The sequence below is a fragment of the Hemicordylus capensis genome, chromosome 5, assembly GCF_027244095.1.
Source record: "Hemicordylus capensis ecotype Gifberg chromosome 5, rHemCap1.1.pri, whole genome shotgun sequence".
Classification (NCBI taxonomy): Eukaryota; Metazoa; Chordata; class Lepidosauria; order Squamata; family Cordylidae; genus Hemicordylus; species Hemicordylus capensis.
Window position 1 is genome coordinate 38,951,657 of NC_069661.1, and position 144,179 is coordinate 39,095,835.

The 144,179-nt window shown below is 42.6% G+C and overlaps 1 long non-coding RNA gene across 3 annotated transcripts; it reads right to left on the reverse strand.

Moving 5' to 3' along the window:
* Positions 1–41,790: 41,790 nt before the first annotated feature.
* LOC128327860 (uncharacterized) lies at positions 41,791–96,037 on the reverse strand. Of its 3 annotated transcripts, none has more exons than XR_008308842.1 (3): positions 96,012–96,037; positions 83,785–83,879; positions 41,791–41,980 (listed from the first exon to the last, which is right to left on the reverse strand). It is a non-coding gene; the product is annotated as an uncharacterized LOC128327860 (long non-coding RNA). The 3 variants fall into 3 exon arrangements; XR_008308841.1 differs by lacking the exon at positions 96,012–96,037 and adding an exon at positions 86,399–86,497; XR_008308840.1 differs by lacking the exons at positions 41,791–41,980; positions 96,012–96,037 and adding exons at positions 82,945–83,088; positions 86,399–86,497.
* Between the last annotated feature and the right edge of the window lie 48,142 nt (positions 96,038–144,179).

The window sequence follows — 144,179 nt, forward strand, 5'->3', positions numbered from 1 at the left end:
CGGGACAGGGCCTTCTCTGTTGCTGCCCCCAGACTCTGGAATGCGCTCCTGGTGACTATTCGGTCCTCGGTCTCCATCACAGCTTTTAGAAAACATGTTAAATCGTGGCTTTTTACCCAGGCTTTTATTTGATTGTCTCTGCTGCTGCTCTTTGTACTCTGTATTGCTTTTATGCTTTTCTTTTAAATTTTTAATCAGATTTGTTTTATATTTTTAGCTTAATATTTTAATTGTGTCTTTTAAAAAATTTTGTTTTTAAATTTTGCTGTGAACCACCTTGGGATTGTTTTAATGAAAGGTGGTATATAAATTTAACAATAAATAAATAAAGTCTAGGGTCTCTTATATTTAGCATCAGGAGAGCAACCATCCCTCTCCATTCCTAGCACATCTCTCTAGTGGTTGTCGCTGGTGTCTGTCTAATGTTTCTTTTTAGATTGTGAGCCCTTTGGGAGCAGGGAACCATCTTATTTATTTATTATCGAAGTAATATATTATTACTTTCTTGAAAATTTTCAAAGCTGTGGAACTGTTCTAGGGACTTTTGTTGAAAAGTGGTATATAAATATTTGTATTAATAGGATTGTGGCTCCATTAATACAGAATGTACACACATGAGCAAGATGGGAGGAGAGTTGGTCTTGTGGCAGCAAGCATGACTTGTCCTCTTTGCTAAGCAGGGTCTGTCCTGATTTGCATTTGAATGGGAGATTAAATGTGAGCACAGTAAGATGTTCCCCTTAGGGAATGGGCTGCTCTGGGAAGAGAATCTGTATAGCAATAGCAATAGCACTTACATTTATATACCGCTCTATAGCCGGAGCTCTCTATGCGGTTTACAATGATTTAGCATATTGCCCCCAACATTCTGGGTACTCATTTTACCGACCTCAGAAGGATGGAAGGCTGAGTCAACCTTGAGCCCCTGGTCAGGATTGAACTTGTAACCTTCTGGTTACAGGGCGGCAGTTTTACCACTGCGCCACCTGGGGCTCATTTGCTTGCATGCAGAAGGTTCCAAGTATGCTTGCATGCAGAAGGTTCCAAGTTCCCTCCCTGGCATCTCCAAGATAGGGCTACTCTAGCCTGCAGTCTTGGAGAAGCCGCTGCTAGTCTGTGTCAACAATACTGAACTAGATGGACCAAGGGTCTGACTTGGCATATGGCAGCTTCCTATGTTCCCAAGATGTGCATGTACACACATTATCTGGAAATGTACAAAAAGACACCACTTAATAGTTTGTACAAATTCCCCACCCCCCGCACCCTCTTGACCCATTTTCCTGACTATACTCTGCCCCAATATTATTTTTCATAAGTCAGGAAACGTTTTCCATATGTTCTGCCACACTATCCAAAGGGAGTCTGCAGCTGTACTTTGGGTACTTTATCATGTTCAGACTGACTCTGAAGCTTCGACCCCTCCTAGTGACAGTGCCCGTGCAGAAGATCATAACAACACATTTTTGGCACATTTGTTCTTCTTTTGTGTCCAGGCTATCCCACACGATATTTAGAAAAAATAAAACCTGTTTCACAGGTTTGAGTAAAAATATACTATAAATGAACAGCTGAAGCAATAAACAGAATGGCCTGTGTGTATCTTATTTACTGTCATCACAAAAGTGAACCTTAGTGCAGGGCCATTGTAACGCAACCCACCGACCAAGAGTAACTTACAGAAATAAGCAGACTCATTCAGGAGGTTGAAGGGCACTGCAGTTCAGTGTCTGCAGTTAGCTTAAAAGGCAAAGAAGGGTGAGAAGTGTAGGCCAGGTTCTCACACACAATCCTATGCAAACTGGTTTGGAAGTGAGTGCGGTTGAAGTCAATGGCATTGATTTCTGAGGCACGTAATAAGTTTCCACTGCATATGCCTCAAAGCAGAACTGGCACCAGAGGCTGTTATCTTTGCGCAGCTGCCAAAAGTGCAGGGCCCTTGGGAGGGCCCCCTGCTGATTCTCGAGACCACCTCTGTGTCCATAGCTTGTGTATGGTAGTGGGAATCTCTCAGGGCCCACCCAGGTAGGAGAAGGGCAAGTTTGCTGAGGTTCCCTTGAAAGCTGGAGTTGGCCCTGCCTCAGAGCAAGATTGTACTATGAAAGGTGGGTGAGAGTGTGGAGGAGAACAGTCTTATTGGAGAAGAAGTGGGGGAGTTTGGAATATGAGGGAGGGACTGAGGAATGAAGAAGTGTGGGAGTTTGGAATATGAGGGAGGGACTGGGAGTTTGGAATATGAGGGAGGGACCGAGGAATGAAGGGAGAGAAACCTTGCCACTGCTCTATCGTAAGAGAGAGCATTTTGGAGAAGGGAAGAGAGTAACAGGGAGGTGCTATAAGGGTTTACAGACAGAGATGGATCAGGGAGGAAGCTCACCTACTCCACCTACTTTCTGGGATCCCTTGCAGGTGCTCAAAAAGACTATAAAAATGTTCTTATTTGGATCTCTTGCATTTCATGGTCATTTAGCCCCAGGAAGTTGTGCGTATGTATTGTGTAGGTAGGTAGGTAGACATCCGCTCTGTCTGTGTGCGCACACACATGTGCATGTGTGCCTCTTGGACTAAAGAGAAAATAATTTAAAATTGGAGGAAGAAAAGGTGAATGCAGAAATTAAGGTAAATGCCGAAAGAAAGAAAGATGCTAAATCAAGGCCATAGAAATTTAGCCAAAGACTAGCTTAGATAAATGGGTATCAAGACATTTTTAAAACAAGGATAATCAATTAATCAAATATCAACTGCCAATGAATTCCATAAACACGAGAAAAAGCAGAAAGACATGAAGCAGGAGGGAAAAATATGAAACTTAACAAGAAGTTGCCTGTTTTAGGTGTGTGCTTTCATTATGTAAAAAGCAGAAAAACAAATCAAGCAGGCTCATTGGGTGGCTTCACACATCACTGAGACTAGTAATAGGAGGGAACTGGCATTCCCAGTGAGTGTGCGCTCCCAATCTCACTGGTACTTCTGCTTCTTCCCATGTTGTGCAAACCCAGAAAGGTCAGGCTGGCAATATCAGCTTCCCTTCACCACTCAACATCTGTAACCTAGATTGGGTGGAGAAATGTCAGGTGACAGAGGGACTCAACATTGGCAACCTTACATTTCAGGGTTCAGACAACACGGGAACAAGTGCTGTGTGTGTGTGTTTGCTGGGAACAGTGGTCCACTCCTACTTACTTGATGCCATGAAGTGTGATGACATGTAATTAGGTGGTTTTCTCTTAGTTGCAAAGCAAATGTGTACTGTTGCAAAGGAGTTATGTATGTGTACTAATGGGATTCCTTTTCAGAACCCCGTTCACTTTATTCTTGAGAAAGGGAAGGGCTTGCCTGTTGCTTGCAGTGGTAATGCAACTGCCTTCTGGGTGAATAATACTATGCCTGGATACCATGTTGAATATTCATAGTGCCCCAGGATGTAGCAATACTTACCAAAACAAAAAACAAAAAAACCCTCAAAACGGTAAAATAAGTTTAAAAGTACCAACAAATGGAGTTCCGAAACAAAAAGCATCACACATTTCAAACGTTTATGCAGTGATTGGAAAATGAATGGCTGAATACTTCATTGAAAGTGTGATCTGTCATAAATGCATTCCATGCCATATTTCGTTTATGAAGCTGATTAATGAAAGCGTACTTTCTTTCAAAGTAGGAATAGAAATATTTTTGTACAATGCACATCTATGGAATTGTGGGGAACATTTCAAGAAAAGAATAATTCTAAAGAATTGTAGCACATCTCATACTTGCCTGTTGGTTGAATATTGTGCAGGAATACTTTATAGCTTCATTCATGGCGCCTAGATGTACATTATCTATTCCATATGTCTAAAGTCCTTTTTTTAAAACACAAGGAAATTTTTATTTATGTAAGAAGCCTGGAAATGTGGCAGTATCTAATAAAGACTCGAAAGAATGAGGAAATCTGGTCCATGGAGCAATGGCTCAGAAAACCGGGCTTTAGCGTTTTGCCCATTTCTCTGATCATATCTTTTCTTGGTCCAGTATGGACAAAACCTTTCTCTCTGAACTGACCTATATTTTTAAAAAGGAGGACATGCTGAAAGCACACTTATTCTAATATCTTTCCCAGATGTCCTGACAACATTCTTGCACATTTCTGTATTTGCGTGTGTGAGGAGGGGACTGGTTTGTCTGAATGTCAGGATGTGCACATTCTCAGCGCTTCTTAATTGGAGGGACCGGTTCTGGAAGGGAAAGTATAGTCCAACCCAGCCTCTCGTGCTATCCTGTTCATCGTGCTTTCACTTTCTGTCATTCCCTATATTGTCAGCCCCTTTGACCTTGCTGAAAAATTCCTGTAGTATAAGATTTAAAAATTTTTTAATTATGCAGTGAAAATAAAATTCATAATGGCAGATTTTAGATGCCCTTGCTACAGAATTCAAAGGGCTTTTAAAAAAGAATAGATCATTTTTTGGTCATTCTAGATACAGCAAACAATGAATTGTTTTATAATGGCTTAATCTTAGGGGTGTGTGTGTGTGTGTGTGTGTGTGTGTGTGTGTGTGTGTGTGAGAGAGAGAGAGAGAGAGAGAGAGAGAGAGAGAGAGAGAGAGAGAGATGCTAAGCTCAATGGGGAAGGTCCCATTCCAGTCACATCTATGAAAGAGGTTTGATACGTTGTTGTGAGACTCAGGGACTTTGTTCCATGGTATTTTATCCACTCTGCCAATATTGTTCCTTACCCCTGAAGCCATCTGTGCTCAGGGCCTGGCTTCAGGGCGGATGAGCCAGGTGGTCAACTAGGGTACATACCTGAAGGAGGTAGCAAGATCCTTCACAACTTGGCAACATTTATAAGCTAACCATGGGACACTGAAGGTGTTGCTCACCCAAAGCACTTCCCATCCTGCATCCAGCCCTGTCTGTGCCTCCCAAAAATACACCCTTAGCGGACTCTGAGGGAAAGTGAAGCTGTAGTACTCTGAGGGAAAGTGAAGCTGTAGTAAAACCTCTGAGAAGCCATGCCCCTCCAGAAAATGTTTATGTGTAAAAATGGTAATGGGCCAGTTCAGACAATATTCTGAACAAACTACCTCAAACACAATTAGATGATAATGCACCAGATGAGATCTGCATATCCACCCTCTTTCCCGTCCATTGAATTGGGTCAGTTTAGACGGTTGCCCAAATGTTCCACCATGCTGCAGATGTGAAACCAATGATGCAGTATGACTCAGAGCAATATCTGTTATATCTACATATTGAGGCAGATTAACATTACCAAGTCCATGATGCACTGCAATGTGCCACAAACAAAACACACATTCGTGTCTGTAGCTGGTCTCGCTTTCTGGACTGTGAGGACTCAGAGAAGGAACCATCTTCTAATTCCTTATGCTATGAAAACTGCTTTGAAACCTTTTGTTGTGAAGCGATATGTAAATATTTAAAATAATAATAATAGTGACTCACATACTGTCCAAGAGTATGTCAGCCTAGTAACATTGCATTTGCGCAGGTTGCACAAACACAAACTTTGCATAAAAATGTGTTACACAAGCGTGAGCCCATTGAAAACAATGCAGTGTATGCAATTTTTGCACGATTTGTGCAAAATAATACAATTTGCACAAAATGTGTAACATAATATGCACAATTTTGCATTTGCTCAACTTGTGCAAATTGCACACATGCAATGTTACTGCTGGGCTGACTTACCCTTGTACAGTGTTTGAGTCACTAATTCTCCTGCCTGTGGGCTTCCCAAAGGCATCTGGTGGGCCCACAGTGTGAAATAGGAAGCTGGACTAGATGAGTCTTGCTGATCCAGCAGGGCTGTTCGTATGTTCTTATGTACAAAACCCATAGCACAATCTGATTGTTGGTAGATAGACAAAGACACAGTAACCTGGAAATGGTACTGAAAAAATGTAATTCTACCAGATGTTTTGACACACCTATCCAATCTGAACAAGACTGGCAAGGAGACAGAGAGCAGCCCATGGATTTATAATACATACTTATTTTGTGGTCTCCAAGGCCCTCGGAGAATAGTTTTAGCTTCATAATAATGCTGTGGCACAGAAGACATCCAAGGCTATTCAGTCACCTTCACTGTGCGGAACCCTGATTTAACACATCCAGCGTCAACACCCCAGCTATGGCACTTTACCAGCTCCCAAAGTGATGCATTACGTAATACAGTATATTGTAGACAAACAGGTAAGAGAACATAAGCATGATTCCAGATAATTATTTTTTTATCAATGTCTTTTTATTTTAAGAGAAAAGGGTATGCATTTGTTTTGTAGGAGCTGCCAGCATGAAGGCTTTTCAAAAGCTTGGGTGGATATTTATCTTCTTAAGAAAATACCTTTTCTGTTGTTGCTTTTGCTACTGCAGCTACTCATCATGAAGGCCTTGCACTTCAAGTGATTTTTTGAAAACAGTGAACTGAAGAACATAAATAATAAGTGATTGACAGGGAAATTGCACTGAAGAGGGCAAACCAGAGCAGCAGACAGTCTATCAGAAATTGTCTGACCACAGACAGATGTGTGGAAGTGAATCCAGCAAAGCCCTTTGCACTGGCTGTAGCATCTGCCAAGTATCCAGATGCTGTTAGTGAAGAAAGGTCTTTCAATAACTTGGCCTCCAGGTTTCTTGACAGTTGCGGGGAGGGGGGGGACAGACAGACAGACTTATTTTTGAACAAATAACTTACCACTTCATGTTAAAGTCATTTGTTCAGTTTAGTTTAGCATACTGTTTCTGAAGCTGGCCACGTAGGTTTGTGTTTTCAAAATGTATGCAGAGTTAGACAGATTTTCAGATGTGCTCAGAAGCCCAACCATTATTTATGGCCAGGGTTTTTTTCAATATGAGCACAACATGCTGAATTGATTTGGCCACTCACTTAAATGCCTAAATGATAGGAGTGCTCTTGAAAATCTGGACTTAAATGTGGGTGGCTGAGGTTGAGCCCTTCCAAGAGCTTGTGCACACATTCATGACAGTTCATAGAGGCTTTCATGCATGCACACATCACAGCTTGCAACCAGAACTTCTTGTTTCTTACACAGACACACAGGGCACTTTCAGACAGTGTGAAACCATGGGTTGACGAACCAGAGGTTAGTGCCTGAAGCCAGGAATCGCACTGCAGATGATCATCCAACTGTGGTCCAGGAACCTTCAGTTTCTGGGCAGAGGAGACCGTCCCTGTTCCTGGTCCACCGAATCGGAATCCCAGCAGGTCGCTCACCACTTGCTTTGCCAAACTTTGGGCAGGGCATCAAGACATCGTCAAGTTGGCTGCCATTGGGCTAAATCTCTGAGGAGGCATGCTGAGTGAAGTCATGCCTTTTTGGCCTTGGTGGCCACCTTCGGCAGAGTGAAGACATGTTAACCCTTCCTAGCTTCATTCGCAGCAATGCCCATGCAGGAACTTTAAAGGCCCACAGTCATGGAGAAGCACAATAATTTACACCCAAGAATGGCAAGGGGCACTACCAGATGGCAATGGGGTCATTGGGGATATGCACAGAGTGGCAGCTGATAATTTGGGGCAGGGGGTGTGCTGCTTGTTGGGGGCTTGGGGGGCACAAGTTAGCCTGGGGTGGGGCACAAGGTGGCCCAGGGCAGATCTCATGGCCATAAGACTCCAGGGCTGCAGTGGCATGCAACAGAACACCTTTGCGCTTTGTGGGTCCTTCTGTGGTGGATGTGCCTGAGTAGTCTCAGAGAGTGCTCAGAGAGACAGCTCATCCAGGCTGCCTGCTCATGAGTGGTGCCTGCAGGGGTGGAATTTGCTCTGAGGCCAGTTGCTCCCTTGTGAACCCATGAAGAGTGGCTGCATAGCTATGCGGACAGGGCTGGCTCTGGGTGGACCTACCTGTGGACCCATTACGGATGGCCTCAGTGGTGTCGCAGGTGTGGAGGGCTGGCATCCACCATGAGTGCCCATGAAGGGTGGCTGTGGTGGCACTGGGGATGTGGTGCCACAGCCCCAGAAGTGCACCCATAAAGTGTGCCTGGGGAGCTTGAGAGGCCAGAGTGGCTTGGGAATGTCCCAAATGTGCTGGCAGGTAGGGCGCAGGCATCAGCAGCTGGGGCTGATACCCCCCAGTCTTCCTCACACCACTGCTCCTCATTGTGGTCAGGTTCCTGGAGCAGGGCACAGATGGCCTGGGAGCTCTCTGCATGCTGGGATACAAGGTCCTTTACCAGCTGCAGGCAGTTCACCCACCTCCTGTTCTGCAGTTGTGTGGCACATTCGGCGTTGGGGAGTGGCCTTCTGGGTGCAGGTGCAGGGTCCTCTTCTGGTGCTGCAGGGTGGGCAAGGACTTCCTCCAGTGGAAGTGATGGTTCCAGCTGCTCATGGACTCGTGACCCTGGAGGGGGAAGTCTCAAGTGGTATCAGGCTTTGACAGGGGACCACACTGTTCCACTTGTATAGAGTCATTTGTAAGCAGCAGAACTGTTGTGTCTTGAGGGCTTGCCCCACCCCTGGGGGGAACACGGCTGCCATAAGTTTAGGCCCTGGACAGGGAATTTCACATACCATTGCTTTTCTAACATTTATTTTCAACAAAAAAGTGGTTAATATAGGAAAATAGTTCCCTGTCCCCAATCTGAAATGAAACACAAAGGAGACACCAGCAACAGCCTGTGGGAGGACTCTGTGCTGAAGTTGAATTGGGCCAGTTGCTCTCCCCCATTAAGTACAATAGTCACCATTTTAAAAGGCCTATTTGCCCGATTAAAAGAGGTTGTGTGAGTACAGGGAATCAAATTTGTAAAGTCAGCATAATACATGAGACTGTAACAAAGTCTCTACAGTTGACATGGCATGGAGTTAAGGTGGGCGCCTTAGCTTACAATTTCCATGCTTTTTAGAGCATGAGTGCAAGTTGTAAGCACCTTAATGTTAAACTGAAAGTTTTAAAATTAGTGTTTAGAATTGCTCAAATTTTAGAGGGGAAAAGGTAAGGATAAATCATTGGACATTTAAAATAATCCACCTTGTAAAAAATTTCTAACCAACCTTTTTGAGTATTAGGTCAAGTGAAATGAAGAGACTCCTTCCTGTAACCTTGGACAAGCCGCTGCCAATCTGTGTAGACAATACCGAGCAAGATAGACTGATGGTCTGACTTGGTGTAAGGCAGCTTCCTGTGTTCATATGAGAACATTCCACAGAATAAGTACCTTTAAGTACGTCTAGCCCCCAATTTTGAACTGTTTTTATCACTGCACAATGAGCACATTATAAAAACAACAACAACCACATTACGCTCCACTGAAAATAATATTGTGATTGGTTTAAACTGAATGAAACAAGATTAAGTCTGTTGGCATAACAGTGTAAGCTGTGCTACAATTATGATGACATAATTTCAAGGACCTCTTATTATGAAGATTAACCACAACTACAACAACAGAAAGCAGATCACCTTGACTTCAGACTTAAGAACAGATCCCTACTCCTCCCCCTGTGCAAAAACTGCTAATGTGATACAGTTCATGCATTTATCCACCTTAAATGCATAGAATTATTGTATTAACTATTTTTTGCAGTGATCTGTAAGTTTGTGATGAAGCCATGTTACATTATCTGTGGGTAACAGTTGATGGCATGCATGATGTTGGTTATATAGAAGGAAAGGAACCTCGTGGTTTTTTTTAGCCCCAATGTCCTCCACTGTGAGTTCAAGGTGTCCACAGTGACTGTTCAAGAAATCAAATAAGGTCTCAAAGCTTTATTTCTGTTTAGGTTCACTACAAAAGCCAAACAAGCAAAAATTACAATTCAGCGAGTAAATCCCTATTCACACATTAATTTCAGCACTTGTACAATGAGTGTACACAGGTACAGATCTGTACATAGGTACAGTTAATCACATGTTATGTTGAACACAGATACAACAGTATTCTTCCTATCTGTTCCATACATTTGAGAGACCTCAACCCAGGTTGACTTTAGAAATGAATACAGATACAGTCATTCATACAATAATATGTATGTGTGTACAGTTGTCCCTCACCAACGATGGGTTTTCCAATTGTGGATTTGAGTATATGCGGCTGGCAAATTGTCACTCCCCCCTCGCCAACTGCGACTTGAGTATATGTGGTTAGCACCATAAAAAAAATTCAGGCCATTTTTTCAGCTGATTTCAGGGGTCATGGGATCAATCTGAAGGTCAGGGGCTAATTTACGAGAGTCGGGGTGATTTGGGGGTTGGGTGATTTGTGGGAGTTTGGGGCCAATTGGGAGGGTTCGGGGGACATTTCTGGGGTCACAAGGTCATTTCCAGGGGTCAGAGGGATCTTTTACCCTTTTTTGTAGATTTTAGGCACTTTGACACTCATGATTTCCCTAACCCCCTGTTTACAATATAATCCTATACCTGGCCAACTGCAAATTCGCCAACTGCGAGGGTTTCCAGTAATGGAACCCTTGTGGTTGGTGAGGGACAAATGTAGAGACATCTGATCTTTCCACAACTCTCTCTCTTCATGTGGCTTCTCCAATTGGGGATTGGCGGCCAGCAAAAAACCATAGATTGTGGTGCCTAGAATTGTAGAGGATATCTTCTGTGTCCATTTCTAGCCATTCTTTCAGGTCATCCATCCATTCTTTCTTCCTCCTTCCTCTTGATCTTTTCCCTACTAGCTTTCCTTCTAGTGTTAGTTGTATTTGATAATTTACTTCTCCGAGGAAGCAAATTATGTCCACAATATGCCAGTATATGTCCTTTGATTTTCTGTATTATTTGTTTATGTGTTTTTGCTTTTTGAAGTACTTCTTCATTTGTGGTTCTGCTGGTCCATTTAATCTTGAGTATTCTTCTGACACACCACATCTCAAAAAAACCAGATGTAGCATTTTATCATTCTGATTCTAAGTTGCAAATGTAGTTTAATCTCACAGAAGATCTTCATTTGGTTAAATTTTGTTCTTGCTTGTCCTATGCAGCTTCAGATTTCTTTTGTGTGGTCGTTATCATGATAAAAGTTCTTCTCTAGATAACAGTAATTTTCTACTTGGTCTAGATTTTTGTTATTTCATTGTATTTTGAGGAAAATTCTCATTTTACGCATGCACATTATTTTAGTCTTATTTGCATTTGTTTTAAGGCCCATTTCTTCACTTTTTGTTGTTATTTCTGTGACTAGGTTTTGTAGGTCTTCCTGGGAAGTAGCTAAAATGACTCATTAGGATATTTTAGGTTGTTAATGTTGACACCATTTATTTTCTTTCCATTTGTTCCCTAAATTCAGACCCATTTCAATAACACCCCTCCAAAATATACCCTACTTCTCCCAATCCTGCCTGCCTAGTGGTTAGTACATCTGTCCTGCTAGTTTCCTCATATTGTGGTTTTATTACAATTATTTCTCTTGACCTTTCCCCTAACCACTGTTACTGCTAACTGAAGCCTAGACAATATACTATAGAATGCCCCACAAAGCTGCTCCTATGCTATAGGATATCTATATACAATTTCTGAAAGTGCTGAAATTTTGGATTCTTATGGATGGAGAACTGGAGTGCTTGTGGGAAGATGGCAGACTTGGGATGACCCACATTGTCTGAGTTTGAACAATCTGAAGGAAAGACCCTAAGGGGGGCAAAAAAATCCCCCAACTATGTTAGTCAACGGGATGGAATGTTTGTGAGCTCCAGTAGTTTGTTTATTTATTCATTTATTCATTCAATTTATATATCACCCTTCCTAAAGTGGCTCAGGGTGGTTTACAATAAAATAATAAATAATAATAAAACAATTAAAATTAAAAAGACACATTTAAATCAGATTAAAATTAAAACTATTATTATTATTATTATTAATAATTCGATTTCTATACCACCCTTCCAAAAATGGCTCAGGGCAGTTTACAAAGAGAAATAACAAACAAATAAGATGGCTCCCTGTCCCCAAAGGGCTCACATTCTAAAAAGAAACATAAGACACACACCAGCAACAGACACTGGAAGTACTGTGCTGGGGGTGGATAGGGCCAGTTACTCTCCCCCTGCTAAATAAAGAGAATCACCACGGTAAAAGGTGCCTCTTTGCCCAGTTAGCAGGGGCTAACTGGGCAAAGTTAGCTAAATTAAAATTGAAACTAAAATTGCAACAGTTAACACTTAACAGACAAGTGGTTGGGAAGAGATAATTGCCCTGTTCATATGTAACAGGAAACTGAAGGTCCTTTACCTCCAGTTCCCAAACCTGAGCATATGAATCAGGGAATTATTATTATTATTATTATTATTCACCCGTGGTTTCCATCCCCACACCACACTTTGTCACCTTTAGTTCTCTCTAGGTTTCATCTGCTCAGCCTCCAGTTTCCCTGTACCAGCATTACATACGAATGCTGACCTGGGCCTATGGAACTCTTTGATGAAGGGAGGGCCTTGAACAAAAAGAAAAGGGAATTTATCAGCTAGAAGAAAATTATCTCAAAATTTTCACAATAGTCTGCTTGTGAGGGGGGAAAGTGTGTGAAATTCTTTTGTTTCTTATCAGTCTTGTCACAACTTTATGTTTCTGAAGGGAAAGAGGTTTAAAAAGCAGGTGGGACTGAGCACCAGTCCCCTTCCTCCACAAAAATACCCAGAAAACGGAAAAGTTGCATATGAAGTAAGGTCCAAGTTAAAGTAGGCACTCCTATCTTTGTTGCTAACTTTTATTTTATTTTTTCGTGATACTCAGCTGCAGGCTCAGGTAACACTTGCACACCAGGGATATACTGCAGCATTTTGACTGCACTTTAGGCAGTGGCCAGAGAAGCCTTTTATCAGCTTCAATTGATACACCAGCTGCTTCCATTTCTTGAGATAAATGATCTCAGAACAATAGTACATCTGCTGGTCACCTCCAGACTTGACTACTGCAATGCACTCTATGTGGGGCTGCCTTTGTACGTAGTTCGGAAACTTCAGTTGGTCCAGAATGCAGCAACCAGGTTGGTCTCTGTGTCATCTTGGAGAGACCATATCACTCCTATCTTAAATGATCTACACTGGTTGCTGATATGGTTCCGGGCAAAATGCAAGGTCTTGGTCATTTGGTCATAGCCTATAAAGCCCTAAACAGCTTGGGCCCTGGGTGTTTAAGAGAACATCTTCTTCACTATGAACTACACTGCTCATTGAGATCATCAGGAGAGGTTCATCTGCAGTTGCCCTACTCAGAGACGGGTCTTCTCCGTTGCTGCCACAAGGCCAACACGCTTCCTGATGAAACAAGAGCTTCCCCATCTCTTACAACTTTAAAAAAGGCAATCAAGACACATCTGTTCACCCAGGCTTTTAATTAGATACTGTTTGATTTTTAATAGTTTTAACCTTTCAAATTTTAAATTGTTGTAATGTTTTAACCTTTTTATTTGTTGTTTTTATTGTTTTGTTGTAAACTGCCCAGAGACTTGCATTTTGAGTATATAAATATGGGTATATAAATATGTTATATTGGGTATATAAATATGTTACATACATACATACATACATATTTTTGTTGCTATCTATTCTTGCATATGTTTATTTTCATTCAGTGACATATGCAAAGTAGAATTAAGGAAAGTGGAGTTAAGTCCACCTTGCAAGATTCTTGTCTACTTTTTCTATCTCTTCAGTTGAGAAGATATCGAAAGTAAAGAAACAAAAATTAGATTAGCCTTGAGAAAAAATGGATTTTGTAGCCATTCTGGAGCCTTTGCCATAAAATATAAATATTTTGGAGTTTGGGGTATACCGGCAAATGGAGATATTTAAAAGACAATTCTAAAGAATGTTTAATTCTACCCCCTCCTCGTTATCTATATGCCTGATTAACTGACAGCATAGTATTTAGACAATGAGGACCAGTAAAGTTAATAGATCTCTAAACTCATCCACTTCCTCACAGCACCCTCCAGAGGGCTTCCGACATTTTTTACTGCAATAACATTAAGAACGGATGTAAGGATATTCCAGTGCCAACCTCATACTACTGAAATGGACAATAACTGATAATGCCCTAGAAAGACATTATGCAAATTGATAGGGCATTAGATCTCTTGCTTTATTTATAATATTTCATAAGCACTTTTCCTATCCTCAGGTTAGTTTTTTTAAATTGTGTCTTCTGTCATTAACATATTTAAAACTTCCGTTGAATTTATACTTCCTTAACTTGTTTGTATGGCATTCCATACTGAGGAGGAGGAGGAGGAGGAGGAGGAGAATGAATGCCTTTAAACAATACTAGTAATAACTACAGCATGAATGCCTAGGATGGTAATGAGGAGATTTATTTTGCAGCATGGTAATAAATCATCACACAAGAATGATGCATGACAGTTTTATTTTAATGAAACAGTAAGGCTGCATTAAGTGTTTAGGGGCATTAAGGACCCTTTCTCTTGTTTACATAGTGATCTACTGTGTTTATCTTACAAGCCCTGTAAAAATATGAGTGGACTGACATAAATATAGCCTGGATACAACAATACTACTTTTCAGAACTGCTAATCTGTGTTAATGCCATTTTGGTAAGGGTCCGGCAACAGCTGTTAGGAAGTTGTCCCTGTAGGTCAGGGAGCAAAGATGGGAAAATCCTTAATAAAATGTTGTTAGAAGCTACAGGTGGGAAATAAAGAAGCTCTTGTGGCCTGTAATCCTATTCCCTCATAAAGTCACCGAGTGCACAGCCGTTTCAGTGGCTGAAATTAGACAACACGCCAGTGGCTTTCCAACTTTTGCAGTTTGCCTATCTCACTTTTGTGAAGAACCAAGGAGAGTTCAGCAGCCCTGCCGACCTTTGTCCTTCATTTTTAATAAGCACAGGAGTCAGACCATAGGCCCATCTAGCTCAGTATTTTGCAGGCAGGAATCCCTCTCAGCCCTATCTTGGAGAAGCCAGGAAGGGAACTTGAAAACTTCTGCTCTTCCCAGAGCAGCACCATCCCCTGAGGGGAATATCTTACAGTGCTCACACTTCTAGTCTCTCATTCATATGCAACCAGGGTGAACCCTGCTTAGCTAAGGGGACAAGTCATACTTGCTACCACCAGACCAGCTCTCCTGGTCTCGCGTGGTTTGGTTTAATTAACCTCCACCCCAGACATGTCAAGATGGCTTATATGTGGGCTGCATCATTACTTGTATTGTGAACGGTCCTGATGGCAATTCTAATGATGAGAGTGGGAATAATTATGAAATAAGTGGGAACACAGTGTGAGCAAGAATAATAAAAATCGGATCCTATAAATCTTTTGTTTGTTTGTTTGTTTAGCATATTTCTATACCACCCAAAACTTGCCTCTCTGGGCGGTTTTTGCATGTAGCTCATATTTTCAGGAAGGCAAAAACCTAAACAAAGTTGGTGAGCAATACACATCCTAGAAAAATGGAAGTACCTGCATTTAAGCCCATTTATATCCTGCTTTTAAACATTTGAATCACATTATCTACATATGAGATTGATATTATACCTCACTAATGTCAGTATAATAACAGTCTAGAAAAGCAAGCGGCATAATTTATCCTAAGTATATATTTGCTCATGAAGCAGATCTTAGTAACAGTCCGTATAGGGTTTTAGCATGGCTCATCTGAATCTACTGAACTCAAGAGCATTTTTATAATCAGTATTTTCATAATGTTGGACCAGGTAAAAGGCATAATGAAAATGTATTTCAATAAATAAAGTATTTGGGTGTACCAAAAGAGATTGAGGAAAGAGACTTTCCAGACCTAGATTTCCAGCATTTTGAGGATGAGAAGCTCTTAAAAAAAAGTAAGTGTGTATTTTGAGAGCGGGATGGAACATGAAGTATAAAAATAATCAAAGATTCTGCCTTGTGTCATTTTCATTTTATTTTATGAAATACAATAAATATTTTCATTCCTCTGTGCCCACTCTCAGTCCTGTGGTATGAATGGGAGCAACATCCTTCTAGATTTGCTATTGTTTCCTAAATGGCACTTGGTTTTGGTTTTGGTTTTACACGTGTTTACATTTTACTATTTAAACATTCCAAAAAGATTATTTAATATGGTGTAGACGGTGCAGTTTTTAAATTCTCATCTGATCTAAAGTAATTGTAATATCTCGTTACTGAAAGCAACAAAGGGCTAAGGAAAATAGGACATCGGTGGGCATTATTAATTGGCTTCAGAAAGAATGAATTGTTATTGCTGCAAGTGTAATGCCATCAAAACTCCTTTTCCAGTCACACAAGGAGCACTATTGCTAATAGACTTCAGAGCTTGAAATAAATAAATCTTTGGAATCCTGTTGCATCTCTTGGGGTGTGACATTTGACAGTCTTTTATAGTGCCGAACGAAACAAGTTTGTGAGCTGGAATTCAATTGTGGTGTATTGATTCCTTGCATCAGTCATTATTCCCTGCTGATTGACAGCTGAAAATTGGTTACGTTAAGTATTTCATATGTTATATTGGCTGACATTTGCTTGCCTGCTCTTGTGTCAATATTGTTGTAAAGATCTCCAGCTCTATGAGATAGCAATATACACTGACTGTGGCTTTTGTGTGATGTTCCAGTGTTTTTCCTGACATAATTTAAGACATATTAAAAACCAGCAGCATCTTCCCTCTTGAGAAGCTTAATGCCAATATTATTGTCTTCCAGGGGAAGATCATGTATGCTCATAATCGGGTGCTAATTTCCACCCATATGCTCATGTTTAGGCATTAGGCACTATAACTGTAAAACTGAGCCTGATTGATTGATTCATGTCAAGTCTCATCTCAGCTCATGCAGTGGAAAGTCATCCAGCTGACCCTTTTTACACTAAAAAAGAGAGATTTGTGTTCCTTTCTTTCACCTGGAACCATCAAATTGACTGAATAATCTGTAATACATTAGTGCTGACATTTGTTAGGCGAGAATTAAACAAGACACAGTAATCATTCCCCTGAATAAAAATTGTGTTTGATTTCCAGCAGAGTTCTATTAAATGAATATGCTTCAAAGCAGAGAATGGTGAATATTCTCAGAGATAATGAGCTGCATTAACACTTTAGTGACTTGGGATCACAGTTTCTCTGGCTTGCCTGACAGAGCCGAACTCAAACAGAAGGATTTTTAAATGGGACAAATCTCTAGTGGTCAACAAATAAATCAGCAAATTAATATAAGATAAAACAGAAGCCATCTTTATTGTATTGATTGCAGTGTAAAAAATGTAAGGATATGTTGATTAAGACCCATACCTGCCAACATGTCCCTATTTTCCTATTCAGGTGAACAGGAAAATAGGGACACGTTGGCAGGTATGTAAGACCTGACTTCTTTAATAAGCAGCTGATATACAGTTATTGCCATATTCTCCTCATTATGTTCATGCTACATGCAGTAGTGACATACTAACTGAAATAAAATCACAACAGTTGCATTTTTCTATTAAAATTAAGTATGCTCATTTTGCATGGCAAGAACTATATTTCCATAAACTGTATTTAGAATGCAGCATTTTACAGCTCTCTGAATTGGTTCATATGTTAAGTGTTACAGTACTATAATGAATTATAGTATTGTATATAGTGTAGTATGTATAAAATATTAGAGGATACCTAATTAATCCTAATTCAAAAACTTAGTGTGTTATTAAGCTCTTGGTAGGCTGAATCAAGCCGATAATACTCAAGTTAATTATTAAGATGTCTGGGTAGTAATACAACATGTGGGTTGTAGCGGATGACATTTTCATCCACCATATTTACTTGACTAGTATCTTAATATGGATTGGATATGTCTCCTCCACTTTTTATTAGTATTCCTCATTTCTCATATACACCTTATATTACCATTATTATTACTAATGCACCAATATAGCAAAATTATTATTTCATATAGCACCATCTGTGTGCATAATGCATTACAAATAATTGAGAGACAGATTTCTGTCACAAGAGAGCTCACAATCAACACAAGGGAAGGGCAAGGAAGTGGAGACAAGAATAAACTGGGGAAGAATATATGGATGTTTCATTTAAGTGTTGTGAGCTGTGGTTACAACAATAAACGTATTATTTATTATTTTATTTAAGCATACTTAGGCTTAATAACCACAGAAGAGGCTGATTGGGACCAAAGGCTCAACATTAAAATCTGCACTAGTGATAGCAACAAGCACTGGTGTAGCGGATGAGTTCAAAGAACCCAGGGGCCCCAGCTCCTGAGGGCCCCCAGCTCAATCCATCCCTATTTCATTCATTATTTCCCTCATTCCAAGCTGCCACCGTGGAGAGGGATGAACATGGGCCCCTTCTCCCCTAGCTACGCCTCTGGCAACAAGGTAGGGTACCAAATAAAACTGGAAACATTGGGAGGTCACAGGAACCAGCTATTAGGAGCTAGAAAAGATACACATCTCTAAAACAGTCCCATAAACAAATCTGGGAATTAGTATCTGAAATGCAGAACTGCATTCTAGGAGGGGTGGACTAATCTCTCTTATTTCCAGTCTGTCTACTCTTTGCACAGTTTCCTTTGATTTCTCTTCCACTAAAAATTCCTGATATTTTTCCTGATTAAAAATACATATTTTAATGCATTTTTGAAAGTATGTTTATGTGTTTCCTACCCAAATGCCTGATGTGATAATACATTGCAAAGTATGCATGTAGATATGTGGTTTTCCCAAATGTACAGATTGCATAGAACTATGTAGACATTTCCATAAAATCTGATCCACTGAGATGCAGGAGGTACCTGGACCCACAAATTCTATCACAAATTCTGGCAAGAGAGGAAATGAGTAACATCCTTAATGTTATCCATATTATCCTATGGGTAACATTCTTAATCTACATCTTATAACCCTACTGTATCCTATAACATCCTATAACCTCACTGCATACCATCAGAATATGCTAATAGCAGTGCATATTTATTCATAACAAATGAAAAGATTAATCACATGGGTCTCATTTGGTTTATATTATATTTGTTATGAAATGAATGCAGAAAAGTCCTGAACAGTGTTCTCTCTAAGGTGTGCATATGTGTGTGCACTCACATGCTTTTTGATGTCCGCTCAGTTAATTTTAGATCTTGATCAGGTTGAATTAGGAAGGCCACGCTGAATGCACATATGATACTTTGATACTGCGGCCCCAAACAAAATTTATTCCATGCACAGATGGAAAAAAAATAGAGGAAAACACTGGTCCTGAATGAAATGAATGGCACATATGCCATTCATTTCTTTAGGGACCCAATTCAGTTTTTATGATGGGGAGGAGGTTGGGGTTACCTATAGTATGGCAGAGTACTGGCCCCTTTTCTCTTTCTTTTAACCATCCAAATATTGAAATGAGCAATAGACCTCCTATGGATGGAGGCTGCCTCTAAAAGGCTGCCATTTTGGTCAGAATTCCCCAGACTGCACCATTCTTGATAATTCTGGAAAAATGGCATCCACCACAAACACATGGCAGTCCCACTGGCAGCTACCATTTGTCCCAGAATGCCCTTGGCATGAAAAATCTAGGGCTTCTTGGAGCAGGGGATGGCAGCCAATGCTGCCATTTTACTGCTCCTTTTTAAAGTTTAAATGGTTTGAAGAAAGTGGGGGGAAAGCTAGCTCTTTGCAGGTAAGATCCCTCCCCCTTACAAAAATTAACAAAACCAAACAAACATAAACAAAATAACCCTCCAAATGAATGTGATTTTAGTGAATAACAAAATGAATGAAATTTTATATGATAAAAAGGAATGGAATAATGAAACAAAAGCAATATTCTCGTGCACCCCTATTTGCTAACCAACAGAGTGATCACTCAGTACATGGCTTTTAAGGAACCAAGGAAATATTTATTTTAAACAATGCAGGAGTTTAAAAACATATGATCAATGTCCACATAGCAAACCTTAGGTAATTTATTTGGTTGACTCTCATAAAGATCAGTAAGTATTAAATTAGAAAATCTAGAAAGAACTATTTAAGCAGACAGCCTTTATGTATTTTAAAACTATGTGACAGGTAAAATAAGAAAGCCACCGTTAAATTTGGCTCAGTCCTTCATTCAGATTATTAATGCCAAAGGGGTTTAAAGCTATACTTTCCCCTCTGAGTAAGTGTTCAACTTGCTTTCATTTGTTTAAACTCAATTGCTAGAACAAGCAAATAGATAGTTGTCATACTCTGAAAGCAATCTTTGTGATTTTTTATTTATTGTTTTATGAATTAAAAAGCAATGATACAGACAGTTTCCAAATAATAATAATCACAGGTATCAGGATTAACAAATCTAGCCGTATATATCATTGAGATTATCCCCATGAATTAAATTATATTGCTTCAAATAGTTAAATACCAGTGACCAATTTTCCATGTAATCAGAGTTTAGCCTACCTTTGAAAAAGCCTTTATAGGCCTATTGTTGTAATGTTCCAGACTTAACCATGCAGCTTTAATGGAGAACTGTTTGCTTTCCAATGTTTAGCAAAAACTAGTCTTCCTGCAGTAATCAGATTAAAAATTTCTCCATGACTACTTTTTGGTGCAGTCTCTGATGTAGTTTAGCAAAAAGATTAGCAGATCTAAAGGCAATCTAAGCTCTTTAATGCCTTTTGTCTTCATGACTATTCCTGGCCGTTCACTAAAAAAGAAATTACAAAATTGAAATTGCCATTTCTAACCACCACCCCCACAAATATTTTTAAGGGAACCCAGGAGCAGAAAGATAGGGTGTGCAGTGATTGAATAGGGACTCAGAAATTAATTTACTAACCATACCAAAACTGACAGTGGCTATTTTGGGGGTAAAAAATATAATGCCTCCTATATCTGAATGGTGTTTTAGTATATGGGACATAATGATCATGTCAAAGCTTACTTTTTAATGTATAAACTCAGCAGGACAGATAATTGTTTCAATGGAAGATGGACCTTTTTACCATGCTTTGAAATGTTTTATGATAATGTGAGACAAAATGCTTTGTTTTAATTGATTTTATTTAGCACTTGATCCAGTAGATTAAGCTTTGTATGTATATACTTTATAAAAAACAAAAATTATTCACATCAAGAAAATGTAGAAATTGCCAGGTTGACAACATTTAAATAAATCCATTCAGGAAAGATGTGCACTTATATGGAATTTAGGTTCATCTTGCTATATCGTGATCTGTTACCATTATTAGGATTGCTGCTCTTTCCTGAGGAGATATCCTTCGAAGGATATTTCAGATATCCTTTGACCCTGATTATAACATGTGGTTTCCAATCATGAAGCAGATATGGAAATTTTGTGGAATTGCGGAGTGTGGAAATGTTGCAACATATGGATAACAGTTCTGTTCCTTGAGCTGCACTGAACAGGAGTGACTCTAGATTAGAACAACTAGTTCCAGGGAGCAAGGAGTTGGCAAAGAATGTTATCGGGCGAGCAAGGTATTTGCTATAGTATACATTAAAGAGCTGATTAATGTTAGTTCAAATACTTCATTACAGTCACAGACCAGTACAATAGCAATACATACACACAGAAGCCCAACAGAGTAAACAATAAAAATGTAATATAATATTAACAATTTACACCCCAAACCAGAACAGCTAGATTGAATTCATAATGAGCTCCTGGCAGCGGCAGCCGTTGCAGGTGCCACCGGGGAGGCAAAGGGAGGCAGCTTTAATTGTAAGTTAGTAGGTGCTTCCCTCTCCTCCCGCTGCACCTGAAAGCTGTTCGGAGCAGCAGTGCACCACCCAGAATCCGCTGCAGTGGAGGATCAGCTCTGCCACTCAACGGGACTCCTCACTTGCTTGGAGGCCATTTGCTGGTCACACAAATGGTCTCTGCCAGCTGAGTGGTGGAGTCGATCCTCCGCCACAGTGGGTGCTGGATGGAGCACCACTGCTCTGAACAGCTTTCAGGTGCAGTGGGAGGAGAGGGAAGCACCTACTACTGTGTTTCCCCGAAAATAAGACAGTGTCTTATATTAATTTTAGCCCAAAAAAATGCACTAGGGCAATAAGCGGTACATCAGAAATTACTGCTAGGTCTTACTTTCGGGGTAGGTCTTACTTTCGGGGAAACAGGGTAATTTACAGTTAAAGCTGCCTCCCCCACCCCCCGCCCCCGCAATGCCTGCACCAGCTGCTACTGGCTCCTGGCAAATATTGATGCCTATCAAACTAAACTTAGCCACATAAGGTATTAAATCATTCTGATCAGCTAGAAGATAGATAGATAGATAGATAGATAGATAGATAGATAGATAGATACTTTATTTACGGCCAATGGCCAAAACAAAACAACAACACAAACAATAAACATTATTCCAGCATTCAACATTAACTTAATCATTAACTTTAGCATCAATCAATGAACTATGAATTCTAATTGCGATGTAACAAAATTCTGCTACAACATGAGAAATGCAGAGTGCATTATCTTCAAGTAAAAATTTCATGAGCAAATCATCCGATCTTCAGCTACAAGATAATCATGATAAAAAGAATCCGTACAACCTGGATGACAACTTATAAAAAGAGTTATATATTTGTGCTTTAGATCTCAATAAAATTGACAGTAAAGGAACACATGAGCCATAGTTTTGATATCTCCCAAATTACAGTGGCAAAAACATTCTTTATAGGGTTTAAAAAAAAAGAAAGAAAGAAAATCTGCCTTCCAAAAATGCTGTTAGTGAGCAATTCTGGATCTTCGGCTCTTCACAAACACCAATATCTTGGTTTTGGCATAATTTATTTCTAAAAAATTTCATCACAATAGCTGGCAAGAGAGCATAAAGCTCTTCTTAAGCCTATGGGAGTTTGTGAGAGAATGACAGCGTCATCTACAAAGAGAAGTATGGCAAGACGTTTATTAGCTAATTTTGGTGGGTGATGATCTAAGTTGTCTAAATGGAAAATGAGGGAATTGGTGTAAAATTTGAATTAATGCAAAAATTATTAATGATGCTTGCTTGACATGTTCAAACATTCAGAAAATGGGCCAGATACCTCTTAGAAAACACTAAGGTCAATCATACGACCTAATGGTGTGGGTCTGAGGAGGGCATGATGGAAGGCAGGAGGGAGAGCAGGAGGGAAGGCACCTTCCCCCCAGATGATCCGGCCGTCCGCTTCGGCCACACCACTGGCACACCCTTATGAGCCACACTGCTGGGAGTGGAGTGGCCATCTGGAGGCTGGGGAAACAAAGCCTGTCCTCCAGGAATCTCACAATGCATCACAGGAGGATAGGGTTTCCAGGTCCAGATGGTGGGAAAAGTCGATATCCATCACCAAAAAAGTGCAACTAGAGAATACTTTTAACCAAAAAGTCTCTAAAAGGTCCACACTTTGCACAATATTTCCATATGTTTATTGGTATTATATATGCATATTTTGATTAAAAAATGGGATAATTTGTGAATAAATGCTGCTCACCTCTGTGAAGCTGATGACCAGGTGAGTGATATGTTTGCTCCGACTGCTGTCTAGATGCAGAGTTCTCAAGGCCCCTGCTTCTTACTGTAGATTCATCTCCTGGTTAGGTTTACCACACACACAGTCCATTTTCATTCTCCCCCACAGGTCACCCAGCCTGCTTTCTCCAACCAAGCTGACAACTTCATCTCTTGGCTCGAGGCAGGGCAGCCAGCTAGCTGCCGAGCCAGTTTCTTTGCATGCTGGCGCAGCAGTGCATGCATGGTCTCCCACTCGCTTGCTGTTTTCTATGACTACAAACATTTATGTACAGCTTTTCAACAGAAGGTTTCACAGTGGTTTTCAAAGAAAAACAAATAATAAGCCACTGAAGGAATGCTGTGCTGGAAGTTTTCCACACAGGACTTTTAAAGCCCTTTTTCACGCATCTCCTCCAAAATGAAGGGTGTATGTTCACATATCAGGCAGATTTACCGGATGTCCCTGCAAACTATCGGGGAGCACTTCACACACAATTCAGGTTTTTCACTGCACATTAGAATGCAGCCCGATTTATATCCAGAATTTTTAAAAAATCTACCTTTTAAAAATTCCAGCTCTAGGACCATAATATGCTAGGACTGTATAGTCTTACACTTTGCTGTACAGTTCCAGTCTGGTGGATGGGAGAATGGAAAGTATTTTGTGGGGTGCACCCACTACTCCTTGTTATCCCTTGGAATCAAGGCTGATGCTGAATATTGCCTAAATATTGGTTTGTTTCCAAGCAGAAACTAGAAGCTCAGGAGAATAGAAATAGTTCACAAAAAAGTCAAATAGGTCATGCAAGTATTTACAGTGTTCTTGTGCCATTGTTACCACCACCACCGCCACTGCCGCCGCCGCTGCTGCTGCTACCACTTCTTTTGTAGATTAGTCAGATGATGCAGTCTATGATGCCTATGAAATATGGTCAAGACTATGGCTTCTTGTTGGAGTGGAAGCTTTTCCACAGTAGGCTCAAGTTTTGTAGGTTCTGAGTCTGATCTGGAAACTAAAGGAGAAACCTGTGGAGCTATGAGGCAGGGTTTGGTGCAACCCAACACATAGATAGAAGAACAGCACTGAGATTTTCTTAATGAAAGGCAGGGTATGAATTTAACAATAACAACAATAAATATAACAGCTGCTAAGAGTGGTGTTTCTTTTATTGGTATTCCCAATGTGTTTTGATAATAATCTTTGTCAAGGCATTATCTAAGTACTTTATGAACCAGCTAAACAAAAATACCTCAGAAAAATACCTCGGAAACCTTCCCTCATAGGTTTTTCCTACCTACCTGTAGAGTGCAGTTCTGCAAATCCCCCTTTTCTTTGTGCAAGGATACAATCCTTTTGTACTAGCCATCGTCTCTTTCCTAGGATACTTCTGATGGGTGTGGTTCAGAACTGAATGAAGGTTATATAATAAGAATAAGCCCTCTACCTTCTTATAATGTGAAAAACCAAATTCATTGTTTTACACAAGATAGAATAGCAAAAATTATCATGCTGAATATGTATTTTTAACCTCCCAGCTATGCATCTAAGGATACCAGCACTGCCAACTCACCTTTGAAGCATTTCTTTCCATCCATCTTTAAGTAGAGTTATAAGGAATAAATATGATATTTTGCTCAATCATTCTGTGGAAAAAATTCTTGCAGCATTTCATGGAATGCAGAAGGATTCATGTTGCTGTTTTAGAGGGGAAATGGCAGGTTTTCCAAAGCTACCACCAATGCATAAACTCTGCCCCAGGTACATATGCATCTCTTTTCCAAAATAAATATACCGGTATGAACAAAATATTTAATATGTTAGCAATTATTCCTTCCTTACAAATTCCTTTGTTAGAATCAGGGTCATTCATAAAGCAGCTTGGGGCCTGATGATTGCGACAGTTAACTTAAACCTTATATCATCTACATTACCTATCTATAGGTTCCCCAAGCTCTGCATAAACTGCTGGTGTTACCCTCTATATCCTTTAAGTGTCCAGGACCAGGTTTATCCAATAACCACTCCTTCCTGTATCAAACTGCTTGAGCTCTTAAGATCCATCATTGAACCTTGTTTTACATCCTGTTGGTAGAAATCAGATGAGTGAGTACAGGAGACAGGGCTTTTGGGGCAGTGGCTCAGTGGGGAAATGCTTGACTAACAAGCAGAAGGTTGCTGGTTTGTATCCCTACTTCTACTATATCGGGCAGCAGCGATATAGGAAGATGCTGGAAGGCATCATCTCATACAGCGCGGGAGGAGGCAATGGTAAACCCCTCCTGTATTATACCAAAGAAAACCACAGGGCTCTGTGGGCGCCAGGAGTCGAAATCGACTTGACAGCAAACTTTACCTTATTACCCAAACTGTGGAATGCCTTCTCTGTGGAGCTCCACTGACCTCCCACTCTATCGACATCTGTTGAAGGCCTTAATCATCCGCTGCTTTTTAGGATTCTGTGCCTTCTGCTTAAGTGGATGAATAAATAAATAAATAAAATAAGTATGTTGTAATCGCTATGTTAAACATATTTTCTGTATTATTTTCCTTTTAATTGTATTCGTGTTTGGATTGCTTAATTCTGGAAGCGGCTTTGGTTCACTGAAGATAGGAAATAAATGCATTTATTATCATGATTATTATTGTTCGTATAGTGAACTATGGGAGCACGGCCCCCCTGAAATAATGAGGTTGTTCACGCAATCTCAAGCCACCACTGGGAAGGTCTGCAGGGAAGGCAGGAGCTCACATGCCTTCCCTGTCAGATGAGCATTATCATCTTTGCCTTTGCCACACCACACGCCCACACGAGTGGCAGCGTAGTGAAGGCAAAAGCTGGGAGCAGGAGGACTTCCTCCTCCCACACCCCACAGTGCCCCACACCACGAGCACAGTGGCTGCTCTCATAAGATCAGTCACCGCTCTTGGAGTGGCCGCACTTTGCCCCTGACTCGCTGCCAGAAATGCTGGGGGGCCAAGTGGCAATATTCTGAGTCCCAGAAGCCGCCTGGGTTATCCCAGATGGCTCATGTCGGGAGAATAGCCTCAATGTATTTCATCTAATACTTAAAAATATGCTGTGTATTTATTTCTTGCATTTGTTTCCCTTATTCATTCAAAGTCTGAGTAGCATGCACACACACTATTCTATTCTACCCTCACAACAACCCTGAGAGGTAAATTAGGTTGAGAGACGATGACTAACCCAAGCTCAACCAGTAAGCTTTGAAACCGAATCCACTTTGAAACTGAACCCACTCTCCACAGACTAGTGAAAAGAGTAAACTTACAGTGTCTTGCATATTTTATTTTAAAAAGTTAGACAACATTATTAGTAGCACATTTCTGGCTTCTCCCGATGCTTCTGAATTTATTGTACTTTTCTTGGCTTTGTTATTAGTTGATGGTTTTAACCTTTGTTGTGAGCCACTCTGTACACTGTTAAACCTGAAAAGCAGGATATAATTTTTAAAATAAAACAGAATGATTGTTGCTATTTATTTATTTATTTATTTGAATCAGAACTTTAATTAAGATTTCTGAATCATGATCTCAGTGGAATGTTGTTTCCAAACCTTGACACGTCCAGTTTGCATTTTTTGATGCTCTCCCCTTTGCATACTTAACAAGGCTGTTAATTTACTAGAAGAAACTTGAAAGAGTTGGATGGAATCATGACCACCAGCACATTTACGTAAGTGAAGCTCTGGAAAACTGGGCAAACCGCTTGTCACACTTTGTTCTTACAAAGACAGGATTTGCCTGATGTGTTTCCTATTTCCAAAAAGCCTCAAGAGGAAACTTGCCTCTAGCAACTCGCCGCCTAACTCTTCCACGTCCATCTTCTGGGTGTCACCTGCTAAGGTAAGGAGTCTGGAAAAGCCTGGACACTATATGTATGGGTGGCCTTTTGTTTATGGCAGACAAAGGCAAAATCCTCTGGATTACCTGAAGATATCATATAACACACAAGATGGAGTTACTATTATTCTCTTCTAAGACATATTGTGTTTCCCCTGGGCAGAGAAAAGAACATGCAGCCAATCCTGGGAGGGCAGGTCCTATTAAAGATTTATGCAAGCCTGAATTATTTGGCTTTAAACTTCTTCTTTTTCCATTTTTTAATAAGAGAGATGCTTTCTTTAGGCACTGCAACCTAAAGTAGATGGTATCGCCAGTAATCCTTGGCTTAGGCAGAGAGCTTCTAAATGGATTGAATTAGGTGCAAGATGGAGCTGTTTGATTTTTTCCTCTCCCCCCAAACCCCATCCTCATTTTTTGTTTGTGCTTTTAAGGATTCATTGTAAAAAATTTCCCACTAAAGCAGCATTTAAGATGGGCTTATATTTGTATAAACTTCTTTTTAGGCCTCTTCCTTTGGTGAACAGATTTGGAGACTGTTGAAGTGTGTAAAGGTTATATTAACACCACCCGCCGTGTGTGTGTGTGTGTGTGTGTGTGTGTGTGTGTGTGTGTGGTTTTTTGTTGTTACACAGGACAATTTCATATTCACTTTTATTGTTTCAGATACATCTCTATATGTAAAGCAAAGCAATGAGTTTTGGTCTTCATTTACCACTTCAGAGCTCTCCTGCCTCATTCGGCTGCATGTGTAGAACAACCCTTAGTCTTCTCTGCATAAATCCACATTATGCTCCACATAAGTAAGCATTTACTCAGTTATAAGCAAATAAATACTTTTAGTACAATGGTAAATCAATGGATGCTTGCGCATGATCAAACGGGAGTGGTTTGGGGCTGAAAAGAGCCCTTACCATATACTGGACAAACAGGCAGAGTTTCCACTGAGCTCTACAACTCCCACTCCCAGACAAGCACTGCAGCAGTGAGTTCTGAGCTGGGAAAGCCTCTGAGAATCAAAAAGATCTTCCCACAATGCACCATGCAGCTAGGAGGAGGGGAAACCTCATTACATCACAGCCACGATGACTGCCCATGAGCAGGGGGAGGGAGGCAGAACAAGCCCCATTCAAGCCATTTTAAATAAGCGATCATAGAGTGGATGGTGCAGAGCGGTACATTCACAGATCACATCCCCTCCAGCCATAGCACTCTCTACTGGGATCTGCAAACAGAGTGGAAAGCAGACAAATGATCCACAAACCCAGGTACTGGGGCTCCTGCTGTGCAATTGTAAGACATAGTATTCACCTGAAATCTGGTGAGAAATAAAGCCTTTTGATTAATTTTTACCCCTTCATTCTCCTTGCATTTTCTTGGATCTTGAGAGTCTTGACGGCCAAGACCATTGAAAAGAACCCACAGTTCTTGTTAATGTGAGGGTTCTGAGATCCCCATCTAATTCATTTGAGCCACTTCATTGAATGAGGCTTTTTGTTCATTTTTGCAATATGGTTGATATGCACCTATTTTCTGATGTATGCTTGCTCTTTGGATCAATATGTTCACCATGTGTTTGTATTCATTTTACTCATTTATCATTTGTATTCAATTATATTCATTGTATTCTGTATTTGTCTGCTCATGAGAAGAATGTATTTGTGTTGTTTCGGTAAATTTAGATTATGACTAATCCTGTTTACCAAGGGGGGAATATGTAAGACATAGTAGGGGTCATTTTTGTATTAGATAAGTGCTTAATTAAGTTAGCCATATTATGTTAGATAGGTGCTTGACATAAGCACATGTGTCTGGCATTAGCTCAGGCCTTAGCATGAGTGCATGGTCAAAAACTGGTCATATAGGTACGTTCCCAATCTCCCACACTATATCCAAATTAATAATAATAATAATAATAATAATAATTCAATTTATTATTATTAATTCGATTTCTATACTGCCCTTCCAAAAATGGCTCAGGGCGGTTTACACAGAGAAATAACATACAAATAAGTTGGAACCCTTTCCCCAAAGGGCCTACATTCTAAAAAGAAACATGATAGACACCAGCAAAAGTCACTGGTAGTACTGTGCTGGGGGTGGATAGGGCCAGTTACCCTCCCCCTGCTAAATAAAGAGAATCACCACGTTCAAAGGTGCCTCTTTGCCCAGTTAGCAGGGGTTAGATGTCCCTTTCACGGTTGAATGACACAACACCTCATCTTGCCAGTGAGTAATTTTCCGCTTTACTCTTTGTAATAACCCCCACCTTCTCATTTGTTCAATCTTAGAGATTCAGCATTTTAACCCAGACAAGACTTTCTCATTTTTGATGAAAACAGGGTCTAAAAACAGAAATTATGCCGACTACAAGAGTTCTGCTTGAGTGGTCGCTCACCTATGTTTGTGCCCCTTTTTACTTTCGCTTGCGTCTGTCATATTTTCTGGCCAATGATATTAAATGTCAAGGGTAACAGCAAATTGGGATATAGGTTAATTGGTCAAGACCCCTTTTGGCCAATTATCATCAAGGAAATAAGGAAAAATTGATGTGTGGGTAATCTGTAGAAAGGTACAAAGAGCCCCATATTGGAACTCAGAGGTAGCTCAGAGCCCGGACACATCACACAGGAGGAGGGAGAGAGGAAGAAAAGAGGAAGGACAGGGGTTTTGGTAAGACACGGGGGAATTGTGACCACAAAAGGGAGAGGTTTTGACAATCTTTTAAAACTGTTAGCTTAAACTGCTTGATTGCTTGTGGAAGAGAGAGAAATATTTTGCTGTATGCTGAGATTCACCTGAAAACTGGTGAGAAATAAAGCCTTTTGATTAATTTTTACCCCTTCATTCTCCTTGCGTTTTCTTGGATCTTGAGAGTCTTGACAGCCAAGACCATTGAAAAGAACCCACAGTTCTTGTTAATATGAGGGTTCTGAGATCCCCATCTATTCCTAAATTGCAGAGGAATTTGGAGCATCTCGAATCTCTTACACACTAACCTGAATTAGAAACAGGGTTACCAAGATTCGGACTACTAGGGCTTGAGGGGGGGGGGGGGATGTTCCTGATTCACACAAGCATGAGAGCCTGGTTAAAGGCAGATAGCCCAGGTTTAGATGGTCATGTGAAGAGGCTTAATGTGTTCCTATGCTTCTGCATAATAAATAAATAAACCATCAATAACCTGATGGCCATATTACACATAGAGATGGGTGAACTCCTTTCTGCTCAGTTTCAAATCTGCTGACAATGTACTAGGCATGAGTGGATATGCTCAGTTCTGCTCCATTATATTCCAGCATATCCCCCATCCACCTATTTTCTTTCTATTTGCTGTATTTGAATTCTGGCCAGAATTTTGGATTTCAGAATGCCTGTTTAAAAAAATCCAACACTCACCCACCCCACCACCACTGTTTGCACTTCTGTGGAAAACTGGGGAAGAGGAAACATTAAGATAAATACTATCCCCCTCTTTAAAAAAAACTAAATATATTTTTTAAAATGCAGAATTTGACAATTCCATGCAAACACACACGGATGTCTTGGGGAGAGTTTATTATAATTTGCTAGTTTATTCTTGGCACATTTTTCAGTCAAAAAAGACAGGAGAGGATGCAGGAATCCCCATCACTCAGCTTGGAAAATTCTATAAATGTACTCCTGAAAGAATAACAGATTCCAATATTTTGCACCCTTCTCCAGTGAATATGTCAGTAAACAAAACATGCAAAACCTGGAGCAGAAGCCAGCAAAAATGGATTCCATAAGCACCCTCCTTAGAATTTACAAGTTTCCTTGATTAAATCTTGGAGGAAACTCCTGTATCCAGCTTGCAATGTTGGTTTAGGCATGCTGACAGTGCCACTCTGCGCACCTTATCTTATTGCGCTACGGTGCGGCAAAGATGGATGCGGGCAGGCCACGGGCCCGATCTCCACTTGCTCCCCTCGCTGAGGGCTCCACTAGGCCAAGGCCTCTCAACTATTGCGGCCTGGCTGGAGCTCTCCTCGATGCGTCTGACCTCTCCGACTGTGAGAGGCAGACTGAGCTCGCGCAGGCGCGCTGCGAGCTCGGCACTTCCGGTTTAGACCGGAAGTGCCCGGGAGCCAATGAAAAGTGGCTCCTAGTCCCACATGCTCCCTGGTAAGGGGGCCGGGACAAACGGGCCGCGCCGCGGACGGGCGGTGAGCGGCCTCCATTGCCCACTAGGAACTGTAGTTTTTTTCTCCCCAAATAAAACATACCTGGGAACAAGTGATGGTTTAGATGGGGGGGGGCAGTAACTGTTTAAAATATTTGCAGTGGATCCAAACAGAAACAATACTCACCAAATAAAAAGCTAATTAGTCAGGTGGTCTGGTCAGGTAGTTTTACGTCACTCAGTCAGAGCCATGGTCAGTCAGTATACAGAGATTGGTGTACCAATTGTCTAACTCAGTATAAGGTAGCTTCCTACACCCCTACAGTGATTGCTCAGCCTTCTGTGGCATCTTTTCACTAAAGGCAAAGTCTGCATTGCAGCCCGGCAACTCAGTGGAAGTCTGGCATAGGCATGCAGCTATAGTGGTCCATTTTTAAGAGAGTTACCATTGTTTGTGTCAGACTTTTATTTGATCGTTTTAGCATTACAAGGACTCTCATCTTCAGTGGTGGGGTTTCGGTGCTTCTCTTCAAATATGTGAAGTAAGTAAATGTAATGTTGGATTCAGCCATAAAATTACTCTGCATTCCTGCATGTTAACTTTTCCCTGAAGGACTGTGAATGTGAGGCTACCACACCAGCAGTTATCTACTCACTGCTCCACAATAAGCAACAGAAACAGGGTGAGAGATGGTACAGCTGTGCAGCATATCTCGTGTTTCTGCTGAAAGGTGTCACTAATATCTTTGTGTTAACAGTGCTCAGGTTCAAATATTTTCTCTCCCCTCACCCCCCCCAACCCCCAATCAATGGGTATTGTTTCTACAGAAGGGGGAAAAAAACCATATATTTTTCTTTCTCCAAGTTGATGCAAGAGCATATTTGTGTTACTCCTGTTGCTCAGCAACTGTGATCTCTTCACTAGGTCTGACAGTTGCTTTTTTTCTTCTTCAGGGGAGCAGAGAAGCAAGAAAGAAGCAGTGATCCACAACGTATTATCAGATCTTGTCGCACACACTTTCGGAGGCTGATAGCATCTAAGAATGTTGCTCAAGGCTCACTTTACACATCATTGAACTGTTACAGTCAAACTTGGGCAAAAATGCATTGTCTGGTGTTGTGCAGGGGTGGGGGAAAGTGTGCTGATGTCATTTAAACAATTATGGCATTTTCACTTCAAAACCTAATTGTCTGTTGGCAGCTTTCCTGCATCAGACGAAAATCATAGTAGGTGCTGCTTCTTATATTAAAGTAACAATGGTATTCTTCAATGTCATTTTATGCAGTCTACTCAGAAGTAAGTCCTATTGAAGTAAGTCCTATTTATTCCCTGCAAACTGAGTAAAGAGGTTCCTTTTAAAAGTGGTGGTTCTCTTTAGTTAGCAGGAGGAGAGCAACTGGCCCTAGCCATCCCCAGCACAGCATCCCTCCAGTGGCTGTAGCTGGTTTCTATCTTATGTTGCTTTTTTTAGATTGTGAGCCCTTTGGGGACAGGAAGCCATTTTACCATTTTATATATTTATTTGTATCTGCTTTGGGAACTTCTGTTGAAAATGAATATAAATATTCATCGTATTCATATTTGTATTGAATTCAATGGGAATTACTCAAATAGGAGGAATTACTCAAATAGGAGTAAGGAGCCAGCGTGGTGTAGTGGTCAGAGTGCTGGACTAGGACCGGCGAGACCCGAGTTCAAATCCTCATTCAGCCATGAAACTAGCTGGGTGACTGTGGGCCAGTCTCTTCTCTCTCAGCCTAACCTACTTCACAGGGTTGTTGTGAGGAGAAACTTAAGCATGTAGTACACCGCTCTGGGCTCCTTGGGGGAAGAGTGGGATATAAATGTAATAATAATAATAATAATAATAATCACTGTAAATATGTGAACTCTTATAAAATATATGCTTTAAAAATGCATGCTTTTTATTTAAATACATGCCTTTAAAAGGGACAACATATCCTACCGCATAACAAGGGCGGTTCTGAGCCGTCCATACTGCGGCAGGCACCTAAGGAACTGCTGGCTGTCTTGCACTTTTCTGCAACAGTGCAGATACTTAAAACAGTGCACCCGCACTTCAGAAGTGCTACTTACAGTTTTTCCAATGGGTTGTTCAGGGCCTCAAATAGCTAAATTCAACTCAAATAGCTAGACCTCTGATTCTGTTTAACTTGAATCAGCAATGTCCAAATTGATTTAGAGAGTTTCAAAGAAATCTGGCCATTTGGAGGTTTTCTCTGCTATTTTGGAATGACAAACACTGTAACTCGTTGAAATTGACAAAAGAATAAGGGAGATGGAGATATCTCAAACTGGCCAATGGCTTTGTTCAGTCTCTCTGTTCCTTTCCAATCATGGTGCTTTGAAAGAGGGGTATAAAAAATGTAAACTGGGCGGTAGGGGTGTGCAAACAGGTTCAAAACTGAACCGGTTCAATGTTGAACCAGTTCAGTTCGAAGGTTCAGGGTTGAGCCAACCCCCCCACCCAGTTCAGCTTGACTCCAAACCGTTCAGAGGTTTGATGAACAATTAATTAAACTTACCCTCTCCGGCGGCTTCTCCAAGGTGGCGGGGGGGGTCTATGGAGGTTCCCCCTTCCCCACTGGCCTCCTGGGTAGTTAAAACATGCCCGGTCATGACTCTGCCATGCAGGGTCCCACTGCGCAGGTGTGACAGCCTCCAAAATGGCTGCCGCACCAGAGAATAGGCCCGGAAAGGGCCGAAGACGCCTGAACTGGGCAAGTTTTAACTACCTAGGAGGCCGGTGGGGGAGGAGTATTCTCCATGGACCCATACACACACTTTGGAGAAGCTCCTGGAGAGAGTATGTTTAATAAAAACAAATTAAAAAATTAATTGTTTGTCAAACCACTCCCCAGACTGAACTGAATTGGGGGGGGGAGGTTTTGAAGGGGGCCAAAACCAAATTGGCCCGAACCAGGCCAGCTGGTTTTATGCACATCCCTACCTGACTCTGCTTTCTTAGCCGTACTGCCTTCTGTGATCTGCTGACACATAATGTGAAACTGGAGTTTAAGGGGCCAAAGGTTCCCAAACCTATATGTCTGAATATATGACACTCTAGTTCCATGAGGAGAGTGACCCAAGGTTTGCTTTTCAAAACTGCAATTTGAACCATCGGGTTGCTGTGCGTTTCATCACCCTAACCTGAGGTTGAACACAGACTGTGTTATGTCCAAATGTGGAACTACAGACTGTGTTCCCTGTAACCAAAGTTGAGTGAGGAAACTCCTCCCTCTCTCTGGCTGTGATTGGCTGTGCGGGCTGTTCTTCATGCATGAAGGAAGCCTGCACAGCCATTTCCCCCTGCTCTCTGCAATCTCGCTCACTGCAGTCTCCCTGCTTTCCATTACATCTGAATTTGGACAGAAGAGTGAAGTAGGGGTGCGGAGCAGAACTGCAGGTTCTTTGAACCTGTGGTTCCATGTTACATGTGCATTTATCTGCTGTGTCCCTGAATAGATGTCAGCAGGCAGCCCACTACCTGTCCCCCCACCCAATACCTCCCTTTCTTCTCTGTGTCTCCTATTGGGACCAAGACTTGCCACAGGAGCAGAACCAAGTGGGTACTATTTTAGCACCTGAGATATGGAGTCTCATAAAAGGTTAAAATGGCCACCAGGGCAAGGATAACAAGGAAAAGACCACTTGGGAAAGGGAGGCTCCCTGTGCTCAGTTTCTAGAAGAGTTATGAAAAAGCTGTAAATAAATTGATGCTTCAAATTCAAATGTTATCCAAACTTTCCAATTAAGTTACTGAAGATCAGCAACTTGTTCTGAAGTAAAAGCTGTGAGTTCAAAAATTCATGTCTTAGCAATATGAAACTTGGTAATGAACCTCCAGCATCATTTTAACCAGGCTGCACTGTTTGCTAAACCAGAGCAAGGCACAAAAACATACTCAAGCTTTCCATTAATTAGTGTGGTTGCCACCAGAAGCACAAACCATATGGGAAGCAATTTGTGTGAAGCACAGGCAATTTTAACAACATGAGGTCTGACAATCTTAATGACACCAGCAAGAAAAGAAAAGAAAAGAAAAGAAAACACCCAAAAAACTGAAAAGTAAGGAGGTTGCTGGTGTGGTTAAGATTACCCAAACCATGTGGTTATCCCTTTTGCCACCCATGTGGGTTTGTGTCCAAAACCGAATTATTATTATACTAGTTAACTCTTAATGCTGATATTGTTTGTTTATCTTACTTCTTGTATATCTTTTTGCTTTTATTATTGTTATTGGTTTTGGATTTTTTTTCCATAAAATGTATGAATTCTTTATGTAGTAATGCAAAACTGATATTGAAAAAGGCCAATTCCATGCTTGGAATAATTAGAAAAGGGGTTGAAAATAAAACTGCTAATATTATCATGCCCTTCTACAAAACTGTGTAATGTGCAGCCACATTTATAGTACTCTGTACAGTTCTGGTCACCACACCTCAAAGGGCATTATAGAACTGGAGAAGCTGCAAAAGAGCAGGGGACTAGAGCACCTTCCTTACAAGAGGCTATAACACCTGGGGCTTTTTAGTTTAGAAAAATGACAACTGAGAAGAGACATGATAGAGGTCTATAAAATCATGCATGGTGTGGAGAGAGTGGACAGAGAGTTCTTTTCCCCCTCTAATAACACTAGAACCAGGGGTCATCCCATGAAACTGATTGCCAAGAAATTTAGGACCAACAAAAGGAAGTACTTTTTCACAAAACGCATAATCAACTTATGGAATTCTCTGCCACACAATGTGGTGACTGTCATTAGCCTGGGTGGCTTTAAGACGGGTTTAGATAAATCCATGGACAGGGCTATCAATGCTAGTCTAGTCTGAGGGCTGTAGGCCACCTCCAGCCACAGAGGCAAGATGCCTCTAAATACCAGTTACAGGAGAGCAATATTAGGAGAGAAGGCGTGCCCTCAGCTCTTGCCTGTGGAGTTTCCAGAGGCACCTGGTAGGGCACTGTGTGAAAAAGGATGTTGGACTTGATAGGCCTTGAGCTTGATCCTGCAGGGCTGTTCTTGTGTTTGTATATCGGGCCAGTTTGGATTCTGGCCGCCCGGCAAAGGATTAGTTTGGATAATCATTCCTTCATGATTAGAGAGCCTCAGGTTACTCACAAATTTCCCCCTAATTTTTTCTTATCCAACCTGCAGTGTATCTGCCAGTTATGCTCGGCCAGTTATTATTACAACCACATCTGTTCAAAAACAGTATAAAGTAGGTTTGAAAAAAACCTCTCCCACTTCTCAGATTAATTTGATGGGGGCAAAAGGATTGTATTTGACCCATAGAAGAATGGTCAATTAATCCTATATGTTAGTCCACAGTGAGTGGGTGGGGTGTGACGTTCCTCATGCTTAGTAGAGATGTGAAAATCGATGTGAATCGATTTGACTCGAATTCAGACCCCCTGATTGTTTACAATTGGCACCAAAACAGTGTCAAATCTATTCAAATTTGATTTGAATTCAAACTGAACTTTTGGACCTTGGAATTTTTGGAATTTTTGGAAAATTCAAAATGAGTTTTCAGAATTTGATTTGAATTTGAAACAAATAAAAAAATTAATTTTGTGTACATATCTAATACTTAGGTATTAGGTGGGATAATCACCCTAAAAGGCTGTGTTAGCTTATCTCCTTAGTCCCCATGTGTTAGGTCCAAGGACTCAGAAAAATCTGCCTGCTCCTCACAGCTAGCTTGAGGGTAGGAAAATATTTTGATTATTGTTTTCTTATGTATTGTAAGCCATATTGGGAATAGTTAATTATAGAAAGGTGGCATAAAAATAAATGTATGATTATGATTGTTTGATTAATATCATACTCTATCCTACAGTATCTACAAATGACTTAAAGCAGTTTATAGCATTAATAATAATAATAATAATCCTGGCTGAAATACAGAACATGGATGCACTGGTACAGCAGGGGAATAGCAATTTTTGACACCCTCTGCTTTGCCAGAAAACTCTGTGTTACTCAAAAATATGTCCCCAATTTATTTATTATTTGATATTATTTATTTATTTATTACATTTCTAGACCGCCCCATCCAAAGGCTCTGGGCGGTGCACAAGTTTGAAAAACATAAAAACAATCACCATTTTAAAAACACACTGCTTAAAACAATATAAAAACAATTTTCAAACAGTTCAGAGCCATTTAAAACCAATTAAAATACTTAAAAACAAAACCCTTAGGGAATATTTCTGGGTGGCACAGAAGGCTTCCTGGGGAAGGGGAGGGCATTTAAATGATCTCTTTCCTGCTGCACTGGTACAGTTGGGAAATTCTGTTAGGCTGCTCTTTTGCTGCACTGGTACATCCCTGCACTGGTGCATCCATGTCAGCCCCTCTCCTTAAGAGCTCATATTCTTTAAAAAGAAAGAGGAAGTTCTTAGAGGGAAAAGGCCAAATGGCAGTTGGTCTTCCTTAGGTCTAGGGGTGTGCACAAAACCAGGTTGCCCAGTTCAGTTTGAGTCCAAACCAGACTCTAGCAGGACTGGGCATGTTCGGTTTTGTGCACCCCCGAACACCTGCAGTTCAGTTTGGTTTTGGTGGTTCGTGATTAAAGTTTTTTTTTAAAAAAAATCTTTTAAAAACCAGAAATATAACTCACTGCCCTGCTCTGAGGGCTTGTCCATGGGCAGGTTCAGAGGTCCGCCCTCCCCCCACCAGCCTCCATTAAGTTCCTAAAAGCCCAGTTTGGGTGCTCTTCAGCCCGTTCCAGGCCTCACCTCTGTAAGTTATATTTCTTTCCTTTTTTTGAGTAAAAGGAAACTATAAACAAATAATGAACCCCCAAACTCGAACTGGGGATTGTTTGGTCTATGATTGGGGCAAACAGGCCAGTTTGGTTCGGAGGTGGTTTGGTATCAAATCACCAAACTGGTTCTCTTTGATATCGAATGGTTTGATACTGAACCTGTTCACACATCCCTACTTAGGACAATAGAGGGACTTTTTCCACACCCTCTGCTGCAACCTGATGGAAATGGCTGTGGATTCTGTGGTTTGTTTATAGGGATGTGCATGAAATGTATTTTGTGTTGCATTTTGAGCTCAAAACAAAACGCAAAATGCTCGAAACATTTTGTTGAAACAGCAGCTGAGCTGGCTGTTTTGATGAAACAAACTTGAAACCCAAGTTCTGCCTTTGTCAAACTGAGATCCAGGAAAGCCAGATAGTTATAGCAGCAATAGCACAGCAAGCATATTATACTCAGTGCTGAGAAAAGAAAACCACAAAACCAAACCTTCCTTGATTTCTTCATTCTCTCTTGGTATATCCGCTTCAAGGGCACACTAAAGGTTCTTTCTGCCGCCCAGTCCCTTTGAGTACATTCTGAAATTCCCTCCTTTTTGTTCCCCTTCCCACCTCCCTCCAACCAGCCAATGGGAGTTGCCCACGGCAACACTTGATTTGCATTATAACAAGCCAACCAAGAAGCAAGAAGATCTCAAGCCAATCATAATCCAGTGCCAGAAATTCATTCAGCAAGGGAAAAACAGGCCTCAGATATGGCACTCAAAACACTTGAAATGTTTAGATTCAAAATGGGATTGTTCCTTTCAAGCTTGAAACGGGAACTTTATTTTTGTGCTCAAAACACTCGAAATGGCCCGTTTCAAGCTCGAAACATTTCATACATCCTTATTTTTTTGTTTGTTTGTTGCTTTGATTTATATTCCACCTTTCATAAAACTTATCCCAAGGCAGTTTACAAAATTTAATATAGAGGATTCTTCTCAGAGGGTTAAAGGACAGATAATGATGATGAGAGATAGTCTTCTAAGGTGCAAAGCTGGCTCAGGAATATTCTCTCCCCTCCCCAAAGTAATTACTGCCATTATCTCTTGAGCATCATTTCCATGTCTGCTTCTGAGTGAAGCTGTGTCACCTTTATACTTCTTCCCCAAACACCTGATCTCCAAATATTTGTATGTATGACCCTTCTGAGTCTCAGTCAAAGTAGCTTTCATCATGTGCAAATGCATCAAATTACCTACTTATCCTGATTGTGTGATTTATTTATTTAGACCCTCTGCTATATTCTGGTTGGAATCTTTGCAGAAAATGCATTGCCTCATCCTGCGTAATGAACATGATGTGGGGCTGCATCACATGCAGTAAAAGAGAAGTGCATCAGTCTTGCCACTGAGTAATCTGCATTATAATTTGTTGTGACATGATGTGGCTAGACATAAAGACTGCACTTAATTTATGTTTATTCGTTTTACATCTTGACATTGCACCCAGAATCCTGGTGTATTATCAGCTAATCTTGGTGGAGCACTTTAATTGCTTGAATGCTTTTATGTTTCAAGTGGCTTGTGAATATCAGGCATAGTCAGCACTAAACCCAAGAATCTGGTTTTAATCTGGAAGAAAAAGTAATCTAGTTTAAAATGCCTGTATGCCTATGGACTAATGCACCCCACCCCCCAACCCATTTCAATGCACCCCACCCCCCAACCAAGAAGGGAGGGAAATAGCACAGCAGTCAAAACTGTTATCCATTAAATAAGAACATAAGAAGTGCTGTGCTGAATCAGACCAATGCTCCATCTAGTTCATAGAATTGTATGATATTAGACCTGGAAAGAAGACTGGAGGTCCTCAAAATCCCCTGCTCAGAGTAGGAAGCTGCAGCAGCACCCTTGACAGAGGGCCTGCCAGCCTGTTCGGAAATTTTGAAAGAAGAAGTGCTCACCACTGTGCAAGGCAGTCTGTTCTACTAATGAACAGCTCTTAGGAAATGTTTCCTAATGTCTAGCCTAAATTTTCTTCCTTGTAATTCCAACCCCTTGGCTCTGCTCCTGCCCTCAAGAGCAACCGAGAACAAGTCCACTCCTCCTCCTATATGACAGACCTTCCAATATTTGAAGTTGGCTATCATAGTCCCTCCGCCTCCACACACACAGAAACACCCTTAGTCTTCTCTTCACCATACCCAGCTCCTTTAACCATTCCCCTCAGGACCTGTTTTTGTGTGAAGAAGTATGGTACTTGCTGTCTAAGATGTATTGTCAGTCCATTTCACTGGATACATAAGAACATAAGAACAGCCCTGCTGGATCGGGCCCAAAGGCCATCTAGTTCAGCATCCTGCCTCACACAGTGACCCACCAGATGCCACTGGAAGCCTACAGCAGGAGCTGAGGGCATACCCTCTCTCCTGCTGTTACTCCCCTGCAACTGGTACTCAGAGGCATCCTGCCTTTGAGGCTGGAGGTGGCCCTCCGATTAGTAGCCATTGATAGACCTCTCCTCCATGAAGTTATCTAAGCCCCTCTTAAAGCCATCCAGGTTGTTGGCTGTCACCACATCTTGTGGCAGAGAATTCCACAAGCTGATTATGTGTTGTGTGAAAAAGTACCTCCATTTGCTGGTCCTAAATTTCCTGGCAATCAATTTCATGGGATGACCCCTGGTTCTAGTGTTATGTGAGAGGGAGAAGAATTTATCTGTATCCACTTTCTCCACTCCATGCATAATTTTATAGAATTAAATAATTTCACTTTCTACTATTACAAACAAAAGAAACTGTTTTCTCTATTCACTTTCTTCACACCATTCATAATTTTGTAAACTATTATCTTGTACCTCTCTAGTTTTCTTCATTTGAAATTATTCTTTTCTCACAGAACATGTTTTCATTCAGCTATTGATCGTGACTCCATTCTTCCAGGAGGAATATGGTAATATAATATCCTTGTATTGGTTGAAGTAGAGGGAGGAGTATATTTGTGTAGCTTCAGGGTGGAACTGATCACATTCTGTAGGACGAAACCATATTTTGAATAAGCTTGCTAATACTGCTAACTCTGAACCCGCACTCAAAACAATTAGCAAATGAACATGGTACAGTCATTGTGGAAGTGTATCACTTCAGAATGCAGATGAAATATCATGTTTGAATGCTCCTCCCATGCTAAAATCTCTTTTCATGAACAAGACCTGTATATTGGGTGGAGAACACTTCTTGGACCATTCATAATTTAATTCATGATATATGTGTGGAAGCCCCACACATATATCAGTCCCTCTGCTGGAGAGGAGGATGCCAGTTCCAGAGCTCCCTTCCTGCCACACATCTGTTCAGTAGAGTAAAGGGGGAGGGAGACTGAAAGAACTATGGACTGGGGGTGCACATCTGTCTGATTTTATCTTGCTTTTCTTCAAACCCTCCTGATCCATTCAGAATGTATATGGTTATGCAATCAAATATTTTGAAACAGCACAAAATCCTGAGCAACTTTATTGCAATGAAGCTTTTCATCAGCTACTTAAATCACATGCATCCACAAGGACTGGGAATGGGGGCTGGGAAAGAAATGAAAATAGTTTGAATGAGTTTCCGCCATCTGCAAATCACAAGTAATGAAAAGTGATTTTTCATCAGTCATTAGAGGTCATGTCCCGTTGATTAAAAACTGCATGTGTACTGTTTGTTCTGCACCTGCATGCCTTCTTGGAGACATCATCATGCTTGACTTTAGGAAACTTGACTTTAGGAAACTCTAGCTAAAAACAGATTGGAAGCATTTTAATGGCATGCTTGTAATACACGGTTGTATATCATAAGGCTAAGCTGATCAACCCAATAAATCAGTGTTCTTTGCTGTAATACTAACTAAAAGGTGTCAGGAAAAGTGTCCCTTGTCCTGTGCATGAGACAGCTAGAAATCCCTTCTCAAATGATCCAAGGCATGGAGAGTTGTAAGAATAAATAGGTTGTCAGTAGACGTGGAGAATTCTTGCACTATGTACAACTTCAAGTGAGCCAAAATAACCACTGCATATTGAATAATTGTGTTCTCTCCTCTGCTGTTCAAATTCTACAGAGATGTCTCTGTAATTACAAACAGGGCGATGCAGTTGTGCTGAGATGAAACAGATTTTTATGATTAAGGAACCATAAAACAAGAGATGGATATGTTCTTCATAGGTCTCCCCCATCTCCACCTTTTTAATCAAAGGTGTTAACACATGCAAATTAAATTTTCTGTTCACATCCTTGGGAGATTATTTGTAACATTAGTGAGTGCTTTACAAAAAAACAAATTAAAATAAATAAGACTGCGGGAACACAAGAATGGCTGGCTGGCTGGCCAGGATACTGGTTTCCTTGATGAGTCTCACAGCCCCACATATTGTTGCAACGTGTAGCTTTGCAACTGTGCTGTATAGGCATAGGCAGAAATGTGGTGTATGTGCAATTGTTTGTACCTGTTACAAGATATAGCAAGTTTTTTAAGTGCAGAGCTTGATCAAAGGCCTATTGAAAGCAATGAGGAGATTTCTTTTTTCCTCACTGGGCATTTTTTATAACGTCTAGTACACTGACAGACATCCTGGCTAAATTTCCTAGAGGAAATTCTGTTGAAATATAGTAGTTTAAATTACTCGTTGAACATAACAGGATAATTTTTATCATGATGTCGGCAGCTGAATATTTATTTTGAACACAGACAGTGTACCTTGAGTAGAGACTTAATCTGGTGTAATAGTCATTCCCTTGCCACTGGGAACCCTGGGAACTGTAGCTCTTTATTGATTGATTGATTGATTGAATTCAATTCAATTCAATTCAATTCAATTCAATTCAATTTGTATACCGCCCTTCCAAAATGGCTCAGGGCGGTTTACAATTAAAACACACTACTAAAACAGTAAAGAGCTAAAACAAATTAAAAAACAATATAACAATTAACAATTTAAAAACATTTTAAAACAACAATTAAACAATTACAGTGATTAAAAAACCCCAAATCAGGTTTTGAATTTTAAAATAAACCAGAAATTAAAAACCCCACAATTTAGGAAGCTGAGAAAGCTTGGGTGAAAAGAAGGGTTTTCAGGTGTTTTTTGAAAATTGCCAGAGATGGGGAGGATCGTATCTCAGCAGGGAGCACATTCCACAATCTCGGGGCAGCGACCGGGAAGGCCCATCTCTGTATAGCCACCAAACGAGTTGGCGGTAACTGGAGATGGACCTCCTCAGATGACCTCAATGGGCGGTGAGGCTCATAACGAAGAAGACGCTCTCTTAGGTACCCAGGGCCTAAGCCATTTAGGGCTTTGTAAGTTATAACTAGCACTTTGTATTTTGTCCGGAAACCTATTGGCAGCCAGTGTAACTCCATCAGTAAAGGAGTAACATCGTCTCTCCGAGATGACCCAGAAACCATGCTGGCTGCTGCATTCTGGACCAACTGAAGTTGCTGGACTACGTACAAAGGCAGTCCCACGTAGAGCACATTACAAAGGTCAAGTCTGGAGGTTACCAGCAGATGTACCACAGTTTTGAGGTCATTGATCTTGAGAAACAGGCGCAGCTGGTGTATCAGCCGGAGCTGATAGAAAGCACCCCGGGCAACCACCTCTAGGGATGTGCATGGTCCGGAGCAGTCCGGACCGGCACTGAAGGGGGGCCTTTCTTTAAGTGCGGGGAGGGCTTGCTTACCCCTCCCGCCTCTTTGCCCCCTCCAGTGCCCGTATTTAACAGACTAATGGGGCGCTGGAAACCAGCCGCCCCCGCCGCCGCGGCGAGCAGATTTACCCCCAAAACTACCAATATCCCTGCCGCCGCCGCCGCCCGCCAGCCCTCCCTCCCTCCCTCCCTCCCAGCTGCCCGCCCGCCCGCCCGAGTCCTTACCCGATGCTTTAGTAAAAAACGAGAGGAGCTACCGGACAGAGCTCCTCTCGCTAGGAAGGCCTGCTGCATACTGAAGGCGCTTTGCGCGCGCGCGCGCATGCGCGCGCCACAAAGGACGCCAATCGCCGGAGGCCTGGTCTACCCGCCGGGAAAAGGCCGGGTAGACCGGGCCTCCGGCGATCGGAGGCCCGGTCTACCCGGCCTTTTCCCGGCAGGTAGACCGGGCCTCCGGCGATCGGCGTCCTTTGCGGCGCGTGCATGCGCGCGCAAAGCACCTTCAGTATGCAGCAGGCCTTCCTAGCGAGAGGAGCTCTGTCCGGTAGCTCCTCTCATTTTTAACTAAAGCATCGGGTGAAGACTCGGGCGGGCGGGCAGGCAGCTGGGAGGGAGGGGAGGGAGGGCTGGCAGGCGATGGCGGCGGCAGGGGTATTGGTAGTTTTGGGGGTAAATCTGCTCGCGGCGGGGGGGCGGGGGCGGGGGCGGCTGGTTTCCAGAGCCCCGTTCGTCTGTTAAATACGGGTGCTGGAGGGGGCAAGGAGGCGGGAGGGGTAAGCAAGCCCTCCCGCCCTTAAAGCAATGCCCCCCACCTGGACCCGGACCAGCAAGGGCCGAACTGGTCCAGCAGTTCGGCCATTCTTTAGAATGGCCGCCGGACCGGTTCGGACTCACCCCTAACCACCTCAACCTGAGAAACCAGGGAGAGGTGTGAATCCAGAAGTACTCCCAGACTGCGAACCTGTTCCTTTTGGGGAAGTGTGACCCCATCTAGAACAGGCAGATGAAAATTGTCTCTAGAGTTCTGACCCTGCACAATAAGTACTTCCATCTTATCTGGATTCAGCTTCAGTTTATTCTCCCTTATCCAGCCCATTACTGCTTCCAGACAGGCATATAGGGAGGATATGCAGGCTCCTGAGGAAGCTGACATGGAGAAGTAGATCTGGGTGTCATCAGCATACTGGTAACACCCAGCTCCAAATCCCCTGATGATCTCTCCCTGCGGTTTCATGTAGATGTTAAAAAGCATTGGAGAAAGTACAGAGCCTTGAGGGACACCATACTTAAGCTCAGATTTTGAAGAGCAACAGTCTCCAATTGACACCATCTGGAATCTATCCGAGAGGTAGGAGCGGAATCACTGTAAAACAGTGCCTCCCACCCCCAACACCCTCAGACGTTCCAGAAGGATACCATGGTCAATAGTATCGAAAGTCGCCAAGAGATCCAAAAGGACCAACAGAGTCACACTTCCTCTGTCAATTCCCAATTGGAGGTCATCTATCAAGCCGACCAAGGCAGTTTCCACCCCATAGCCCACCTGAAAACCAGTTTGAAATGGGTCTAGATAATCAGTTTCCTCCAAGACCGCCTGGAGCTGAGAGGCCACCACCCTCTCAATTACCTTGCCCAGCTATGGGAGATTGGAAACAGGCCTATAATTGCTCAACTCCGAGGGATCTAATACAGGCTTCTTTAGAAGAGGTCTAATGATTGCCTCCTTAAGACAAGGAGGCATCCTGCCCTCCCTCAGAGAAGTGTTTATGATATCCACCAGGCTGTTTACAACAACCTCTATGCTAGATCGAACAAGCCATGTTGGACAAGGGTCAAGAGAACAAGTGGTAGGCCTCACCAATCCAAGCAGCTTGTCCACATCCTCAGGAGTCACAAACTGAAACTGATCCAGTCGAATCACATTAGAGGAGTCGTTGGGCACCTCCAGCTCAGACATCAAATTAATTGTGGAGTCTCCATCTAGGTCGGCCCAAATCTGAGAGATTTTATCTGCGAAAAACTCTTCAAACACATCACAGCGGATAACTGATGACTCCAAATTCTGGTTCAAGGGAGTGGGGGAAGATACTAATCCCCTCACAACCCTGAACAACTCCACTGGACGTGAATTTGCAGAGGCAATACTGCAGAAAAGAACCGCCTCTTTGCCACATGTATTGCCTGAGCATAGATCTTTAGATGTGCTCTATGTCGCAATCTGTCAGATTCGAGTCGAGTCTTCCTCCACTTGTGCTCCAGTTGCCTACCTTGCCGTTTCAGCCCCCGTAGATCTTCTGTATACCAAGGGGCCAATTTTGAAGCGGGTTGGAGGGGACACTTGGGAGCAATCATGTCTACTGCCCTGGTGAGCAAGTTGTTCCAATTCTCAACCAGGGCATCAACAGGATCACCAGCAAAGCCAGCATTAAATCCCTCCAATGCTTCTTGGAATCTTAATGGATCCAATAACCTCTTCGGGCGGACCATTCTAATGGGCCCCTCACCCCTGCAGAGGTGGGAAGTGGTTGTAAGTCCAACCTTAACCAGATGGTGGTTCGTCCATGACAATGGGGCAATCACAGGAGTCCCCACCCACGGAACACCACCCTGATCAGAGTATAATACCAAATCAAGCGTGTGACCTGCAATATGCGTAGATCCAGAGACCACTTGGGATAGGCCCATAGTTGTCATGGCTGCTATGAACTCCTGAGCTGCCCCGGACAGATTGGTCCCAAAATGAACATTGAAGTCCCCCAGCACCAAGAGTCTGGGAGACTCCAACGTGAGTTTCGCGACCAAGTCCGTGAGCTCAGTAAGGGATTCCGCTGGGCAGTGGGGCAATCGGTACACCAACAGAAGTCTAAATCTATCCCTGGCCCCCAAACTCAAGTACACATATTCAATATGGTCCGATACCCTGACAGGGACCTTGATAAGGGAGATGTTATCCCTATAGACCACTGCTACCCCACCTCCCTGCCCACGTCCCCTCACCTGCTCCTCTACAGAATACCCTGGAGGGAGAAGCTAGGACCAAACTGGACTTTAAGGAAGGTGGAAATAACAGATGTCCTAGCCAAACTTTGGTTCCCTAGATTCTTAGGAGAAACCATGGCAGATCCCTAGAGGTAACAGGTCTTCATGCAACTTAAGAACATAACAGCCCTGCTGGATCAGGCTCAAGGCCCATCTAGTCCAGAATCCTAATTCAGATACCTCTGAGAAGCCCACAGGCAAGTTGTGAGGCATGCACTCTCTCGTGCTGATGCTTTCCCTACAACTGATATTTGGAGGCATCTTGCCTCTGAGGCTGGAGGTGGCCTATAGCCATCAATCTAGTACCCAGAGATAGACCTGCCCTCCAAGAATTTGTCTAAGCCCCCTTAAAGCCATCCAAGCTAGTGGGCATCACCACATCCTGTGGCAGGAAATTCCATAGATTATGTGCTGTGTGAAAAAGTGCTTCCTATATTTTTTTCTTGTCCTAAATTTCCTGAGTTTCAGTTTCATGGGATGATCCCTGGTTCTAGTGTTGTATGAGAGAGAAATCAGAATTGTACATATCGATACATCAATTTGGGCCAGACATTGTCATGACTAGTTCAGTAAACCAACATTGTAATGGTGGTTTTTGAAAAGCACTTAAAACTGTCTCTCTTATTATAAGGCTGTAATATGATATTGGTTAACTGCTTTGAAAATGGAGCCTGCTGTGTGTCTTCCTGATGGGCCTAAATTAGAACAAGAAGGAGAAAACATCTTAATAACCTGGAAGAACTTCATGGCTGAAGCCTGGAGTCAAGCATGATAATGACATCCTAAAATGGCAAATTACCAATCTAAATTTTACCACTGAGCAATCACTATCATATGTAGGCTCAGCATGTACTAGACAGTGGGGCCTTTCACACGATCATGTGGGAGGGCGGGGGAGAAGGCAGGGTTAAGCCTACCTTCCCCACATACAATCCTGGACTGCCACCATGCACATGATCACCGTCGTGGTGTTCCAGAGGTCAGGGGAATCCCCTAATGCACTGTGTGACTAGCATTGGGGGATTCCCCCATGGGACCAGTGCTCTAGACTAATAAAACTAATAATACCAGTAATTCACTAAACTGAAGCTCACGAAGAGGTGTTTTAGCTTGAGATTGAAATTAAAATCAACTCAAGACTGGCCAGAGAAATGGGCCTTTAGAAAACAGCTTTAGACTTTAAAGAGAACAGGGAGAGAGTTTGGAGCAGAAGTTGATGAGTATAACTATATCCTTCCTATGCTGGCCTTGGGCCGAAATAAACCAATACATACATACATACTATATCCTTCTGATGGTGTGTTGGACACTTGTTCAGCAGAGAGACCTCTTCCCAGGGGCAAAGCCAGTAAGAGTCTAGGTGGTCTGATCCCAGGAGACCAGTTCTCTGAGGCAGTCAAGCATGCTGCACAGACTGGGCCTGGAGACTGGGCCAAACTGGAAGTTGAAAGCAGGATGGGCACGAGGGCCAAATCACAGCCAGATGAAATAGCTGATGCCCAGACATACGTACACGCAGAGGGTGAATCTGGAGAAGAAGCACACTGCTTGATGGGGTTTGTGGTACAAATAGGCAAAAGTCTGCCTTGGGGCCAAATGCAGACCACACCTTTTTGCTGAAAAGGGAGGTATCCATGATGGACAAAAGAATACATTTTGTCCTGTTCATTCCTAGGTTGATGTGCTCTAGAGCACAATGAAGTGAAAAGGTTTAGACAACCAGTATTGAATAGGTGGACTTAGAGCTTATCTCGTGTCAGGAAGACCTTCTGGGTAGAAGATAAATTATTTCTTTAACATAATGAGTGTTTTTCCCGTGCTTCATGCCAACCATTAACAAATATGTTAAAGCAGGGCTATTCAAATTCAGCCCTCCTGCAGATGTTGGCCTACAACTCCCATAATCCCTGGCTATGGGCCGCTGTAGCTGAGGATTATGGGAGTTAAGTCCAAAAACAGCTGAGGGACCTAAACTGAGTAGGCCTGTATTAGAGGGATGAGCTTGGTGCAATTTTATCTGCTCTTCCTATGTAGGTGATTAGTTTAGAAGGCTAATCCTTTGTGCCAACATTGACAAGCGTTTAGGCTACTCCTTTCAGAGAAATAGCTTCTCCTTAAATAAGGTCTACTCAGCAAATTCCTCTGTGCATGAACAGAGAAGGAGCATGGGTAATAGTCCCTTTTCAGTCGCGGGTTAGTCTTGACCTGGAGTTACCTCCCCATGCTACCTGCTAAATGATTTATTCTTGGGAGTTAGCCCCTGTAGGAAAACAATGAGCCTGCAGTCCCATGAGTCAAAATTGAAGCTACAAGCCTGTAGTTCCAAATTACATGTAGGGGTGCTGCTGGAAGCCCACAAACAGGCTATTATCTTAACAGATACTGAAAGCTATATTGGCATGAAATTACAGGCTAGTTAGCTTAATGTCTGTTCCAGGCGAATTGATGGAAAGCATCCTCAAGGATAAAATTGTAAAGCACATAGAAGAACAGGCCCTGCTGGGAGAGAACCAGCATAGCTTCTGCAAAGGTAAATCTTGGCTCACCAACCTTTTGGACTTCTTTGAGAGTGTCAACAAGTGTGTGGATCAAGGTGATCCATTTGACAAAGTATACCTGAACTTCTAAAAAGCCTTTGACAAAGTTCCTCATCAAAGACTCCTGAGGAAACTTAGCTGTCATGGGATAAGAGGACAAGTACATGTGTGGATTGGTAACTGGTTGAAAGACAGGAAATAGAGGGTAGATATAAACTGAGAGTTTTCACAATGGAGGGAAGTAAGAGGTGGTGTCCCCCAGGGATCTGTACTGGGACCGGTGCTTTTTAATTTATTCATAAATGATCTAGAAGCAGGGGTAAGCAGCTAGGTGGCCAAATTTGCATATGATACAAAACTCTTTCGGGTAGTGAAATCCAAAACAGACTGTGAGGAGCTCCAAAAGGATCTCTCCAAACTGGGTGAATCTCTCCGAACTGGGTGACAAAATGGGTGGATCTCTCCGATCTCTCCAAAATGGGTGGATCTCTCTGGGTGACAAACTGGGTGGATCTCTCCGAACTGGGTGACAAAATGGCAAATACAGTTCAGCGGTTGGCAAGTGTAAAATGATGCACATTGGGATGAAAAACCCCAACTTCAAGTATACGTTGATGAGATCTGAGCTGTCGGTGACTGCCCAGGAAAGAGATCTTGGCCTCATGGTGGACAGCTTGTTGAAAGTGTCGACTCAATGTGTGGCAGCTGTGAAAATGGCCAGTTCCACCACAAGCCCAAGATCTCTCTCCTGGTCAGTCACTGATAGCTCAGGTCCCATCATCATATATGTGAAATTGGGGTTTTTTGCCCCAATATGCATCACTTTACACTTGCTTGCATTGCTTACATTAAGCAAACTAAAGTATGCTGATTAATATGCTGATAAAAATGTTTTAACATAAAATCAGGAAAAGATCACAATGATCTGTAACATTTCATTATATGTACTATTTATTGTATCCTCTGCATGTAAAAATGCATCCACGGCTGTTGTCCTTTGAATGTGAAATAGTACAGTCAAACATTTAATCATGAAGAGTTATCAGGATCAACATGCTCTGTTTTAGTCCATATGGTCAGTAACCAAATCATATATTTTTTTCTCTGATTCATTAAAGGATTAGATATTTTGAATAATAACTATATCCTCCACAGTTGGGTTACTTAGAATGAGAGCATGTATGATATCAGCCTCTGTGCGTCAGTGTGTAAGATAATCACTAATTGCTAGTGTGACAAGTTGTTATCACCCAATGCAGCAATGTGGTTATAACCAAGCATTCTTTTGCACCTGTGTGAGAGAGATGACTTTGGGTAGGTCACTGGTATACTTTTATCCTGTTTTCTTATTAAGTCGCCCTTTACTTAGTCAGACTAATAGCCACCTTAACCAGTGACCATCAACTCTGACCAGCAAATGCACTTCAAACTCTCCTGCACAGATTTAGACCTCATTAAACAGGAACTGAAACTTGGGCTTTCTATATACAAAGTATACGTTTAGAGAGCTATTGCCTCAGGAACAAGGCCTTTAATTCAGTTCAGCAAGGTTCCCCCTTTTACTTCACATCAGGCAAAAAATAACTCATTTTAAAAATTTAAAATGTTATTTAAAATTTAAAATAAAATTTAAAATAATTTAAATTATTTAAAATTTTCTGTGAGTTCTGTATATGACTCAAGACATTCATGTCCATCTCACTTTCTGAGGTTGCTCACATGACCTCGTTTCCTGTAGCCAGGAAGGAAGGATTGGTCTCCCATATTAGCACTGCTGCAGCGAGCAGTGCAGCAAAAGAGAGTCCACGGGAAGGATACCCGGCCTCCAGAAAGCCCACAATGCACTGTTTTCACAGGACATTGAAGTCATTCTAGAGTTGGGACACTCTTTCCCCTGGTCTCTATGGCAGCACAGCTTCCTTGCAGCCCGAACAGGGTTGCCAGCAGTCCATGCTGCCACACAGATGGGTGGTGGGGTAGGAGGGTACATTCATGCCCTCCAACCTCACTTTTATCCTGGGTAAAAAACCCAGGCTACCTGGCTGAGCAGCACTGGGACCGGTCCCAATCCTAGTACTCCATACATGTACAGCCCTACCCGGGTAGAACTGTGCAAGTCTGGCTAAATGCCCTTTATCTCGCTCTCTCTCACACCGCCTCCCACTACACTTTCCCCCCTTCCGTTTTCTTGCTTCCTTGTGGAACTCTGTCGTTCCCCTTTTGCCCCTTTAATTTTAGTCTCATTAGCTCACCTTGCAAACCCCCTCAAAAGGTAGAAGCCTTTTTCTATATCCTGCTCTATTGTACTCTTGCCTTCTAAAAGCCACACTTGTAAGGATTGCCATTCTCAAGTGTGGTGCAAGTGTGGTACAAAAATTCACTGCATTCTGAGGCATGTGTTTGGAGGGCAGAGGTTGTGTGCTTGAAGCACTTCTGCCATGCTTAGAATGTCCTCATTCATAAGGCTCTTTCAATGTCTTATTTTGGAAGATACAGGCATGCACACATGAGTTTTTAATGTGCATGATCAAGTAATTTGGGAAGGGTCTAAGAAACCAACAAGTGTACTGTCCTCCAATTTGAAGGCACAACAGTATAAATGAGGGCTTGTTCATGCATGCATGTTTATCACTTGATAGCTTCAGCATCAATGAAGATTGAATATGCCATCCATGGGCAAATGGCACAGATAGAATTGTCATATGACCTCATATAACCCCAATGCAGTGCTGGGTTCACATATTCAGTTGCAAGTCACCAGAATACATGTTGCGTTTGCATGTAATGTGGAACTGCACTTGGACCCATTGGACCCACAGTTCCACGTTACGTGCAATGTGACCATTGAGTAATAAAGTGATGTATATGCACATGTGAACAAAACCTGAGGGAAATGGCCATTTCCATGTTATCATCCTTTCTTTCATCCTTTCTTTCATCACCCAGATCCTTTCTTTCCTTTGTTTTCTTTCTCACATCTTTGATTTTGTCTATATATTTCCGTGGCAAGGCCTTGTCCTTTACATTTCTTTGCACAATGCCATAAACATTGGCAATGATGTATGAATAATAAGTAATGTACTCTGAAACACTGAATAAATCATCTAAATTATATACACAGCACTATTTACTTATGGTGCATGAGCTAGAGTGAAACACAATAAGATGCAGATAATCTGTATGAATTCATCAAATCTGTACATGACCAAAACAACAACAACAAAAACACCACCAGGATAAAGGTGTGGAATATAATTATTCCATACTGTAAGGCTAAATATCTGGAATGCATCATACATTAAATGTAAACCACTGTACATTCCATTAACTGAGACTGAAATCAATGATACTCAATGGCAAGTAAGTGTGGCACACACTTTCTCAAAGTATTGTATCTGCCCAAACCTCACTGAACTTGTCATAGATCACTAGAGAATGAAAGCCACATAGAAGGTAATAAAATATTTCTTGCATTAATATACTGTGCATTATTTGTAAGTAAAAATTCAAAAGATCATCCAGGTGACTTGTCTTAAAACACACACTAGTGATAAAACTGAAACCTGTAAAAGATGTGGAGCGGCTTTAAGTTGTCAGTTGCATTTAAAACAAAATGGAACCTTGTCTGAGGCCTGGCAACCCAAAACCATAGGTACTGGCAAGCCAGTAAGTTAACTACAAGACATCTGATCTCTTTATTAAGTGTTAGAAAACAGTCAGCAAACTCCAAACAGATCCAATTTGTTAGTATGCATATGTCAGTGAAAGAAAGAAAAAAGCCTAGGAGTTAGCATTTATAAATGACACCTTTTTAAAATAGTAAAGAAAGATGGTTAAAATAATGTGTGCATACAGCTTCACAGTATATTTTCTTTGAGGCAAATCTGGGAATCAAGGAAAGATTTTTTCATTTTCGTAAACGAAGCAGATGTTTATGATTAGGTCTTAGTTAACATCACCCAGCTGTCCAATGATGATTTTATAGAGGGGAGAGCATTGTAGAGTGCCACATGTTTATATAAATCATTACTATGGCAGTCATGTTACTGGGGCAAAAGTGCTACATTTCCCATTTTAGGTAACCTCTTCAAATCACACCATATAACACTGCAATAAGCTGTACTCCCCAACACAGTATCTGCTTCCAGTTTCCTGTAGTGAACTGATGTGTGTCATTATGCATCAGCAAGCATTGTATGATTTCAACAAGCAGCATCACATCTACTGGTATATGGAGTGCAAAATCCTGTGGCACTTTATATTCGAAACATGGGCAGTGAAACATGAGATGCACACTGCTGGAATTGCATTATACACTATCTGTTCCTGTGGGAGATGGAGTTCTCAGTGCCTTCAACAAATTGTATTTAAAGCAGTGAAACTGGGTATTTGTAATATAATATTTAGTCAAAAGAAGCTTTTGGGAGGCATTCAACAGTCTGCTATCTGAACATGTTTCACGCCACAGATGTACTCTTTTTCTTCTTCTTGGAATCAACAGAATTCTGGGGCTAGACTGCATTGGATCTCTGTGTTTGTGCCTTTGTATTAGTTTTATAAATCATTCTCCAGGCTGGTGCATATATAGAGGGGGGTGGGAATTTTCCTCAAGACACTTATGGAGGGTGAAATATTCCCCCCCTAAATTTAAGCATCTGAGCAATGTAACATAAAGGGTTGCCTTCATTCTTGACTGGCTAAAGGTCTTTGGTCCCACATTATGTGAGAAAGAAAACACAGACTGACATCCAGACTAATGGTGTGCTAGAGCAAATGTGTTGCACTAGTGCCAGGATGTTTTGAAAGCTAGTTTCACTAAGTCAGGAGCTTGCATCCCACGTGAGTATGGTGCTTGTGCAACACAGTGGGCTTGCACATTAAGGAGCACAACCTCTTGTGATGAAATGCCCACATCCTGTTCTGCTATCGTGCTGAACAAGCACAACGAGAGCACTAGGTATTGTGCAACTTGGAGCATCCCTGCAACTTCATGCAGCTTCATAACCCTTTTGCATATGCACAGCTTATGCATATGCACAGTCAGAACTGAACCTGAGTTTTGAAGCATTAGAAATTGAGGCTGTTCTCACGAGCAGCCAAGACCAGGCTAAGGCAACCAAGCCTGGGTCTGGCTGTCCATGAGAACAGTGGCAGACCCACGAAAGGAGCCCGCTGGTTAGCTAAGGTTAAAGGCACAAGTATGCCCTTAGCTTGGGCTAACTGCTCGTGTGTGAGCACAAGCTGCTGCCAGCCAGCATTGGCACAGGAACTGGCTCCCGGCCACTGCCGGGGGTGTGTGTGTCCCCACAATGAACTCATGCGGTGCATTGTGGGATTTCCAGGGGCCAGGTTGTATACATCCCGGTATTACAACCCTTATTCTTCTGTGCTGCCTGGGGCAGTGGAGATGTGTGATCCCTGCTCCCAGCAACGTTTTGGTAATTGTCTGTGGGGAAGGGAAGGTTATGCAGACTTCCTCCCTCATCTGCCCACCCTCCTGCCCTCCCAAATGGTCGTGAGAATGGGCCCTTTAAGTTTCTGATTCTAACAGTCAGCAACAAACTGGAAAATGCAATGGCCTTCCATCTTAAGCTACCGGACAAGCTTCATATTATACACTCTGATGTGGACAGTACAACTGAAAGGGTAAAGGTAGCATTAGTAGACAAGTACACAGGGGTTTTCCCAGTCTAGCCTCTCTCACGGCCTTTCTCAGCCTAGTCAGGAACTGAGAAGGGAGGAACTAGGAATTATGTCAAGACAATCCACTTGTTCTGCTAGAAAATGCTACCCGTCCTCCAAGCTCATAGGTTGACAGGGCGGGCAGCTTTGCGTGAGACAGGGATGAATGGGGGAATGAATGCTGAGGGGAGAAGATTACAATACAGCTGATAAGTCTTCCACCGGGTCTTTCATTCCATGCAGAAGTAGAATCTCAACTACCTGCCCAGGATTTATAGTATGGATTTCAGAGGTTGTCTTTTGGAAACCAAGTAGGAATTTGTTGCTTCCTTACTTGATTAGCCGTTACCAGGAGTGAGAGGGGGGTTGCCTATTTCATACTTTTTTGAACAGGTCTGGTTGCATTAGATAGTGTATTTTAGACCACAGCGGGCAGGCGCAGACTTATAGGGAAAAACTGCAGGATAAGATTGGTAAACATCCCAAGACATTCTGAGTGAAGAGAAGATTGTCCAAAACAATTCCTCAGAGTAGGATGGCACGAGGGAAATGGGATGGGATCTCCTTTAGGCAGTGGCAGCATTGCCAAACTCAAAGGTATGATCGCTTGGAGGAGGGAATGCTGCCAGGTGCTTCCTTGTCTAGGGGTTGTCTAGGAGGAACAGGGAGCATTCTATGCAGGCAGCTTCTCAACAAGGTATTTCTTGCAGGCTCAGCAATGGACTTTAATTTAAAAGTGTGCAAGAGGGAATATCTAGCCAATCAGACCATGGCAAGAAGAAAACAACAACAACAACAAAAACCCAAAGCAAGACCTGCTCACTGCCATCATCTCTATCTACCTTCCATTTCAGTTTTCCATGTATTCCTAATTGGTTACATTTTATCTTTGTGATAGATTGTAATTGTTGTAAGCTGCTTTGGAAGCTGAAGCTGAAAAGTTGCCAGCGTGGTGTAGTGGTTAGAGTGCTGGACTAGGACCGAGGAGACCCGAATTCAAATCCCCATTCAGCCATGATACTAGCTGGGTGACTCTGGGCCAGTCACTTCTCTCTCAGCCTAACCTACTTCACAGGGTTGTTGTGAGGGGAAATGTAGTACACCGCTCTGGGCTCCTTGGAGGAAGAGCACGATATAAATGTAAAAAAACCCAAAAAGCTGGGGAAAGCTGCATGAAAGCAGGATACATACAAGGCATTTATGTATGAATGAATAAATGAATGTGCTTATCAGCTATGGCAGCTAAATAGAGGTAGCATTCATATGGGCTGTCCTAGCCAAATGTGCACTGACAAGGGAGGGAGGGAGAGGGCGGGAGGGAAGCCAGTGGGAGCAGCAGGAGTCACCAAAAGCCACGGGCCACCACCCATGTTGCTGCTATGTCTGATGCAGATGATGGTAACACCGAGAGATGTCTTTTGCCTTCATGCCCCACTTGGAAACATTCCAGAGGCATCTATCTGGTTAAAGTTGGAAACAGAATGCCATAAAATGGAACCCTGGTTTGATCTAGAAAGCCAATCCTGATGTTCTTAAGATCCAGCAACTTTGGAAAGACTCCCATCTAGGGATTTCTAATGTTGTCTAGGGCTTGCTATTCCTGTTTCAAACCAGTCACATTATCTTTTTTTTTTTTTTTTAAGTGGGGCTTCCTCTGTGGTTGTCTAAAATCTGAAGACTTGGGTGGGCTTCATTTTAAAGGGGATAGCTGGTTCTAGCTAGATAGGTAGGAGAGGTGGAATAAGCCTTCTCTTGTTAAGACACAGGGAACAAGGCCTTCCCCTTTAAGCCCCCATGCTTCTTCAGCCAGGAAGCATTGGCCATTCTGTTTCTTGGCTTTTGCTTGCCATCCAGGCTTGCACCTTGCCCGTATCCCTCCTCTCTCCTTTTCCCCTTTTCATTTTTGGTCTCAAACATTTAGCCAAATCTCTATGAAGACTGCTTCTCAAAAGGGAAGAAAAATATTGTTTTAAAATGACAAGTTTCCAAGCCATTAGATCACGGTAGATGTCGGAGCCAAATTTTATTTTTATTTTTTAAAAGATCTTTCAACCCTGCAACTGGTTCATGCAAAAGTTATTGATACCTGGCAGCGGGTTTACAAAAAGAATGATTCATGCCCGAAATATGAGTGCGTATGATGGAAGATCTTTGGCAGGATGCTAGAAGACAACTCCATGCTAACAAATTCCTTTGTACACCTACCAAAAAGATGCTCCAAAGAGATATAAGCCAGATAGCTGTCAGATACAACTGCCAGATGCTTAATGGTAACTACAAGTGGGGAAGCAGCTCCCATAATACTGGACATGTCAAAGAAACAATACCTTAGCATTCAGAATGCAGTGACCTGGCTCTCGTTTAAGACTGGTAGGCTTTAACAAGGCATGGAAAACAACAAAAAGAGATATTGTATGGAAGAATACCTAGCAGACCTTTACTGCGACTGCATAGATTTCTAAGACAATTGATCACATAGGGTCAGGAAGCTAAAAAGAGGGAGTTAAGCAAAGAAGAACATAATAGAGATTTATACATGTATGCATGGTGTGCAGAGTTGGTTAGAGAGACTTCCCCCCTCCCACTCTATCTCACAACACTAAGGCTCATCCAATGATATTGTTTGGATTTGGGACAGACGAGAAAGAATAGTTCTTCACGTGGCACATGCATTATGGAATTCACTGGCACATGGTAAAGGGATGGCCATCAGCTTAGATTACCTTAATAAGGGATTGGATAAATTCATGGTGGTTAGCCATGATAACTGTGTGAGGCAATATGTCACTGCATACAGTTGCTGGGGAGCAACCATGGAAGAGAGCTATTGCCAGTGGCAGCTGGTGCAGGTGCCTCCGGGGGGGGGGGGGCAGTGGGAGGCACCTTTGTGTCAATTAGTAGGTGTTAACCTCCCGTACCGCACCAAGTGTTTCCTTTATTAAATTGCCCACATCCTGGCCTCACCCAAATTTCTGCCCTTCAGTGTTGATGTTCCAAAGACTTTCCACCACATAGAGAATCAATCTACACACTGCAAAACTGTGAGTCTCATAGGCCGCATACGCATGTAACGTGGACAGAAATACATATATTCACAGTCGGGTTGCGCTATGGACGGGACCGGAGTTGCATGCATTTAGATGTAAAAGTAAGGAAACCATGAGTCCCTGCAACTCTGGTCCCTTGTTACATGCAAATGCAGCCATAGTATTCTGTCAGGTCATTATGGGCATGGGGCAGGAAAATGTGGGAAATCTTACCCCAGTACAGAGAAAAGCCCGGCAGTCATGCCACCCACCCGATTTGATGGCATTAGCCGTGAGGTTCCAGTTGGCCAACCTCCAGAATAGCCCTGTCCAAGAGCAGTTGCTATTCTATCAGAAGGTATTGAGGTCTTGCTAGATTTTGGAATGAGATCTCATTTTCAGCTGAAATCTCACGAGAATTGCCAGAGCTGTCAGGAACTATATAAGAGTGAACAGGCCCATTGATGAGGGCCCATTAACCAAGGAAGGCCTGTGCTGGCCTTGTGGCCTTGTGAATTGAAGTAACTTGAAGTGAGCACTAGTGGGGGTTGTGTGATTGAAACTAACCCTGAAACCCCTGAGGCCTGTGAGAAGAAGCAGGTGTTTGCTGTGGTCCTGTGACCTGGTTACTTGGGAGCTTGACGTATGCTAAATGAATATGTGAATCTGGTTTGTGGCACTTTCCCCCTAGAAATGCATCATTTCCGACAGCATGTATACAATAGCCCATCCCTGAAAAGCAGCTGCAGGAATGTTGCAAGTTCAAACCTGACCAGGGGCTCAAGGTTGACTCAGCCTTCCATCCTTCCGAGGTCGGTAAAATGAGTACCCAGAATGTTGGGGGGCAATATGCTAAATCATTGTAAACCGCTTAGAGAGCTTCCAGCTATAGAGCGGTATATAAATGTAAGTGCTATTGCTATTGCTATAAATGCTAGCAATCTGCATTATTTGAAGAACAGACTTTGGTTCTAAAAATAGATAAATTCACATTATGTTGGCACCTCATGTGCCAAGTAGAAATGCCCATAACTGAAGATAGTGCATTTAAGCAGGCACTGACAACACCACACATATAAAAGTACCCTTATTTACACTTCAAACCTAACATGACATATCATTCTGCATTCCAGTTCCGTGTCAGAATAAGTGCACTGAATGATCATAAAGCCCCCCCCCCACATTTTTAATGATGCAGCTCCTCATTCCTCCACTGACTGGTGTCACGATTTACTTAAACAAGGAAGGTCCCAATTTTTTTTAATGTTCTCAAGAGATTATTTCAAGCTTTAGAGCCAGACATGTGACACTCACTATTTTCTGAGCTAAATCTACTGCAGTTTTAGGCAAATGAGGGTATCAATGTTACATTTGTTTTAGTGGCCTTGATCAAATACTTCCAAAAGTAATAAAAGTGTGGAATATTTTGATTCCCCCCCCGTCTCAGTCTAATGAAGAGCCTTTTAAAACTGCAATAATTCTGAGCATGTCGAGTGAAGGGGAGCAAGACAGACTTGGCATTGGCATGACTATTAGTCTAGCTATATTAAAAGCAGCTGCATAGAAGACTGGAAGCAATGTATAAACCCAAAGAAAGGGTTGGTTGGCTGCTGCAAGGTAAGGGCAAACCCAGACGGCTCAGATCATATGGCAGAATTGCTGCTTTCATGTTTCCAGTCTTGGCAAAGCCAGACACACTGCAGGCTGCAGTCAGTGCTGATCTCTGCTCTTCTTTGTAGCTGATGCTCTTATTTTGACAGGGAGCATATTCCAAAGCCCTGGGGCAGCCGCAGAGAAGGCCTGGTCCCAAGTCACTGCTAAACGAGTCAGTGGCGACCATAACTGGACACCTGTTGCAGTCATGAACCGCAATAGGGTTCATGACAAAGAAGGCGCTCTCTTAAGTATCCTGGATCCAAGCCATTGAGGACTTTATAGGTAATAACCAGCACCTTGTATTGTGATCAGAAACATAGCAGCAGCCAGTGCGGTTCTTTTAAAATTTGTGTTACACGGTCCCTTCTGGTTGTCCCATAGTCCAGCCATATTCTGTACCAACTGTAGTTTCTGAATTGACAAAGGCAGCCCCATGTAGAGTGCATTACAGTAGTTGAGCCTGGCGGTTACCAGAATATGCTTCACTGTTTTATGGTCATTTCCCTCCAGAAATGGGTGTAGCTTCCATATCAGCTGAAGCTGATAAAAAGTGCTCCTGGAAAGGTTGCAAGCAGGAGTCTCTCTTAGCGCTATCTTAGGAGATGCCCGGAAGGGAACTTGGCATCTTCTGCATGCAAGCATACAGATACTCTTCCCAGAGCAGCCCCATCCCCTGAGCAGAATATCTTACAGTGCTCACACATGTAGTATGTAGTCTTCCATTCATATGCAAACCAGGGTGGACCCTGCTTAGCAAAGGGGACAATCCATATACTTGCTACCACAAGACCAGTTCCTCACACCAACACCAGCTATGCAATCCTTGTGCCAGGCTTTTATGTTCTGAGGGAAGAGGTACCTCACTGTACAATGCTCTCACACAAAGCCTTTTGTAACCCAGGTCCAGCCAATTAAGGATAAAAGCATGATACATCTGTAGGTGTGTGCACATAAATGCTGAGGCACCCTGTGGTGCACAGTCTCATATTATGAGACCGCTACTGTGATTCGTTTTGAACTGCTGATAATCTACTGGGGGACAATCAGAGGAGAACTGGTCTTGTGGTAGCAAGCATGACCTGTCCGCTTAGCTAAGCAGGGTCCACACTGGTTGCATATGAATGGGAGACTTGATGTGTGAGCACTGTAAGATATTCCCCTCAGGGGATGAAGCCACTCTGGGAAGAGCAGAAAGTTTCAAGTTCCCTCCCTGGCTTTTCCAAGATAGGGCTGAGAGAGACTCCTGCCTGCAACCTTGGAAAAGCCGCCACCAGTCTGTGAAGACAATACTGAGCTAGATAGACCAATGGTCTGACTCAGTAGATAGCAGCTTCCTATGTTCCTATGTTTTTAGATTTATGTTATCGAAAAGAATGGTTTTCATTTTACCCTTTTAAAAATCAGTTGAGAGCAGGTGGTTGCAAAGACAATGAATATAGAGTCCAAAAGGTGGAGTAGCACTTTCAGCAGTGTGTAATAGTAATGCGTGTAAAATCATCAATGAGCCTTTTTGCATGCAGGTCCCAGGTTCCATTCCTGGTGCCTGCAAGTAAGATTGGGATAGTATCTCTGACTTCCAATGCTGCAGAGCTCCTACCAATCAGTCTAATCAGTTCTGACCTAGATGCATCAGTGGCCTGACTCAGCAATAAGGCAGCTTCAGATATTCACATGATACTATTTTTGTCTTGAAAACACTGGAGCCCTGCAATGAGTGAGCCTAATTCAACTGAACAGGTACACGATACCAAAGCACATTGGTGACACATACGTTGCGCAAGTGGAAGGACTTCCGTTCAGTCCCTGGCCTCTCTACTTTAAAAGGGTCTTAAATTGCAGGGCTAGGAAGGACCTGGCCTTGAAGAACCACAGCCATTTAGCAGGAGCAGTACTGAAACTGACAAACAGGAAATGGAGCAGGTCTGCCAGAAAGAATGCCACCATGATTTTGAACCAACAAAAAACTCGGATCATCTGGGAGAGCCCATCCAAGGAAAGACACCTCAAATGGGTCAGCTGGCACTGGGCCCAACCAGTACTGTGTGCAAACACCTGCCATCTCTGCATGCATTGCTACTATCATTCTCTAGTATACCCACACAAGCTTTGTCTGCAGTCATGCTTGCTGAGGCTGACAGATCATTTGACAATTCGCCATGAGGTAGACAAACATTCACTGGGGACTTTAGCGAGATACCACAATAATTTTGCTGGTGACCTAAACCTCATTTGAACCCCAGGTCTTCAGAAGTGAAAGGTTAATGCATTAACCCACTGCAGCATTTAGCTCCCCAGCTATGGTACCTATTTCAATATACTTTAGCGCTAGTCTGTAAATATGACATTCAGAAGTAGTTCCCAAGAGAACAGGGCACATCAGAGATGGTACTGTCCTGAATAATGCATAGCACAAGGATCTCGGAGGCTGTCTAGATAAAAGACTTTGGTTCTTTTAAGGCATAGAACAGCACTTCTGTTGTTTGCAGGTACTACTGTACAGGTGTAACTTCTAGCAAAGGCCACATTTTTAGTAGTCATTAAAAAAACAACACAACCCTTCATGTATAATCAAAGACTGAATGCTATATACTGTATGCAGTGGCTGAACTGGCCCAACTTGGCACTGCATGATCAGACAGCTTTGCTGATTTTTCTAAGCTAGGGTGGGCAAAGTCGACCCTCCAGATGTTGTTGAACTACAACTCCCATCGTCCCCAGCCACAATTTAGTGTGGCTAAGGATGATGGGAGTTGTAGTTCAACAGCAGCTGAAGGGCTGAGCTTGCCCACCCCTGTAAGATGAGGATGCCATTCTAGCAACTGGCAGGTAAATAACTATGGCCAGACATAATGGGGAACCTGAGGCAAACTCATCTCAGGTTTGCCCCCCATGTTGTCTGAATAATCAGAACCCCAGTAAGCAGACCCGACTTCAGTTCTGATCTCGTCCCCAAACCTCGGAATGAATCCTCAGTCTGTAATGAGTTTCACTTACCAGACCGAGGTAAGTGAATACCATTGCTAGCGCCAGATCGTTGACAGCACCATGTCATCCGGATTGAGATTCCTCCCTTAATTGGAGTTTAGATAGGAAGCTCCTTCCATGGGCTGCAACTCTATTGGCTGGTGCAGGCTGTCTTTCCAGGATCGAAGGAAGCCCGCACAACCAGTTGTGGGCTCCCAGGCTGGCATTGTAATCATCTGGGAGAGTGTGGGTGGACAGGGGGAGGCAAATTGCAGGTCTGTTGGATGCATGGTTTGCTCTTACATCTGAAGGCACCCTGTGAGTTCAGGGCTTGGAAACTATGGCTACTTATAACAATTGCAAAATGCTACAGCCGAATCCTAAAGAGAGGCCTCTAAATTTTACCTGTGATTCAAGTTTCTTGGTACTGAGCATTTTCTTATTATTGCATGTTTCTTTAAAAACTTATCTTTCTTGTAACTTCTGTGCATATAAGTAATCACAAATAAATTAAAATAATCATGAATCCAGGCAGTGTGCTCTCATACAAAACTATGTCACATGCATATAATCCATAAGTACAAACACAATTGTTTCTAAAGGATGTCTTCCATGACTACCAAAAGCAACTACAAATGTACATTGCATTTTACAGAAGCTGTTTCAATAATTATTCTCAATAAGCAGTGGGAGGGTTGCAGAAGTCTTGTTTGTTTTGCTTGGGTCTCTTTTCTGTACTGTGTTACCAGTGCTTGGCAGACTCCCCTTGACAGCTAGGAGAGAGAATAGAAAGTTCTCCCCAATGAGTTAAGCAGCTCTCTGTTGGAAAGGAATAGCTTAATCAGCAGAGTGGTAATCCAGCTAAGCCCTTGGTCTGGCATGCTAGAAAATTGGAATGTTGCCCCCACTAAGATGTAGCTTATGATAGCTTATTGGGACTCATCCATAGCTCTAATAAAAGGGATCAGATGTACTGTTTCAATGCATCCAAACCCAGCTGTACAGATGGGCAGGGTCCCTCAGCCTCCAATGGTCTCTGCAAGTCCATGAGGTCAGGAAGGACCACAGCAGAACCAGCAGAGGCTATGCTGTTTGCACTGCCGAATTCCTTCTTAGAATGTGTTGTGATGGGGTGGAGGGAATATTTGCTTTGTCTATGGGCATTGCCCATTCTCCCATGCATCAGATCAGGCCTGCAGGAAAGGACTACCCAAGTAACATGGAGTATCGGCCTTTTATGATTCATGATCTGCAAAGAACGGCTGTTGACGTAAGGAATGATTGTGAAACAGTGGCAATTCAAACTGCTGTTCTGTACTTTGATGAAAAATCCTCATGGCTACAGAGATGCATACTTTCAAAGAGGCTATCCTGTGTTGTCAGTTTCTTCCGAAACAAAGATCAAGCCCAAACAGTTCCTGAGTAAAACAACTAGGTTATCATAAGAACATAGGAAACTGCCATATACTGAGTCAGACCATTGGTCTATCTAGCTCAGTATTGTCTTCACAGACTGGCAGCGGCTTCTCCAAGGTTGCAGGCAGGAATCTCGCTCAGCCTTATCTTGGAGAAGCCAGGGAGGGAACTTGAAACCTTCTGCTCTTCCCAGAGCGGCTTCATCCCCTGAGGGGAATATCTTACAGTGCTCATACATCAAGTCTCCCATTCAGGGCAGACCCTGCTTAGCTATGGGGACAAGTCATGCTTGCTACCACAAAGACCAGCTCTCCTCTCATATCACAAGGGCAAAGTGGGTTATCCAACACCAACATTTCTGTACATGGTATCTACATGTGGACACAGCCACTTGACAAAGTTAAAGCTGCCCATTAGACTTACACGTCACTTCAGACATTCTCTCTGGTCTTCTTTCAGAAGTATTGGCTAAATACTGGACAAAGATGGTGAAAGACAGATATGAAGGGTACTCACAGGCAGCCTAACCCAGGCTAGGGCAGCCCAGCCTGGGTTAGGCTGTGTGTGTGAAGTACTGGGAGCAAGGTCACAACCGGCACTCCTCCCATGCCAAGCCCCACATTTCCAGCAGCAAGCTGGGGGGGAGGAGCATCTGTGCCGAGCGCAGTGGCTGCTCTAATGCAGGCCTCCTCAACTTCGGCCCTCCTGCAGATGTTGGCCTACATCTCTCATAATCCCTGGCTATTGGCTACCGTGGCTGGAGACTGTGGGAGTTGTAGTCCAAAAACAGCTGGGGGGGGGGGCCTAAATTGAGCAGGCCTGCTCTAATGAGAGCAGCTGCCACGCTCCTGCCCCAGGGCACACTGGGATGCGGGAGGGGGAAGTCCTCCTGCTCCTAGCGTTTCCCGTTGCTGAGCTGCTGCTCATGTGGGTGTGCAGCACGGCAGAGGAGGACAGTGGCTGCTCATCTGCCGGGGAAGGCAGGCAAGGCACCCACCCTCCTCTGCAAGGTCGTGTGCACGACCTCATTTTGTTTCTAAACCAGCCACACCATTAGTTCTCCATGCTGTTGCATCTGCTGTGTCGGCCTCTAAGGATGATGGTGCTTTCTCCTAAAACCGGTCCTGACCATAGTACCAAACCACAAATGGAGGAAATCATACTTCCAAAAAGAGGCAGGCAGCTAGAACAATGATCATTCTAAGATGAACTGGCCCATTTCTTAAGTTCCATGTCGGAGGCCATGATCCAGGTGCTCCCACCTTTAGATGCAAGTTAGCGGTGATCAAACACAGGACTTTTTCAGTGGGGGTACCTTGGTTGTGGAATGCTTTTTCTCCCCTGTGACACTCTTCAGACATTATACTGTACCTGCATTCAGATGTCATACAAATTTTACTGCTTTACCTGTGTTCAGTATAGCATATGAATAACCATACCTGCATACAGATCTGTACCTGTGTAAACAGATTGCGTGATTGCTGAACATAACATGTTACAGCCAGTGCGGTGTAGTGGTTAGAGTGTTGGACTAAGACCGGGGAGACCTGAGTTCATATCCCCATTCATGGTGACAGTCACTGGATGACTCTGGGCCAGTCACTTCTCTCTCAGCCTAACCTATCTCACAGGGTTGTTGTGAGGAGAAACATAACCAAGTACACTGCTCTGGGCTCCTTGGAGGAAAAGTGGGATATAAATATTACATTTATATGTAATAAATAAGGCTTTGATTGGCATCAACTATGTTGTCCTTTTGAAGTTGCCAGATAAATATTGCTTTATTCTCACAGGTTTTTAACTGTATAATTTTATTTCTACTGCTTCATGATTTTATGCTGCTTTTGCATTTGCATTTAGCCACTACTTTTATTGTGGTTAATTTTAATTACTTTGCTGTTAGATTACTGGTGGTGTTATATTTATTTTTTAAAAAAACACATTTATTTATTAGTTACCTTGGAAATGATGGTTGAAATGGGAGCGATGAATCTTCTAAATAAAATAAATAATAAAATGCATGCTGTGTCCATGGAATTTTTCATGAGCCAAAAACTGTTACTACCAGGTTGCTTTGACCTCAAAAGCTAAATGACTGCTCTAAATCTCAGGTTAGTGGAGAGGTTTCTGCCCTAGCAAACAAGCCAGTTTAAATTGTCGTGCAGAACTGTTCCCACAAATGTGTCATAACCACAGGCCTGTCAGACTGACTAATAAACCAGGAACTCTTATGCTTCCAAGGGTGTGGTTGGCTGTGGAACTTTAAGCTTCAGTTTACAAAGAACCCATCAGAATTAATCTAGGGGTCTGGTATATAATTATTTTATCATCTCATTAGAGAGCCTTTTAAAGCCATCAAATACTGTATACAGTATACAGAGGAAGGTGTTAATTCTTCCATTGCTTTCTTTTCTGCAGATTATAGCAACATCTGCACTTTTAGTTTTACTCCTACATATAATGATAAACATTAGAACTTTTATTATAGAACTGTTTATCATCATTTGTAATAAATCTACATCTTATGCACTTGATATTCTTTAAAGGTATCTTAGAAATCAGTGGGAATTGGATGCAAAAAATGAACTTTATTCTAAGACCTTATCCTAAAATATACACCAGAGATTAATGTTAATCCAACAGATCCTGGCAGAAGGTGGGTAAGAAAAAAAGAAAATACTTTTGATCAGAATTGTCCTCCTCAAACACCTGGAAATGGGGCTGCATAATAACAATGGCTGACATGATGAGCATCCCTCCGTCAACAGTAGGGACCCACAGGGACTGCGGCAGCACTTAAAAGGGAGGTCCAGTGATGTAACAGAGGAGCTTCTGTGGAACGACTAAAAACTGTGTCCAGGCAGCAGAGCAGCGCTCCTTCCAGGGTATGGAAGTGGGGGTGGGTGGGTGCATGACAGAAATAATGACACTGACCATAAACTGCCTGACTATAAGTTTCCAAAAGGCAAACACACAAACACGCTAGCAAACACCATCAAGGGAAGAGCTGTGATGCAATGGAAATGAAGTCTACCTGCTTGCACAGCAGATACCTCCAACTTAAGCAAGTAAAAGTGAAATGACATGCTACGTGTTTTAGTAATGGTTCTTTCTTCAGACTTCTTTAAAAAAAAAACAGTACAGTTTCTAAGACTACGATTTTGCATGGAAGATAGTCTGGAAGTTCCTTCTAAACCCTTTCCCTTCACTTCATTTTGCTGCCCATATCACACACACCTCAAGTGGCTTTTATCTCTACAAGGAGAAAGTTAGATGTACCCATATCTTTCCCCAAAGCTTAGGCCCTGCGTATTTAAGAGAAATTCTTCTTTGCCATGAGCCCCACCACCTGTTAAGATCATCTGGAGAGGTTTGTCTGTGGGTGCCACCAACACGCCTGATGGCTACTCGGGAACAGGCCTTCTCCGTTGCAGCCCCTGAACTTTGGAATGCACTCCCTGTTGAGATAAGAGCCTCCCCATCTCTGGCAACTTTTAAAGCCACTGAAGATGCATTTATTCAACCTGGCTTCTAATTAGATTTATGGTTTAAATTTTTATTTTTTATTTTTTCAATACTGGGTTTTAAATGTTTTAACATTTTTAATGTTTGATGTTTTACATTATTATAATTGTAAACCACCCAGAGATGCAAGTTTTGGGCATTACATAAATGTAATACATAAAAATAAATAAAATAATAAAAAGGTAGGAGGGCAAAAGCAGCTTATTTTCAACAGGATTTTGCAGGATTGATTTTTGACAGGATTTTTCCCTCTCTCCTCTCACTGTTCTTTCACTTCAAACTGTACTACAGTTGTATTCTTCACTGGAGAGAGAGAGAGAGAGAGAGAGAGAGAGAGAGAGAGAGAGAGAGACCATGGAAGTATATATAATGAGTATATGTAATTCTACCCTAATCAAAACCATATAGTATAAGGGGGGGGGGGAACCCCACTGTTGTTAGCCAATCTGACCTGAGCTGTGAATCCAATTCAAATCTCACCTCTGCAATAAACCCACTAGGTGGCCTTAGGAAATAGGGATGTACATGGAACCGGCTGGCCTGGTTTGGTTTGAGTCTGGACTGGACTCGAACCTGACTGGGCCAGTTTGGTCCAGCACCTCCTTGAACCCCACCCCCCTGATCAGATCGGTCCGGAAAGGGAGGTTCACAACCTTTTTTTAAAAAAAGGAAAAAAATTACCTTATCCCCCATGGGAGAGCCCAGTAGCGCAGAGGCCAATAGCACAGGTGCATGACCTCCAAAATGGCCACCGGGCCGCCGGGAGAAGGGCAAAAACTGGCTGAGGAGCGGCTGACATAAGGAAGGCCGGCGGGGGGAGGGAGAACCTCTATGGACCTCCCCGCCACCTCCAGGAACTCTCCCAAGGGGGATAAGTTAAAAACAAAAGAACAAAAAATCCCCAAAACATTCACAAATCCCCTAACAGTCAGGGGGTGTTCGGTCCGGGATTGGACAAAACAGGGGGTGGTTCGGTTCCACCCCAAACCATTGAACTGAACCAGTTCAACATCGAAATGGCTCGACATCAAGCCAGCTTGCACACCCCAATTAGGCAAGCTACTCCCTCCCAGCTCGAACTCCCCAGCTACAATATGAGGATAATGCCACTTATCTCACAGTGTCTGTAAGGATTACATCAGGATAAGACATGTGACGCACTTGCACACTCAGAAAGCACTACATCAATGCTAAGTATTATAATTACAGATTATAGAACTTGTGAACTATCACGCTGAAAACTGCTCATCAACTAGGCATGGTAACTAGCAGACTAAACTTGATGCTTCCCTCTGGGGATTGACAAAAGTTGGCATTACCAAGCACACAGCAGGCCCACAATGCATAGCTGGTGGTCTGTACGACAATCCACAGGTCATAGCTTGTGCTGGCCAGACTTTAAATATTATAAGCCAGCTTGCTACTGGCAATTAGTGATTAATAGCTATAACAGTATTGACATATAGAAGACTAGGAGATTTTACTTTTCATAATTGCAGGTGGGAATACAGGTAAAAACAGAGTAGCTCCATTCTTCTCCCTTTTTAAGGATTACGGGAATTATTTTGGAATTAATAGCCTATTAGGCATGTAGGAACACACTATAATTAAGTTTTTAAAAATCCAGTCATCTCTTTGTTTCCTGGGCTTGGTTAAAATTAAAGTGTCTCCATAAAGTTCCCTTTCCAGGAAACTCTGCAACTGTTTAACCATAAACAAAATACCTCAGTTTTCCTTTTACTCAATTGTGAGAGAATGGAACAGGTTCGAGACACCTTTCCAGCAGCTGAAAGATGTTCTTTGCTGACAAAAGAGAAAGAAAAGAGCTACAAAATAACACTCTCATTAAGAGCAAAATTAATACTCTGCACTCTAGTTAATACCAATTTCATCATCTACAGCAGCCCCTTTAAGCTTAGCAGGCACAAAACATTCAAAGAATCCTTGGTTGAGAAAAAGAATTTTGCACAGTCCTGATATCCTAGTGGAGCCTGGAACAGCCAAGAACTTTACATGCTCTTACTAAGTTTGGAGAGCAGAAAACAAAGAAATTGAGGCGCACCTAGATAATTTTGGAGCCTGGACCTAAAGGCCTTTGCAGCACCACCACCACCCCGCTGCAAGTTAAGCATCATACCCCTACACACACACACACATACCATGACACAAACTGAGGCTCTACACACGATCTGTGTGTACAGCCTAACCAGAGGTGCTCTTACCCCTGGACTTTGGGGCCAAAGTCCAGGGCCTCTACAGCCCCTGGGCGACCCCAACTCCTCCTTACTCTATCACGGGTGGCGTGGTCACCCGGTGGAGCATGATGCTGCTTAATTTGCAGGGGGGAGGGCCTCCAAAAGCCTTTAGGTCCAGGTTCCAAAATTACCAAGGTGCACCTCTGAGCCTAACCGGGCTCTGCAGGGAGAGCAGGCTTAGCCCACTCTCCCGGCAGACGAGCAGGGAGCTCGCCCTGGGTGGCTGGATCGGCTGCCCACACAATTACCAGCTCTGTCACGGAGCCGGTTGGGCCAGTGGGGATCAGGTGCCACCCAGCCCCCAGAAGTCCCAGAATGCCCCGCGCGAGTGCATGGGGCATTCTGGGGAGACCCCCGAGGCTGGGAGGCTTGTAGGAGCTGCCTGGTTGGGGTTCTCCTTGTGAGTCACCATGGCACGGAGCCGCACTGTGGTGACTCATGATCGGTGAAACGGGGTTAGCGGCGCGCTCACTCCACTAACCTTGTATAAGGGTTGCGGCAGTTAAGGAGGTTTGCTGCTGGGAGCCACACAGCTCCCGTTGTAGCACATGACCTCCAAAAACTGGGCTAGGCTCCCCTATCCCAGTTTTTGGAGGTCATGAGAATTGCCTCACAGTATTTTTAACACATGGGTTCCTGAGGGCTCAAACAGTAACTGAACTCGCAAGAATGAAAGAATATAAACAGGTATATTTATGCAAATATGAATTAGCAGAAACGTTTCAACACGCAATGTAACATATTCCTATCCCACATATTTCTTTCCCCACTCGCCGCTCTGTCTCTAAAGCAGAGGGCACTCTCATCTTCCTGGCACAGCACTGGCCAGCAGTGTGCTGACCACACCACCTGAGAAAGACATTCAAACATTTTACAATATATCCTTCACTGCAAAGAATACCTGAATAAATATATGTGATTCACAAAATCCAAAACTGAACTGAACTCTAATACAGTAGCATCAAATACTGTTTGGGTTTAATTATTTATTATTATTTAATATATATATTTCATACTTTCCCATCTAAGTAGCCCTAGGCAGTTTACAATAAAGAACAAGTAGTTCTGGTAATAACTAATCTGCCTACTTTTCTTTCACTATACCTAATACTAGACTAAATTTGGTCCAAATTGGTTAGGCAGTTCATAAGTTAGCCCACCTGCACCTCAAATGTTCACACATCTGCCATCTTGAATTGGGATGGATGACATCATCACAAACTATGCCTTTGAGATGTCCCTATGTATCCCTACAACTGTACCAAATTTGGTCCAAATCAGTTCCCACTTGCGCCTCAAATGTCCACGTGTCCATCATCTTGAACTGGGATGGATGACCTCATCACAAATTACACCACTGAGGTGTCTCTCTGTGTCATTCACTACAACAGCATCCATCTCCTAAGGGGAACATCTTACAGTGCTCTTCATTCTTGCATGCAGAAGGTTCCAAATTCCCTCCCTGGCATCTCCAAGACAGGCCTGAGAGGGACTCCTGCCTGCAACCTTGGAGAAGTTTAGACAATATTGAGCTAGATGGACAAATGGTCTGACTCGGTATATGGCAGCTGCCCATGTTCCTAAAAAAACACATCTTATGTTAAGTAGTTACTAACATAGGAAGTTTGGACAAAATTCTCCTATGTGTTGGTGCATTTCCTTTCGGACCAGGGCATGGTCTCGAGGCACATGATACAGCCATCTTGCTAAAGCTAAGTAGGTCCATGTCTGATCAGTGGTTGGATGGGTGGCTATGCGAAAAAACCCCACACACTGCCTCAAGTTCCATGATGGGAGAATGACAGGGTAGGAATGAAACAAATGTAATATAATAAATGAAGGCTCACCATTTAAGCCTGAAAGTTACATTTCCCTGCAATTTAAAATACCATAAAACTGTTGGTTGGGCAGTAATGGAGATTTAGAAGGGGGAAAATGGGGATGGGGTATGTATGTATGTATGTATGTATTGAAAATGTTTGTATAGAAATCTGTACTGAAAATTTTTGAAATGTATCTTTCTACATGTTGAATTAAAATTATTTTTAAAAAGAGGTGGCGGCTAGTTCTTCTTCCCTGCTCTGTTAACATTAAGCACCAACACTCACCATGTAGGCTTGCACAGTGGCTTTATTGTCTTTTTTTCCTCTTGCTGTTTTGACACATCTGTTATTTGCCCCTCTGTCCCCCAAAGTAAAACTGATTGTCCACATTGAGCAGATGATGAACAAATCAATATAAATAAAATAATGTCTGCTAAGTTCAAACCAAACCTAAGCACAGCCATTTTTGAGGTTTCAGAGGTTACTCTAGCTGCTTTTCAACCAGAAAGATTTTCAATTTTATGAGCCTCTGCACTGCCACATTCAGAAAGAAAGCAGAAGAGGCATGGTGCTGTTAGAGAGGCTATTTTTATTTTATTTTATTTTATTTTATTTTATTTTATTTTATTTTATTTTATTTTATTTTCACAGATATGTGCTCTGCCCGGTGTTCCTCAAGAAAATCAGTACTAGTGAGATTTTCATCAAAGTTCTTCAGACGTAATAAGCAGGAATAAGATTCAGATCAGGTTCTCCCATCTGAGTCTCTGATGATTTTTGCAGTTCACCCATCAATGTATTACAAACACTGTTAGTCTTTAGGCCTGATGACTGTGAAAAATAGTTACAGAATTAGAAAAAAGAATGTCAGAGGTTTGCGGGGGTTTGCAGGGGAGCAGACAGTCTGCTCTGGGCGGCTGCAGCGTCCACCCACACAACTGCCAGCTCCATCACGGAGCCAGCCAGGGTTGGGGAGTTCGGGGGCTGTGCAGCCCCCGGAAGCTCCAGCATGCCCTGTGCAAGCACGCAGGGCGTTGGTGGAGAGCCTCCCGGCTGGGGGTCTACTAGTGAGTAGCCGCGGCGCGGAGCCGTGCTGTGGCAACTCACGATTGGGAAGCCCGGGTTAGCGGAGCGCTCGCTCTGCTAACCTGGGCTTTGGAGAGGGCTACTTAAGCAGGTGACCCGCTTAATAACCACCGGGCTTGCAGCCAAGCCCAGTGGTTCCCACGATGGGACGAAATCGGGCTAGCGGAGGCTAGCCCAGTTTCGTCCCATCGTGTGAATAGCCTCTCAGAAATATAGCAAAATGAATGGATTTTTTTAAAAAAATTCCTACACTTCTAAGTTCATATATCATAGTTATTCAAAAAGTGAACACCACAGCAGCACAGTCTTCTATGGATGTTATTCAAACATAAAAGGGGATAGAGAACAGGATTGGACCTTCTGAACTTCCATGTCTACATGATTGCTTTTCTGCTGCTAGGACTGTTTGCGATTCTATTGCTTGCTTCTTATAATGGTTTGATTGCTGCACAGCTGTACTACATTTTTTTATTTGTGGTTTAAATTTTTATTGTAAGCCACCCTGAGCTTTCTCAGGGGGACAGCGAGATTTAAACTTGTTGGCCCCTGTTGGCGCAGTGGTAAAACTGCCGCCCTATAACCAGAAGGTTGCAAGTTCGATCCTGACCAGGGGCTCAAGGTTGACTCAGCCTTCCATCCTTCCGAGGTCGGTGAAATAAGTACCCAGAAATGTTGGGGGCAATATGCTAAAATCATTGTAAACCGCTTAGAGAGCTTCCAGCTATAGAGCGGTATATAAATGTAAGTGCTATTGCTATTGCTATTGCTATTGCTACAATAAGTAAATAACATGTAAAGATGGTTAGGAGTGTGAAGAAAACTGGGTTGCTTGTTTCAGTTCAAGTTCAGACTTGAACCAGACTGGGCATGTTCAGTTTTGTGCACCCCAAACCCCCATCCCCGGTTCAGTTCAGATTCAAGGGGCTCGTGATTTATTTATTTTTCATACTTAGAACCACCACCACCCCTGAACAGACTGGGGGGGGGGGGTGGTTCAATATGTCAATAGGTCCAGAATCGAATCTGTTCACACGTCCCTAAAGACAGCCTCTGTTCATACAATTGTATTTTTCTGCACAATAACAACCTCTGCTTTTCCAGAGTTTCCCAATATAATGGTAGATCCTGCTGCATATATAATTGTACACATGAATGTGTGGACATCAAAAACATGCAGTCCTTTAGGATGTGCCTAGAACTAATTCCAGCAGTTAGATTCAAATTTGAACCGAATTCAAACTGGACTGCTGGTCCACAAGCCAGTTCGAGTTGAATCAACCCCTAATTTCGTTTGACAGTTGAACTAAGTTGGACCTGTGTTAACCGGTTTGATTTAGTTTGAGGGGTATGCTTGTAAAGGGGAATCTGGTGAGGATTGCTATTTACAAGCAAAGGTGGGGTATAGTGATCAGCCACCTCTCCCAAAGTGTCAGGGATATTTTGAAGTCTCCACTGGAACCTAAGGATGCTTCAGAAGGGTGGAAGCAACAGGACAAGAATCTCCAAATGTTATTTTTACATGCTGTTGTTTATTACTGTTTTGTATGTATAGATAGTTCAGTTAGGAAATTAAGCTTTGTGTTCCCAACCCTTTGAGACAGGAGTTGTCAATTCCGATTTCCAGGCACCTGTTCCAATTTAAGGAGGGGTGATCAGCCACCCCTCCCTCCTAAAGTGTTAACCAGAAGTGAACCCTGCCCTGACTGACAGGCTGGTGGATTCCAGGGCTCAGCCAATCAGCACACCAGGTGGGTAGGACCTAGAGAACTGTTGGGAGGAAGAAGGCAGTTCTTTGTTAGAGAAGGACATGTGGTCAGGAAGGATGGCTGCAGCAAAATGACTGTGGGTCTGGAAAACCAAGAGGGCAGGAGGCTTGAATCTCAACTGGAGTTTGGTGAGTTCAAGAAAAGGAAGTCTGAGCTTTAGAATTGGGAGGTTTAGTCTAGGGAAATGTTTGTTTTGTCCGATCTTGCATTAGAAGTTATATTCCTTGTGTGTGTGTGTTTTGCATATTCCTGATATAATATTCCTATTATAGTTTACCTACAATGTAATTGAAACAAGAAACACTAACCTACGCTCCATCAACTAGGGCGTAGAAAAAGAATCTGTACGCATTCAAGTGTGCTTTTGCATTTTCCTACATACCTGTTATTTGTAACTGGATAACCAAGGTTTTTAGAGTGTGCCGCCTCAACTTCATTTGGGGTGTTTTTGAGGTATTCTTGTAAACTACTGGATATTTTTATCTGTAACCAAAGCTGAGAAAGCCTCAGATGGAACCAGTCTGTGGTACTTGCATAAAGCTGTTTTTCTTTTTGTTCTTTTCTTTTACAAACCTCTCTGGGTTATTTTTTTAACTCAGGAAAGGGGGCAGGGCTAAAAGGGGGTTTACTCTAGTGCAAACACATCCTCAGTAGCTCAGCAGCTATCAGTTATCACACCAGGGGTAGGCTTGCATGTGATTTTTGTACTTTTCCAATAGCAAAATAAAGAGAGTTTCCTCTAGGAATTCCACCCCAAGCCCAGGGAGGTTCAAACTCTGTAATAAAGAGGGGTAGTGGCGGCAGCTATTTTTGTACCTACCAAAAAATACAGAAGACTTTTAGGAGAAGCCTAGTTATGCAGCTCAGCAGGGATGATTCAGCATTTCTTTCCCTCACATGAGCTTGCTCTGAGACAAAGGCTTTAATCCGCTACTGGTGGCAGGGGGGACCTCTGTCTTTCAAATACTTCTAATGGGGGCTGGGTGGTGATGGTGAGAGGGTACCTTACCACTAGCAGTGGCAACAGTAGTAACGGCTCCTCTAAACTCCGGAGTGGATCCAGCACTCCTAATAGTGTGGGTTGGTTCTGGCCTCCATGCATGTGCGGAGGCCAGAACCAGACCACACTGCTGGGAGTGCCAGACCTGGTCCAGAATTTAGAGGAGCTGCCACTGTCACCCCAACACCAGTGGTAAGGTGCCCTCTTGCCAACCCCACACTCCAGCCACCATTAGAAGTATTTTAAAGGTAGGGTTCCCCCTTTTGCTTTTAAAGGGGAATCTTCACCAGATTTCCCTTTACAAGCATACCCCTTGAACTGCCAAATCAGTTCCAAACTGGTTCCATTCAAACCAGGGTCAGTTCGGTCTGAACTTGGACTGGAATTCCAGGGGGGGGGAGTCCAGTTCGCGTCCAAATTTGGATCGAACCGGGTTTGAATTGAACCAGATGTGAATAGAACTTGTTCTGCACATCCCTTCTCCCTCCCTCCAGACATTCATGTAACAGCTTAACAGCATTGTTAAGGTGTGCTATAATCGAGGGTTCCAAAAAGCCATATTAAGCCTGTGCTCCTATGCACACCTACTTTACAGTAAATACTTTGGGGTGAGGGTCATAGTTCTGTGGAACAGGACATGCTTTGCAAGCAGAAGGCCCCAGCTTCAATCCCTAGCATCTGCAGGTAGGGCAGGGAAAGATCCCTGGCTGAAACCCTGGAGAGCTGCTGCCAGTCAGTAGCTGAGACTTAACCAAATGTGTGCATTAGAAGCTCAGTGGGGATGCAACGGGGTTCTGTGTGCAGCTCCCCCAGGTCTGCTCTGAGTGTGCTTCCTTTCTAACAAAGCATTTCCAGACAGTGGGCACCAGGGGTGTAGCTATAATTGAGGGGATGGGTTCAAAGAACCCAGGGCCCCCAGCTCCTGAGGGCCTCCCAGCTCCATCCCTCCCTATTTTCATCATTATCTCCCTCACACCAAGAGGCTGCCGGGCAGTGGGGCAAACACATGCCCCCTAGCTACCCACTTGGTGGACAGAGCTTGGAAATTTAATCCTCTGGCACAACAGCACATGCTTACAACTGGGGGATATGTGCATAATCCCTCCCCTCCCCGATGCATCCCCAGAGGGCCTCCTGGCACACACACTATATTAGGATGCCAGCCAGTGTTGGCAATACTGACTTAAACATCCGGGGCACATAATTGTTGATATGTTTATTGGTGTATATATTTATTTAGCACATTTTTAGACCACCCCATGCAGAAGTCCCTGGGTGGTTCACAATCTAGAAACACAACAATTAAAACATCAACACAATTAAAACAGTTAAAAATACAGATAAAAATTCTAAAACTTAAAAATAAACTAAAAGCCAGACTAAACAGGTATGTCTTCAGGTCCTTCTTAAAAATATCCAGAGATGGGGAGGCTCTAATTTTGTTAGGAAACATGTTACAAAATCCTGGGGCGACCCTAGAAAAGGCCCGGTTTAAAGTCGCTACCAACCAAGCCGGTGGTAACTGCAACTGGACCTCCTCAGATGATCTTGATAGGTGGTGGGGTTGATGAAGGTGTTCTCTTAAATACCATGGACCCAAGCTGTTTAAGGCTTCATAGGTAATGACCAGCACTTTGTATTTCTCCCGGAAACTTATTGGCATGAATTGTCCAATTTAACCATACAAGAGGAGCCGCTGGACACCTCCACGATAGATTCTGCAGTAACTGTAGAGTCTAGTTGTAGTGACCAGTCTCCCCATGCTCTAAAGAGTTAACAGGAAGTGAGCCCTTGGCTTGACTGACAGGCTGGTAAACTCCAGGGCAACCAATCAGTACACCAGATGTGTTGGACCTAAAGATCTGTTGCTGGGATTTCTGGGAAGAAGAAAGGATGTCTGCTCTGAGAGCATGGAGGACATGCTGCAATGGAGTTTGCTATAGCAGGATGACTGTAGATCTTTGTAAGACAGGACTGCAGGAGGATTGATTCTCATCAGGAGTTTGGTGAATTCAAGGACAGGAAGACAGGGCTTTGGCTTTGAGAATTTAGCCGAGGAAAAGAGTGTTTAGTCAGACTGCGCGTCAGGAATTTATTTTGCTTTGGTGTGTGTACTTTGCATTGTCCTACATATGTGTTCTTTGCAACTGAGTAACTAAGATTTCAAAGTGTGCCACCCCAGAATCATCTGGTGCTTTTGAATTATTCTTGTAACCAACTAAGTATTTTTAAGTGTATCTAAAAATCTAAAAGCCTCAAATGGAACTAGTATGGTCCTCCACCCGCCCCCACCTGCCCTGTTATTTACTTTTTACAAGCCTCCAAGGGTTGGTTATTAACACAGCAGGAGAAAGGGGGGCTTGAAGACGGATTTCTGTGATGCAAAATACATGTCAATGAGAGCATGGTCAAACTAACAATTAACTCCATGTACAGGCAGATGCCTTGGAGAACAATTGGATTTATACACTTGCTTGTTAGCAAGGAGGAAAAGGTGAACAGGGATCTTTGATCACTCCAATTCCTATTCAGAGTAGCCTGTAGGAGAGATCCAGTGGCAGCAGGAACCTACCAGAACTTCTGGGTTTACCACAATCTTTTTCTTAGCTTTCTGGATTTTGAAAGCTAAGGATTTTTAATCGTTCATAGGCAGCTTCTCTGAGCACCCTGTGGAAATGACTTATCACTAATAGGAGTCATTCCTGAGCTAGCTGATTGAGAAGGCTGCTAAGAGCCGGTTAAAACCAGTTCAGGCAGTTTATTCATAAATTTCCACTACCCACAATACACCACATTAGTTCAGCTTGAATAAGAGATTTTGAGGCGATTCTCACGATCACCCAAAAGCGGGCTACGGGAGTCTAGCCCACTTTGGGGTGATTGTGTGCTGCAACGGGAGCCACACAGCTCCCGGTAGCTAACCCTCCTAAATACTCCTTCCCTAAGATGAGGTTAATGGGGTGAGAGCTCCGTTAACCTCATCTTTTTGCTTGTGTGTTGCCGCGACATGCAGCGGCACACGTGTAGACCCCTGACCAGGAGGCTACAATTAGCCTCCCAGATTCAGGGGTCTCTCCAGGGTGTCCCACTCTCCCCGCAAACCCCCTTACGGCTCTTCTTACTGATTGTGAAAAGAGCCTCCTTACCTGGAAAAAAAACCCCAAACCTCATTTAAAATGTTAAATGGGTTTTAGAATTCATGTAAAATGATCCATCAGGTAACTGATGTATCCAAATTCTCATTCAAGGGAGGAGGGGCATGTATTAACCCTCTCACAACCCTAGACAACTCTGCTGGATGTGAGCTTACAGAAGCAATGTGAAAAGAACTGCTTCTTTGCTGCACGCATTACCAGAGTGTAGATCTTCAAAGGCGCTCTGTGTTGGAATCTGTTGGATTCGAGGCGAGTCTTTCTCCACTTCTGCTCTAGCCTTCTACCTTGCTGCTTCAACCCCCATACTTCTTCTGTATACCAAGGGGCTAATTTAGAAGCAAGTTGGAGAGCGGGCAAGGGGGCAATCAGGTCTACCGCTCTGGTAAGTTGAGTTCCTTATTCCAAGTCTGAACCAGGGCATCGGCAGAATTGCTGGCAGAACCAGCTTCAAAACCTTCGAAGGCTTCTTGCAGTTACCATCAGGCAACTGTGTACAGTGAACATGGGTCACCCAAAGGGGCTAGGAGGGCACCCAATGAGAGTGGAGCTGGGGCTACACACTGCCTGCCTCCACAGCCTCCCACCCCTCGCCTACCTCCTCTCTTGTCAGTGCCAACAAAAAGGTGGTGCACATGAGACTAGAGCTGGGGCCAGGGGAACTGCCCGCACCCCACCCCTTTCTCCCATCAGCACTGGCAAAGTCAATGAGGGCTCATGATGTCACCACCCAGCACATATCACCAGGCAGTAATGACAATAGCCCATGCAACAACTGAGAAGGAGAAGCAGGCAGACAGCTGTGGAGACAGGAGGCACATGGCTTCCCCAGCCCAGACCTCATGCACATTGGTTCTTTCTAAGCACTGATGAAGGGGACAGCTGTGTAGGTCAGAAGTGGCAGCAGTGGAAGCCACCAAAATATCTAGCTGTGGGCTATCCCTCACATTGCTACACAATTGAGACAGATCAATGATCTGACAGCATCGTGGTGTGGTGGTTAGAGTGCTGGACTAGGACTGGGGAGACCCGAGTTCAAACCCCCATTCAGCCATTCAGAGTCACTAGCTGGGTGACTCTGGGCCAGTCACTTCTCTCTCAGCCTAACCTACTTCACAGGGTTGTTGTGAAAGAGAAACTCAAGTATGTCATACACCGCTCTGGGCTCCTTGGAGGAAGAGTGGGATATAAATGCAAAAAAATAAAATAACAACAACAACAACAACCAGATTTACTTCTGAGTAACCAGCCATTAAACTGGGCTGCACAAAGCACAATTCTTTCCCCTGTATCTTTGGAGATCTAAAAATGCAAGTGCTCAGAGCGCTCTCTCTCTCTCTCCCTCTCTGCTCTTCTGTTTAGTCAGTGGCTCTTCCCCCATAAGCGTGTTAATTCCCCCTTTCACCCTAATCTGCTCTTTCAGTGCAGGCTATGGATACCCCATGGGTCTTGTTCATAAAAAAATATTTTTCAAGCAACATTCTAGCAAATGCTATTAGCTTTACAAGTGTGGGCTGTGTTTGTATTTGATAGAATATGCAGTTCATTTAATCACATTTCCATTAAGCAGAAGAAGGAATTGCTTGCTTATCCAGGGAATTCATAATTCCAGTGGAGAACAAGATGAAAAGGAGGCACTAAAGTAGAAAATATGCATATTCAGTAAACATAAAAGAGAACCATGTTATTCAAAGAGAAGAGCACAAACTACAAAGCTAAAGTGGGAGTAAATTGCCCACCACTAAACTACAAATCATGAATTAATTTACTTACAACCTGATCCTCAGAAGCTGGCAAAGCTGATGAAAGGCATCCCAATGGTAGGGGAGGCCACAGAAGGGGCTCTTTCCACAGGTACTGTGAAATAATTGTTGGTGGGAGGTGGGGTGTGTGAGAGGTTGCCAGAAGCAGGCCCTGAGAGAGAAGGGCATATCAATTAAGACACGATCAATGGGTTTGTCTTTAAGGTGCCATAGCACTCTTGGTTGCAGGGGTATCCCAAAATGGGAATGGGCCCTTGGGACAAGAAGTGAAGATGGGCCGCTGTGTTCCACCCCACCCCACCCCTTCTCTGCAACCTCACATGTCATTGCTGTGAAGAACATGGTGAAAAACAAAACATTATCCACACGTAAGTACAGACCTCCCTTGGGCAAACTCTCTCTCTTTTTTCCTGGGAGGGCTCCCTTGTGATGGAAACTCAGCAGAAGCAGCTTTTTACAATAATGTGTAATTCCTACACATCACACCTTTGTAAAAGACACAAGAGCCCTGGGAAAGGGATGGCGGGGAGGGATGGTAACCCTTTTTCAAAAGGAAGATTCAAATTATGTTTGGGGGATCTGGATGCCAATGACAACTATGAGCAAAATGATTCTGTCATTGTCATTAAACTGTTTTCTATTCAAAACAGGGAATTGCTCTGTGGTTCAAGAGCTATACTTTAGACTGTATGTATAGCATCCTTGATAGGAAATTTGAATCCAGCCGTTGCATTAAGCACAAACTGCATTCTTTGCTGTGTGACTAATTTTTCAGATAACCAACACTGATTTAACTGAGTGATGGGTTGTGGGGAGAGAAGGAGGAATTACAATGCATCATCTGTTCAGGTCATTCAGTGTTTCACAGGTTTAATCAGGCTTTCTTCATCCTCCATTACACTCATTAGGTCCTGTTAGGCTAGCGCTCAGATTTGATCTGTATCTTGGTAAAGACTATTGTGGATGATTAACTGTAATTACCAGTAATGGCCCCATCCCTCCTCTGAGTAGGCTGATGCCATCATCGTGTGCAGGCATCTGCTCTGCGGTGAACAGGCTCGGTCTATTACCCGTTTGCTTAATCATGTTTGAACCCACAGGTTGCTCTCTGGGTGGGCTCATCCCATCATCTCCCCAGCTACACTCATCTTTAAATATTGCAGATTGACTATGCTGTATGAAGGACAATGAAAGGCAAGCAAATGTCATGGAAAACAATAAAATCAATAGAACACTCAAACATCAGGTAAGCTTTAAAACTCTTTTGAATGCTTATAATGCTTCCTTAAATTCTGTGTCAAGCACTTTTTGCATCAAGAGAAACACATATGAGTGTTAAAGTAAGGTGCGGTGACCATGGACACTATCCAGGCAGATTAGATCATGTTTAGATTGGTAGGAGCATAATCCAGATAATGCTAAATAGGGCTGCACAACATGTTGTCCAATTCTGATAGTGTTCCGAAATTTGCATATTCAGCTCAGCCAAATTACCAATAAAACCAAAAAAGGGGGGGGGACCAAACATTGCACTTGCACCAACAGGAGGCTTGGCTGGTGATAAAGCAACCTGGTGATTGACTTTCACCACCACCACCCCAACCCCCGCCTTACAATACGGGTACTTACAGCTTGCCATCCAAGGCGTGAGTTCTCAGCTTAAATGCTTCAGATGATTACACCCCAACTTGGAGCAGCCTGAAAACCTAGAGCTGATTGCTCTAGAGTTTAGCCAACCAAGTGTAGGGAGCATCACCCTCAACGCACACCACACCTCATAGCCTTTAAGGGAGGAGAGCTGGTCTTGTGGTAGCTAGCATGAATTATCCCCTTTGCTAAGCAGGGTTCACCCTGGTTGCCTTTGAATGGGAGGCTACATGTGAGCACTGTAAAAGATTCCCCTTAGGGGATGGGGTCACTCTGGGAAAAGCAAGCATGTCCCAAATTCCCTCCCTGGCATCTCCAAGATAGGGCTGAGAGAGACTCCTGCCTGCAACCTTGGAGAAGCTACTGCTAGTATGTGTAGACAATACTGAGCTAGATGGACCAGTGGTCTGACTCAATATATGGCAGCTTCCTATGTTCCCAGGAAGGAGCATGTTGCAAAGAGCACTGAAACCCAGAATGTTGGGGGCAATATGCTAAATCATTGTAAACCGCTTAGAGAGCTCCGGCTATAAAGCGGTATATAAATGTAAGTGCTATTGCTATTGCTATTGCTATTGAAACTCCACCTCCTCTCAGGATTTCAACCCATCTCAAAGCCCAAATACTTTGTGCTTCATTTGAAGCTGGGTGGGGCAAATAAGCAATACCCAGGACATGCCTAGGTGAGCGGTATCATTCACCTTACTTTGATGCTGTTTGGTGCCTTTTCCTTCCCCAGATGGGTGCCACTCAGAGTTGGTACCATTTCTTCTTCTTCCTCTCCTCCTCCTCCTCCTCCTCCTCCTTCCTCCTCCTCACTTTCCTTGGATTCATTTTCCGACACTGCCACTTAATTCTATTGCTGGTAGTGACCCGTAGGATATTTGTCAATGTTATCATGGTAGTACAACTGATACAATGGCACAGACTCTCATAAAGAAACTCACATGAGTCGCCACAAAATTGGAGTGTGGACAAATGAGGCTGAGACCAGTGAGAGCAACAGTAAAAGAAGCTAAGAAGCATCTGCTGTCAGGGTAAAAAAAAGGGCACTGAAGCAACACATGCTAAAAAATGCCAGAAATGGGAAGTGCTTTTCAACGTCCCTAAATGGGGATGGTAGGGCATATGCTTGAGTGGTAGGGCATATGCTTTGCATGCAGAAGGCCCCAGGTTCAATCCCTGGCATCTCCGGGCAGGGCTGGGAAAAACTCCTGCCTGAAACCTTGGAGAGCCACTGCCAGTTCATTTAGATGAATCCATGGTCTGACTCAGCAGAAGACAACTTCCGATGTTTCTAAAATACACACAACACAGAGTTAGTAAACTGACCTCTATGTTTAGCTCCCATTGACTTAAATGGAAGACATTTAAGCACACGGTGAATTTTGCTGCTTAAATAAGAGGGACTTAAATGCTAGGTTTGGTTGGATGGTATCCATTAGTCTCAAAGGGAGAATAAAATACATGTGTAACTCTAGTTTCAGGCTCAACTGTGCTGAATTGTGGCTGGTTTGTGCCCTATTGTAATAGCTGTAATTCTAGAAACATTACTTACTCAAATGAACAGTTCTCCAGCATGTCTCCAGTTTCGTTGATTCCAGTCCTTGGGTAAGTAGTGTTGTACTTTTTGAACATAAGAGGCTTCCCACTCTGTGAAAGACACCATCATTTAAGGATTTTAGAGTTGGCTGGCCAGTGTGAAATTCTAGCATTTGAAACAATAAACTGTGGCTTAACTAAAACAAATATAAGACTGCATCAACGGTTACAGTTGGCAAATGTGTTTACAAGTGGAGTTCCTGACTTGTGAAGACAATTATATACCAAGCTCTAGGGCTGACGTTTTGTCACCACTCAAATTTAGAACTTCAAAATTTGTATTTGACTTTTGGCTGAGATTTCATGTAATCTGAAGCATATCTCTTCAGCTTGACAATGGTTTCAAGACATCGTTCATTTTTGTGTATACCTTTTACCCTTCCTTCCTCCAGGAAGATTAGGACAGTTCATTTTTTTTGGCTCCCCTCCCCACCCTCTAGAGGTATAGCCACCATAGAGATGGGGTGTGCGGGTGAGTACCGAGGGGCCACTAGTGACCTGGGGCCACGAGTCGCCTCTCTGCCTTTCACTAGTCTTTGATGCCACCAACAATGCAGCCACCCCAACCATCCTGCGCCATCCCAGTGATAACAAGTGACCCCTTTCAGACAGCCTGTTCTCGGCACATCGAGGCAGCCCTATGTCATCAAGCTGGTGTGGTTGCGCCAGCTCGGGGTTGTCATCAGGCCACGTCAGCCACAACACTGAACTCAGCTTGGCTGCTCTCCAGCTTGGCCACAGAGAGTGTGGTGAAGGCAGGAGCAATTTTGATCCTTAATGTGTCAGATGGTTTCTAATTGGAGCTGTAAGCTTTAACCAATGACTTGACAGAGCAGGTAATTGTGATTAAACAATAGGGGCTGAAACGGCACATTTGCTTGCTTTTCACACGGTGTTGTCACTGGACTAGTATTAAGGAGTGAAGGGGGGAAAAACCCCTAAAAATGTCATTTCCTTCTTGCAATGAATGGTTGTTTTTATATATTACATTCTAAGTTGTGTCACGTTTCTTTCCTTCAGTTTCCTCAAAAATGCACCCATATTGAGCTTTTGAATATATAGATTTATGTTAAGCTGATTGATGAATTGATTAACCGAATGCCTTCATTTAATGTTTTGAGAAGACATCTGCCTACACCCAAGAGATGTATAGGTAAGAAGCGATGGCACCGGATGTTTAGCAGGTAGAGTCAATTTAAAGAGGAGAGGAGAGCTATTTTTGTGGTAGCAAGCATGACTTGTCCCCATAGCTAAGCAGGGTCTGCCCTGGTTGCATCTGAATGGGAGACTTGATGTGTGAGCCCTGCAAGATATTCCCCTCAGAGGATGGAGGAAGAGCAGAAGGTTTCAAGTTCCCTCCCTGGTTTCTCCAAGATAGGGCTGAGAGAGATTCCTGCCTGCAACCTTGTTGAAGCCGCTGCCAGTCTGTGAAGACAATACTGAGCTAAATAGACCAATGGTCTGACTCAGTATATGGCAGTTTCCTATGTTCCTATGTTTCCTAAAGAAGCATTCCGAAAAAATGACTTCAGCAGTCCATGCTGTTGAAAATAATTTATATGTTCAAGGACCAGACAGGGGTAGGACACAGCTTAAATGCCTTTAGAAGTACAATACTGGATCTCACCCAAAGTCTTGCTTTGTCTTTCTTTTTATAAATGATAGCAAATATATACAGAAAAGTCATTATTTTCAAAGAACTGCATGCATTATATCCCAACTAAGCTTTCGCTCATACTTGGCTTTCACCAATGTATCATTAGTGCATAATGTGTTAAGCACCAGATTAAATGAAATTGATGTTTGAAGGCAGCCAGGGTTCTCTCCTTCTCGCTCTATCCCTCCTCCATCTTTTTCTGCCTCTGTCATAACAGCATAGACTGAGTCTGCAGCCTTCAAAATCATTTACTGCAGGTTAGTCCCATTGGCTTTAGTGGGATTACTCTGAAGTAAATCTTTGGAGGATTGCAATCTCAGTTCTACTGTGCACATCACTGTTTGTATGACAAATGGTTAGCGCAAAAAGGAGTGCTGCCGTATATACCTGAATCAAAGCTGACTCTCAATTTAAGATGACCCCCCCCCCCATGCCTTAAAAAGCAGAGGTTAAATATAGGTTATACCTGCAATTACTCAAAAGGAACAGGACTCTAAATTTAAGAAGACCTCCTGATTTATAATATCAGAAAACATGGGAGGAACCTAGTCTTGGATTTAGGTAAATACAGTATTTCTTGGCTTTATGAAGAACTCCATAAAGCGGAAGACTTTTTGTCAGTCCTTCCCTCCCTCCCTCTCTCTGTGTGACGCACACATGCTTTCACCACTGAAAATCTTGTCATATTTCATATTATGATGCTATTCACGAGGAAAATAATATTCAACTTGTAAACATGGTTGAAACTCGCAAACAGCTTCTGTAAGCAGCTATTGAAGGATTTCCTTCTACTGCACAAATCTACTTGGAATTTTAAAAGCTTCCTCTCATTATTACACAGCTGGTGACCACCAGAGAGGGCTTTTTCAGTCCTGGGTCCCATATTTGGAATCCTTTCCTCAGAGAATCTCACCTGGCACCAACTTTGATGTCTTTCCAGCACCAAGCAATGCAAGTTCATTTGCCCAGACACAGCAGTATCTCAGAGCGCTGGTTCTAATTATTGTTTTCTGCTAGGCTTATTTCTGTCTCTGCCTCTCTGCTTTCATTGCGTTTCATTTTATTCCATCGTTTGATTCTTTAAATTGTATGCCATCCTGGGAGCTTATGTTGAAGGGCAACTTAATATTGTAAATAACTAGAATAAAATAAATATTAGGGAAATGAATGATACAATAGCAAATATGGAGCAAAAACTAAAAGAATATACCACTCCTGCAACACTAATGGCAACCATTGGCATATAGGAAGGAACAACTGAAACTGCCTTATACTGAGTCACACCACTGGTCCATCTAGCTCAGTACTGTCTTTTCAGACTGTCAGTGGCTTTGGGAAGCACTCCCTGCTGAAATAATTACTTTTAAAAAGACTTTTAAGACACATCTGTCTAACCAAGCATTTAATTAGGTTATATATTTATAAATGGTTTTGAACTGAATTGTTTTCTTTAAAAAAACCTTTTATTGTTCTTTTTCATTTTTTGTTACTGGTTTTAACATTTTATGTTTTAGGTTGTAAACAGCTTAAAGATGTGAGTTGAGGCAGTATATCACTCTATAAAATAAATAAAATAAAAATAAATCATTGGTTTTGTGTATGGAGTGTGTGTGTGTGTGTGTGTGTGTGTATATATATATATGGCATTATTTATTTTATATATATATGGCTTTTATATATATATAGATAGATAGATAGATAGATAGATAGCAGCTTCTACTCACTTGTGCCATAGAGATATGATTGAATGCAGGGTGGGTTCACACAACCACCTGTCAGTATTTACCAAGTAGGTACAAGAGGAACTAGAGATTGCGGGGAGCACACACGTTCCCATCAGGCGTGACATCTGAACCCGCCCTGACTTGGTCAAGCCAGCTTCAAATCCGCATTTCATGTAGGTGCAGAAAGCTGGTAAACCTGGATCTCACCTAGACTTGGATTGGTTCAGATGTTGTGAAAGAGAAACTTAAGTATGTAGTACACCGCTCTGGGCTCCTTGGAGGAAGAGCGGGATATAAATGTAATAATGATGATGATGATGATGATGATGATGATGATGATGATGATGTTACACTCCTGAGGGAGTGCACTCTCCCCATGACCTCCAGTAACTCTCATGCCTACTTAGGATACAAGTTACAACCTCCAGTACAACCTCCAGTAACTCTCGTACCTACTCCAGTACCTCTCGTACGTACTGTGAATACCTAAGTACTCACAGGCTTTTGTGTTAATCCACCATGGTGTCTAGTAGGGATGTGCACAGAACCATATGATACCAAACTCTTTTGGGTAGTGAAATCCAAAACAGATTGTGAGAAGCTCCAAAAGGATCTCTCCAAACTGGGTGAGTGGGAGTACCTCTCTGCCGCCCCGTTTGCCCCTGTTTTCCGGATATAAGCAGAAGTATTGGGTGCACCTGCATGCGCCGGCATGGAGGCATGCGCATCATGCATGGGCACGCCCAATACTTTTGGGTATATCCGGTAAACGGAGGCAAACAGGGCGGCAGGGAGGTACGCTGCCGCCCCATGGACTTACTGAAAAAGGAGTGCTGTCAGGGGAAGAGCAGCGGGAGGGGTAGGTTCACCCTCCCCTGCACTTAATGTGGCACCCCCCACCACACGCCACCTTTGAGCCTCCCCTGCCCAGTTGCCTGCACATCCCTAGTGCTAGTTAAAGCATTGTGCACACAGATTTGTAGGGAAAGAGTAGCTTGTGAAACAGATTTTGAAAGAGTATAAAATACAAAGGCAACACAGTGGTTTGTTCTGGGATTGTCGGATCTCTCCATTTCTGTGTATCCAAATATCACCCATTTTCCTTTTATTTCTGTTCCACTCTCCTCCACTCAAACACTTTGCATTTTCCCCATCATCTAAAATAAAATTCACATTTAAATGTTAAAATATGTGGGTTTTTTAATATTTTCATGTTTTCCTTATCCAAACAGCTGGAGCAATAAAATGTTGCAAAGTACACATTTAAATATGCATTTCCCTTCAGAAATGTGGAATGCATAGAATATGTAGAAATGGATATATTTTATCAAATACAATCTGCTGGGGAAGAGGAAGGGTCTGGAATGATGCACTCCGTCATGAATATTGGCAAAAATGGAATTTTGTAACATCCTTACTATGGATCTCCATGGTTCTGGCTGCTAAGAAGTAGGCACTGTCTGTGCCAAGGAAAAAAGCATTACACTCTGTGCAGCTACGGTCTCAAATAGCTCTGTAATGACTGTTGTATTTTAGAGATACATTCTCATAGGAAGCATAGAAAGTGGGCATTTACAGAGGAGCCCTGGAGGTTTGGGGCAGCTGGAGCTGAGCAAGAGGGAGTTGAGGAAGAGCTGATCTTGTGAGGAAGAGCTGATTCTTGCAAGCATCAATTGTATGCTGTGATAAGCCGGGTCTGCTTATGAATGGGAGACTTGAGCACTGTAAGATAGTCCCCTTTGGGGATGGATCTGCTCTGGGAAGAGCAGAAGGTTCCCTCTCTGGCTTCTCCAAGATAGGTTGGAGAGAGATTCCTGCCTGCAGTCTTGGAGAAGCAGCCGCCAGTAGACAATACTGAGCTAGATGGACCTATGTTCTGTAAATGGCAGCTTCCTATGTTCCTATGCCCTGGTTTGCATCTGGGTGGATGACCACATGTAAGCACTCTCTGCTGTAAGGTACTCTCCTTAGGGGTTGGGGGCATAGTTCATCTGCTAGTGAGCAAAAGGTCCCAGATTCTCTCTCTGTCATCACCAGGTAGGGCTGGGGAAAATGCGCGTCTGAAACCTTGGAGAGTTGCTGCTGGTTAGTTAGTAATGAGTAGTTAGTACTGAGCTAGATGGACCAATGGTATAAGGCAGCTTGCCATGTTCCTAATTATATTTGTGTCTTCAGTGTGGCCTTCATGTGAATGAATCCCTAATTTATTACACTTAGAAGCTGTTCCCTGCTTTTCCTCCTACATTGGTGAAATGCTGGGTGTGAAAGCTGGGTAGGGCAAGGCTGCCCTACCCAGCTCCTGTTTCCCACACAATCACTTCTTCCGCCTCCTATTTAGTTGTTTGCCCCACACAACCAAAAACTAGGAGTACACAGCTCTCAAAGCTGGGTAGGCACTTTTTAAACCTAATTTTCAGCTGTGTGAACAGCCTTTTACTCTGAAACGTTACCAAGGTAGAATAGATAGAATTCTGAAAAACTGCTTCCTTGTGGTTCAATCTTACAGTCAGGACAATACTTTCTCAGCCAGCATAACTAAAAGACAGGACCACCAAGAGCACACCCATGATTATGTCTTTTGCTGACATCCTGATGCCCTCCTGGCATGCTCCTTTATTGGGGGCGAGGGGTGACTTTTCCTAATTGCCACTCTACACACAACCTCAATTAAACTAGTATTTGGGTTGTGCATAGAATCACATTTTGAATGGACTGTCCCTCCACACAATAAAGGAACATGTCAGGATGACATCTGCCAAAGCTGTTAAGACCAGTATGCTCTTGACATGTCCCCCTTTTAATTGTGTGGGCCAGGAAAGTATCATCTGAACTGGCCCATTGTCTTAGTAAAGATTTGATCACATGGGGCTACAACATCACATTGGCTGCATTCATACGTAAGATGACTGGAGTTGATGGGGCCTCCAGTTACAATTTGTGTATGTCTGAATGTGGGCAACTGCAGTTCTGACCGAAAATGGACCCACGGTTTCCCTCCCCAGCCTCCAATTTGTACTTTCAGTTTGAAGTGAGTTTCACCGCCTACAGTCAAGGAGGAAGCTCAGGCAGCCAGCTCCACCTCCTCTCTACAGTCTTGCTGGCTGCAAAGAGAGAGCACACATACTGTGTGAGAGGAACTCTGTGGATGGCTTCACACAACCCCCAGCAAGTAAGGAAGACGGGGAAATGTTAGGAACTGGCAGCGTGCAATAAAGAACAGACAGCGGCTGCTCATTCTGTGCCCGTCCCCAGCCACAGCGGCACTGACTACATAGAACATTGTGAGCTGATGGGAGGTAGTATGGCTTTGGCCCCCCACAGCCCTGAGCATGCATCGCTCATGGCTGTCAGGCACATGCAAGGATCCACATTGCTTGGCGGAGGGAGTGCCAAACTCATACTTGGCCTAGGGCACCCAAAACTCAAGGGCCAGCCCTGAGTGGCTTTTTTAATTTTTAATTTTTTATTTTTCTTTTCCTTATTTTCAGTTAAAAATAAACTTCCAGCAAAGAGCAAAGAACAGATTTCGGTGACTCAGTTCCCTGTCTAATCTGAAGGTCTTGTTTCCAGGAGTCTGTAGGCTGAGCAGGCACGGTAGCACTTCTTGTGACTGCCAATCACGCACTTGGTGGATCAACTTCCTAAATGTCACTGCAGGGGCAGAAAAAAAGGCCTCATGGTGGATTGTGTGACTCAGTCTTTCTCTCCAACACAACTTATGAGGAAGGCCTAATGTTGCCCTCGCATAGTATCTTTCTTCTGTTTCACAGTGATTGACAGTGGAATATACTGGCTTGTAGCAGCAGAGACAAACAGCAGACCCAGACACGGCACAGACTGTACATCCTCAGAGTCTGCCAACAGACTGCTCCTTACGGAATGCTACCATGAAACTATGAATTCTGGAATAACATTTTCTTGGCTAATTTTTGATATTGATGTGGAGAGCATTTATTTTCTCTGCTTAAATAAATAACATAAAGAACATGCTGCTTTTTGAAATTAGCCTTAGGAAGTGGTGCCCGCAACAAAATATTCAATCTCCCCAACCCTAAGATCTACATAAATTGTAAAAAGGTAAAGGTAAAGTGTGCCCCAGAGGAGAGGTGGTCTTGTGGTAGCAAGCATGACTTGTCCCCTTAGCTAAGCAGGATCTGCCCTGGTTGCTTATGAATGGGAGACTTGATGTGTGAGCACTGCAAGATATTCCCCCTCAGGGGATGAAGCCACTCTGGGAAGAGCAGAAGGTTCCCGGTTCCTTCCCTGGCATCTCCAAGATAGTGCTGAGAGAGACTCCTGCCTGCAACCTTGGAGAAGCCGCTGCCAGTCTGTGTAGACAATACTGAGCTAGATGGACCTATGGTCTGACTCAGTATATGGCAGCTTCCTATGTACCTATTTGCCGTCGAGCTGGTATCGACTCCTGGTGACCAGAGAGCCCTGTGGTAGACTACAGGAGGGGTTTACCATTGCCTCCTCTCATGCAGTATGAGATAATGCCTTTCAGCATCTTCCTACATCGCTCCTGCCCAATATATGTGTTTCCCATAGTCTGGGGAAAATACCAACGGGGATTCAAACCGACAACCTTTGACTTGCTAGTTAAGTCATTTCCCCACCAATTCCTTCTGTCGACCTTCATCCCAGAGGGTTTCCCCTTCAACATTCCGGGCACCTTCAACATTCCATGACTAATGGGAACCACTGAGCATATCCACATCAGGCTGCTGGGGGATTTTTTCCCTTTTACTTTCTCTCTTAATGTAAAAATGTATTAAGTTCTGCATGCCTAGATACAAGCGTGTTGCTAGCTATTTAAAAGATCTGGGCTCTGGGTCCACATGTATGGTTTAAAAAGTCTCTAATATGACATTTTTGAAGTTACTAATATTATTCCACCTATAAAGCTGGTCGCAGCAAAGAGCTCAGTGAGGCTGGGAGCTCTCTTCCATGGTCTCTGCATGGGCCTCCACTGCTGCACTGCCTTTCTGGAGGAGGGCATGGAGGAAAGAGGTGGCTGATGAGATTCAGGGCTCTGAGAAATCCACTCTGAGCAATCTACCTGCTCCATGGAGCAGCCCCTAATGTCACCCCTGCCTAGATATGCCCCTGAGGATATGGAAACCACTACCTTTTGCAGGGAATGTGGCCCCATTCCCCTTCCAATCTGATAGACACTCAACATCGAATTTGCTATTAGCATTTATGGATTTAAAAGAAAGGGATTCTCAAACTTAGTTCCCCAGATGTTGTGGGACTACAACTGCCATCATCCCTAGCCAAAAGAGGTGACTATGGGGAGACACGGTAGAGGTTTATAAAATTATGCATGGAGAAGAGAGAGTGGTCAGAGAGAAAATGTTCTCCCTCTCTCCTAACACTAGAACCAGGAGTCATCCCATGAAACTGATTGCCAGGACATTTGGGACTGACAAAAGGAAGTACTTTTTCACACCACACATAATTAACCTATGGAATTCTCTGCCATGGCATGTGGTGATGGCCACTAGCTCAGATGGCTTTAAAAGGAGCTTAGACAAATTCTAAGACTTAGGCAGGTCTATCAGTGGCTACTAGGCTATGGGCCACCTCCAGCCTCGAAGGCAAGATGCCTCTAAATATTAGATGCAACAGCAGGAGAGAGGGCATGCCCTCCCCTCTTGCCTGTGGGCTTCCCAGAGGGATCTGATGGACCACTGAGGGAAACAGGATGTTGGACTAGGTAGGCTTTGGGCCTGATCCAGCTGAGCTGTTCTTATGTTCTTAAAGGCCAGTGTATTAAAATGCTTCCTTAGCTGTGACAACTTGTCACAGAAACCTATGGCTAGCTACTCACAATTTTTTTAAAAAATCCCAACACCATAACAATGAACAAAGAACATTTGTACTTCCCAACCATTACTAACTGTGCCTTCAGGATCACTTCACATATTACAGTAATAGCATGTAGCTGTTCAAATGGACAGTACAGGGAGTGACAACAGGTCCTCGGTCCACTGCATGTACAATAAAAAAAGAGATAAGCATGGCTCTCACGCATTGGGGTGGAAATTGCAGATTCACGATATACAAGTCTATATCGATCAAGGGATTTAAGACAATGTTCTGCTACTTAGAATTTAATTAGCACTAATACTGTGCAAAGTGGTGACATTCTATGACAATAATATGTCCTCCTTCAGCGCATGGATATACAGGAGCCTCTGCAAAAAGTTTTGTGGAACTCAGCACTGTTGAATTACAGCTTGGTTGGCTTCCCCTTGCCCATGATCTAAGTCAAACCTCCTTGGAACAAAACATATAGAGCGCTGGAGTTATTTTTATTTTTTTTAAACATGCTAGCAATACTTCACTCTTTCACAGTTTGATTACTCACACTCAGATAATTGAAAGAGCTATGATCTCAGAGTTCACAAGCAGACGAAAACATGGCAGCTATATAGAGAGAGGAGATTCTTTGGATCTATTGATTTCCCTCATACAAGATCTTGCATGAGCTGCTTGCACAAGCAAAATGGTTCCGCAGTGTCATTGATTTGGGATTGATTGTAATTGACTGGATTGTGAACTACCTCCTGTGCCTGTTGAGGGAAGAGGAGCCGACCTCAGCAAAGAGCCAAAAAAATGAGCAGTTACAGGATTCCCCCCCCCCCCACCTCTTTGTTCAAGAAGGAGCTCTACCTCAACTGTTAATAGCCCTGTGACTCCAATATCAAAAGAAACTATATCCTGAGCTCTGGGATTGGCCGAACACCCAAGGGCCATTGGGTGGTTGAACCACATCCATCACAGTGAGAACATCTGCAGAGAAAGGTCAGCCTGGTCCAACTGGGTGTAAATGTCCATGCACAACTCATCTATTTCTTCTGTTTCTGTCAAACTGAGGCTTAAAGGAAGGCATATGCCAATTTGGATTGAACTAACTGATGTGTCCATTGTTTTTGCCAGTTTGAGACCTTTTGTGAGAAGTGGCAGTATTCATAAAAACCTGGAGTTGCACAAAGCTCTACACTTTTACTTGTGAATTGCTGTACTTGGCCACTGATGAGGACCAACTGAGGGTCAAAACATGGCTGGTCAACACAGTTCATTATTGGCAGACAGTTCATTTGCTATTTGGTTTAGGACCCATCGTTTTGTATACCAGCTAAATTCAGGTTGTATGCTGGATATTGTAAATTGAATTTCTAGTATTTTTTATTATCTACTTGGGGGTATTTTATCTATTGATATTACTTTTTAAAAATCATTATTTGAATAAGCAATATTGGATGTGAAATATATAATTCTGAGTTTCGGGTTCTGTCAATCTGATGCCACTCCCCTTCTCATGTCTGCCTCTTGCTTTCTTTCTTTCTAAGATTATAAACCTATGGGGAGGGTTTGTGTCTGAATTTGCTTTCTGTAGCTAATGAAGGTGGGATGGTAGAAATACTAAATAACATAAATAGAATGCAGAATTGGGTTCTGCAGATTGTGGCATATAATTACAAATTCACAATGAATACTATGGATAATATTGGGGATTTTTTAAACTACAAAAGGGCTATTTATGATCAAATTCATAAAGGACAAAGCCCTTGAAAAGCTGGAAATCACCTAGCCGCTCCACACATGAATCAGTCAAACTGCGGGCTTAAGCAAACTTCCCCTTTGCTTACTAAAGGACTTGATTTGCTTGTTCACAAGAGTGTAATGCCTCTGGACCCATTCCAAACAAATGCCAAATAAATGAGATTTAAAGCACTTCTTAAATATCATTTCATAATTCATAAACTACCATTTCATTGGGCAGCATGCTGTACAGCTATCTTAATGAACACGCAATAAAATAGCAAAACCCAATTTTACTCGTACATTAATCTCAACACAAACAATGAAGCAAACTCAGTAAGCCAATAAAATATCCTAAAGCGCCCAAACAGTTTATAAGTCAGGAAGCAAGAGCCTCAAAACATTTCATTTGCTTAATCTTTGGTCTGTCTCCTGTAAATATAAGTGTTTTGAGGACAAATCAGTCTCACTCTTTTTCGATGTTGGTTTGTGTGGCCTTTTGGCTACAATATCTGTATGCCACTTTTCTGATAGCAAAATTTTTACATCTCTTGGAGGGCCCTCTTGGTTAGAAAAGCAGCTTATACATGTTAATATAAATAAAATCACTGACTGAATTGTGTGACAAAATTGGGTTTCTGGAAACAGCTTCTCATTACTTTCCCCTTCATATGATCTAAGGGGGGGTGACTTTTAATGTTTACTCACATATTTAATATGGTTATGCACGGATATGTACCACCTCAGAAATGCCATATTGAAACTAATCTTCTATGGTATTTCTAATTTTTTTCCCTAGTGCACTCTTTTTTACACTATATTCAGCATTTCTTCATGGTTTTAAGAAAACTGTGTAGGTTTTCTTCTCCTTTCTTTCTTTCTTTCTTTCTTTCTTTCTTTCTTTCTTTCTTTCTTTCTTTCTCACTAGCTAAGCATAAATATAGGTTGATTTACATGGGAAGAAAAGTGCCATGCATGTGCAAATGAATTCTAAGATGATATATTGTACTTTTAAATATAAAAACAACTTATAGTGAACTAGCTTGTTTGTTTGTTTAATATTTACATTTATATTCCACCTTTCATGCATTTATCTCAAGGTGGCTTATAATATTAAAATAAAATAAATTCAATAAAATCCAATCCAAACAAAATCACACCAAAACCAGAACAATGCAAACTATAAGCTATGATTTAGGAGCCCTGTCGTAGGTATAAATTGCAGATAGGAGCTCCTCCTTTTCTTACCTGTCTGTATGCAGCAAGGTCTGTTTGCTTCCTTATTTCCAGAAAATGGCAGATGCAAGTAAGTAGGTGAAGAGGGGAAACCATGGACAGAAGGCAAAGCCATTCTACAAGCAAGTGCTGCCATCTAGTGGTAAAGGATTTCTTGTCTGCAATCCTAAACTAAAAGCACTTGCCTGAAGTAAATTCCGATTATGAATGCAATTACTTCCAAGTTGCATTGCTTGTCTAACATCAATTTAGAAAATGTACTGTGGGTATTTTGTTTTTAAACAAAGCAAGCTAAGAAATTATGGCAAAGCATTTTAGAACTGGTGTGTGTGTGTGTGTGTGTGTGTGTGTGTGTGTGTGTGTGAGTGAATTTCCAGAGCATATCATACAGTTGCATGCATTTTTGTTCTGAAATGTATACATCTTTATGTACAGAGGTTAGGCATTCATAGAACACATGTAGTCTATATGTAGATGGTATATTGTGTACTATGCATATTCTCAGTATTCAGAACAGGTAGAACAGAACAGGTAACAGCAGCAACCCTTAGGCAACTAGGTCAAAAACTATTATATCAAATTGTACACAATTAGTCGATTTTTATTTATTTTTTTAAACTGCAAATGTCTGGGTAATTGCATTACTACATTTGAAGCAATTTATATGAGTTTATGCGTTTCCCCTCAAAATCCAGTGCTTGTGAGACAATTGTCCGCTCTTATTGCTTCAGCTGACTCTCATCCAGCAGCCCTTTTCCGGATCACCCGTTCCCTGCTTGGGGATGCGGATCCAGTGGATATTCCATCTGGCTGCTCTGGTGACTTTGCTAGATTCTTTGCTAATAAAGTCGCTTGCTTTCAGTGGGAGTTGGACTCCAATTGTACAGGAGCCGATGAGGTGACGGAGACTTCGTCTTGTGGTGTCATCTGGGATACTTTTGAGCTTGTTGAGGCCAAGGACATGAACAGGATTCTCTCTGGTATGGCGGCTGTGACCTGTAGCCTGGAACCCTGCCCCTCCTGGCTTATTAGAGCAGCTGGCAGGAACATGAGATCCTGGCTTCGGGAGTTAGTGAATTCTCTTCATGAGGGTCTGTGCCAGCATCTTTAAAAGAGGCTGTGGTGGGCCCTCTCTTGAAGAAGACTTCTCTCGATCCTGAGATCCTTGATAATTATAGACCAATCCTGAACCTTCCTTTTCTTGCGAAGGTTTTGGAGAAGGTTGCATATGCCCAGCCTGAGAGAGTTCTGGATGAAGCCGATGTTCTACATCTTTGCCGGTTGGGTTTCAGGCCATGGCACAGCATGGAAACAGCACTGGTCGCTCTGGTTGATGACTTTTATTGTGGTCTTGTTGAGGATAACCTCTTGGTCCTTTTAGATCTCTCAGCAGCTTTCAATACCATCAACAATGGTATCCTTCTGGAGCACCTGCATGGGTTGGGTATTGGAGGCAATGTTTTGCAGTGGTTCTGTTCCTTTCTTAGTGGGTGCTTTCGGTCGGTGTGCATTGATGGCGAGTGCTGTCCCTTGTGGCCACTCTTCTATGAGGTCCCTCAGGGTTCGGTTGTCACACCCATTCTTTTTAACATCTACATGAAACCGCTGGGACAGGTCATCCCCAGTTTGGGGTGAGATTCCATCAGTATGCTGATGATACCCAGTTGTATATTACCACCCCAGGCCACTCCAGAGATGCTGTTTCTGTGCTTCCCAGTGTCTAGAAGCTTTTAGGGTCTGGATGGGCCAAAACAAGCTCAGATCGTGCCAAGACTGAGTTGCTTTTGCTTACTTCTTGACTGGCTAATTGCCAAGTTTGAGTCTTTCTCTGGATGGGGTTGCACTGCCCCTGAAGGAGATGGTCCATGATTTGGGGGTCTTCTTGGACTCGTGGCTCCTGCTTGAGCAGCAGGTGGAGGCCGTGGCCAGAGCCAGTTGCGGCCCTATCTCGACCAGTAGGCCCTAGCAATGCCCTCGTGATCTCTTATTTGAATTACTGTAATGTGCTCTACCTGGGGTTGCCTTTGAAGATGACCCGGAAGCTTCAGTTGGTCCAGAATGTGGTGGCCCACCTGCTTATGGGTGCTAGGAGATATCATAGTGTGACATCTCTCTTTCAGTCACTGCACTAGTTACCTATGTGCTTCCGGGTCCATTCAAAGTACTGGTTCCCACCTTTAAAACCCTTCAGGGCTTAGCGCCTGTTTACCTTCAGGACCACCTCTCCTGGCCATTCGTGTCCTGTCCTATGAGATCTTCTCAGGTTGCCCTTCTTTCAGTCCCTGGTCTCAGAGAAGTCTGTAGTACTAGGGACCATGGAAGGGCTTTCTCTGTTGCTGCCCCCTACTCTGGGACTCTTTTCACCCCCTCTTTTCTTTAAGGCTTTTTTGAAGGCATTTCTTTTCCATCAGGCATTTGCCCTTTAATTTAAGTTTGTTTGTTTGTTTGTTTAATCTTTGATACTGTTCTTGTCTTGTACATTGCCCTGGGTCTGTGGATTGGGTTATATTATAAATCTTATAATCTATCAACCAATAAATAAATCGTTGTGTATATTAGCTGGCATGAGGAGGAAAATTACTCCAAAGAGTTCCATTAAATTCAAGTTCAGCATTGTCTAACTTGTCACTTTAATTTCAATTTGACTAAACTGAATAATTTTTCTCATCATGCCAGACATTGGTTTCAAACTGACTGGGTAGGTTTTGAGTACAAATGTCCATATATGCAGCTGATCTTCATTAGTCACAGATGCAAACACACAGCAAAACAGACTCCGTTGGGGGGGAGCAGAGGGGGAGGAAGGATATCTCCTCAAAATATTTACTCATTGGACTTCTTCTAACACATACATGGTTTGTTTTTAATCTACAGGAACCCTTCAAAACTAATCACACGGGGAGGGTGATATTTACTCCACGATCCACTTTCCAGTTAAGACAAAGTGCTTGGATTAAGCTGAGCCAAATGGCCTTAAATCCAAGTACTTCGGCTTAATTGGTTTGTGCAGTCTTGTTCCCTTTGCCACCGTGCAGCAGTCTCATTCCAAAGCCTGCATACGTGGAAGCAAATGCCATTCCAGTCGCCACTGGCTCAATATATGTGTGTTTAGGAATTGCCGTGGAATTGAGTAAATGCAGTCAAAGGAGTACTGAAGCACTCTGATCACTCCAAATGATAATAATTGTTTATTATTATTATTATTATCAATCATCATCATCACATTGCATTGGTAGCAATAAAATGAGCAACGTGCCTTAGAAGACATATGAACTTATTATTGATCCAGGTGCCAATAAGAATTGATGAATTCCACCAATTTCAGTGCAATATGCTGGCATTAATAGCTCAATTTTAACAGAATTGTCTAATTCTGCTAAATTAGATTAATAAATAAAACCAGTGTCCCACATCGATTTATTTCTATTTTTAAAAAAATTTAATGGAAATAAATGTATTCAATAAGCCAGTGCCTTTTTCACTTTATTTCTATATTTCCATTATTAATAATAATAGGAATATCTTATTGATTATTTTTCTATATAAACTGCTTTTTAGAACCAGTTGATTATGTAATTTTCTCTATAGACCACTTTTTAGAACTGGTTGATTATGTATTTTTCTATATAAACCACTTTTTAGAACTGGTTAAAAAGCAGAATACAAATATTCCTATCTGTATGAATATTCGTAGTAGAATAGTAAAATAAGCATAACACCTGTGGCCTGATTCTATGCACGTTTACTCACAGGTGAGTCCCCCTGTGTTCAATACAGCATATTCTCACCTAAGAGTGGGTAGGACTGAAGCCTTAACTTCTATCTCATGGGAGCTCCTCCGTGCAATTAGGTGATGGCAAGACAGTGTGCAGGGTGCATGGAGAGACGACCATGTCCATGTCCCTCTGCCATCTGATTAGGACAGACTGGCAGCAGCACTTCATCTGAAGCAGCCCATCATGTTCAAAGTCTTATTTAGTCCTTTTGTGAGGTAGTAGACCCAACCAGCCCACTGTGTTCAAAGTATTTATTACTGCAGGAAAGCAATAAATACAACTTTGAAGTAGTATTTAATCCAAAAGTACACATATTAAGGGGCAGTTCAGACGAAACCCTCTCTCACATGATTAGGTGAATAGGTGAGAGTGGGAGAACATGCTGAATGAGATCATGGAAATCTACATTCCTCCACTACGTGAGTGAGAGGGCTGGTCAGAGTATCATCCAAACCAACCCACTTACAGTACATTGGAGTAAACATGCATAGGATTAGTGCTGTGCATGAGTATTCCAATCTTCACATATGTCAGTACATGCAGAAATCCTTACTACAAAATTCTCCTGTTTTTTGTCACCTTCCTGCAGTGTTTGGAGGGTTATTGCAGGACTGGGGAGTTTGGGAGCAGGAACTGAAAACCAGAACAGCAACATGAAATAGAAAAGAGCACTTTCCTGTATAATTTGCATGAAATGAACATAGCAAAGTACAAGTGATGAGATAGCTCTTAGTTTTCGAGTTCAGCTTATATTAGTAGCATAGTGAAATCAGTTTTTAACCAGTGCAAATGCTACTTAGCATGGAAAATATTAAAGATGTGCATGAATCAATTCAGCATGTCCAGTAGGCGTGGACAGCAACACCATGCTGACCACACACGTGGCTGCCATGCATGTACAGGAGCCATGTGCGTCTCACTGCCACATGCAGGCTGCTGGGTGAAGCCACCTGCTTTACTCATGCTTAAAGGTGCCACTCCCCACCCCGCCAAAATATTTGTGCATGTCCCTAGAAAATGTTAGATGGACCAATTTATAGAAAAGTATCAAGTGTTCCTAAATCCAAAGTGACACATTTTAGAGTCTTTTATGCTGAAAATACTACCCTCAGTCTTCACATTATTGTGGATAGCTTGAATTCAAAGATCTCCTCCTCGATCCACATAAAACGTTTCCTAATATCCTTTTCAGGCAGGTCTCTTTATGAGAACCACAAGGAGGATTTGGGTCTTAGTCTGTAAAATAAAACAGAATCATGTTCCCGTTGTGCACACAGAGGTAAAATGTTTCAACTTGTCAACAAAGGTTTTGACACAGAGAAAGGAAGGATTGGGTTTTTTGTTTTGTTTTTTACTGATTTGAAATGTGACGGTTTAAATCTATATAATGTAAATTCATTTTGAATCTTTAAAAAATTATTTATTTATTATTGTCTCCTGTGACAAGAAGCTGAAGTTTTCACTGCAAGCCATCCTGGGGGAAATGCCAGGAACAACCTTTTGCTGGTTTTTGTTCTGTACATTCTGGGAAAGATACACAAGACAGGAACAGTGGAAGGTCACAGAAGATGATTCCTGATGTAAAGAGGCCATATATAGCCGCGGTAAGTGAGGGGGAAACAAAGGCAAAAGGACGGAATAAGTCAGCATGACACAGATGTCCAACTCACAATCACAGGACGGTCTCCCAGTCCACTGTGCTCATCTCTTTCAAGCAAAATCCAGACAGAGTCTGCCTCTCCATAAATCTTTCCCCCCTCTTTCCATTACTAGCTGCGTATTCCTGGCCCTAAGCCACCTGATTTGTCTATGATTTATTAACTGCTATGCATTATATATGAGATTCAGGTTTGCCGAAGAGTTACCCTTGCAGCCACTGTGGCATACAAATCAGCTACTGTTAAGGAGGTTTATTGCATCACTTTCATGCTGCCAGCGGTTTGGTTAGGTGGGGTGAGCATTTCTGACTTGGCAAAAAATTTACGGTGAAGCGGGGTGGGATCTTCATATGGATTTCCTACAACTCACAACAGCCCGTGGCATGGTTCTTTTTAACAAAGAATTAGATTGAGATGAATAGCAGTAAAATAATAAGCCAGAGGGTTTCAAAAGCAGTGGATGCACTAACCTGAAGCCGAGACTGACGTTTATATGTCTACATGCAGACAATGTTAAAAGCCCTGCCTTTGAGAGAAAATAGGGGGAATCAGACATAGGAAATGACTTTCCTGTCATTCCTTTCTGCTTTTCTTTCCTTCACAGTGGAAATGTAAGTTGTAAGTTCCCTGGGGCAGAGACTTTTTTTTTTTTTTTTGGTCAGTTGACCTAGAATGTGCTGTATACATCAGTGGCACTATATAAATAACCAAGAAACATCCAAGCTAGTTAGTCATTACTAAGCACCATGAAAGTTAATGAGACATGTTAGCGATGACTGACTTAAATGCCTTGAATTTCAATGGGAGTTAGTCACAACTGACTTAGTAAATATTAGTTATACTTCTGTGTAAGAAAGTGGGAATACGGGCTAACTGGATTTCAAGAACTCCTATTTCACAGGAGTCCAACAAAGCACGTTGTATGTTATTTCTTTGTTCCCACTACCCTGAATCAGGCATATATGTATGTCTTGCTAACTAATGTAAGAATTCTGCTGGAGCAAATATTGCATAATTTGAAGCATATTTGTAATAACTACCATTATTTTCATTTTTGTCTTTGCACTGCCAAATAACAGCAGTGAATATTCTTCCTCCATACAAAAATAGTTGTCCTTTACAAAGTAGAAAGCAAGCGACCAAATTCTTCTCCAATACAAGCTCCATCACCTTCCTCCCATTGATTTCAAGAGCAAACAATTTGGAAAAGGGGGAAAAGGTATGCTCAGGGGTGGGGGATCACTTTGCACAAATAGCCTTAACCCACTTTTTAAATAATGGGAAGACAAAACAAGCCTGTGTTTGTGCACAGGAAGAAGTAGGAATCACCATTGGGATGTACAAGAGGCTGAAGGGAGGTCAACGGCAGAGTCTCTTAACATCTGAAAGGTTGCCATGTTATTCAAGTCACAAGCCGTGCAATCTGTTTCCGAGTGGCATCTGTTTGGAAGTGTTTCTGAAGACAGGAATTACAGTTAAGTGAAAGCATTATGCCCTAAGAGGGGTTTGCTAAATATTACCTATGTTCTTTCCCTGACAAAGTATTGCAGCTTTGTAAGATTTTGCATGCAGCAAAGCTAACTTTTGCATCATGATTTCCATGTTTCATCTTGGGACCTAAAAGTGCTAAGATCATACCCAGTATGGCATTACTTATGGAATATGGAGCTCAGAGAGGAACTTCTCTCCCCTTTACACTGCAAATACAGAAATAATATTTGAAAGTAACAAGGACCGAGTCCTCATAATCTCCACATACAGTCACCACAATAATTAGCACTTACATTGCATCTTTGCTCAAAATGATCATGTACGTTTCTTTAATTTATTGTTTAATGTATTGCCTTTCATACAACTCCACATTTTTTGTGGTTTACAAAAATTAAGATACAATAAAACTCCATAAAAATCACATTAAAATAGTAAAATTAATTAAAAGAAGTAAAAAACACAAAACCACCAAAAAGCAGTCACCATAAGAAAGACAAAGACAGAGCAGAAGGAGAACAGAGAGATTGGCAACCACTAAGGGGTAAAAGCCTGAACAAATAAAAACATTTTAAGTTGTTTTTTTTTAAGCAGTCGCAGACGTCAGAGAATGGACACCCACCGGGAGAGCATTCCAGAGCCCGGGGGCAACAACAGACAAAGCTCTGTGTGTGTGTGTGTGTGTGTGTGTGTGTGTGTGTGTGTGTGTGTGTGTGTGTCACTTTGCACAAATGCATAGCTCAGTATCTTTAAAACACCCATAAATAAATACTTACTTACTTACTTACTTACTTCTTTAGTTTATTTAAAATATTTATATTCTGCCCCTCCAATGCAATACTGCACTGGGCGGCTCACAAAAATGGCCTAAGAGCCAACACGATAAGACATAATAAAACAATATAACATTAATAAAATAAGTTACGTAACAAAAAGCAGGACACAGTTCAAACCAAGTTTAAAACTTGAAAGTTAAAACATTAAAAACCCACCAGATAAGTCAGTTGTTTGCTTAAGATCAGTGATCAGTATGTCGAAAACTGATCCTTATCTGACCTAAGTAAATGAATCTTACCTGGGCTAAGATTTGCCCCAGAAATGTGCTTGGCTCACCACTTATGCTTTATATTAACTGTTACATTACATTAGCTTTGTTTCCCTGAGATGTTCTGATATGCTGTTGTTGGATGCAGCCAATTTTAATATATTTATTCATCCTCAGTTATATTCTACTGTTCATGTGTGTAGTTATCTGGAATCCAATATGAGAATGACCATATGCCCTTACTACTATTATTGGCTATGATTTTCCCTACTTCTACATACATCCTTTGGAGTTGGCCAATGGGATCTTCCCTCCTATGGGAAAGAACAGTCACAGGAGGGGGCAATCTGACTTGGGGCCATGATGGGAGCAAATGGTTAAAGGCATCCTCCCCCACTCCATGGATGAAATCCTGATCACTCACATCCTGTGGCTGCTTTTGAGATGGGGTGGGACAAGCAAGTAAGGACTACTCATATGCTTGTAGTACCATGTGACCTGAAAGAACGTATCTCAAGATGGTTTGGAAGAATTCTACCATACTAATTTCTACAGCTAATATTTTGCAAACAGTTCTGTACATGTGAGTCCCATTGAAATCAAATGACTATACGGCTATTCTCACAAGCAGCCTAACCCAGGTTAGGGCAGCCCAGCCTGGGTTAGGCTGCTTGTGTGAAGTGCCAGGATCAAGCCTGATCCTGGTTCTGCCACCCTGCCCAATTTGATTTTTTACCCCAGCCTTTAGCCAGGGTTAAGGATGCAAGCGTATTTAGGGATTCCCCCATGAGTCAGACATTCTAGACACCTGACTTTGTCTATGCTCAGGTTGTGTGCATCCCGAGCATACACACAGCCCCAGCACTGAGGTTAAGGGCACACTTGTACCGGGGTAAAAAATCGGGTTAGGCAGGGTGGGAGCACCAGGATAAAACTTGTTCCCAGCATGGCATACAAGCAGCCTAACCCAACCCAGGGCAGGGGTTGTGTGTGTGCTCAGACTGCATGCAACACAAGCATACACAGAGTTGGGCACCTAGAACACTCAACCCATGATGGTCATGCAGTACATTTAGGGATTCCTGGAGGCTTTGACTTCTTTCCCTGGCCACCAGAGATCCGCACTGCCAGCAGCAGAGTGGATCATGTCGGCATGCAGACAGTGTGTCCCACACGCAGCATGTCCCCATCTGGGTGGAAGGTAGGTTCCACCCTACCTTGTCCCCGACCTGCCCTCCCCGTACCAGAAACAGTTGTGTGCACGACCTTACTGTGTGGGTGCAGTCTGATTGCTCCAATGGACCACCAGGCTGATGACTCTGAAATTGTTTAGCTTGAACATTTTGCCTTCACCCCACCTGTGAAATTTCCAGAGGCCTCAACCTGACCACTCTTGACAACAGAATACACCACTATTATTTCTTTCAAATATGTTTATCTCGTCTTTCCAACCCAGTTATGGGCCACTCCAGGGAGCTAACAATAATTGAATCAGAACAATAAAACCTAACCATAACAACACTGATCCAAAACCTAACTAGATCAACCTTTGGTCTGATACATCAGGGCTCTTATGTTCTCTAACGTAGGAGGCATCGAGGAAGCAAAACAAAGGTTGGCTCAGAAAAAAACCCCACTGCATATAGGCTATGTTCTAATGTGAGAGAGGCGTTTGGATGCTGCTCAGTATTTAATCATTATTAATTTTCAACTAAAGTACATGAAATTACATGAAGATATATCGGGGGGGGGCGGGTGCAGGGAGAAGGGACTGCTGATTGCCTTTAAAAGAGGGAGGCCTATTGTTGTCAAATGTTTCCCAGTCTTTTTCCATTGACACTATGGAACTTAACAAAAGCATTATGTGTCCTTGGCAAACCAGACACTCCAGTCTATGGATAAAACCTAATTAAACTAAGTGCTACCTGTAGCAAGGGCGTACAGCAGCCCAGCAAATTTAAGTAACCAAAACAAGGAATCGTTTTTCAGTGTTCAGATCCATCCTCCATAACAACGTGCTGTGGATAGAGGGTTGGGTTGTGTGTGTCTCTGTGTGTCTGTTTAAGGGAAGCCTGCTTGGTGATAAAAAGCTCAAATGAAACGGAATTGCTCCTGTTTAGGTAGAGCAAATATATTCCTATGCATGCTTCATTTTCTTTTGTTTCTTTTTCCTGTTCTCTCATTGACATTGTCTCATAATTAATCAGAGAATTAGCAAAGATTAATAAGAATGTGCAATAAAATAAATATGAATAATTTAGTAGTGGAATGGGACAACATTATTAGCCGCTGGGACAGCTTCCATGTTCAGGCTCTCCTTTCTCATTCTGTCCTGTGAGCAACTGTCGGAGCATCCTGATCATTGATATTGGCATTTTAAATAGGGGGTGGGATGCTGTAATCTGTGGCAATGGTGCAATTTGATGCACAAAGGAAATGGATCAACTCAAATTGTAGTCTTCATTGGCAAATTAACCTCCTAGACCATGTTAAATGATGAGATCTGATTTGTAAAATGAAAGAGATACAGCTGATTGTGGAAAAATGATGTGAATAATGCATCCACAAGGCATTACTTGAAAGGTGTTGTGTTTTTAATCCTTTGCATGGTATGCATATGGGTATTTGAGCATGCATGCAGGGGTACACATTTATTAGGTTTGAGGAGCAATGAGGCCATGGTTTAAGATAAGCGCAGGAACAAGCTTTTGGTGATACGATGCGATTGCATGAATATCCAATCGGATCTGTAACAACAATCTCGGGCCATATTGACAAGTGAGAGGTTACTATGTAGCAACTATTCAATACCTTCCTTTGGACTTCTCTGATAGACCACTTAACTATCGCAGCCTTCCCAGTGATCATTTATCTAGGATTATTGCACTGAATTTACTGTTTGGTTTTCTTCCAGAACTGAAATGTCAAGCCCAGTGTCATGTATGCAGTAGCTTTGTGCCGTGAGAGCTCAACAGATCCACCCAAAGCTGCTAGCAGTTGATCTTTGGATAGAGCTAGAAATAAATAAATCCTCTTTAGAAGATCAATATTCATCCCATTTAATGCTTGAAGTGAAACTTGTGGATTTGTGGTGGTAATGCCGATGTACAGCTAATCGTTGAAAATGGGCATTAGGGCTTTTATAGCATAGCAACATATTGTCAGACAGGAAGGAAGAACAGGATTGTGTACAGTGCTGTCTGTGTGTGTGTGTGTGTGTGTGTGTGTGTGTGTGTGTGTGTGTGTGTGTGAGAGAGAGAGAGAGAGAGAGAGAGAGAGAGAGAGAGAGAGAGAGAGAGAGTTCTTAGCAATATTTATATTTCTGTATCATTTGTGGTCACTAAGAGTCGACACCGACTTGACGGCACTTAATCAATCAATCAATCAATCAAGTATCATTTTGCAATCTATACATAATGACTCTCAACAAAGCTGTTTTGTATGCAGAAAATGCTATGTGGGCAATCTATGCAGTGTTTATTTGTAACATGCATTAGGAATGAGGATGCCGTATGAATTACCAACTTCCTTTCCCCCCTTCAAGATGTGACATTTATTCACATTTTAAAATAAATAAATCTTAAAGCAGCCAAGCACATCCCCTAGCTGTTTTGAATCTTGACTGAATCCAGATACAGAAAACTTCCTCCTGGTCTTGAATGCTTGCTATAGCACGAGGAAGATACCATTCTCTGTAGCAGGTAGACTCTGGAAATGAATCCTGATAAATGTCCACTAAGCAGCAATTTTCATTCTTAATCTGCATTAGGTACTGGGTTGGATATATACAATAACAGATTTATTATTGTTGTTTTTGTTTTTGTTACATCATTTTTCTTAAGAGATTAGAGCAGAGATGGGCAACAGCAGCTCCCAGGATTATGAGAAGTCACTCTCCAGACTTTCCTTCCAGACAGTAACTCAGTTTTCATTGGCTGGCTGAATGGGGACATAGCTGCACCATTTTTAAATGTTGCCTTTTTGAGTCCTCAGGGTAGCTTTTACTTTCTCTCCCACTAATTTATCTGCAGGTTTTTTCCTCCACCAAATGGCCTGCCTTGCTTATCCTGCAACAAAGTTCTCCTGGAATTTAGGTGCTTTGATGTTACCATTCCTAATTCTGCCAATGTACATTTTTTTACAAGCTGCCATTTTGTGATTGACTGGACCTCCCCAAGCTGTCATTTCATGACTGGCTTCAGCTCTATGCTATTTTATGTTGGTAACTTCCAAGTCTCTGGCTAATAATGATGATGATGATGATGATGATGATGATGATGATGATATTGATTTTGAAGCTAAGAGATGCTGACTTGATTAGAATCAGTCAATGACTCTATGGCTGAAATAATATTTGAATTTAGGATTTTGTGCTAATCTCTTAACATTGATACCTCATCAGTAAATAATCATGTATGTCCTTCACCCTTTGGTTGAGGTTCCTACTATTCCCACACTTTTAGGCTTAAGAAATCATGACATTCTTTTGGGACTTCATTTAAACCTTCATTAAAAAATTAAAAGAGAATGTGGAGTTTCCAGCACAGGAATGATCAAGAGTATACGTCTTCCACATTCATACTGGAGAGACAGAACGCATTGCTGTTCGGCACTCTGGCAAGGCATTCTTCTTTTATTACCTACAGTTTGTTTGGATGAGCTTGGAATGCTGCCGTCTTATAACTTCAAGGGAGGTATTTAAGCATTAAGTGCATAGAACTCTTGGCTGGTGACCCTGGAGGAGCTTTGCCTTCCCCTTTCGTCTAGCATGGCTGATGCTTGCCTAATAGTGTACACATTGTCTTTCAAGCACTGCAGGAAAGGGGTGGTCTTCGAGTCCTCCTGCGTTCTGTGCTAGCCAGTGGCAATCTTCTGTTAGCTAGGGCAAATGCAGAGAATATATGCCTGCTATGACCTACCTTACCAGGTTGTGCAATGTCATGGATAGTATAGCCTTCTAGTTCACATCTGGGTGAGGGTGGGATGTGAACACAGAGCTTTCAGTTAGGTCCCTCTGAGGGTATTGTGGTGCCTGAGGTAAAATGCCAAGTGTTGCCTTGCCCCATGCTCCTGGAGGGGGCTAGCCTCTTTCAAAATAGACCTTTGCAAGCTTTGAGAGTAGTGCAGGGAGAAGGGAAGGTTGCCATCAGCCTCCTTGCAAGCTTTGCAAGGAGAGAGGCATTCCTTGCCAAGCTTGCAAGGATCAGATTAGTCTCAAAAAGCTGCAGTGGAGGTGGGCAGTTTGCCACCCCATTGGTACCCCAATAAAATGGCATCTGAGGGGACCACCTCAACTTGCCTCATGAAAGGGCCACCCCTAGGTCAAGGCAACCAAGCAGATATAACTACTGGCTTCCTTTGTTGTGGTCCAGTTAACTATAGCCAGTTAAGAAATCACTTCTGCAACAAAAGAGCTTTTGTAGTGGGGCCAAGTTTTGCAGAAAAAGATGAGAGAGACAGCAGAGTGGATTAAGTCTATCTACAGAAGAATAAATTGTTGAGGGAGAGGGAAATGTTCTATGTTTTAGGGCACAAAGGCAAAAGAGATGATCAAGAAAGCACAGTTAATGACGGGCAGGTAAAAAGCACCAATGTGGTCACTGGATGCCATGGGCATCTGGATTGTAAAAACCCGCTCACAAAATTAATGTGGGAACCAAAGAGCAATGATATAAACTATGGGGTTAATAAAGGCTTCTACAGAGTAGTTATGGCTTTTATTAAGAAGCTGCTAGGTTAGTTAAGCATTTATAATATGGTATTGTTCTTTTCCTCCTTGATTTAGCAAAACTGCATCTAAGCATGTTTCATGAAGCCTAAATACAATTGCTTTTATTTTGGAAGTGTTTTGCTTGCCAAAGATGTTTCTAGAGAGCACAGAGAGCAATACCTTGTTTAATTTTGTTTCCAAGTATAAAACCATTAATGGATTTGCCTGGCTTGTTTGAATGTTAGAGTAACGGTGGGGGAAACCCCCCTTCTAAGATACCAGTTAAAGAAAGCTCTGAGCAGATGGTCAAATGGAATTCAACTCTGTTATCCATCCTCTGTGCTAAAATATATTATTGAAGTCAGGAAAGAAAACATATTCACAAATCATTTGAAATGATGTAGCATATGCAGCAGGCTGCACAACCAAACAAATCTGCATGTTTTTCCTTCTTGATTCTCAAGATAGATAGAGGGGGGGGGGAATGCATTGTGTGTACATATTTCTTAGGTTTGACTGTAAACATTCTTCAGATCTTTCTCATTGCTGAGAAGAGTCAGCATCCCCCACTATGAAGAAAAAAAAAGATTCCCCACTATGTGTTGAGGAAAAGACTCTTGCACTGTTTGTTGAAGCCAAATAACAGCTAGGGATTTTTTCCCCTCTATCCCCTCACCAAAGATCTTTTGAAGTTTATCCCACATAACAAATGTTTGGTATTCTGAAAAAAGATGGCTGCCTGCCGAATTCTTGTTTTGTTTTTCCTTCTGTCTTCAGAGCCCATGGGCGGGTTCAGACAGGAAGTGGAGTTTGAAAGGCTCGGATAAATCCAGTGGGATTAACCACAATACAGGGCCCCTCTCTGTATGCTCCTTTCTTAGAGAAAGTGTGTGGACGGAAAACTCACACATTCATTTTGGTGTCCACTTCTTTGCACAAAACAAACCTCTCAGGCAATCTGTGGTCGATTATCATGCCATCCTTGGCTCCTTTATCTTATGGACACCTTTTAGCTGCAAGGGCCTTTGGTTGGGAATTATGGGAGTTGTGGTCAACAGCATCGGAAAGCCCTGTTACAGGCAACACTGCTTCAAGGTACAACTGTCACCCAGATATTTTTGTACAGTTATTTATACACCACCTTTCTGCCCCAAAATGTAAGGAGACAGCGAACTGTTGATACCAAGGGTAGGCAAACTTGGCTATCCAGCTGTTGCTGAACCACATCTCCCACCATCCCCAGTCACAATTAATTGCAGCTGGGGATGATGGGAGTTGTAGTTCAGCAATCGCTGGAGCGCCAAGGTTGTCCACCCTATTATTCTATAGCAGCACTAAAACTGCCTTACTCAGCAGGAATTAAAAAAACAAAATAGTCAAGTATATATGGACAGAAATGTTCACATCAGACAATAGAATAATCCAGTACCTGCCTGCACAGCAATGCTTTAACCTGTTGCCAGAAAACAGAGAGGGAAGGAATCAGTTGATTATCCAGAGTCCCATCATGTGAGATATGCTTCCCTCAGGATTTCCAATCTGCCTACATCTCAGAGAAGTTTGCCTTGTTAGTATAATCATGTTGCTATGTCCCTTCTGAATATTTCTGTTCATATACCTATATTTCACAGATGACCAACAGTCTTTGGAATATGCAAGAATAACAGCAGCAGCAGTAAAACTGTACTAGGCCGAGGGCTTGATTTCTGTTTTCACAAGAAGTCAGTAGGGAGTGCTTGTTTTGTGTTTCTTCTTTCTTGTCATTTAATATATTCAGAACAGAAAACAAACAGCAGGGGGAGCCCCAACATGGCTTAAATCAGAAGAAGGAAAACTGCCAGGATACAATTAGGATTAGGAGGAGGTGAAAAGTCAATGCTGCCCTCTTTTGGAACTCTTCACATAGCGCAGTTTGTCATCTTCCCTAAAGTTCTCTGCTTTTCAAAGAATTTTTTAGAACAAATAGGCACTGCGGTTGTCATTTTCCTGCACCCTCCAAGAAGAGAGAAGAATGACCCATATAATTAATCTCCTTAGAGGAAGCTCTTTATGATGATCTGGGTATTTGTGTACCGTGCAGTTTAATTAGATATGATCATTCATATGCTAAGTAAATATTTCTTTTTAAAATATCTATATATTTATCAATAGATCAGTGATAATCCTCTCTTATGCTGACACAGGGGAATTGCCTATTGTTTCCAACTTTGCTTCATATTCCTCGCCAAAGATGTGCTGTTTGCTTTAGTAGCTCACACAAGAAGTTTGAACTGAAATCACTACCATATTTGCCTTAACTCTCTTTCTCCCCCACTTCTGTAAATAAATGAAAATCAAACACTGACAATGTCATTCATGCTTGAATTACAAAGCATAGATGATGATCCATGGAAAGTGATCACATGAACACAATAGAAAGTTAATGCTTCCCACATATAAAATAACATTGTGGTATCATTAGGGCCAAATGTTCATCCATTTTGATTTGTGGTCAAAAGTAATGCGCCAGAGGAGGAAATGTTTCGTGAACATTGTGCAGAATGCTGTGCAGAATGTAAGCCCCTGAATCGAATAGCCTGTGTCACTGTGAAGCATTGCAGCACATGGGTAGAATTTCAAAACACACCAACACACACTCTTTGTTCAAAAGTGGTATTTCACTTCATATTTGCTGTCATTGTTCTGCACCAACAGGGGGGAAAAGCATGGTGGGGGGGGGTCATTTTCTTCTTGGGAGTAATCACATAGATTTTCCCAGCCAACTGGCAATCACTTTGTAAATGCAATGATGTAACAACATTACAGCCAATTGGAATTTGGCTACATGACAATGTCACAAAGTCAATTGAGAGTGAGGGCCAGGCTTTCTGCATCAGCATTGTCCTCAATCTGCATGGGCAAACACTTTGTGTCATTTCAGAGTAGTCCACAGAAATCACTGAAATGAGAGAGCAGTTTTCACCACTGCTTAACGTTTTTGGAAAAAAAACCTAATGTTTGGGTTCATCCCTTGATGTAATTCAATAAAAGGCTGATTAAGTAGTTGTATTTGACCTCCCACACCAATTAATAAAAGGTTACCTCAGCAGATGGTAGCACCAATGTGCCAGAATACCAAAATATTGCCCGACAATATTGAGGACGACTACCCAGACTAGCAGTCATGTAGACTCTTTCCCTGTAAATTATTTCCATGCTATCCTGGTGCTAGTTAGGTGGGAAGGAACCACACAGTACTTCCCACTTGAATACTGTGGATCCTGTATTCAAATGTTCCCAGATGTATATGTCTTACAAAAATACTGACAGAAGACCTCCTAAGATTACATTATGGGAATCATGCAGTAGTAACACCATCAAAAATGTGGTGGTGGTGGTGGTGGTGGTAGGGCACAGAAAAGGCAAAGCACATGGGTGGGATGCCCCACATATTAGATTTCGGGTGTGGGGGGACAACCAACTGTGTATTTCATGATAATGCTCTCATCCTAAACATAAACAAAAGAGGGAGAGCTTCCCTCTTTCTCTCCTGTTGTTTTACTGTCATGCGGCAGATAGAATGTGGCAGTTCAGGGAGTGGGGAAGTTTTCATTGTTTTCCCTCCTTCGTTGTCTTGATGCTCTGTAGAGCAATAGGAGAAAAAGCATAGTGGCCCTTGGGACTTGTAATCTTACCAAGGCTTTCTGCCATTCCAGTAGCCCTTGGGAAGACTACGAGTCCCTTGCTTTTCTTCTTAGTGCATTTCTTTGTAGCAAATTAAGTGATGAAGAGAAGAAAGATGAAAGTCTCCCTCTTGCCCAGCCCTGTGCACTTCCACTGCTTCTGCTACACAGAGGGATTGTCATTCCCTAAGCCTAGATAGATCTGGTAGAGGCAGAGGCTAATATAATAATAATAATAATGATAATGATAATAATAATAATAATAGTAGTAGTAGTAGTAGTAGTAGCAGCAGCAGCAGCAGGGATGATACACTGGAACATCTGCAAAAAATACAAGCTACCTGTAGCCAAACATTGGTGGGACCATCACATTGAAAAAGTTGAAGAAAATGAAGTTGTAAAAATATTATGGGACTTCTGACTACAAACAGACAAACATCTGCCACACAATACACCAGATATCACTGTAGTCGAGAAGAAAGAAAAACAAGTCAAAATAATCGACATAGCAATACCAGGGGATAGCAGAATAGAAGAAAAAGAAATAGAAAAAAATCACCAAATACAAAGATCTACAAATTGAAATTGAAAGGCTGTGGCAGAAAAAGACCAAAATAATCCCAGTGGTCATTGGCGCCCTTGGTGCAGTTCCAAAAAACCTTGAAGAGCACCTCAACACCATAGGGGTCACAGAAATCACCATCAGCCAATTACAAAAGCAGCTTTACTGGGAACAGCCTATATTCTGCGACGATATCTATGACAATTGACAATAAAATTCTGGCATCTCAGGTCCTTGGGAAGGACTCGATGTCTGGATAAAACAAACCAGTCAATAACACCTGTCTGACTGTGTAAACAAGAAATAATAATAATAATAATAATAATAATAATAATAATAATAATAATATGATGATGATGATGATGATGATGATGAACAGGGCTACCGTGTAATGAAATTAAAAGTCCAACTTTGCATTCCGTGCTGTAGAACCTTCAGGGAAATCGAGTTCAGTGTATTGCTTCCAAGTATTACAACCCATGCAAATTCATATTCTGAACCAGCTAATGACATGTTTCGACCCGGAACAGGCATATGTCTTTCATATGGGTATGCCCAGCTGTAGGGAAAACATAACATGAAGCAGTGCTTAAGCCCAGAGCCCCCACCCCCAAGTAGGGCTGATTTCTCCTATACACACACACTTCCCATGGTGTATTATTTCCTTACATTCCCTGAATACTCTGAAACCACAGGGACAGAGCAACAGAGGTCACACTACTGAGCTTAAGCAACAAGAATGCAGTGGAACTGTGCTGCATGCATGTATCGTGACTCTGAAACTCCTCTAAAGTTCAAGAGATAGCTTGGAGAGCCTCAAATGCTTTGTTCCTTTCCAAATGTGTTGGTTCTTCATCACGTTAACTGCACTTTAGCATGGCAATGTGACAAAAGGAATCTGCAGTACAAACAAGAACACAGAGCATTGATTTATGCAGGCATGTCAGTCCAGAATCTAAATACAGCTGTCTCCGCGTCATATGTTTTCTGCACATTGCAGCTCAAGAGTCCTTTCCCACAAAAACATTGAGAGAACCCATTTGTCCTTGAAAACAAGAAAAGAAAGGCAATTAAGTTACCTTCTGATATACCCTGTTAGAGCATCAGGCTTGTCTGAAGGTACATACAATGTATCGCGTGCAATTTGTTATTGCAAATTTACTATACAATTTATTTTGCATTCAAGTCATAGGTGCACATAGGTAATTTTGGAGTCTGGACCTAAAGGCATTTGTAGCCACCCCACCCCACCCGCACACACAGTATTTTTTAACACATTTTTAACGGAACCACACCACCCAGGACAGACTGAAAAGGATTTGGGGGGCCCCAGGGGGTGTGGAGGCTCTGCACTTCAGCCTGGAAGTCCAGAGTGCCTCTGGTTCAAGTGGTTAAGATCCTTTTCCTGCTCCTGCTCTCTTTCTCCCTTATGGGGAAGGTTCAGCAAAAAATTAGATTTGACCATTATGCAGTGCCTGCAGATCTGCATTACTGTAATGCTACAAGCCATCAGGGAATGGGTGGCTATCAGGGAAAGAGCCTTTTCGATAGTGGCCCCACATCTGTGGAATGCCCTCTCTAGGAAGATCAGCCTTGTGAGTGACCTCTTTATGTCGATACAGGCAGCAGGGTAAAGCCTTAACCCTGTTCCACACAGCCACCCACCAGGAACCTTCTTGTTTTGTCAAGCATTTAATGGGCTATCTGTTGTTCAAACTGGCTCTGTTTTCCCCCATTTTATCAGCACGATTGGCTGTTTTCTTGCTTCTTTATTCTTTGTTTTTACTCATATCATTGTTTTAGTGATGATTTTAATGTTGTCTTTTTTCTCTTTCTATTGTAAACCACTCCAGGGACATTGACTAATTGGACAATATACACATTTAAATAAATAAAATGGGTGATATGAGCTAATCATTTTTACCTTGACAAATATGAAAAGAAGCCTTCACCTTACATATGTGTTGCAGTGACTTTACAGCTCAGTCTATCGATATTTCTTGTATAAGGAGAGACCACATTTTGATGCTGCTTTGGATCAAAGGGTAAGATATCATGCTGAATCTCCAGAATACACATCCAGAGTATACATATTTCCAGTAATAGTGCCACTTCTCACCTGGCCCCAGGTTCTCTGGATATTTGCTGAAGCTAAGCAGGTCTAGATCTGGTCAGTGTTCAGATGGGAGACCACTTGGGAAACATGTACATCTCATCCTGAGTTCCATGATGGAAGAAAGGTGGGTGTATATACAGTATATATACAGAGAAACCTTGACTTTCCAGACTAAACTGGAGGAAAGGTCAGTCTGGATTAGCTGATTAGACTGCGGAATTTAGGTGAAAAGCACATGGTCATGCAAGTTGCAAAAAAAAGGAAGCTAAAATAAGGTATGAAAGTAGTACAGTAAGGAAGGAAAGTTTGTACACTACCACAAAAAGCATTCTTTGGGACACAGAAAATGCTTTTTCTGCATTAGGTCACACAGCATATGCCTGACACAGTAGCCGAGAGCAGAATGAGGAAACCCCTTCTTTCTCCAAGTAATAAAGACTTACTTTGAGGAAGAGGGAGGGGAACTGGCAGCAGAGGGGTCTCCCACAAAGCATCTCCTGTATCAAATGGAGCCCTCCACGGCTTGATACCCCTTACCTCGTCTCCAAGATACAACTTTTTTCTTCAGGGGAGATAGAGGAATGGGCAATGTGGTAGTTTTGGTTAATCCATGCCTTGATCCAGGCCAGCTTTTGAATTGGGCTTTAGTTACTTGTATTCCAGTCCTGGAGTAGAGGTGGGGAGATGGGGCTAACAGCCCAGCAAGAGTACTGAAGGCACACTGCACTTGACTCTCGGTACACAATAACTATTTCATTATATTATTATTAATATTCCTGATTTCAGTCCACTGTCCTGTCCTTACATACCACAATGCTTTCCCTTAGATTCTACAAGCAGGAGGGCAGGGGAATGAGAGAAAACTGAAGTGTCAAGTGTTTAAGTTGAATGCCCAAAGAACCCTTGGAGGGTTTTTCCTCAAAGAGCTGCGGCGACCCAAGGACTGGGGCAACCCAAGTTCAAATCCCCATTCAGCTATGAAGCTCACTGACTCTGGGCCAGTCACTTCTCTCTCAGCTTCAGGGTTGTTGTGAGAATTTAAAAACAAAAACAAAAACAAGCCAAAACCCCCACAAAAATCATGTACACTGTAGAATCCAGAGGGGGAAAAGTTGTGGCACACAAGGACCAGGGAGTGGAGTAGAATCAAGAATTACCACATACATCACTCTGGGCTCCTTGAAGGAAGAGTGGGATATAAATGTAATAAATAAATATAGAAAACCCTGTAGTTATGCACTATGGAGATGAAAACCTACAAGCACAAAACTATGGTGCGGCCACACCTGGAGTACTGTGTACGATTCTGGTCACCACATCTAAAAAAGGACATTGTAGAACTGGGAAAGGTGCAGAAGAGGGCAACCAGGGGCCTAGAGAGCACCTTTCTTATGAGACAAAGCTGCAACACCTGGGGCGTTTTAGTTTTTTTAAAAAGACAACTGCGGGAGACATGATAGAGGTCTATAAAATCATCCATGTTGTGGAGAAAGTAGATAGAGAGAAATTCTTCTCCCTCTCACATAACACTAGAACCAGGGGTCATCCCATGAAATTGATGGCTAGGAAATCTAGGACCAACAAATGGAAGTACTTTTTCACACAACGCATAATCAACTTGTGGAATTCTCTGCCACAAGATGTGGTGACAGCCAACAACCTGGATGGCTTTGAGAAGGGTTTGGATATCTTCATGGAGGAGAGGGCTTCATCAGCTACTAGTTAGAGGGCTAAAGGCCACTTCCAGCCCCCAAGGCGGGATGCCTCTGAGTACCAGTTCCAGGGGAGTAACAGCAGGAGAGAGGGCATGCCCTCAGGATCATATCTAGGGTGGGGCAGGCAGGGCACATGCCCTGGGCGCCACTTGAAGGGGGGCGCCATTTCATAAAATTAATTTTTTTTTAAGGCTGCCAAAAACAAAATGGCCACCACGCATGCTCAAATGGCCTCTTTGAGGCCCTAGGCCATACCAGGCCTCACAGAGGCCATTTGAGCATGCGTGGTGGCCATTTTGTTTTCAGCTGCCATTAAAAAAAAAATTAAATGCCCACCGCACATGCTTAAATCGTCCTTGTGAGGCCCTAGAGGCCAGCAGGGGGGAGGGGAAACCTTTGCAGACCCCCCAAGCCTTTAGAAGCCCCCCAAAGGGGCTACATGTAATTTTTTTAAAAAAATTAATATAAGTCACTGTACACATATTCAGATATGTGACTTGTATGTGACCTTCAGACTTGTATTTTTCTGCTGATATTATGGTAAAGTTATCTGAAAGATGGGTGTCAGATGCTTGGACAGGGGGCGCAATTTCAATGCTTGCCCTAGGCGCTATTTTCCTTAGATACGCCTCTGCATGCCCTGAGCTCCTGCCTGTGGCTTCCAGCGGCATCTGGTGGGCCACTGTGTGCAACAGGATGCTGGACTAGATGGGCCTTGGATCAGATCCAGCAGGGCTGTTCTTATGTTTTTACTGTGCCCATACATTTTGCCTTCTACAACTCAAAGCAGCTGGAGAGGGGACATTATTTAAATTTGGGAATGAGGGCAGGGAAACCCCAATCCAAATGACCCTTCCTGGCTGTTTTTTGAGAATTAAGAAGACCCAGAGTGCCAGTCTGTTGCCTAGAGGTTGAGTAGATATCATCTTAAAACAAGATGGCAGATTGCGCCCACCCCCCAAAAAAAACTCCACCCAAAAATTACATCATCAGGGTCCCCTAGCACCACCTCCCATGTGCTGTGAATTTCATTTGTATCAGACTATAACTGTAAAGAGTACAAAATACACAGGATGATCTCAGGAGTACAAGATACATATGATACACAGGATGATCTCAGAAGCCTTCGTCTATTTGCAAAGTAGGCTAATAAGTTATTTGTCATGCAAATATTGCTATTGGCAATATAGTTGGAAGGAACAAAAAGAGCAGAACATGTCGAGGGGGCAGATCAGAGTTCTGTTTCTGACCTCCACATGTCTAGGTTTATCATTTGAAAAAAGTCCATACACACACTCCCAGATGCACATAAGCTCCCATATGCATTTTCTAGGACCTTTCGTTTTCTAGGGTACCAATGTGCATACAGGAGACAACATGCATCTGAGTACATGTGCATAGACTCCATGCAAATGTTACACTTGAGTGTGTGGAGAGGAAGGGGAAACCAACAGGCATCATCTTGATCAGGCCCTGCCACATGTTCCTTGACTCCTAATAAATTGGTCCATGTTCATTTATACACCCCTTCTGAACAGGGAGAAGGACATCAGTGACTCCCACTTGCACATCATATAAGTGATGTATTTTCTCAAGGATCAAACTCTGGTTGTGAATTGAGTAAACAGTAAATCTTTCTAGAATCAAAGCTGCATATACCACACTGGGGATCACAGAGAAAAAGGATGGATAAGATGTTCTGCATGGGATCTTCTTTTTTCCCCTTTGTCTGCTCCAATTTAAACATATGTCTAGTTCTCTTATCATCTGTCCTAGGGACACTCACAGCCTAATCCTTATAGTGCCCAAGGACAGTTTCTCATTAATACAATACAGTTGCCAGTGACATGCACTTGACAAAAAATCCCTGGAATACATAGAAGGTTGATTCCAAGTGGGGGGAAATGGCCCTGCTAAAATATGCAGATTGGAAAATAAATACTAAAATATACAGATTGGAAAATAAATACTAAAATATGCAGATTGGAAAATATATATGCAGCTAGAGAGGGGCAAGCTACTGCATGCACATCGCATTGGCTCAGAAAAAGTTGGAAATAGCTTACTTATTTCCCAAGCCAATCTGACATTCATCTTTCATCCACCCATTATTTTAATTCTATTTCTTCTATAGCTCAGAGTTTTGTAAGTAGCAGAATCTCATTTCTGGGCCCAAGTCCATTGAATGTAACTTCACCCATAGCTGTAACTGTAACAAACAATGCCCATTTAGTAAATCAAAGCAGTAACATTTTTAAGAGCCTGGACAACTAATGGGCAGTCTTCCGTCAGGGTATCTGATGGACTGGAACTGCTGCACTCATTAAAGGCAGCCCTGGTAGCCTTTCACAACTCCTTAAAACCAGTGCTGGCACAGGTGCTCTTTAGAAACAAAGGAAGCACTGGCTTTAAGGTGTTGCACAAGAGCACTTACGTGCAATACCACCTTTACAAGTGCAGCAGCCCCGGAGTGTCAGAAAAGCATCATGTCAGCCACTGAGACCAGGGACAGACAATTGTTTGTAAGTCCATGAAAGAGTTTTAGGAGAAGCATCCCATCCCATAATGCAATGGTTCCCAAACATCTGGCGCCTCCAGATGTTGCTGAACTACAACTCCCATCAGCCCCAGCCACAATAAATTGTAGCTGGGGCTGATGGGTGTTCAATCAATCAATCAATCATTTATTTACAGTCATTGACCAAAAATTACAGAATAAAAAATAGAATAAATTTTGATAAAATAGCATTAAAAAAGACATTATTAAAAGCAACATCTGGAGGCTCCCAGTTTGGGAACCACTGCCATAATGCATGCATATATTTCTTTCTTCTAGTGTCACTTCTGATCCAATAGGCTTCAGGTTGTTCAAACACCACAAAAATGTGCAAAGCCTGGAAGTGAGACACCATGGGCAATGATAACTTTCTCATACCACTTCAAAACTATTATCTGATTCCAGTCTGTGTTGTTTTGCGATATACGTGCTTGTACTTCTTAGAGATGTGATAATTACTCCCTTTTTGGCACTTCCTAAATACGTGCACTGAGCAAGGAGTTGGACTCCAAGATCCCATCCAACTTTAAAATTCTGTGATTCCATTTCTGTCCTTTCCTCTGCTTCCACATCTAGTCAGCCATGCTTTGATAGTGCTATTACAAACAGAAAAGAAGATGGCTGTGTGTGTTATGAGTCCCCGTGTCCTTTCTGATAAATGACTGCACAAGCAGCCTAGTTGAAACAGAGAGTGGGAAATTATCTCAAACTATGGTTTTTCGCAGGCTAAATGCAACTCTGAATCCATCCTGAGCTTCAGAAAGAATTAGCACAGGTAAAAGGCAAACTCTTGTACTGCCCCCCAAGGCAAACTGAGAGCGAGAGAGGGGGTCATGGAGGGGAAGATTAATCACTCTGTTTCCACTGTCAAAGCTCACTTTCTAGATTACACCAATTTAGCGGTAGAGCACTTAGCACTGTGTATTCCATAGCCCCAAATCACATTAATGCATGATTTAGGAAATAAACAGAAGTTAAAAATAAAATCCTCCTGGATCCTCTGTTGTTTTAAAATGTAAGGGGCTCTGTAATCCTTTAAACCGGTAAACACTAGCAGAGAGACCATTGTCACTAAATCAAAATCATCTTTGCAGAGACAGTGCACTGCAATTTCTTTTTCCACTCATGCTAAACACCACTTTATGGGCTAGCAGCTACATCTTCGGCATAAATATGCATGGACTGTACCAATAGTCTTATGCTAACTTGTTAGCATAAAGCAAGGTAGAGCTTGCAAAACACTTTGCACATTAAAAGTGCTATATAAATGGAGATCATGTCGTTTGGTTAAAACTCTTTTAAACAATATTAGATGTCTGTGATCCTAATTCTGAGTACATGACATGCCTACCTGTTAATATCTAAATCATTACCTAATGTGCCACAAGATACTGGCTGGTGTGCCACACTGACTCAGCACCAAAAACTGAGTGTTTAAATGCCCTGCTTTTAGAGCCAGATCATTATACACCAGGAGGAGCATGCATTTCCCAGTACATGGGCGAATGGACTCCACAAGCAGGAAGCTTAAGCACCCTGCTTTTCTAGCCAACTTGCCCCATAATATACCAGAAGGAACGTGTCCCTCTCAGCTTATAAGGGAACAAGTCAGCTCATGAATGAATGAAAATTGTGTGGCTGCTACGCTGTTACACAAAGAAAAAGAAAAGTGGGGGGAGAAGGCCAATTTGGGTGTGTGTGTGTGTGTGTGTGTGTGTGTGTGTGTGTGTGTGCTGTCAGATTGAAACACTGGGAAACATTTATCTAAAATACTTCCATTGGTACATTTTCCTGGGAAGTCTCATTTAAATTAGTGGAGCTGTGCAAGATCACTACTGTATATGTAAATACTGATTCAGAGCAAAACCAATTAGGAAGTTCTACTCCATGTTAAGATAGTGCAGGAGTGTTCAATGGGCAGTACCCTTATGCATTCATTTCCATGTGTACTTATAGGGTCCTTTGAGAGAAAAATTTAGGCCAGGGCTGCTCAATGTCAGCCTTCCTGCAGATGTTGGCCTACAATTCCCATAATCTCTGGCTATTGGCCACTGTGGCTGGGGATCATGGTAGTTGTAGTCCAAAAACAGTAGTGGCGCCTAAGTTGAGCAGGCTTGATTTAGGCCTTGCTCCATTGAAGTAAGTTGGAATTTTGTCATTGGCTTCAGTAAGGCCAGGTATCTATTCTGACATAGCCAAACAATAGTACTAGTTATGGTGGTGGGGAATGCAGATGCCTGCTAACAATGAAATGTAAACTGCTGTTGGAACAAACTTACTCTTTAGACACAGACTGACCTCACTGGGATCTCTTAACTAACTATGTTACATCCCTCTTGCTGGCAGGGTTGGCATCCACGCTCAGGCCAAGCGCCCAAGGATGCTACCAGCCAGCAATGAGTGGCCATCAGCTGGTCTGACCCTTCAGCTTTAACTTGGCAGTGGGTTGGCCATGGATTCAGGACAAAAATAAAAACTTTTAGGACAAAAATAAAACCATAACTAGCACTGCAAGATATTCCCCTTAGGGGATGGAGCCACTCTGGGAAAAGCAGAAGGTTCCAAGTTCCCTCCCTGGCTTCTCCAAGATAGGGCTGAGAGTCTCCTGCCTGCAACCTTGGAGAAGCCGCTGTCAGTCTGTGAAGACAATACTGAGCTAGATAGGCAGCTTCCTATGTTCCTATGTAGTTCTGGCCTGGAGGCTCCGCAATCATCATCGATCTCCAGCTGACTATTGAAATCAATCCCAGAGATTTTAATGGCTCGATATTGTGAGAAGTATTGGAGGAAGTACTAGGGACGGGATCTCCTGAAATAGCTCCAGTCGCAGTTGGCAAACCTCAGGATCACACAGCTCTTAGTGACAGAGGGTCTCTTCTGGCAGAGAAAATGGCTTTTGTGGGGAGGGGTGGAATATCACTCACCCACTCATGCATCAAGCCAAGCCTTGTGCACAGCTGCTTTACTGGCCCCTTGTGGGGATGGCTCTTCTCCACCCTCGTAAGACTGCTCCACCCTCATAAGACTGCACCACATCTTGGCTCATCAGGTACCATTACCTTCAGCGGTTCAAATGCCTCCTGCTCTCTGCAATGACTCTTCCCCTTTCCTTTTTCTGCCCCTTACACCTAGATCTGCCTCCCAAAGATGCCTCTGTGATGTCACTTCTCTTACTTGGCCTAAATCTCTCTTCAAACTCCTCATTGCATGTGATGCCTTTGAAGAACTCCTCTTTCCCTACTGCAAGTAGCCTAAGTACAGTCAGTCAATTTTATTACAGCCATTGGCCAGCAAAGTAGCCTAAGTACATGTAACTGAAATAAATATACATTCTTCCAAACCGTTTACCCTGTCTCCATTGACATCACCCTTTTCTTTTCATTGACCCCCTGTGTTGAATTATATATTGTAAGCTCCTCTGGTTACCAGACATTGGGACTATTCTCACGATCAGCAAAAATCGGGCTAGGAGAGCCTAGCCCGATTTTTGCTGACCATGTAAACCACCGGGCTCACAAGCGGAGTCATGGAGCCGGCAATTGTGTGGGCGGCCGATCCAGCTGCCCAGGGCTCCCTCCCCGCGCACTCACAAAAACCGGGTCTCACTGATCGTGAGACCTGGCTCATAATATTAATAACTGACATACAGAGCAAGAATGTACCAGTGATGCAAAAGAGCTGCCTAAGAGAATTTCCCAACTAACTGCACTGCTCAGTGGGGAAGTGGCAAATTTTGTTTCCCTCTCCTTCTCCAAGCAGCCCTCTGTGCCACCCGAAAATATGTCAGTGAGGGACAACCCTCAGGGACATATTTTTGAGTAGCAGAGAGGGCTTCCTGGGGAAGGGGAGGGTGTTAAAAATTCCTCGCTTCACCAATGCAGTTAGCTGGGAAATTCTGTGCAGTTAGTTGGGAAGTTCTGTTAGACTGTTTGCTCACTACACCAGTGCATCCTTGCTCTGTATAGCAACCAGTAACAACAACATCAACAACAATAACAACACAGACAGATGATTCTTTTTTATCGTACCTTTCTCATGAATCATTTAATTATTCCCTCATCCTTCCCTTTCTTCTCCAGCTTATTTCCTTCAGATAATGTATTTGGATACTTTCTGTAACATTCCCTTTTGTATAAGGCAACAAGTCCCTGCATCTAAACATTTCTAAAACAGGGTAGAGATTGATTGCACAGAGGATGTTTTCCCATCTTCCTTCCAAGCCAGATTCAGCCATTCTGCTGGCGTATAATTCTTGGAGATGAGATATAAAGCTATTGAACTGATGACAGCAACAGGCAAGAATTCAGAGACAGTGAGATGCCTTCATACGGACATTTCCCAGACAGACTGATAGCACTTCAACTATTAAGTGACAACTCTTTTTAAAAATCCATGGAAAAAAATTGCATCATATCATGGTGTCAGGTGGGACATTAAACATGGTTCATCTTTATGACTTGACAATTCTTCATCCATGGTTCATATCTTAACAAGTGGTATATTCTGAAGTCATTTTCCTCAGGGGTGGGGAGATCAGGCAGACAAGGAGGATGTCTGTCTTCCCCTTGTTTCTGTAGCTGTACAAACAGGGACTGACAAGAATTATTCTGCTGCAGGTGTCCTTCCTTTCTTGTGTCTACTGAGAGTTTATGATCATGATAATTCTCTGCTTTAGAAATGGACATGGGGCAAAAACATGGTTACATGGTATAAGCAATACTGTATATTGGGGGTTTTTTAGCCTAAATGGTTGTTTTCCTTCTAGATTCTAAAATAGTAAAGCAAAATAGGAACACTGTGAAAAATTATTTGCATTGCCTGCATAAGAAATGCCCTAGGGTGGTCTTGTGGTAGCAAGCATGACTTGTCTCCTTAGCTAAGCAGGGTCCACCCTGGTTGCATTTGAATGGGAGACTTGATGTGTCAGCACTGTAATATTCCCCTCAGGGGATGGAGCCGCTCTGGGAAGAATAGAAGGTTCCAAGTTCTCTCCTTGCCATCTCCAAGATAGGGCTGAGAGAAATTCCAGCCTACAGTCTTGGAGAAGCCGCTGCCAGTCTGTGTACACATACTGAGCTAGATGGACCTATGATCTGACTCAGTATATGGCAGCTTCCTATGTTCCTATCATACTTATATTATGTCTTCTAGTAAGCTATGGAACTATGCATATATTCATCAGGATGCACAGATCAGGGGCATGGACTAGAATACTTCCAGGGCTCTTTCCAACTTCCAACTTCCTAAGTTTTATCATGCCCTCTGCATCTGACATAAGATGAAAGGGGGCGGGGCAAATGCCGAGAACAGGGCCTGTCAGCCGCAGCAGAGCTTCGCTTCCCCAGTCAGGGGTGCGTGGAATTGCTTTCACAAGGAGGCAGGGAAAGGAGCTCCCTGTCAGCGATTCCATGAACCACTGAAAGGAGAAAGGAAGCTCTGCTGCAGCTGACAGGCCCCATTCTCAGCATTGCCCCTGCCCACTTGCATCTGACGTCAGTCACGGGCAGGGCCAATACCCACAAGAGTACCAGGGCCAATATCCTCTCCCATCCCTCCCCAGTCAGTGTTTCATTGAAACGCTGGCTGGCTGGGCTTCCCCCACTCCCACCAGCATAGCCAGTGTTTCAGTGAAACCTTGACTGGAGAAGAGAGGGGCGTGCCTTGCACTTCCTCCACCGGCTAGGTGTGGGAGGGGGCAAGGTGGCGCCCTGGCTGAGGGGAAGCCTTGGTGACTCCCCGTGACCCTGGCATCCGGGGGACAAGCGTCCCCTCTTGCTTGATAGTCCCTATGCCCCTGGGTGCCACAACAGTATAGGTTTGACATGATAGGAATACATGGCAGGATGATCTAAATCCAGATCTCTATTTTCCAGAGGTACAATTGTGTCAGTCATAGTAGAATCAAAGAATCTAAGAGTTGGAAGGGACCTCGGAAGTCCTTTACTCCACCCCACCCCACCCCACCCCCCGCTCAATTCAGGAAACTGCTACATCATCTCTAACAGATGGCCATTCAACCTTGGTTTGAAGACTTCCAGCAAAGAAAAGCCCATTTTAGTAATCCACCAGTTCTCATCCCAAAAGACAAAATAGCAAAACTTTAACTGCCAGTGAAACCAATCCATTGTTTCATTATAGTAACTATTTGCTAACTATCTGGATTCTTCTATTCAGCCTCATACAAACTGCCAGGATTCTGATGGTAATCATTCCAGGAAGGTAAGCCAGCCACATCGGTCACTGTAAGCATTTTGTCCTGTTCAAGAGGATTTGCTGGATCTGTAAGTGTCTATAGACAGTTTTCTCCTTATCTCTGGTTCTTCTCTGTCAGTTTGGTGAACCAGTGTTTAGATTATTTCCAGAAAGGGAACAGCCTTCTTTGCAGTGACTGGAAAATGTCAAGGGGTCATCTGAGTGTGAATCCACTACTGGAGCCTAGGAATGTGCTTTTAAAAAAAAAGTCAGGCTGCAGTTGCAGCCTGTGAAAAATTAAAGTGTCACTGAACAACCTTTTTAACAATGTTTGGGTAGAGGTTGGCCTCCAAGGCTTTAGACCCCATGTATGTTAGAGCTGCAATACTGGAGACAAAGAAAATCATACTTTTTAAAGATAGGTCTTGTTTCAGCCCTGTTTGGAATGGCAAAACTTTGAACTTCCCAAAGGAAACAAATGGACAGGATGTTATCTGAAGTGAATTTGCTTTTCTGCATTTGTGGTCCAGTCAAAGCATTTTGAAATGAAATCAGTTTCTTTTGTTGTGGTGGTTGTAAGTTGACAGCGCTGGATGCCAAGATGGCATTGTCAAAGACACTTTTGAAATGTCCTGGAGAATTTTGATATAATGTTGAACAATGTGTCACCAATTAATCACTGCTGGAAAATGTAGCTGCATCTTGAAATTGTTCCAAAATGATGTGATTAGAATAATATGATGTCACTGTGCACACTTTCTAATGTGTTGCACATAACAGCCAAGCTCCTAAGGATGAACTTGCAGAACAACATTGCATTTGCACAAGGAAGTCAGCCAGTGCAGATGCACGCTGGGAGCTTTTTGTTCTGGCTGGTGACTGTAACAATAAAGACTGACTGATTGACGTTGGGAGCTTGCATTCCAGACTAGTATTGCACTAGCATAATGCTGTCGTGCTACTTTAAGATATAGCCCAAGGCTGTTGCACATAGTAAGGAAAGTCTGTTTGAGACTTATTCTTGAAAAAGCAGAAGTTGACAAGTTGTGCAACAGTTATTGCACAACTGTTGCATAACACTTGTACAATCTTGTCGTGTAACCTTGTATATGTGCCAAAGAAGGTCTTACTCTAGTGGTGGTTGCTCAACATCACAAAGCACCACAGAGTCACACAGCTCTCCAACGTTCTTGAGCAAGTGCAACATTGCCCAGGTCAGAATATCTACTAGATGCTTACGTTGTGCACTTGATGCTTATGGATATCACTATAAATGAACTCTTTTCTGAAAGTGCCACACTGCTCCAGTCACATGTCTGTGTAAATACAGAATCCAGAGGCACTAGCTAATCCAGACTGATCCAACCCAAAAGTTCCTTAAAGAAAAGCATAATGTAGTAGATGAGCATGCCATGACCAGGGACATGAGCATAACTTTCTCGCACAAAACAGTGTGGAACAGAAGTTTCACTCAGAAGCAATAAGTTAAGATCGAATCCTTAGCCTTTTAATGCAAGAAAGAATGACTTGGACGATTTTATCCAACAATAATTTGACTGAAATATTTCCTCATGAACAAGCTTATCAGTCATGCTTATTTCTCATTTACTGGAATATTTTATTTCTAGTGCTATATCATACACCCCCATCCTTTGAAATGAGTGAAGGCAGAATCAAAATAATAATTTGAAGACTTCGCACCAATAAGACATTTCTACCTTGTAAATAGGAAGGTGAAGCTACCTCAGTCTTATTACTTATTAGGATTTTTACATAAAGGATTTTACATAATATTACATAAAGGATTTCCTGGCCCTATTTTTTATTGACAATTTATTGAAATATTTTCATTCTATATAACAAACCCCACCCCATTCCACCCCCACACGAGTAACTCTTGCATATATGAAAAACTTATAGTGGTCATTATTATAAGTATCTTCATCCCACAGGAGTACCAGTCTTTTCTCTGTCCCACCTATTTATAAATGGCAAGATGATGATGATGATGATGATGATGATGATGATGATGATTTATTCAATTTCTATACTGCCCTTCCAAAAATGGTTCAGGGCAGTTTACACAGAGAAATAATAAATAAATAAGATGGATCACTGTCTCCAAAGGGCTCACGATCTAAAAAGAAACATCAGATAGATGCCAGCAACAGTCACTGGCATGAACTTGAAGCTTTCAGGGCTTCCCTTGTTGCAGAGTAATTACTTATCTTGTATAAGTGATTACACAGGAAGCCAACTTTAACTGAGAAACAAGAGTTTGATATTTATTACTAACTAAAACATAGGCTAAGAAGACAATAAACAAGCTTACAGTCTCTTATGCAGAGAGAGGGAGAAACTCTCAGTTTGAAATTCAAGACAGCAAGTAAGGAAGAGACAAACACACACAGTGGCTGCATTCACACACAACGCTGAACTGGAGTTGCAGGAACTAGAGGTTGCCAAAGCATTACGTCCAAATATGTGCAACTCCTGTCCCATTTCTAAAGTGACCTGAGGCAGTGATCCACAAACTCCAATTTGAACCCTTGGCTTGTAGTGAGTTTCGCTGCTCATAACTGGTGTTGGAGTTTGGGAATATTACGCCTGAATGCAGCACTATAGGCTGCATTTGGTCTAACCAGACTTGAGGGAGGAAGCTCCTCCAGTGATTGGATGTGTGGGCTGTCCTTCAAGCAAGCAGGAATCCCACACTGCCAGTTACTCCTCTTCTCTGCAGTCTTCCTGACTGCAGAGACTCTACTCTCTGTTTTGTCTGAAAGAGGACAGGAGAGCAGGGGAGGGTGGGGAGTGGACCCGCGGTGCGGTAGGCACCATTGGACCCATGGTTCTGCATTACATGTTAATGTGGCCAGTGACTCCACCCCCACGCCAGTACACAGACACATTCAAATATGTACAAGCCTATATACACAAAAAACTGAGACAATGTCCATGGCAAAATACTCAACAGCCCTAACTGAGGGAGCAGCTTTGCACGTGTGCTTTGGGCTTCTTTTGTTTGTGCATGTTGATGTTGCCCAACACAAACACAGCTGCACGTGTGTGGCATGGGGAGTGCCATAAAGAAACAGACAAGAGTTCACTTTCAATCTCTTGATGACCTCTTCCGTGCTGTATTTGCAATATGTGGTAACAATGCAAAGTTTTATAGTTATAAAACTTTATGAACAAACAACCCTCCTTATTAGAATAATTCCTTGGTTCATGTGAAATACAAACGTGCCATATATTTGATATGAGATCAAAGGGTCAGGATCTAAGTCTAAGCTGTAGGACAAAAGTTTTGATTTTTTTAAAATTTCCAGTAATATAATTTGATTTTCAGTCATATAAGTTTAACAGCTGGGAATCTGGGTACAGTATAACAACATTTTGAAGAGAATTTCCAAGTAATCTCTGTTATGCTTTAATGTGCATAGTAGGTTAATTAGATTGCCGGCTCAATGCACAAGGAAAAGAGGGGATCAAATTCTACCCTAAGCTACATTCTCAGAGCTTGTTGACGTTAGTAAACCAAGTGCATTTTCAAAAGAGAAGGCCTTCAGGCAAGCCAGCATCGTACAAAATAAAGGACGCACAAGACAAAAATTATATTTCTTCTTCAATCATTTTTTAAATTAGTGTTTCCTAAAACCAAGAGTGATTTGTCTCATAAGGAAAACAGTGCAGGAGATTCCAGGTACTAAATTGTATGTCCCTGCTGGAGACCATGGTCAAGAACTTTCGGTTAATTATGTGTCTTGTATCTCAGTGGGATGCCCCAGGAAGTGGATTAGAAATGCTCTAAATATCACTGGGGATAAACAACAGGAAACAGATCTTCTGTGAGGCTGCCAGTGGCTTAGCATAAACCCCCATAACGCACTTCAGGCAAACTTGCTCCTAATAAATATCCCAATATTGAATCTAAGGGGCTCTAGATTGAGTTTGCAAGATTGCTGATGACTGTAGCAATCGTTCCTGGGGTTTGGCACCAGCACAGCTTCCTTCTAAAGAAAGCAAACAGTAGTGGGCTCAAGAAATGCTTTAAACCTGGATTTAATTTTTCACAAAGGAAAGAAATGTGTCTTTTTTGAAAGCCTCCTTTTCTTACTACAGTCATACACAATGTAAAAGTCTGATTGTTCTTCCATTAGCCAGCAGATTTACATGAATAAAAGGGAAACAATGGCTCTTTATAAAGGTGAGGGGAAAAATAATATCTCAAGATATGAACTCCCTAATGACCTATTCAAAGTGGAAAGAATATTTACGACCAGCCACTCTACAGGAATATATGGCATAATAGAACCAAACAAGAGCCCTGAAATGGATCCTTCCCATGGTGCGCCACCTAATTTTATTGGCATTTGTGTTTCTAGAGAACTCATTGCGAGTTGCTAGTATAAAGCCCCTGATTGCATTAAGTGTCAACAAATGAGAATGAAGGAGTTCTTGCTAGGCAAAAGGGAAGGTGAAATATACAACGATGGGGTGCACTATAGAAAAAAACATTACTGACATAAATATGGGCATCACATTTTTAAAGTGTGTTGAGATCAGAGATTTTTTTCCAGGCCTTGCCAAATATGTATGTATGTATGTATGTATGTATGTATGTATGTATTTGATTGATTGATTGATTGATTTCTATACTGCCCTTCCAAAAATGGCTCAGGGTGGTTTACACAGATAAATAATAAATAAATAAGATGGATGCCGGTCCCCAAAGAGCTCACAATCTAAAAAGAAACATAAGATAGACACCAGCAACAGTCACTGGAGGTACTGTGCTGGGGATGGATAGGGCCAGTTACTCTCCCCCTGCTCAATAAAGAGAATCACCACATTAAAAAGGTGCCTCTTTGCCAAGTTAGCAGGGTTATATACTTAAAGTATCAACTTCCCATCAGATCACATCCCCCTGCTAACTGTGCAAAGAGGAAGTGGTGATTCCTTTATCTTCTGTAAGGGGAGAACAACTGTCCCTATCCAACCCCGGCACAGAATTCCTCCAGTGGTTGTTACTGGTATCTACCTTATGTTTCTTTTTATACTGTGAGCCCTTTGGGGAAGTGGAACCATCTTAGTTATTATTTCTTTTTCTGTGTAAACCACTGGGAGAACATCTGTTGAAAAGCAGTAGATTAAAAAAAAAATCATACTACTATCAATGTGTTGCATAGCAGGATGTGCAAAGCCTTGCAGAAAGCATGGTGCAACTTTGCATGTGTTCCAGAGCAGATCCTACCCCACAAGTGGTTGCACATTATTGAAAAGCAACAAAATGTCACATGGCTCCAGAAACTTCTTAAGTACACAATTTCTCTCATTTTACTACACAACACTGGTCTGGATGTCAATAATTTAATCTATTTAATCTATTTACTTACTTACTTACTTACTTATCTTTCTTACCTCTCTCTGACTCTGTGACATCATGCTGCCTTTATACTTTTGGTCCACCTAGGTCAGCATCTGGCAGCTTTCAAGGGTTTCCGTGAGAGAGCTTTCCTGGGAATTGAATCTTCAGCATGCAAAACAGGTACTCTACCACTGAGCTTCTATGGTCTTCTTGACACTGGCTCTGATCTTCTGATGTACTTCACATGTCATGTTCTCCTAAAGTGTTTTTCCACTTATTCATTCATTCGTTCATTCAATTTCTATACTGCCCTTCAAAAAATGGCTCAGAGTGGTTTACACAGATAAATAATTAATTAATAAGATGGACCCCTGTCCCCAAAGGGCTCACAATCTAAAAACAAACATAAGATAGACACCAGCAACAGTCACTGGAAGTACTGTGCTGGGGGTGGATAGGGCCAAAACTCTCCCCTTGCTAAAAAAAAAGAGAGAGAGAGAGAACTAGAAGATGACTTTGGGGGAATACAAAGTCAGAAGGCCATGTGCACTCCAAGGCAGACTCAGCCCTGCACAAACGATAACTTGCCCCAAGGGACCCTGGGTCTTTCTCCCTTCTACCCTTCACTTTTTAAAGGCTCCACTTATGAGCTCCTTTCTCTCAGGGCTTTCCCAAACCCTGAAACCAGTCCTGTTGAGGAGTATGCACAGTTCTAAGAAAATTGTCTGGTAATAAAAAGTTTGTTGGGTTTTGTTGTCATTGATTTATATATCTGAGTAAAAAGCTGAATTCATGGAAAGCCTGAACCTGAAAGCAGGCTGGGCTTTAAAAAAAAAAAAAAAAGGCTCCTTGGTCATCACATTATTTTCTCATTGGTAAAATGTCTCCACTCCAATTGGTTCCGGGGAACAGAAGCAGACTCCAATTGGAGTCTCTGCGAACATCTTGTAGTAACTTTACGGCACATCTGCACCCATACACTCACTTCTGGGCTTTAGGGGGATCACAAAAGTAAGTCAAACTCCAACATCGCAACGTTGGCCATACAGACTCTATTTGTGGCATGGGCTCTACAATTCTCCACCCATGCAGGGTCACTGTAGACTCTTTGAAGACTGAAAGGATGGTGGCGAGGTCAGTGGTGACTCCAGAATAAAGGGGGGGGTCTACAGAAAGGGCAAAATGCTTTTCTTGAAGGGGGCAAACTTTATCCCAAATGTTAGATTTCTGAAAGAGACACCACAAAGAGACATCTTAAGAAGAAACACAAGCCAACCCATGGGGAATACTGCTTTTTGAAATATATTGGTTTAGATACTGAACAGTGCCCCACTGATGGAAGTGAGGGGAGCATATGCTGGCTCCATGAGTGTGGCAAGCCCATCGACACTGCATGCAAATGCACTGTTGGATGCTCCTCAATGGGAATGATGCCTTAGTCACGTCATGGCCAGATTACTGTAATGCGCTCTACGTGGGGCTGCCCTTGAAGAATATTCTTAAACTGCAGCTAGTGCAAAATGCAGCAGCTAGGATTTTATCTGGAGCTTCCTGCTGGGATCACATCACATCAATTTTGAAAGAGCTGCAATGGCTACCAGTTTGTTTCCGGATCCAATTCAAGGTGCTGGTTTTGACCTTTAAAGCCCTTAACGGTTTGGGCCCTGGATACCTAAGGAACTGCCTGCTCCCAAGGGTTGCTGCCCGCTTGACGAGGTCATCTGAGGGGGCTCTGTTCCGGGTGCCAACAATGAGAGAGGCTCAGCTGTCGTGCACTTGGGACAGGGCCTTCTCTGTTGCTGCCCCCAGACTCTGGCATGCTCTCCCAGTGGCTATTCGCTCCTCGGTCTCCATCACAGCTTTTAGAAAGCGTGTTAAATCTTGGCTTTTTACCCAGGCTTTTATAGGATTGTCTCTACTGCTGCTTCTTTTCTATTGTATTTGGTATGGTTATTTTAGGCTTGTATTTTAAATCTTTAGTCAGATTCATGTTTTTTATATTTTAGCTTAATATTTTAATTGTGTATTTTTATAGTCTTGTTTTAATTTTTCTGTGTGAACTGCCTTGGGGTTGATTTAATGAAAGGCGGTATAGAAATTTAACAATAAATAAAATAAATAAATAAATGATGGGAGAAGTCCTATTGCACTGATGCTGTCCTTAAGAGCCATGGAGGCTCTGCCATTACAAGCAGCATTACAAGATAATCCATTACAAGGACGGAAAGCAGCTTTCCACTCTCACAGAGCCAGCATGCATGCCCCACACTTCCATCCACGGGGCACTAAGCAGTACCTCAGCCACTGATTTTTTTTTTAAAAAGTTATATTGATTAATGATAATAAAGAAAAGCACTCAGAGAATCCAAAACATGTTTCCACAGGGTTTTGCCAATTCAGGGTGGTGGAAGAGGGCAAGCCACTTGTTGGAGAATGCTTGCCCTCCTTTCTTTTCATCTATGGGGCAGGCTCTCACTCCAACTTCACAATTAGTACATGAAAATAGGAGAGCGAAAAAGATGCCAAGTAGGCACACCCAAATAACTAACTAACCACTGACCCCTTCTCCGATAATCATCACTTAGATTGAGCGGGTAAATATGGCAACTCATTCTCCTGACAGGAATCCTATGAAAGGATATCTCTCCCTTGTAACAATCTCATATGGGAGGATTACAGATTTAATGGAGTTCACACTAAAACAGATGCATCTGTCAGTCAAGCTAAAACAAAAAGGGAGCATTTCCTACACCAATAAATTTCACTTTGAAATTTCCATGCAAATGCTGCAGAAACAGCTTCTGCCAGATAAACAAGGCTTCCTTCACGGCCGAAAAACAAACAGTAAGCTCACCAAGTGTCTTATATGCATCACATTAAGCCAGTGTGACAGTCGGAGAGTCTTGTTATTTGGCAGTCTCTTGGACAGCAATTTGAAAAGAGTGCTTGAAATATCCTCCCCCACCCCACCCAAAGGGCATCCTGTGTCTCCTTTTCTAATCCAGTTTCTTCAGTTTCTTCAGGGTAGGGGTCTTTTTCTTTCTTCCCTAATTAATTTTAGTTAATTAGCCAAAAATTAATGTTGAAGGGTTGCCCCTAATAACCTGCATGGTTTTATCATTGTTTTACATCCTGAAAAATATGTATGATATGGGTTGCCTAACAGAATTTGTGATCAGTTAAAACGTGCAGAGCAGTCCTACATGATGTGAGAGATAAAGCTTTTCCTGGCATTTGAAGAAAATACTAAGAACCATCTGAATCTGTGGTTTTATTTAGACTCATACTCACACAAGCCAGGCTACAAAGGCCTAGTATTCCTTTGAATTTCATGTAAAACCTGGCCCAGATTAGCCTCATACATCCAGTTACTACTACAACAAAAGTATGAACTGGGCTCCTAAATAGGGCTGTGAATGAACCATTCGATGTCAAAAGGTGCCTTTTATCAGCTTCGGCCGATACGCCAGCTGCGTTCATTTCTTGAGATAAATGACCTCAGAACAGTAGTACATCTGCTGGTCACCTCCAGAACTGACTACAGCAATGCGCTCTATGTGGCGACTCCTTTATACGTAGTCTGGAAACTGCAGTTGGTCCAGAATGTGGCAACCTGGTTGGTTTCTGGGCCATCTTGGAGAGACCATATCACTCCTATCTTAAAAGATCTACACTGGTTGCTGATAAGTTTCCAGGCAAAATACAAGGTTTTGGTTATAACCTATAAAGCCCTAAACAGCTTGGGCCCTGGGTATTTAAGAGAACGTCTTCTTTGCTATGAACCACACCACCCATTGAGATCATCTGGAAAGGTCCGTCTGCAGTTGCCATTGGCTCGTCTGGCGGCTACTCAGGGATGGGCCGCCTCCATTGCTGCCCCGAGGCTTTGGAACACACTTCCTGCTGAAATAAGAGCCTCCCCATCTCTTACAACTTTTAAAAGGGCAGTCAAGACGCATTTGTTCACCCAGGCTTTTAGATACTGTTTTAATTGTGTTTTAATTGTGCTTTAATAGTTTTAACTTTTTAATTTTAATTGTTGAAATATTTTAATCTTTTATTGGCTGTTTTTATTGTCCTGTAAACCGCCCAGAGAACTCGCGTTTTGGGTGGTATATAAATGTATTAAATAAATAAAACAAATAAAAGGGTTTGCACCAAACTGATTGGTTCAGCAGCTCAGTAGCGAAACGTGCTGGGGCCACGTTGGTCCATCATCGAACTGAACCAAGCCCACTTCAAGTGGATCAGTTCAACACTGAAGGGTGGCAGGGGAGCCGTGAGAAAGGTAGTCCAAGGTGCTTACTGGCCTTGTGCGGCTGCTGGCATGGCAACCAGCGCCACTGCTCCCCACCCCCCAGTGCATTCCAAGCACCAGATCCTTCTTTAAGCAGGCCGTCCATGGTGTGTTTTCAGCCTCAATGCATCCACAGAGGCTGGAACCATGCAGCCACCACATGGGATCTGGTGCTTAGGCTGCACAGGGGAGCAGTGAACAGTGGCACCAGCCGCTGAGCCAGGCCGGGCCGGACCAAACAACACTTTAGACTACCTTTGTCACTGCTTCCCACCACCCTTCAGTGGATTCCCCCACATTACAGGCAGAACCATATTCTGGAGCTCCCCTCTTCTATGGTCTAGGTGTCACTCTCTCTTCTCTTCCACAAAGCCAAGTTCCCCTATCTGCGGCAACGGGCAGCAGCCTCACATTTGATCCACCTGTTCCACATCCTCCCATCATCCAACCCTTACTGGTATGACAAGAGATGCAGCCACAAGGAAGCAGCATTGGCATATATGAACTGGGCCTTTATCTCCTCAAAGAATCAGCTCTGCTCCTCATATATCAAAAGTGGTTCCTATAGTGGGTCCATCTGATCTGGTTCAAAATCTATGTTGAAATGCTGGCAAAAACATGTGTTGCTTCTATACTTCACTACCTTTGTACATACTGTGAGCTATTTCTAGCTCATAGCAGACAGGGGTGTAGATAGTTTAGAGTGGGCCATGAGACAAGAAGTGATGATGGGTCCCTCATTCCTCCAGACTTCTTTTCCTCCCCCTCCTGTATCTTTGCTGCAGAAGATCTGTAAGGACATTGTGAAAAACAAAACATCCTCAGCATGATCTTTCTCTCGCTCCTATGCAAATAAAATCACACATCCCCAACGTACACAGACACTTACATTTACACACACACACACACACACACACACACACACTTGTGTACATGCATTCCTTTTGCTCAGAAACTTTTAAAAACATATATACCTATTAGAATCACCTCACATATTCATACAGTGTCAACCGTGAAGAGTGAACTGGCATCCAGCTAGTGCGGGGCGGGGGTGGTGGTGTCCTTCAGGGACCCAGGGACAATCCCCTGGGTTCAATTATAGCTATACTCCTGAACACAGGAAAGTATTTAACTGGTCTCCTTCCTTCCAGGACAGATCACGATTCAAGCCCATTGAACCTAGGTCAAAGAGTTTAGAAGTTTGAAAGTTCCCCCAGATAGTTTCATGCATATAAAATGGGTTAGAATAAACATTAGGCTAAAATGCACAGGTCTGCACAACTTGAAATCAATTATGCCAAATCCATCCCACCAGCCACGCACATCCGTCCATCAATGGCTCGATAAATCTCCTGGTTTTGCTGCCTGTCTGAGATTGTAAAACTAAGGAGATTGTATAGTATCTGACAGCTTGTTCAGTGAGGTCTTGCACAGCATGGGACTTTCTGGAATTTACCATAACTGCCTCTGGATTGTATTTCCATTTCACTCCAGAATCTGTCAAGCAAGAATCCCCCTCCCCTTGCCTCGTGCAAGTGGGAGGGTGTTTGTCCCAGCCCGGGACTCACGAGCCCAAGAAGAAGCCTGATTGGTTGGCTGGCTCGTGGTGGGCGGGGCTTGCTGAGAGGCCGAGCGTTTCCCCGCTCTGGCCTCTCAGTCGGCTGTTTGTTTCCCCCCCCCTCCCTCCCTGTTGCAGAGCGGGTCTAGTGACTGGTCGCCTATGGGCCGAGTAGGAATTTTTTGCTCTCAACTTATTGGCTGTTGTTGGGGGTTTTTTCGCCTACTCTGTTCTGCAGTCAGTTGGTAGTTAGGTTCTAGGTTGGCCACGTTGGCGGTAACAGTGCGGGCTGTGGGTAAGGAGGTCTAGATTTCGGTGAGCACCCTTGGACATTTTAAGGTGGATTGGTCAATTGCTTCCTTGTGGCCTGTGCGGCACGGGAAGAATTACATTGCCAAGAAACCTGCTTCAGGACTTCACCTACCTTTGGGCTGTGCGGTCCGGGGAGGTAAAGATCTGAAGCTGTCCAGATCCCCTCTTCTAAAAGGGGTGGTTGGCTTTGAAGGAATTGGGCGGGAGCTACCTGCCTCTTTCCTGAGCCAGGGTGTGTCGCCCTTGCAGGCGATGGGTAGGACGTTTTGAATCCTAGCCCACGCCTAGGTGCCCGCACTGTTTTTATGTTGGTGATTAATCACCTTGTTTCCAGTCCGCCACAAATGTTGTTATATTAATAAAGCGTGGCCCGTTTCTCCCATTAAAAAATGTCTCTGTGTCTTCTTGGGCTGGGGTCTGGGTACAATTAGGAATCTGCTATGAAATTCCTTAACAGCAGAACTTGGTGGCATTCTGATGCTAATGAGAGGTTTCCTCCCTTGATGTAACTGGTTTACTTAGTGCTGATTCTACCATTGTTTGATCTGATTGATCTAATTCTTCCTTTCCTTTCCTTTCCTTTCCTTTCCTTTCCTTTCCTTCTTGCTGCTCTATTGGATTGGTTCATATTTGCTTTCATTGATGCATGAATTTTCTGCTTTCTGGACTTCTTTCATTTTGATTGTTAACTGGTGTGTTTTTATTTTGGTTTTTAAAATACAGTTGTCCCCCACCTATTGCGGTTTCCCCAATCGCAGATTTGAGTATCCGTGACTGGGGAATTGTGACCGCCCTCACCAACCGTGACCTGCGTATCCACAGTTTGGCAATTTTTTAAAAAACCATTCAGGTTTGGGGGGTAATTTGGGGGGTCAGGGGGTCATTTCTGGGGTCAGAAGGTCATACCCAGAGGCCACAGGTGATTTTGGGGGGTTGGGGTTATTTTGAAGGGTGGGGTCATTGCTGGGAATCAGAAATCATTGGGGGGGGGTCATTGGGAGATTCTTTCAAAAAAAATTACCTTTTTTTAAGTCACTTTGTCACCATGATTCCCCTAACCCCCTGTTTGCCATTGAAACCGATGGCTTGTCTATTGCGAGTTTGCTAACCGCAAGGGTTTCCAGAAGTGGAACCATCACGGTTGGCGAGCGATGACTGTATTGCTGTATTACTTTGTATAATGGCAAATTTCTATATTACAATAAATGGGTTTGGCTGTTTACAGGAGGTGTAGGGTGCCTTAAAAGCCCAATTGCTAGAAAAGGATGGGGTAATAAATACACACTTTTAATGGATAAAATTTTGAGTCTGCCTGCCTTTCAGAGAGGCAATATTTTTGGATGAGCTGTCATGTACTTTGTCTCCTCTAATCTGTAATTTATTTATATCAGTGGACCAAAGCTATAAATTCAGCCCTGACACGTTTCATAGTGTGAACCTCCCGATCTGCTCTAATCCCCAGATTAGATATTGAAGTGCTGCTTCAATTGTGCAGCATTATCGCATCCTATCACTTGGCCTTCTTTCAAACTGTAGCATTTATTGACAATACTTCTAAAGCTGTTGCTAAGTTGTGAGCACTCTGCCTTATCTGTGCCTGCTTTTACAGCTTCACTTAAGCAGACTTTTGTACAGAAATTGCTATGCTAATATCACTGACAGAAATGATGATGTGTGTTTGACCTTTTTCTTCTGTTCTGTGCATAGTATTTTATTTTCTGGCAATGATCAGATTTCTCTCCATCCTTCTACTTACCTTTTCTTCAATAACTGTTTCCAAGTAACTCTCAATCTGCCATTGCTCATCTGTCTTCTTGCAGGTTCTCATTCTTAAATTTTCCATTAGTCACTGTTCTAATGCAGGCAGAGCAGCAAATATGGGGAGCTCTCTGGCTGATTTGCCATAGATCAGCAAGTGTTTCTTACCTCCATGTTGGGGATCCCCCAATGTGCCACGGGCCACCACAAGAGATCAGGCTGACACTCAGGAACCTACCCTCCCAGTGGGGCCAGTGTTGGTCCCTCTCAGCCATCAACCCTAGGGGTGGCTGCCTGCTTGGCCAGGGAGCATCTGCCTGCCCACCCCACCCCCGGGATAGCAGCATGCTGCCGCTTGAATACGGTGAGTCATCGCAAGATCAGGAGCAACACACACAAGATCTCAGCCTGAGTTCTCACGAGACTTGCCCCACCTGCCAAGGGTTATATCAGCCAGAGCTGGCCAGGGATGAGGGGCCAGTCCAGGAGGAGAGTTGTCAGGAGAAAGAGCTCTGTGACTCCCTTAGAAAGCTGGAGGCAGCAGTTCCCTGGGGCAGTCTGTGAAATGAACAGATTATCAGACAGTGGATTAGCACTCCCCCAGTGGTCATAGTTCTGAGGCCGTCTGGAACTCTCTACACAGGAGGAGGTGGAACCTTACACCCCAGTTGTTTAGCAATGGGCTGCTTCCAATGATACAGCCCCAAGCACACATGATTTATGAAGGGCACCTGACAAGAGCACACTTTCTCAGGACATCCTCCATGCCCTTTCAATGCATCCCTTTATCTCATGAGGGGACCGATCATCCAAAAAGCCCCTTGTTTGAAAGTATCTGGAGTATGTGCATTGGGGTGTTTTGATGAACACTCACTCCAATGTGGTAAAGACTCCCACCTGGAGGATGTTAGTGTAGAATCCAAGGGAAAGAGTTGTAGAATGCAAGGACAGGGCAGTGGACAGGAATCAGGAATATTAATAGTTTAATGAAATAGATGTCATGTACAGAGAGGCCAGTGCAGTCTGCTTTCAATGCTCTTGCTGCTGGCTGTTCCTTAGCCCTACCTCTACTCCAGGACTGGAAGTAACTAAAGTCCCATTCAAAAGTTAGCCTAGATCTGTAGGAGCTAGGCCCCTGGCAGCATCAGCTCTCTGCTGCAATGTCTCAAAGTGACCACTGGAGTGTTTAGGGCCATGGATAAAAGTGCTGGACTCCTCCCCTCTTTGTTCTTCCAGTGTTTGTCTCCATTTTGTCTCTCCAGAGATGGCTCTTCGCTTTGGTCTCTATCCCTTTTCAGCCCTCAGCTCAGTTTTCCTATACTTTTGTAACTTCTACATAAATCCTTGTTACCCTTCAAACTTAAAGAACTGTCTCCACACCTCTTGCTTGGCTGAATTCTCCCCAAACTGGTTTTGCTATGCTATTTGGGGACTGAACTGCAATTCTTCAGTGAATAAAAGAGAAAAGCCTAGAGAGTTAAATAGAAAGCAAAGCAAAGAGAAAAACTTTAAAAATTGAGTCAGCACAAAGATTCCAGATGATTGAAAAGTTGCAAGGTCCTGAGTATGAGCTGGTCTTTCAAGATGAAGATGTTCCTCAAAAGTCATGGACTTGGCAGTGTTTTGCACATCCAGCGTCCTGCAGATGCAGGAAAGGAGCATAAAGAATGGGACAGAACAGATGAAAAGGCATCAGGAATGATTTGCTTGGTGATGAGTGACCCAATCTTAGTGCATCTAAGAGACTAAGAAAATGCAAAAAATATGTGGGAAACTCTGAAGGGATTATATAAAAAGAGGTCTGTGGTTTCCAAAGTGCATCTAGTAAGAAAATTGAGCAATAAAAAACTTGGAGAAGGAGAAGGTATGTCCAAGCACATAAATGAAATATTAGAAATGTCTAGGCAACTGCAAGCTCAAGAAGTAATCATGCCAGATACAATTTTGATAGGATTGTTTTTAAATATTTTGACACATTACTTTGATACTGTGACTAGTGCCTTGGAAGTCAAGGAAGAGGCAGACTTACAATATGTAATTAACCATCTAGGGGACTTTGATTTGCTCAAGACAATTGGCTACCAAAGGAAAGTGAAGAAAATGCATTTAGAACCTTGTAAAGAAATAGGAAATGATTTATTTGTGGAAGCCCCAAACACTTGCAGAATAAGTGTCCCAAGAATAAAAAGTTTGCAGACAAAAAGCAAGAAAAACAAAGTTGCAAAGAGAATGAGTCATCTGGAAACACAGAGTACAGAACTTACAAGAAATCAGGTACTAAAGATAATAAGCAAAGGATATACCTTGCAAGAACAGATAAAGTTTTGGATAGAGGTGTGCGTTTCGTTTCTGATACAAAACGTTTTGTGCCCAAAACAGGTCATTTTGGCTTTTTTTTAGCTGAAACAAAACACCCGATGCTCAAAACAGAAAATGTTGTAGCCGAAACAAATGTCCCTGCTTTGGATACAAAACGTTTTGTTTTTTCGGCTGTTTTGGCAATTGCCTCCTTATTCCTTTTAAGAAAATTTAAGGTTAAAATTCACCCTCATTGGCCAGTAGGGCAGTGTGCACACTGCATGGAGCAGTGTGCATTTCATTGTTGTTTTTTCACACTGTTGTGTGTAGATCAATTGCATTTCGGGGGGGGGGGTGCATGACCTTTGGAAATCTGCCTGGTTCTTTACAAAGCTCTGCTTTGTTCTTGATGTGTGATGTTGATGTTATTTGGGGTAGAGTCAGGGCAGAAAGGGGACTTTGGGGGCAGAAGAGTGGGTCAGGTGGTAGTGCACCAATGGGTGCCTGCTGCCACCCAGATTCCAAAGGAATTAGGAAAGGGGCTGATTTTTAAATAATTTCTGAAGTTTACATGTCTTTGGGGCAGATTTGGGCAGAAAGGGGGCCTGAGGGGCAAAACAGTGGGTTGGGTGGCAGTGCCCCAAGGGGTGCCTGCCACAACCCAGATTCCAAAGGTATAGAGCAAAGGGCTGATTTCTTAGGAATTGTTGAAGTTTACACGTCTTTAAGGTTTTCCCCCCAAGGAATAATGGAGGTTTCAGCAGACCCATAACTCAACCTGGGGGGCACTGGGGTGGTTCAGTGCACATAGGGTGCCATAGGTGCTGGGTTCTGTTGTTTCTGAGGTGTTCTGTGTGTAGATTCTCTGGCAGCATATGAAATTTTCAATGTAAAACCATGAATCCACTCTCATATGCTACCAGAGAATCTGAATCTGCACTCAAAACATCTCAGAAACAACAGAACCAAGTCCCACATGGGTTAGCCACCCATGGGGGTGGTTGGCACCCTATGTGCTCTACACCACCACTCGCTCTGGGCCACCCTGGTGCCCCCCAAGTGCAGTTATGGGGCTGCTGAAACCTCCATCATTCCCTATGGGGAAGAACTTTAAAGACGCGTAAACTCCATTAAATCTTTAAAAATCAGCCCTCTGCCCAATTCCTTTGAAATAATTCTGGCAGCTTCCTTGCCCCCACTGGACACTACCACCCACCCTACTCTGCTATACTTTTGCTGAAACCTCCATTTTTCCCTATGGGAAAAATCTTAAACTTCAAAAATTCACCCAAAAACAGTCCTTTGCTCAATTCCTCTGAAATTTGGGTGGTAGCTTCCACCCATTGCACAATACTACTGCCACCCACTAGTTTTGCCCTGGGGCCATTTTTTAAAATCCAAAACATTTCAGATTTGGATTTTGCAATTTCAAACAAAGAACAAAATGTGGGTGTTTCAGATTCGGGCCAAAAACAAAACAGAAAAAACAAAACGCACAACACTAGTTTTGGAAGCTAAGTCTGAGGAATGCAGCAGTGGCATCTGCACTGACTCAGGTGCTACAAGCAACCTGATTAGAGAAAGGGAGAGAAGTATAAACCTAGATACAAGTTGTCAATTCCCTATATATTTGACAGATGGAAAACTGATGTATGCAGAAGGGAAAGGATCTGCAGAATTGCTCAGCAAACTGGAGAAAGGAGAAACCATTGGGTTAACAATTGACAAAGTTTTGTATGTGCCTACTCTAGAAACAAGTCTGTAAAATATGCTACAGAAAGGGGCTACGAAGGAAAATTTAAAGGAAGGCACTGTTCCTTTAATAAACAGGAATTATTTATGAAAGCAGTTTTACAAGAGAATGGATTGTTTGAAGTAGAATGTGTGACTGAAAAGGCCAAAACTGTGAAGGAACACACACACACACACACACACACACACACACACACACACACACAGGATGTCTGAATTTGTGGCACAGAAGTTTAGGCCATAGAGATGCCAAAATGATATGGCAGGCTAAAAGTTGGATTTGGTCAAGGGTCTAAAAATAGCGCCCTGCAGCGCTGAATCAAAGTGTGCATGCTGTATAAGAGCCAGAGGTGTAT